The sequence below is a fragment of the Panthera leo genome, chromosome A3 (assembly GCF_018350215.1).
Source record: "Panthera leo isolate Ple1 chromosome A3, P.leo_Ple1_pat1.1, whole genome shotgun sequence".
Classification (NCBI taxonomy): domain Eukaryota; kingdom Metazoa; phylum Chordata; class Mammalia; order Carnivora; family Felidae; genus Panthera; species Panthera leo.
In genome coordinates, this window is record NC_056681.1 from 66671603 (window position 1) to 66805082 (window position 133480).

The following is a 133480-nucleotide window of genomic DNA, read 5'->3' on the forward strand; positions in this document are numbered from 1 at the left end:
GGTGTTAAAGAGCTATAAAAATAGATAATATCTTGGGGCATCTGGGTGGCTCAGTCAGTTAAGCCTCTGACTCTTGGTTTCAGCTCAGGTCGTGATCTCGCAGTTCATGGTTTTGAACCCCGCGTTGGGGCTCTACACTGACAGTGTGGAGCCTGCTTGGGATTCTCTTTCTCTCCCTCTCTCTCTGCCCCTCCCCTGCTTGTGCTCTCTATCTCTCAAGATAAATAAAATAAACTTTAAAAAATGTTTAAACAGGGGCACCTGGGTGGCCCAGTCAGTTGGGCAACCAACTTCACTCAGGTCATGATCTCACAGATCGCGGGTTCCGGGCTCTGTGCTGACAGCTCAGAGCCTGGAGCCTGCTTCACATTCTGTGTCTCCCTCTCTCTCTGCCCCTCCCCCCACTCATGTTCTCTCTCTCTCTCTCTCTCTCTCTCTCAAGAGTAAATAACATAAAAAAAATTTTTTTACATGTTTAAATAAAAAGTAAGTAATATCTTGGATGTGTATTTAGATACAGTGAGTTAGAGATTAATGTGGTATTTTGTCAATTAATAATCATTTACTCAATTCTCTTAATTTTGATGAACAATTTAATAAACAGCCTTCAAGTTATAAGAAGATGAGGTAACAGAGTTAGATCTGGCAATGAAACATTTTGCAAATAAAGCCACAAAAATTAATGAGATTATTCTTGGGAATAGTATGTATAGTTTGGGGGTTGGCAGTGTGCAACTTCCTGAAAATACCCAAAATGCAAAAGCAACAAAAATCAGGTTGATAAATTGTTCTTGATTTGATACTATTCATTTCACTTAAATTGCTGAACAGATCATAAAGTTCCAAAACCAAGTCTAGCAACTCAGATTTACAGGTTTAAAAGACTGATAAGATTTCCTTATGAACTCAATAATCAAATAGTTTTTTTAATGTCCTAGTAAAATTCAAATTATACAGGTAGCCATTGTAACACAGTGACTATTTACATTAATCAACTGACAATAATAGGAAGGTACAACTTAAATTATTGCTCAATAAAAGCATAAATTTTTACTTGATATATACTCGAAAAATCAAATTTAGTTGAATCTTAAAATTGCTTTTTCACCTTTCCTCTTTTGCACTTACTCTGATGATATCTAAAACAGAAAAAAAAAAAAAAAAAAGCCAGAAAAAAAAAAGCCTCCCTCCGCCAAAAAAAAGCCTTTTAAAAACAGGCTGTCATATTACAGCTAGCCCAGATAACATTAAAAACACTCGAGTCATTACAATTATTTTAAGACTGTAATAATAGCGTGTTGTAATTTGAATTCATTTGCAATGAAATTATTGTCCTTCGTTTCTCCTTCTCTGTATTTTGAAAGGACTATCGACATTGTTCTCCAATATTAATCAAAGCTGGAATCATCTCAGTTCTCAACATTTGGCTCTTTGGGAACATATTTTCTTACATCTTCAGGTGCTAAAAATGCTTATAAAAATGGGGAAAGAATGAGAATAATTATAAAGAACACACGGATTTGTCATCTCCTGACAGCCAGAGAGAGTTTTCTTTTCTAGCTTAAAAGAGTAAACGGCCAGGTAAAGTTCAAAGGTCGACTTTTTTATTGTTGTTCCGACGGTTCTCCAGCTTCCCTTTACATTCCATTTTAGCTTCCGCCTTCCCAGACCCCTCACTCTTTCCTTCAGACCTCATTTCTTCAAGGTTTCAGAGTCGTGCTCCTTCTGGTAAAGGGAAGCCTCAGTTTTTTCAAATTTTCTCCGTAGCTACCAAGGTTCCCTGCAGGCTGTCAAGGTCATAGCCCACCGCCCCTCCAGCCCCACCAGCAACCACTGCAGGAAGCACCTGCTGGCGGCGTGGGGCGGGGCGCCGCCCACTTACACCTGGGGACGGGGTGGTACCCCCACCCCCACCCCCGACGGCCTCGCCAGGTGTGGGGGAGGGGAGCTTACTCTTTCTCTCTCCCCCGCCCCCAGGCGGTGACTCACCGCCAGAGACCTGCGGCTGAGGTGTGCAGCCCGGGGCAGGGCCCGGGAGGCGGGGCCGCCAGGTTCGGCAGGTCTGCTCCGCCCCGCCGCGCGCGCAGAGTGAGCAGTTCCTCGGGGAGCTCGCACCGTTGGTGCGGTGCGGGTATAGCTCTCCGCCGTCCTCCCGACGCTGACCCGCGCAACCCACGCCCGTCCGCCGGCTCCCAGCGCCCCGCTTCCTCCGCACGCTCTCCCGCGAGACCCCAGCCCGCCTCGCGCCTCTGTCGCACAGTATGGCGCTCCCCCAGGTTCTCGCGTTCGGACTCCTGCTCGCGGCGGCCACCGCGGCGGTGGCCGCGGCTCAGAAAGGTAAGCAGCAGAGTTGTGGGCTGGGGCCGGGTGGGGACGTCCCACGGCATCCGAGACGGGAGATGGTGGTGAAGGGGCGGCCGGCCGCGCTTTCTCGTCTGGAGCGGATGGCGCGGGGCTGCAGCAACCCAGGCCCTCTGCGCTCTGCAGGCGGTGGGAAGGCTCCCGCTCGCACGGCGAGGAGGAAACCTCCTCACTATGCGGCTTTGCACCGCTCTCTAGGGAAATGGCCCGGAGCAGGGGCGGGGAGGCAGTGAACGAAGTGGCCTCGTTCGGTAACTCCTTGGCCTCGGAGTGGGCCAGGAGGGCTTGGGGAGACGCAGCGGCCGCGCCACGTCTGGGCGCGCCCACCTACTCCCGCCGAGGCGCGCGCTTGGGGTCCTAGTGTGGCGGAACCAGCCGCGGCCGGGAGGGGAGTCGGTGGCGAAGATGGCCCGGCCCCTCCTCCCCCGGGCACCTGAGGCTGGCCCCGGATGTGGGTCTCGGGCGGGGTCAGGTGGCTGCGGGGAGGCCGTGGGGCCCGCTGCGCATCTGCGCGGGTAGCAAGTCGTCCTGGGCCTCGACTACCTGGGGTGTGAGAGTGGGTGTTTCCACTTCTTTAAGGATCGTGTAGGTAATGCCAAGTTTATTGTAGGAACCCAGAAATATCGGTAATGGTAAAGAGTAAAAAGAAAAACTCACAATCTGACCGCTTCAAGAGAATCTCCTAATTAATAACTGACTATACTTTTTAGACATTGCTTTAAACATTGCTGTAAACCTAAACACAGTTTTATATCTTGGTGTGTGTGTGTGTGTGTGTGTGTGTGTGTGTGTGTGTTTACTCCCACATAACATCCAGATTTTCCTTTTCTTTTAATCTTGGAAACCACAATTTAAGTGGTGATGGAACAGTCTCTGGTGTGGAAGGTCACGCCATTATCCGAACGTTGGACATACGGTTTGATTACATTTTTCTTAGTTTGTTATAAACATCTTGGCTGCCATCTCTTGATGGTAAGATGGTGGCCAGAAGTAAAGTGGCAGTTGGCGGAAGTTTTCTGGAAAGGTCTTTAGACCTTTACCAACAGGGCTTGGGCTTAATTCATTACACTTTCAAACTATGCAGTTTAATTAACTCATGTTTTTCTAGCTCCAGTCTAAGGCTAAGTACTTAATCTTAAATTGTTTTAAAGTGATGATAGTTGCTATAGAGTATGTTCAGAAAGCCTGTACATGATTGGTCTGTTCTAAATTTCCACGTCCCTTGGGCATGAAAATGGGCTTTGGAGCAGGTATAGTAGAGTGCTGCATAAGACTTTAACTCTTGGAGGACAGCCACTATCTCCTTTTGTGATCCCAATATGGAGTTTAGTGCTGGACCGATTATATAGGTGGTTCATATTAATTATAATTTAAACAGGGAATAATTAAAGCCAACTTGAGATGAAGGATCAATATAAAAATGGTTTGTCACAGTAATTTTTGTTAATGATTGTATTCTCTTAGCTAGACAAATAAACGGAATTAGAGGGGCTTGCCAATTTGAAATTAAAATGAGGTTTTGAGATAGTGAAAGATAATGACTATTAAACTGGCACTAATACCCAGGATAAGCTGCTTAATATCACCTTCAAAATTGGGAACTTAGAATTCAGTTTAGTTAGGAAGCCCACAAACAAAAGTGACCCCTAAATTCACTGAAAGTATAATTTTTCTAAGATATAAAGTTGTCCAAGGGCTGAATATATTCCCACTAAGCTTAAATCTTTAAAGTTCAGATTTTAAGAAAATGGGCTGGGAGGAGGGAGGAAATGTGAGTTACTTACAGATCCTAGAATTGGAATTGTTAATTTTTGGGAAATGAGTCAGTAGCTGACAAGCAAGAGTTTATCTAACAGAACAGGAGGAGGGAAGGATCTGAGACTGAGAGTATCATCATGGAGATAAGGCTGAATATGATGTTTGGAGGGCTGTATTCTTGGTTTAAAAAAATCAAAATGGGAATGCATGCAAATTAGACTACGTGTCTGTATAATATATACAAACTATTCACCATGATATCAGCCACTCAAATTACAGCTGAAAAAACATTCAGGACCATTTTTTAAGGCTTTGTGGCCCTATAACTTAAGCATTATTATTAGAACATAATTTAGCTGGGACACTAGAGTTCATAGTTGGATCCACATTTTAAAGTGGGATTTTGTTTTTTAATTTATCTAGGATGTGTCTGTGAAAACTACAAACTGACCACAAACTGCTCTTTGAACACACATGATCAGTGCGAGTGTACTTCAATTGGTGCACAAAATTCTGTCATTTGCTCAAAACGTGAGTAGAATATCCTCATTGCCTTTAAACTGTATTTTGGTTTAGCCTTCCTTAATTGATGTGTCTTGAGTTGGGAAGTGTTGTGTTTTGTGGGTTTTTTTTTTTTTTTTTTTTTTTTTTTTTTGGTTCAAATTTGGATCATGTTATTTTGTCAAAATTATCTCCTGTAGCTGAACCATCTGAAAACTTAGAAAGTGAATATGGAACCATGTAAGTCTGCAATAATCTTTGGCTCTGGGAGTTTGGAGTTAAATTAAAATGTTTTTCCTTATGCATAAAACTGCAGTTACTTTTCAGTATGACATGAAGCTTTCTTTTCAGTGGCAACCAAATGTCTGGTGATGAAAGCAGAAATGACTGGCACAAAGTCTGGGAGAAGAGCGAGACCTGAGGGGGCTTTCCAAAATAATGATGGGCTCTATGATCCCGACTGTGATGAGAAGGGGCTCTTCAAAGCCAAGCAGTGCAATGGCACCACCACATGCTGGTGTGTAAACACTGCTGGGGTCAGAAGAACTGATAAGGACACGGAAATATCCTGCTCCGAACGCGTGAGGACCTAGTGAGTTGAGCTGTCAAATGTTCCTTGTCTTCATGCTTTTCAGATTCGTTTAATGACATTTATCTTTGAGTATGTAATGTGATTTGGTGGTTTAGAATTCAAAAGGTAGAAAAGGGTATACAGTGAAAAGCTTTCATTTTTTTCTCAACCCCCTCCCCCCCCCCCCCCCCCCCCCCCCCGCCTGCAGCTACCCAGTTTACTTCCACAGAACCGATGTCACCAGCTTGTTATATAACTTTCCAGAGATACTTTTATGAATTCACTAGCAATATATTTTTGTTATTTTAAGAATTGTTTCTTATAGTAGCCTACTAAACAAGGATTTTCCTCTTACATTTTTACTTAACACTGTTCAGATTTTAAAGTTGGATTAGTGTTAAATGTATATGAAAAATTTAAGCTGTTTATGTATTTGCCTATTTATTGCGTTTTAAAACGAGGTGTGGTTGTCTCGGGCTCATGCAATAAAAAGGAGCGGAAGCATACTCAAGCTAGCTTAAGGAAAAAAATTTTTATTTAAAAAGTGACTAGAGCTGGAAAGTTATCAAGACCAAGGCAGGCACTCTCTCCTTTGGTGTTCTGAAGCCTCATGGTCACTTTTCTCTGTTCCACTCGGTGCCTTTTTGTCTGTTCCCTTGAACGTGACCCAGCGTGAGCAGCTAAGCCTTGGCTTTACGTGACCTTGAGTATAGTGGCCCAGCGCCAGAGGTTGACCTGTTGGAAGGGTGTTCTCTCCTGGATGAGTGCTTTATGAGCAACGTGTGAAGGCCAAGGAAGAAATTAAGGGCATACCTATTGCATAAACCCTTTTCTGTTAATTATACTGTAATTTCACTTGGGAATTTTCCTATTAGTCAATCAATAAATACTGTCTTTTTACTTTACAGCTGGATCATCATTGAACTAAAACACAAAACAAGAGAAACACCTTATGATATTAAAAGTTTACAGACGTACGTACTATTAAGTGCATTCTATTTGCACAGTTAATACTCAGATCTTCGTTCTACACCATTAGAAAAAGGAAAACAAGTCTTAATGCTTTTTCATATTTATGAAAAATAAGATATTATAAGTAATATTTTAACCTTATTTTGAAAATAGAGTTGCAAGAATAATACAGATTCCTATAGGAGTCTTCACTCAGATTCACCAGTCACCAATGAACATTTTGCCCCACTTTCTTTTTAAATGTGTATGTGTGTGTGTGCTTTTTATATCTGTCTAAACATGTATAGATGTTTTTTTCTGGAACCATTTGAGAGCAAGTTGTAGATATCATGCCCCTTTACCCCTAAATACTTTAATGTATCTTTTCCTAGGAACAAAAGGCACCCTTTTAGTTTCTTTCTCTTTCTTGTAATCTCTACGTGCAATCAGGGAATCAAACTCACAACCCCAAGAGGAGAGTCGCATGCTCTACTGACTGAGCCAGCCAGGCGCCCCGAAAGGCACTTTTTTCTATAACCACTCTACAGTTACCAAATTCAGGAAATTTAACGTTACACCAAATTGTGCCACTTTTCCCAGTGTTGATCTTTATGGCAGTTGTTTCCCCCTTTGACCCAGAATGCAATCTGAGATCATGCATTGCATTTAGTTGTGATTCTTTAGTCCTTTTTGATATGGAACACTGTCTTGGCCTTCGTTGGTCCTTCATTACATTGATATTTGTGAAGAGTATAGGCAAATCAGTTCATAGAATGTCCCTCAGATTAGGATTTATCTGTGCAAGCTAAACATTTTTGACAGAAAAACTGCATAAGTGATCTTATGTCCTTTTCAGTACTTCACATTAGGAAGCACCCGATGTCTTGTCCCTTTATTAGTGATGTTAACTGTAGTTAAGGGGATATGTATATATATTAGGTTTGTAAGGTAGAGTTACTGTTTACTTCTTTGTAATTAATAAATATATGGGCAGATACTTGGGTACTGTGTAAATATCCCATTTCTAATCAAACTAGAACTCAATTATTTTAACATCAATGGATGATTCTAGCCTGAATCAATTATTAGTAGTTGCAAAATGGCATAAAATTTTTAAAACAAGTTTGGTTAATGACAATTCTAGAGCTTGAGCTACCTGCTTAGTTAAAAAGTAATGCTTCTTAATGTTGTGTAGTACACTTTTTTTAAAACACAGGTTTTTAATTATTTACAGTGCACTTAAGGAGGTAATCACAACTCGTTATCAACTAGATCCAAAATATATCACAAACATTCTGGTAAGATTTTTGTTTTTTTTTAAATGAGGTTTTGCAGAAAGTTGGTGGGATAGTATGGTTTGGGTATGAATTTTGATAGTGGTTAAACTGCACTTGAATACCAGTTTAAACCCTGGACGCTTAATTCAAATTTCCTGTTCTTTTCCTTCCATAGCCTTTGAAAACCTCAAGTTCACCCTTAAGGAAAATGTAGTATCTCTAATTTCCGTCATGCATGCCAGTCACTTTAGCCTGGGAAACCTCTCTCAATGATTGCTTTTGGTACATTTTCTTTAGGATGCCACCTAGCTCCCATCTTCTCTGGTTTAAGGAGCTAATTCTTAACCAGGTTACCCCTTCCTTGACTCTTTGAACTCTGGTTGAAAAATAGTTGAATAGTGTAATGGAACTTTTTCAAGGCAGAAAAGTGATGTCATTTTTAAGGACAGGAAGGAATATACTTTTTTGCTCCTTAAAAGCAGAATGTGGTAAATGCATACTGCATTTTGGATTGTATTTCTTTAGTATTTTATTTTAAAAGTAGTTCTAACCAAATAAGGTGCTTTATTTTTTTATTTTGTTTTTATTTAAAGTTTACTTATTTATCCTGGGGGGGAGAGAGAGAGAGAGGTCAAGTAGCGGAAGGACAGAGAGAGAGGGAGAGGCAGAGAATCCCAAGCAGACTCCATACTGTCGGCACAGAGCCCAGTGCAGGGCTTGAACCCATAACCTGTGAGACCATGACTGAGTGGAAATCAAGAGTCAGAAACCTTTTTTTTTTTTTTTAATTTTTTTTTTTTTAATGTTTATTTTTGAGAGAGACGAGACAGAATGCAAGTGGGTTGGGGCAGAGAGAGAGGGAGACACAGAATCCGAAGCAGGCTTCAGGCTCCGAGCTGTCAGCACCAGAGCCTGACGCGGGGCTCTAACTCACGAGCTGTGAGATCATGACCTGAGCTGAAGTCGGATGCTCAACCGACTGAGCCACCCAGGCACCCCCCAAGAATCAGAAACTTAGCTGACTGAGCCATCCGGGTGCCCCTTTGCTTCTTTTTTTAAAGTAAGCTCTGTGCCCAATGTGAAGCTTGAACTCATGACCCTGAGATCAAGAGTCACATGCTCTACTGACTGAGCCAGCCAGGTACTAAGATACCTTTAAGATACTAAGGTACTAAGATACTAAGATACTTTAAGATCTTGTTTGAAATCTTTTGGGCAGAAGAATATTCTCTTTTAGAAAGAAAATATGCATCATAATTATTTTTAGTTGTGTAGCTGTCTTACTTCCCTTGGATAGATTTTAAAACTTCCAAAGAGTTTTACATTATTAGTTATAAATTCAGTTACCCGCTAATGGAAAGGAACACTGACACATTTAGATTATAGAAAATAAAAAACTAAATATTCTGAATATTGAACAGTAATATTTTTACATGATTTTGGTTGTGTTGGTATTAATTTGTATTTTTCATATTTTCCCCCAGTATGAGAATGATCTTATCACTATTGATCTGGTGCAAAATTCATCTCAGAAAACTCAGAATGATGTGGACATAGCTGATGTGGCTTATTATTTTGAAAAAGATGTGAGTATAATCTTCCTCATTTAATTCCTGTGTTTAGAAATGCAATGCTAGGGGCGCCTGGGTGGCTTAGTCGGCTGAGCATCCGACTTTGGCTCAGGTCATGATCTCACGGTTCGCGAGTTCGAGCCCCACATCAGGCTCTGTGCTGACAACTCAGAGCCTGGAGCCTGCTTCAGATTCTGTGTCTCCCTCTCTCTATGTTCCTCCCCTGCTCACACCCTGTCTCTCTGTCAAGAATAAATAAAGAAAAAAAATTAAAAAAAAAAAAACTGCTTTATAAATGCAATGTTGTATGTCATGCTTCAATGGATTCAGGATCTTTCATCATCTTTTTTTTTTTTTTTTTTAAGTTTATTTATTTATTTTGGAGAGCACACAAGCTGGGGAAGGGCAGAGAGAGAGGGGGAGAGAGAGAATCTTAAAGCAGGCTCCACTCTCAGCACAGAGACTGACACAGGGCTCAATCTTACAAACTGGAGTAATGGCCTGAGCTAAAATCAAGTCAGACACTTAACTGACTGAGCCACCCACCCAGGCGCCCCTTCTTTCGTTATCTTTTTCTTCACTTACATATCAGCCACACCTCTGTTCTCCACATGATTCTTGTGCTGCAATTAATAACATCCTCATCCCTGCCTTGCACCTTCTGCAAACACCTTTCTGACCTGTTTGTTGTGTATGAGAGAATATCTTCTCTCATAATTCTTACCTGTTGTATCCTTGGTAGTTACTTAGTTTATGTGGATAGCCTCTTCTCCATTATAATGTCCATGAACAAGGGGTGATATAAGAAGTGCTATGTAACTAGTGTGATTAAAATAGTTTGTTTCGGGGCGCCTGGGTGGCTCAGTCGGTTAAGCGTCTGACTTTGGCTCAGGTCACGATCTCACGGTCCGTGAGTTCGAGCCCCGCGTCGGGCTCTGTGCTGACAGCTCAGAGCCTGGAGCCTGTTTCGGATTCTGTGTCTCCCTCTCTCTCTGACCTTCCCCTGTTCATGCTCTGTCTCTCTCTGTCTCAAAAATAAATAAACATTAGAAAAAAAAAAATAGTTTGTTTCGACTTTGTTATCAAAAAAATAAATTAACATAGTGAGCTATGTATTTTTATTTAAAAATATTTTTTAATGTTTATTTATTTTTGAGAGAGAGACAGAGCGTGAGCATGGGAGGAGCAGAGAGAGAGGGAGACACAGAATCCGAAGCAGGCTCCAGACTCTGAGCTCTTGGCACAGAGTCCGACTAGGGGCTCGAACTCACAAACTATGAGATCATGACCTGAGCCGAAGACAGACGCTTAACCTACTGAGCCACCCAGGCACCCCTACACTGAGCCATTTTCTGATGAAACCTGGGATTTGCTTCAAAGCAATCTGGCCCAGGGGGAGGGGGAAGGGAGGAAGGAGAGAAGGAAGAATGGATTAAGTAAGGTTGGCCATTTGTTTATATTGTTGACTCCAGGTGATAGGTACATGGGATTTCGTTATGTTGTTCTTTCTACTTTCATGTGTGTTTGAAAATTTGCCACAATAAAAAGTTTTTTTGAAGTTTCAGCGTACGTGATAGTTACCGCTCAAACCAAAAAGACCCTTGACAGCAGTTCTTTCCATGTATAATTGGCATCTAATTCTATGTGGCCATGGTAGGTTTTCTTAAATATTTTAAATTGCTTTTCTCCTTCTAAATATAGGTTAAAGACGAATCCTTGTTCCATTCCAGTAAAATGGATCTGAGAGTAAACGGGGAGCAATTGGATCTGGATCCCGGGCGAACTGCAATTTACTATGTTGATGAAAAACCACCTGAATTTTCAATGCAGGGTCTGCAAGCTGGTATTATTGCTGTCATTGTGGTTGTGACACTTGCAATTATTGCTGGAATCGTTGTGCTGGTGAGTGTAGAACAAGTCCACTTTCTTTTTTTCTTTTTTTATTTATTTTATTTTATTTCTATTTTTATTTTTTTTTAATTTTTTTTTTAACGTTTATTTATTTTTGAGACAGAGAGAGACAAAGCATGAACAGGGGAGGGTCAGAGAGAGGGAGATACAGAATCCGAAACAGGCTCCAGGCTCTGAGCTGTCAGCACAGAGCCTGACGCGGGGCTTGAACTCACAGACCGCGAGATCATGAGCTGAGCCGAAGTCGGCTGCTTAACCGACTGAGCCACCCAGGCGCCCCTATTTTATTTTATTTTATTTTAGAGAGAGAGAGAGAGAGAGAGTGTACAGGAGTGGGGAAGAGAGAGGGGGACAGAAAGAGAGAATCCTGAGCAGGCTTTGCACTGTCAGTGAAGAGCCCAGTGCAGGCCTTGATCCCATGACCCTGGATGATGACCTGAGCCAAAATGAAGAGTCAGAGGCTCAACCAACTGAGCCACCCAGCCATTTGAAGGCATATTTTTTCAAGAAAAGGTGACAATGTGAGAGAACTATCTCCATATTTTAGAACATATTAATGAAGCAAAATCTTCAGTTTTTATAATACTCTATAGTGAATGAATCTCTTGCATCTGGCCCTTTTTTATAAAACGGTCACTTTATGAAGTAAGAAAGGATACTAATCTGAGAAAAGCTCATAGCTGAGCACCGCACAGGTCAGTTACGTTGCCACCAAGCAGCAAATGTCCTTTAGTTCTCTTGCTGCAAACAGTCCAACAGCCCTGCCAGCATCAGTGCAAAATACCTGAACTCCCAAACCGTTCAATGAAATGAAACAACAGAACACCAATTATTAAAGTTAGCATGGAAAGGGTTAAAAGTGGTAAATATGAGGAACGATTCTAAACAAAAGATTAGCAAATTTAATTTAGCAGTGCCTCAGCAGAAGAAGGTACCACCTGGACAGGATTTATTCTAGAAATACAAGGATGCTCAGCATTAAGAAATCTTAACAACATAGCATAATTCAGAAATAGATTTGAGGGTATGTGAAAACTTAAATTTTCAGTTCAGTGGAATCATCATACCTGGCTATGCATCTGGACGAAAACAAAGTTGAGCTTCTATTTCGCCCCCTCAGGGCAGGCCATATTGCCCAACTCTGGGAATGGTACATTATGGAGCAGGGTGCCCATGTTCAAACAAATTCCCGATGGATTATAGTAACAAATGTTGAAAAATAGAACAAGCCTCAAAATTAATTTAGGAAATGTTTATGCAACCTTGTGGTAAAGGAAACCAAGCAAGGCAGGAAATCTAGAGTCCATGAATGAAAAGTTACATATTTGACTAAGTTGAAATTAAACATTTTTTATGGCAAAGATCTTATAAAGTGAAAAATAGCAATGATATGCTGGGGGGAAATATCCATGATGCATAAAACAAAAATATAGTTATGCATAATATATGAATTCTTAGAGGAGAAAATTAAATCAAGAATAGCAAACGGCATGGATAGATGATTCACAGAAGAAATCCAGATGGGAAATAAACACATGAGAGAATCCTAGAAATCAAATTGTCCTATAGAAATGAAAGCACAGGTACATAGGAAGGACAGTATAGGTTATGTATTGCACTGTTGCTCGTAAGGGTGAATCTGGAAACAATTTGAGTGCACCCCTGTAGGAAAATGGATGAGGAGATTGTGGAATATCTATGTTATGGAATAAAGCTGTTAAAAAGAATGAGTGCAATTTATAGCTTTTGCTCATCGGAAGGTTCCTATGATGTTGATATAGGCTGTGCAGAGAGGGAAATAATACTGTATGATCCCATTTTTTTAGACTGCCCCCTTTCCCAAAACTCATATGTATGGTTTTGTGTATGTTTGTATTAGGATGGAGCAAAATGTGGAAGAATGCGTAACAGGCTGTTAGATTTTATTATTAAAGATTGTTTGTTGTTTTCTCAATGCTTTTTTTTTTTTTTTTTTGGTTTTTTTAACTGGTTGTTGTAGGCTTTTTGTTGTTACTGTTCCAGAAGATTTTGGTGGGGGCTGGGCTCAAAGTTTTTTTTTTTTTTTTAATTGAAATATAATAAACAGTGTTATATTAGTTTCTGGTATATAAAATAATGATGCAACCATTCTGTATATTAGGGGCACCTGAGTGGCTCAGTCAGTTAAGTGTCTGACTTCAGCTTGGATCATGATCTCACAGTTTGTGAGTTCAAGCCATGCATAGGGCTCTGCACTGACAGCATAGAGCCTACTTGGGATTCTCTGTCTCCCTCTTTCTCTTTGCCCCTTCTCTGCTCGTGCGCACATAGTATACTGTCCTTCTCTCAAAAATAAATAAACATTTTTTAAAAACCTCTTTAATTCTGTATATTACTTAGGTCTCGTCATGGTAAGTATAGGCTTTTGTTTTTTTTAGTTTAGTAGGGAAATTTTAATTTAAGAAATAATATCTGTAGATTTTAAAATTAAATTTGTTCAGATAGGAATAATGTTCATTAAAAACATTTATGTGTCAATTTTTCTTCCATTCAGGTTATCTCCAGAAAGAACAGAATGGCAAAGTATGAGAAGGCTGAGGTAAATGGATTACTTAATAAAAAGGCCCCTTTTTAAATCTCTTACTCCTGATAATCACTATACCTACCTAGACACTGATAGGACTCCATTATACTGGAGCCCCTTCATAGTATAGTCCTTAAGGTCTTAGGGACAGTCTTTCAGTGTTTCCTTAAATTCTCCTTCATGAGTTCCATGGCAGACCAGCTAATATTGAATTCTGCCTCAACGCATAGTGGGATAGGAAACCTGCAATTTTTGTTTGACAAAGTGTCAACTTTTAATGGAATCTTTCAGAGGCGTACTCTGTGGATTCACATTACAGAAACTTAATGTGGCTGATGACCTGAGTTATTGTTTTTATTCCAGTGAAATAATTATTAAAAAAGAGCTTACTACATGTCCTAATGAGTCTCTTCCATGCTAACTAGTCACCTACATTAGTGTGAAGACAAAGTGTGAGATTGTTAGCGTGTCAGTTGCTTGGAGTTGGATGTGAACCACACTTGTTCCTGAACTCTGTCAATAACATTTTCAGTATACCCACTGATTTTTATATATTTATGCATTTATTTGTAATTGTGTATGTGCATTTTACTAATCTTAATTGTGTATGTGCATTTTACTAATCTTCTACCAAGAAACACAGAAATGTAAAAGAATATTGAAAAAAAATTGAATAGAACTAGAAAGTTGTAGCGTTTTTTTTTTTTTTTTTTTTTCCTAAACCATAGTTGACCATCTGGCTTACCTGGTTTGGTGACCACAGGTCTAGGGGACAGACTCTCCCTGAACTGAAGCATAACAAAGTTGGAATGACAATGTAGTGTTGTGGTCAAGAGCAATGTAGATGTGGGTTTGATTACTTGTTAGCTGGGCAAGTTATTTAACTTCTTTAAGCCTCCATGTTTCCTTATCTGTAAAATGGGGATATACATACAGACCCATTGTAGGATTAAACACAGTAGTCTGTATACAGTGTTGGTCCACTGCTTGGCACACAGCAGAATGTTTGCCAGTGGTCGTAGTTTCCATTCATCTTGTCTCAGTTCTGCTTGTAACTAATTGTGTGATCTGTGACAAGTCAATTCTGAGCTTCAATTTCCTCGTCTGTAAAATAGAAAATATATTGTTTCTTACTGGACATAAAAATGGCATCCATTTAATAAAGACCTTATCCATTCTTAAAGATCTAACTCACCTGCTACTTCCCCATCACTTTGGCCGTCTTACCTCCATCACTTTGGCCGTCTTACCTCCAAATAGTAGTTTGAGTCGTGCATTCAGTGCATGCTTCCTTGTAGTACATTTTTTCTTTTTCCAAATGGGGCTCATAAACGTGGAGAGAATCATCTTGCTTTCCTCTTTTTTTTTTTTTTTTTGTAACTATTTTAAGGATGAACAAAAGCCTGGAAAATTATTTAAATTTGTTTTCTCTTTTTTTCCTCTATTTCAGATAAAGGAGATGGGTGAGATGCATAGGGAACTCAATGCATAATGACTATAATTTGAAGAGTAACTGCAAGAAGGGAAGTTAGCAAACATTACAAATGTACAAACATGGGACAAAGAGATCTTTGAGGACTATTGTTTTGTTAGTTAACATCTGTTTGTAATAGTGAAACCTGTACTCAATATATAAGCAGCTTCAAATTGACTTTACCAATCTTAAAATTTGACCACAAGTGTCTTATATATGCAGATCTGATACAAAACTCAGAACTTGGACTGCAGAGTTAAAATTGTTTCTGCCTTACATTGAAGTGTGTACCTTAAATATGCTTCCACAGTAGAGATTTAATGACTAGTGTCTCATCCATTTGTGATTGAACGCTGCCTTTCTTTTTACTTTGAGTCTTGTACATACAAACTTTTTTTTTACAAACTGAAATAAAACATTTTAAAACTAAATTTCCTAACTTTGTTTGAATCATACAGAATCAAATTTCATAGTATACAAATAAGATAACAGGTTAAGAAATGCTCAGAATGCTAACTGCAAATTGGAGTTTTATAGGAGTATTTATAATTATGTGTATTCAGTATAAAGTGTATAATCTCTATGTAACTTCTACACAGAAAAATCAAACAGTTTTATTCTGAATGAATCTAAGTTTCTGTTTTAAACAAATTGGCATTTTGACAAACACACCTTAGGGCAGAATTGGTGGATAATGTTGTGAACCATGAATGCTATGGTTGGTTGAGTTAAAGCACCAGACATTCAACATCTTACATGACAAATAATTACAGTAAGACACATTTTGTGTGAGTTAAGAGTATCCTGAAATTTTGCTTTTGATAGGAAATTTTTAAAAACACTATGAAGAGAACAGCATTAAAGAAAATGTAAAAGTTAGATTGAACATTTACCAACGATTTTTATCCCTTCTGTAGTAGGCAGACTTCTAGGATGTCCCCCAAGATTACTTATCCCTGATGTACATGCCCAAATAATCCTCTCCCCTAGAGTGTGGGCAGGGCCTGTGAATATGATGAGCAGTCACTCCCGAGATTAAGTTACATTTTATGGCAAAGGTGAGGGGATTTTAGATGTAGATGTGATTGAGATCCCTAAAGCTTGACTGTATTGAAAGATTACAAAAGAGTGCCTAAAGGTAGGAGACAAGAAGTAGAAACTATAGATGAGCTCTCCCATTAGTCTTAAAGCAAACTGCCATGTGGTGGAGAGGGTCACCTATCAGGAAACAGCAGGCTGAGAGGAGGGCCTCAGTCCCACAACCACAAGAACTGAATTCCGCCAACAATCACTGAGCTTGGAAGAGGACCCCAGCTCCAGATGAGATCACAGCCCTGGCCAACATTACCGCAGTCTTGAGACCGAGAAAAGGACCCACTTATGTGATGCCTAAACTCCTGACCTGTGGAAACTGATAATGTGTTTATTGTCTTAAAATGCTAAATTTGTGGTAATGCATTATGCAGCAATAGAAATTGATACCACGAGTAGCAAGAAGGGAATAGATAATAAGGAGCAGCCATTACCCCCAGGCCTGAGACAGAGCACCCGAAGAAGAGAATCTCTACTTCGCCTAAGCCCCACTCCCCAGGCTGAGATCTGGACCCGTTGGGAGAGGGCAGTGCAGCTCACTGAAGAGGAGGGAAGTTGCTATGATGCTACCCTGGAGGGACTTACTGAAAATCTGCCCCATGGAACTTGCTGGAAATATGCCCTCTAGGACAGGAGTCCTCAAACTACAGCCTGCAGCCTGGCCTACCACCTGTTTTTATATAGCCTGGGAAATAAGAATGGCTTCTGCATTTTTAAAGGATTGAATATTTCCTAGTATGTGAAAGTTACATGGTAAAAATGTCAGTGTCTGTAAATAAAGTTCTATTGGAGCACAGCTACGTTCATTTATTGTGTGTGGCTGTTTTGTACTATGGCAGAAGAGTAGCGTTGGACCCACTGGCTGGCAAAGCCTAAAATATTCATTCTGGCCCTTAACAAAAAGTTTGCTGAACCCCTGCTTTAGGGTGCTGGGGAAAAACTGTTCATAGGAACATGTCCTATTAGACACCAAAGGCACTCCGTAAAGCTGCCTCCGCCCCCCCCCCCCCCCCCCGAAAGAGCACAAGCAGTAGAGAGGGAGAGAATTTTAAGCAGGCTCCATGCCCAGCTCGGAGACAGGGCTCAATCTCACAATCATGAGATCATGACCTGAGCCGAAATCAAGAGTCCAACGCTTAACCGACTGAGCCACCCATGTGCCCTTAAAGCTGCTTTTTGTCATTTGGGTGTGGGAGCAGGTGCTCAGGGAAGCTGAGGAGCTGGAGAAGCCCTGGGCTCTGCAAACTGGGGAAACAGCAGGTGTTGCAAGGGGAACGCACTCCCCCTTTTTCTTGCACTGTGTGTCCTGCACCCTGTACTGACAAAGCTTCAGGTGCATTTTTACACAGAAGGCAAAAGGGTGAATTTGCATGGAAGAGGCAGTAATTAAGGCACATTCTTCAATCCCATGCCTTCAAGTGTCTGTCCTCTTTTGAAGCTATACTTCTAAAGACAACACTGACTACTAATTGCCAATGGCCTTTTTTCCCCAGTGTTTAATCATGTGATTCCTCCACAGCTTATCACTATGACTGTCCCATTTCTTAGTATGTTGCTTACAGATTTTCTTCTTTGGCATAACTGGCATTAGTCTCCCCTGGTTGTTTTCATCTTCTACTGACTCTGAAGTACTGATCCAGGATTTAGCCTTAGTATTTTCTACTCCTGTGGATGTGATCTATTTAAAAACTGTGCCTTTTCTTCTGTTAATCTGCCTTCTGTCGATTTAATTCACACACTCCCAAGAACTGAACCTAACAGGGTAGAGGAAAGTTTCTCAACAAATATAACAGTTAATAATAGATACAACATAATTTCACAACTCTTTTCTGTCATCCTGAAACATGGCCCCCAAGCCCTCTAAACATTCCCACTGACCTCCCTAAAAAGCTACCATTCCTTCTCTCTTTCATATCAAACTTTTAATTTTTTAAAATGTTTTAAAATTTTAATTTCAGTATAGTCAATGTACAACTTTATATTAGTTTCAGGTGTAAAATAATCCTATTACTCAGTGCTCACCACAATAAGTGTACTCTTTATTTTTAGGTTATCTCCATACCCAACATGGGGCTTGAACTCAGGACCCCGACATCAAGAGTTACATGCTCCTCCAACTGAGGCAGCCAGGCACCCCACAATAAGTGTACTCTTAATCCCTGTCACCTATTTCATTCATCCCCCCACTCCCTCCCCTCTGGTAGCCATCTGTTTGTGATCTAAAGTTAAGAGTCTGTTTTTTGGTTTGTTTCTTTTTTTCTGCTTTGATCATTTGTTTTGTTTCTGAAATTTCACACTTAAGTGAAATCATAGGGTATTTGTCTTTCTCTGACTTATTTCACCTAGCATACTCTGGATCCATCCGTGTTGTTGCAAATGGCAAGATTTTATTCTTTTGTATTGCTAATATTCCATTTTGTGTGTGTGTGTGTGTGTGTGTGTGTACATATACATAACCACCACTTCTTTATCCATTCATCAGTTGATGGACACTTGGGCTGTTTCCATAATTTGGCTATTGTTGGTAATGTTGTGATAAACATAAGGATGTATACATCCTTTTGAATAGTGGTTTTGTATTTTGGGGGTAGTAGTGTGATTACTGGATTGTAGGGTAGTTCTATTTCTCCTATCCAAGTACTAACCAGGCCCAACCCTGCTTACCTTCTGAGATCAGACGAGATTGGGCACGTTCGGGGTGGTATGGCCATAGACCGGGTACTTCTATTTCTAATTTTTTGAAAAACCGTAACTGTCTTCCACAGTATTTGCACCAGTTTGCAGTCCCACCAACAGTGCTTATGGGTTCCTTTCTTCTTCACATCCTTGCTAACACTTGTTTCCTGTGTTTTTGATTTGAGCCATTCTGACAGGTGTGAGGTGATATCTCACTGTTTTGATTTGCATTTCCCTGATGATGAGTGATGTTGAACATCTTTTCCTACGTCTGTTGGCCATCTGAATGTCTTCTTTGGAGAAATGTCTGTTCATGTCTTCTGCCCACTTTTAAATTGGATTCTTAGGGTTTTTTGGTGTTGAGTTATTTAAGTTGTTTATATATTTTGGATACTAACCTTTTATTGGATATCATTTGCATCTTCTCCTATTCAGTAGATTGTCTTTTGGTTTTGTTGGTAGTTTCCTTTGCTGTGCAGAAGCTTTTTAGTTTGATGTAGTCCTGATAGTTTATTTTTGCTTTTGTTTTCCTTGGCTGAGGAGACATATCTAGAAAAATGCTGTTACAGCCCATGTCAGAGAAATTACTGTCTATGCTCTCTTCTAGGATTTTTGTGGTTTCAGGTGTCACATTTAGGTCCTTAATCCATCTTGAGTTTATTTTGTGTATGGTGTAAGGTATTGGTCCAGTTTCATTCTTTTGCATCTCCAGTTTTCCCAACACCGTTTGTTGAAGAGACTTTTTCCCATTGCATATTCTTGCCTCTTTATCGAAGAGTGACCATACAATCATGGGTTCATTTCTGGACTTTCTATTCTGTTCCAATGATCAATGTGTATTTTGTGCAAATACCATACCGTTTTGATTACTATAGCTTTGTAGTATAACTTGAAATCTGGAATTGTGATACCTCCAGCTTTGTTTTTCTTTTTCAAGATTGCTTTGGCTATTCAGGGTCTTTTGTGGTTCTATACAAATTTCATGATTGTTTGTTCTAGTTCTGAAAAAAATGCGATTGATATTTTGATAGGGATTGCATTAAATTTGTTAATTGCTTTGGGTAATAGTAGATTACTTGTATTTGTCTTCTTTCCAGATTTTTTCTTGTGGTTGATTTCTAGTTTCATTTTGTGGTTGATTTCTAGTGTTGTGGTTAGAAAAGATGCATGGTATGACTTCAATCTTGAATTTGTTCAGGTGTGTTTTGTGGCCTAAAATGTGATCCATTCTAGAGAATGTTCCATGTGCACTTGAAAAGAATGTGTACTCTGCTGTTTTAGGATGGGGTGTTCTGAATATATCTTGAAATCCATGTGTCCAATGTGTCATTCAAAGCCACTGTTTCCTTGTTGATTTTCTGTTTGGATGAGCTGTCTATTGATGTAAGTGGGGTGTTAAAGCCCCCACTATTATTGTATTACTATCAATTACTTTAAGTTCATTATTAACTGCTTTCTGTATTTGGGTGCTTTCAAGTTGGGTGCATAAATGGGTATAATTTTTGTATCTTTTTGTTGGATTGTTCTGTTTATGATTATATAGTGTTATTCTTTGTCTCTTGTTACAGTCTTTGTTTTACAGTCTATTTTGTCTGATATAAATATTGCTACCCTGGTTTTCTTTTCACTTCTGGTTGCATAACAAATGCTTCTCCATCCCTTCACTTTCAATGTACATGTGCCTTTAGGTCTGAAATGAGTTTTATAGGCAGCATATAGATAGGTCTTATTATTATTATTATTAAATCTATTCTGTTGCCTTATGTCTTTTGATTGGAGAATTTAGTCCATTTACATTCAAAGTAATCATTGATTAAGTATGGATTTATTGCCATTTTGTTACTTGTTTTATGGTTGTTTTTGTAGTTCTTCTCTGTTCCTTTCTTCAGTTGCTCTCTTCTCATGATTAATTGGCTTTCTTTAGTGATATACTCGGATTCCTTTCTCTTTATTTTTTGCAGATCTATAACTGGGTTTTTGGTTTTTTAAATTTTTTTTTAACACTTATTCATCTTTGAGAGACAGAGAGAGAGAGAGAGAGCATGAGTGGGGGAGAGGCAGAGAGAGAGGGAAACACATAATCTGAAGCAGGTTCCAGGCTCTGAGCTGTCAGCACAGAGCCGGACACAGGACTCAAACCTACAGACTGTGAGATTATGACTTGAGCTGAAGTCGGATGCCTAACCAACTGAGCCACCAAGGTACCCCTATAACTGGGTTTTTGATTGATTAGGTTTATATGTAACATCTTCTGCATAGAGCAGTCTATATTAAGTTGATTGTAGCTTAAGTTTGAACCCATTCTTTACTCCTCTTCTCCCCACCTTTTGGGTATATGGTGTCATATTTTATATCCTTTTATGTTGTGAGATGGATATACTTATTTTTACTGCTTTTGTGCTCCCTACTTTTCTTACTTTTACTTATGGTCTTTCCACTCAAAGAGTCCCCTTTAATATTTCTTGTAGAGCTAGTTGAGTGGTCCTGAATTTCTTTAATTTTTCTTCCTCTGGAAAACTCTTTATCTCTCCTTCTATGTGAATGATAGCGCTGCTGAATACAGTATTCTTGCCTGCAGACTTTTTTTTTTTTTTTTTTTTTTTTGAGAGAGAGAGATAGAGAGAGACAGCATGAGTCAGGGAGGGGCAGAGAGAGAGAGAGAGAGAGAGAGAGAGAGAGAAAATCCCAAGCAAGCCCAAGAATCCTCTGTCAGCACAGAGCCCGGTGTGGGGCTGGAACTCACAAACCATGACATAATGACCCAAGACAAAATCAAGAGTAGGACACTTAATCGGCTGAGCCAGACAGGCACCCCTTGACTGCAGAATTTTTTTTCTTTCAACACTTTGAATATATCATGCCACTCTCGTCCTGCAAAGTTTCTGCTGAAAACTCAGCTGACAGCGTTATGGGTCATGTATGTAACTGTTTTCTTTTCTCTTGCTGCTTTTTAACGTTTATTTATTTTTGAGAGAGAGAGAGAGAATGAGTGGGGGAGGGCAGAGAGCGACTGGGACAGAGGATTCGAAGTGGGCTCTTTGTTGACAGCAGAGAGCCTAATGTGGGGCTCAAACCCACAAACTGTGAGATCATGACCTGAGCCAAAGTCAGACCAACCGACTGAACCACCCAGGTGCCCCTGCTCTTGCTGCTTTTAAAATTCTCTGTTTATCATTAATTTTGCTACTTTAATTACTATGTGTCTTAGTTTTGACCTCCTTGTGTTGATTTTGTTAGGGGTTCTCTGTGCCTCCTGGTTCTGGATTTCTGTTTTCTTCCCCAGTTTTGAGAAGTTTTCAGCTATTATTTCTTCAAGTAAGTTTTCTGCCCCATTTTCTTTCTTTTCTTCTGGGATCTCTATAATGCAAATGTTATTACACTTGATGGTGTCACTGAGTTCCTTAAGTCTATTCTCATATTGCTTAATTTTTTTTTTTTCTCTCACCTACTTAACTTGATTACTTTTCGTTACTCTGTCCTCCAGGTCTCATTCTTCTGCTTCTTCTAGTTTATTATTTATTCTATTAGTGTATTTTTTACTTCATTTATTGTGTTCTTCATCTCTGATTTGTTCTTTTTATCTCTTTGTTAAGGATGTCATTGAAGTCCCTCTTAAATCCAGTGAGTATCTTTATGATCATTACTTTAAATTTTCTATCAGGCATTATTACTTGTTTTCATTTCACTTAGGTCTCTTACTGTTACTTGGTACTGTTTTTACATTTGGGATATATGCCTCTGTGTCCTCATTTTGTCTAACTCTCTGTGTCTGTTTTTTAAATTTTTTTTTTTTCAACATTTTTTATTTATTTTTGGGACAGAGAGAGACATAGCATGAACGGGGGAGGGGCAGAGAGAGAGGGAGACACAGAATCGGAAACAGGCTCCAGGCTCCGAGCCATCAGCCCAGAGCCTGACGCGGGGCTCGAACTCATGGACCGTGAGATCGTGACCTGGCTGAAGTCGGACGCTTAACCGACTGCGCCACCCAGGCGCCCCTCTGTGTCTGTTTTTTATCAAACTTTTTAAAAGATTTTATTTTTAAGTAATCTCTACACCAGATGTGGGGCTTGAACTCACAACTCCACAATCAAGAGTCACATGCCCTACTGACTGAGCCAGCCAGGCACCCCATCAAACTTCTAAAACAACAAGCACATCTTGCTTTCAGAATGAACTCTTCAATCCATAGAGCTTCTGTTCTCCACAGTAACTAACCAAAGAGCTTTCTCCAAAACCAGTGACTTCTTTGGGTCCTTTGTCCACTTTTAAATTGGTTTATTTATCTTTTTATTATTGAAATGTAAGATTTCTTTATATATCTGGATACAAGTCCCTTTGGATATATGATCTGCAAATGGTTTCTCAGAAGAACATTCAGAAAACATGAAAAGGTGCTTAATATCGGTAGTCATTAGGGGAATGAAAATCTAAATCACAACCACAGTAAGATACCATTTTTTTTTTGAAGCAACAAAACGTTCTAAAGTTAGATTGTGGTGATGGTTATACAACTCCTGATAATATAATCATATGCTTTATTTTTTTTTTTTAAATAGGTTCCACACACAATGTGAGGCTTGAACTCATGATCCTGATATCAAGAGTCACATGCTCCAGGGGCACCTGGGTGGCTCAGTTGGTTGAGTGGCCAACTTCGGCTCAGGTCATGATCTCCAATTCATGGGTTTGAGCCCTGCAATAGCGAATTACATGGCTATACCATATTTTATATATACATTCATCAGTTGCTCCGAAGCAGTCACTACTTTTATTACCAAATAATATCGAGTTGCATGGCTATACCATATTTATTCATTCATCAGACTGCTCTGAAGATGTCTCCCTCTCTCTGTGTCTCCCTCTCTCTCTCAATTGTTAAATTAACAATAATAATTTACTTTTAAGGTTAAAGCACCTTAACGTACACAATACTTTTCTATACTTGGTTGTTTTAAAATAGTAATTATTATTTCTTTAATGAGCCTCTTTGTTAGTACATATGCTTTTTTACCCAACACTTATTCTGACTGTAAAAAGAAAATAGTCATTATTGTGAATTTGGAAAATATATGAGAAAATTTAAAAAAACCTGTTGGGGTCATGATTTTTTGCACCCTATCAGTCATGTCATGTCTTCCAGTTATATTTGTATGAAAGTTCTCTTGCCAGTTATTTTTAGAAATGCATAGTTTCCTATGTAGGACTGGAAAACATATGAAATTTCTGTAAGATGCCACTATTTGACATAACTTTAGAAATTTATCATAAATATTGTTGGGGAGAAGGAAATTACTTCCTTTATTCTCAGAAGTTCTTCTGGTCGGATTAATAATTGACACAGATTAACAGAAGAAAAAACCAAAATTACATGGGCACAGAGATTCAATAAAAAAGGAGACCAAAGGAAATGACAAATGTATGCAGTGTTTATACATTTTAGACAAAGAAACATAAATCTGTGAGGAATTGACAGGACAAAGAAAACATGTTTGGGAGTTTCAATTAGTAAAGGAATTCTAACCAGAATTTGGGCTGGGGTAGTAAATTAGTAAAAACGACAAGATTTGTTTATATAGGCTTCTTCCGCCCTGAATTCCCACCTCTGGTGATACGGATGCTACTCTCAGTCTCCAGGTGATGTGGGGGGCACCTTTCACATGGGAGACTTATTTCCTGCATTCAGGGAGATAAAGGGTCAAGAGGCCCTTCTTGCATTGCTGCTTTTTCAGTAACTTCAATTTAAAGCAATCAACATTCCACTGTGGCATATCTTGGGGCAGACTGCACTGAGCTCCAACAACATTGAATCCATGCACATGACTTAAAAAAAAAAGATGCTCTTGGGGCGCCTGGGTGGTTCAGTTGGTTAAGCGTCCAACTTTAACTTTGGCTCAGGTCATGATTTCAGGGTTCGTGAGTTTGAGCCCCACGCCGGGCTCCGTGCTGACAGCTCAGAGCCTGGAGCCTGCTTGAGATTCTGTGTCTCCTCTCCCTGCCCCTCCCATTTGCAGCCTCTCAAAAGTAAACAATAAACATTAAAAACAAGATTAAAAAAATAAATAAAAAGATGCTTTTAAGACATACTCTTAGACAAATTCATTACAAGTGCATGTCAAAGTTTTATTTCAAGCTTGTGTTTAAACAGGTTAATTTAAAGAACCCACTTCTTGGGGCACCTGGCTGGCTCAGTGGGAAGAGCATGCAACTCTTGATCTCGGGGTTGTGAGTCTGAGCTCAATCCTCTTCTCAAAGACATTTTGTAGGGGAATGTCTGGATGGCTCAGTCGGTTAAACATTTAACTTTGGCTCAGGTCATGGTCTCTCAGTCAGTGGGTTCAAGCCCCACATCTGGCTCTCTTCTGTCAGCACAGGACCTGCTTCGGATCCTCTGTCCCCCTCTATCTCTGCCCCTCCCCTGGTGTATGCTCTCTCTCTCTCTCTCAAAAATAAATAAACGTTAAAAAAAAAAGACACTTTGTAGGAAAAAAGCATGTTAGGATCATTGTTATTAGCCTGGATACAAAGCAAAGGATCATTAGGTATCTTCTATGTTTTGTTAAAAGTCACTGTCCTCTGCCGAGGCTGATAGTCCTCTGGAGGAATTTTCTGGACTTTATGCCCATTATAGTCTCTCAGAAATGGTTTTAATGGGTGCCTGGGTGGCTCAGTCAGTTGAATGTCCAACTTCAGCTCAGGTCATGAGTTTACAGTTCATGAGTTAAAGCCCCACATAGGACTCTGTGCTGACAGTGCAGACCCTGCTTGGGATTCTTTCTGTCTCCCTCTCTCTCTCTACTCTACCTGAACTTTCTTTCTCTCAAAATAAATAAATACACTTAAAAAAGAAAGAAATGGTAATAATGTCTCAAAAAGAATGGCTAAAGACATCAGACTATAAAACTCAGGTTTCAAACACATTATCTTTTTCAGAACTGCTGGTAGAACTCCCCCTGCCCAGGAGCAACCACCACGGTTATGGTCTTTAGAAGGCTCACGCTTTGGAGATCCATCTTGATTAGCATGGTGCTTCACCCCTAAACTGTACAAATATTCTGAAATGGGGCTTTAGCTCACATTCTAGAGTGGATTTTTTCCAATTTTATTTTTTAAAATTTATATCCAAATTAGTTAGCATGTAGTGCAACAATGATTTCAGGAGTAGATTCCTTAGTGCCCCTTACCCATTTAGCCCATCCCCCCTCCCACACCCCCTTCCAGTAACCCTCTGTTCTCCATATTTATGAGTCTCTTCTGTTTTATCCCCCTCCCTGTTTTTATGTTATTTTTGTTTCCCTTCCCTTATGTTCATTTGTTTTGTCTCTTAAAGTCCTCATATGAGTGAAGTCATATGACATTTGTCTTTCTCTGACTAATTTCACTTAGCATAATACCCTCCAGTTCCATCCACGTAGTTGCAAATGGCAAGATTTCATTCTTTTTGATTGCCGAGTAATACCCCTTGTATCTATATACCACATCTTCTTTATCCATTCATCCATCGATGGACATTTGGGCTCTTTCCATACTTTGGCTATTGTTGACAGTGCATACCCAATAGGTGCCAGGCCTTATGGCACACAGACGGTTAAGCATACAGAATTTGGAACAAGACAGAACTGTATTACTTACTACCAGCTCTGTAATCTTGGGCCAGATACTTCACATCTCCAAGTTTCCATTGCTTCATTGTAAAATAAGAATAACAATAAAAAAAAAAAAATTAAAAAAAAAAAAAAAAAAGAGAAAAGAGGGGCGCCCGGGTGGCGCAGTCGGTTAAGCGTCCGACTTCAGCCAGGTCACGATCTCGCGGTCCGTGAGTTTGAGCCCCGCGTCAGGCTCTGGGCTGATGGCTCGGAGCCTCGAGCCTGTTTCCGATTCTGTGTCTCCCTCTCTCTCTGCCCCTCCCCCGTTCATGCTCTGTCTCTCTCTGTCCCAAAAAAAAAAAAAAAAAAAAAAAAAGTTGAAAAAAAAAATTAAAAAAAAAAAAAAAAAGAATAACAATAGTACCTAATACCTAGCGTTTCAAAGATTAAAAGAGTTAACACATGTAAAAATAAGGAAGACACCTGTCAGTGAATGGTGATGAACATTAGTCATTATCATTAACTATAAAAACTCATTGGTGTCCTTTCCAGGTGTTTAGTAAAAGAAGTGAACAGGTATTATAAAACAATGCAGAAAATATTATAATATGAATAAGGTGGTAGGTACTCCAGAAGATAACGCAACTGATGACACCTGCAGAAACTGGGCAGGTTGGACTGAGGAGACATTTGGGATCGAAGACAAAATGATGACTGGGAATTTGCTACACAGACAGGAAAGGGCCATTCTGGAGCAGAGAGACAAGTTTGTGTTGAAGCCACAACCCTTGAAAGGTAAAGGAAATTTAATTATTAAGTAAGCTCTGTGCCCAATGTGGGGCTTGAACTCAGGACCCTGAGGTCAAGAGTCTCGGGCTCTACGGACTAGGCGCCCTAGAAGAGGAATTTACTGGCCCAGATAACAGACCTGGGGTGAGAGGCGAGAGCACTGCAGGCTGAGGGAGATGTTAAGTCTGTGGGAAAATTAGTCAGCAGAGGATCCAAACTTTTTCTGTTTTCCAAGATATTTGAATTTTAACTGTAGGCCACTGGTTTCAAAACATTGTCGGGAATACCCAAGGATGTTTTTAAAAAGATCCCAAAACTCCACCTTCATAAATTCCAAGCTTTTGTATGTGGGTGTGGCCCAGGTATATCTTTGAAAAGCCCCTGGAGTAATTCTGCAGTTGAATCAGGGTTGGAGCTGCTTCCTTGGGTAAAGAGTGAGCCAAACAGGAGAGTAGATACCTTTCCTAAGGCAGGTAACTGTGCAGGATGCGTTCTGACCTCCTTCAGATCTTTGCTCAACATTAAAAAAAATTTCACCCCATCTTTATTTTCCACCTATACAGTTATCTTCTAACAATTTTCTTACTATAAATTTACTTATCATCTGAATTCATTCATGAGAATACAAACTGAACAAAGGCAGTGGTTTTTCTCTTTCCATTTCTAGTGATCCTCAGATTCTAGAAGAGGCTGGCACATAGAAGGCCACATACATGTTTTTAAATGAATGAATCAGTCAAGGAGAAACGAGAAAGAATATGGCTAGTATAGAACAATAAGGAGGTTGTGGAAGAAACCTGTAATCTTGATGTTGGCAGTTTGCTTAAAAAGGAAAAGGGAGACAGGGAAAGAGGGGTGGTTTTATTTTTTAATTTCAGTATAACTCCAGTGTTATGTTAGTTACAAGTGTACAATATAATGATTCAACGATTCTAAGCATTACTCCCTGCTCAGAGAGAGGTGCAGTTAAAAAAAAAAATGTATTAGGACGGGAAGAAAGGCTAGTTTTTCCTTGTTTTCAAGTTTCTTTCTGATCTCACTCATACTTCCGGGTTCATAATAAACTCAAGAGAGCCAAAACGTCCCACCCGGCCGCCTTCCCTAGTTATCTATCCACCTGGATTCCTTTCAGATGCAGCAGAAAAAGTCACCAGCACCTGAAATCTTTTAACGATGGCTGTCTGCCAGGGTCGGCGCGCGACCTAGGCTCAAGCATGCGCAGTAGACAGTTACCAGCGTGCGCGGGAAGCTGGGCCGCGTCCGTTTGTGATTGGCTGCCGCAGCGGACTCCCACCCACCGAAATGCAGCGCTCGGTGCTGATTGGGTGACTCCGCAGAGGCCGGACGTCGCACGGGAGGGAGGGAAGGGAGGCGGGAAACAGCTTAGCGGGTGCGGGGTCGCGCAGTTTTTTCTGGCAGGCGGTGGAGAGTTTCCGAAATGGCGGTGCTGCCGAAGGAGACGCTGCAGCTGGAGAGCGCGGCCGAGATCGGCTTCGTGCGCTTCTTCCAGACCATGCCGGAGAAGCCGACCACCACGGTGCGCCTCTTCGACCGGGGCGACTTCTACACGGCGCACCACGAGGACGCGCTGCTGGCCGCCCGAGAAGTGTTCAAGACCCAGGGGGTGGTCAAGTACATAGGGCCGCCAGGTGAGGGCGGGGACGGCGCGGGCTCGGGGGGACCCCGCGGAGGGGGCTCCTTTCAGGCAATGGGCGGCGTGCGATTCTTGGGCGAGGAGGCACGGGGGCGGAGACGTCGGTGCCTCCCGGGGATGGCGCTTTCTGCGGCCGCTGCCTGGCCAAGTGAGGCGCCACCCACCCCTGCCCTGCGTCCGTCCTGAGTCTGTCCCTCTGCAGCGGCCCTAGACCTGAACTAACAACGGACACGGGGAGAACGGACACGGAGAGAGCGTCCCGGCTGCCAGGCGTTGGGCGAGGCGTTTTAATACATTGTTCTTTCTTGATCCCCTGCAGTCGCGTGGGTGTCTGCCCGCCGCCCCGCCTTGGCCCTGTGGATCTTCTCGCAACTCCCGACCAGGAGTTAGATTTAAAATAGAAGGTGGTCTGGGAAACCGTTTTATGTCACCAGTGTGATTTTGCCCACACGCAGTGCAGGGATCTGGAATGGGTTACTGTTGATGGGCAGGAACTGTTGCCAAGTGGTCAGAACCTCGCTTCGAGCCAGATTGCCTGGATTCAAGTCGCGATCCTCCACTTAATAGCTGTGTGACCTTGGTCTAGTCACTTATGTCTGTGCCTCAATTCGTCACTCCATGTCCTCTGTAATCCCAGCCCCATCTCTCCAGCATCATCTCTCCCTCTAAGGCTACATACAAACTTCTCACCCTATGTGAGCTGTATGTTCTAGATGTTGTGTGTTGATCTTTACTGCCTGGCTCCATTTTGATGATGGAAAGAGCATTCTGGCAGGAGTGAGGAGTCGTAGCTTCTAGTGCTACTTTTGTCACATGCAGATGGGATGTTATTGACAAAAAGGATGTTTCATTCCTTAGACAAAAATTTGTTGAGTGCTGCTGTATCACGCAGGGTTATGGACACTGGGAAAGACAGTATCCCTGCCTTCACAGAGATCTTTCTGGTGGAGAGCAAGACAGAAATAACAGTTCACTGAGAAAAATTGTGGAGGTGTGCTCCGTAGCAAGTTGAAGAGACAAAGAGGCAGGAATGCCAAAAATTGGAGACCTCAGAAGCATTGCATGAGAAGCTGAATTTCACTTGAGTCTTGAAGGACCGGTGTTTGCAGCGGAGAGGATCTGAAAAGAGGCAGATTGCTGTTGCTAGAGCAGAAAACCCTGAGGAGGGTGGCTCAGGTGGATGGGATCAGATGATGAAAGGCTCTTTATGTTGTAGTGAGTTGTTGGAATTTTATGCTGTAGGTCCCTGAGAAGTTGGATGGCTTAAGTAAAAGGTGAAGTGATATGTTGGATCATTTGGCTGTAGGGTGGGGGTTGTTAGAAGGGGCAAGAGTAGAGGTGTTGGGATCAATGAAGACCAGCCAGAGATCATTATGGATGGCTTCATAGTTAACGATGGTCTAAGTTGCTTTCCAGTTTTAAAGTTTTTCCAGGCTAGTGCACTTAACTCTCTTATTTTTGTATTATGCAGTGTAGAATAGTTTAAGCATTTAAAATGATGTAAAAAGTTCTAAACATACTTGTATGTTTGTGTACATTGAATCACTGATTTTTCTATGCACCTGTTAATGATTCTAATAGTTTTTCTATTTTATTTATTTATTTTTTATTTAAAAAAAAATTTTTTTTTTAACGTTTATTTATTTTTGAGACAGAGAGAGACAGAGCATGAATGGGGGAGGGTCAGAGAGAGAGAGGGAGACACAGAATCTGAAACAGGCCCCAGGCTCTGAGCCCTCAGCACAGAGCCTGACGCAGGGCTTGAACTCACGAACCGCGAGATCATGACCTGAGCAGAAGTCGGACGCTTAACCAACTGAGCCACCCAGGCGCCCCTAGTTTTTCTATTTTAGATTATGAAAGGAATAATGGATATTAAGCATTATACCCATTTATTGGGAAGGAAGTTTAGTATAAATATCCAGGAATCTTTTATACTGGAGTGTAAGCTTTTAAAAAACAAAAATTTTCCTTTTATTGCTCTTGAAGGTTGAAATGTGTTTACTGGGCACATTTCTAAGAATAGAGTAACCTAGACTGTCACCTCCTCTTAGTCATGCTGAGTATGGCATTAAGGGTGAATTTAACTTGGGGCCCCTGGGTGGCTCAGTTTGGTTAAGTGTCTGACTCTTGGTTTCTGCTCAGGTCATGATCCCATGCCATGGGTTTTTGGGATTGAGCCCCGCATCTGGTTCTGCACTGACAGCATGGAGCCTGCTTGGGATTCTCTCCCTCCTTCTCTCTGACCTCTCCTGATTGTGTGCGCGTGCATAGTCTCTCTCTAAATAAATAAACAAACTTTAAAAACAGGTGAATTTAACTTCTCAGAGATTAGCAAGTAAATGGGTTATTCCTAAGGATCTAGTTCTTATGTTAGACATTTATGCCAAATACACATTTTAGGTAAAAGATTGTCCTAATATATGTTTGTGTAGGATAATAGTTACAAAAAGATCAATCATTTGTTACTAGAAATCGGCTGAAATAACTGGAAGAGGGAGGGACTCAAAAGCAAAAATGTACTGTAGATCTTCAAAGCTGATGTCTTGCAGTTTTCACTATGCAGGATGCAGTGTAACTGAAGATCTTTTTAAATAATGTTTTATTTATTATTAAAAAAAATTTTTTTGAAGTTTATTTTGACAGACCCAGAGAGCCAGTGGGGGAGAGGCAGAGAGAATCCCAAGCAGGCTCCATACTGTCAGCCCAGAGCCCAAAATGGGGCTCGGACTCATGAACTGTGAGATCATGACCTGAGCCTAAACCAAGAGTCAGATGCTTAACTGACTGAGCCACCCAGATGCCCCTTAATGTTTTTTTTTTTTTTTTTTAAGTTTATTTATTTATTTTGAGAGAGAGAGAGAGAGAGCATGCATGTATGCAAGGGAGGGGCAGAGAGATGAGAGAGAATCCCAAGCAGGCTCTGCACTGCCAGCACAGAGCCTGATGTGGGGCTTGAACTCATTAACTGTGAGATCATGACCTGAGCCAAAATCAAGAGTCAGATGCTTAACTGACTGAGCCACGTAGGCCTCCCAATAATGTGTCATCGTTGGTGTAAGGCTGCCAATACTTGTTTCTTGGGAGGAATTTTCCTTCAGTTTAATACTATGCATAATGTTAAAGGGTTAAAAAACCTTTTTCTTTGTTTCTCTGTTCCACCTGGAAACCTGATCAAGTTAAGGTTAGTTATGTTTCTAGGCATCATTGCTTATTGCAGAACTGTAAGGCATGATGAGGACCACGTGTACTTGCACTCTACAAATCTTGGACCCTGTGACCTTTTCCCATATTATTGAGCAGTTGAACTTGTTTCTGACTAGAGAAAATAGAAATCATTAGACGAGAAGTCCTTCAATTTCCTGCCCTCAAACCTATACTTTAGGTAAAACAGATTTGTTGAGATATTATTAATATACAATATGATTTACACACTTAAAGTAAATAGTTCAGTTTGTTTTTATTTTTACAAATCCGTGGTTTTTGTAATAAACCATTACACATGGCACATTTTATTTATTTATATTTACTTTCTAAAGTAATGTATGTACTCAACATGGACTCGAACTCAAGACCCTGAGATCAAGAGTCGTCTGCTCTACTGACTGAGCCAGCCAGGTGCTTCCATGGTAAATTTTAAAACATTTTTTGGGGGCGCCTGGGTGGCTCGGTCGGTTAAGCGTCCGACTTCGGCTCAGGTCATGATCTCACAGTCCATGAGTTCGAGCCCCGCGTCGGGCTCTGTGCTGACAGCTCAGAGCCTGGAGCCTGTTTCAGATTCTGTGTCTCCCTCTCTCTCTGCCCCTCCCCTGTTCATGCTCTGTCTCTCTCTGTCTCAAAAATAAAAACGTTAAAAAAATAAAATAAATAAAAAAAAATAAAACATTTTTTGTCAGCCCCCAAAATAAACCTGTACCTATTAGCAGTCACTCCCCACCCCTTTCACTCTCTCCTGTTCTCCCAAACCTAGGCAACCACTAACCTGCATTCTCTCTAGATTTGCTTATTCTGCACATTTCATAAAAATGGAACCATAAAATATGTAGTCTTTCATGACTGGCTTCTTTCCCTTAGAAATATTTTCAAGATTCATCACTGCTATTAGTACTTCACTTCTTTTTATTGCCAAATAATAATCCATTCTATAGATATACTGTATCTTGTTTTTATCCATTTGCTAGTTCACAGACATTTGGGTTATTTCCTGAACCTATACTTTTTTTTTTAATTTTATTCACTTTTGAGAGAGAGAGCACATGAGTGAGTGAGGTGCAGAGAGAGGGAGACAGAGAATCCTACTGACAGTGCAGAGCCCAATGTCGGGCTCAGACCCACAAACCACAAGATCATGACCTGAACCTAAATCAAGAGTTGGATGCTTAAGCTACTGAGCCACCCAGGCATCCCTTGAACCTATACTTTTTAATGTCATCTGTACCTTCTTTCCTTCCCTGTTGTGTCAGTGAGGAGGTGGCCTTTTGCTATGGTCTGGATCCCATCCCCACTTCTCAGATGTGGCTTTCTGTTGATCCTTTCTTTCTTCTGTCTGGTTCATTCTATTAGCATTTAGACTTAGTTGCATCTTCTTAGCTACTTTTGATTTTCAACATCTAGTGATAACATTATTGTAATAAAGCCCTGTGAGATGGGTTAGTACCTAGCTCCAATTTGTAGATTAGGAATCTGAATCACTGAAAAAGAAAGTTCCTTAGCCTTTTGCCTCTTTTGTTGTCAGATCTCAGAAAGTGTCTTCTTTTGGAAGTCTTTCTTGATTCCCACGTTAAGATGGTCTGGTTAGCTGTGCCTCTTAGGTGTTCCCTGACCTGAGACTTTCTCCGTACCCTAGACACAGCATGTATTCTACCCTATTGCCCATCTATCCCAGTAGACTGAAAGCTCCTAGAGGGCAGGAACTGTGTTTTAACCAGTGTCTGCCTCTGAACCCCAGCACCTGGCACAGTGCCCACGTGTGGGAGACACATGGTAATTGTCAGCTGAATGAGGTTGGGGGCTCCAAATTATTCCTGAAGAGAAGAATCTTGTATGAACATGAGGCGGTTCCTTCTGCTGTATCCCAGGTGGAGGCTGGGTAGTTTTCTGTCCCTTATTTCATACCAGGAGGTCAATTTTACCTCCCAACTGATTAGTTGTGTTTATTTTATTTTTTTACAATGTTTATTTGTTTATTTTGAGAGAGAGAGAGAAAGCAAAAGCGTGAGCAGGGGAGGGGCAGAGAGAGAGAGAGAGAGAGGGAGACACAGAATCCGAAGCAGGCATCAGGCTCTGAGCTGTCAGCACAGAGCCTGACGCGGGATTCGAACTCACAAACCAGGAGATCATGACCTGAGCTGAAGTCAGGTGTTTAACCGAGTGAGCCACCCAGGCACCCCAAGTAGCTGTATTTTAGATGCCTGTCAGTAAATAAGACTTAAAATGCACTGCCACCCAGTATGTCACAAAAACTCCTTTGAGAGAAATAGTAATTTTGGAGGATAACCTTGGCGGTTGGGCAGCCCTTCTGTACCTTAGCAGTGGAGGTAGGGGAGGCCATGGGGGGAGGGGAATTACCTCATTTGTCTCTTCACCCCACCCACTCTTAAGAAATTACCACTGTTGTGAACCTGTATTCTGTTGAATTTGTCTGTTGAAAGAGGTTGAAAGACTTGACCGGATTCCTTCTACCCAGAGCCGAGTAGATAACATTGATGTGCAAAGTAGTTGAATGTAATAGGGAGTGGTGGGGCTTGTGGATCTGAGAGTGCTTGTTCATCCGGTGATAGCATTCAATTTCAGATGCTTTAAAAACCCTGTACTGGCCAGACAGTTCTGCTGACACATCGTACTGGGTTGATGATTTAAGAGCTGTTTCAGAATTTTGCCAGACTGATGATTTTTTTTTCCCCTCTCTTAGAATTGTTTTTGCTGAGTTAGACTTTACATTTTGCCTTCTAAAATGTAAAGGAAGATTTGAAAAGCAGTATTTTTTAAATTCATTGTATTTATTGGAAGTTGCTGATAATCTTCACAGTGGTGTTTATAAGTGTCTTTGGGAGAAATTCCTCTGTGATTTTTGTGTCAGTGCTTTCCTTGAGCAAAATTTTTTTTCTTATTTTAATGATGTTTCATCATGAATAATGTTACTTATGTGGAATTCAACTGGATGGGTTGGTAGGGTGACCAATCATTCTAGTTTTCTTGGGATTGAGAGGGCTCATGGAACATGGGACTTTTAGTATTAAAAATGAGGGGGGGGGGCACCTGGGTGGCTCAGTCAGTTGAGGGTCTGGCTCTTGATTTTGGCTCAGGTCATTGTCTTTTGGTTGGTGGGATTGAGCCCCATGGTTGGGCTCTGTTGATGGCGTGGAGCCTGCTTGGGATTCTCTCTCTCTCTGTCTCTGTCTCTGTCTCTCTGTCTCTCTCTTTCTCTCTTTCTCTCTGCCCTCCCCCCGCTCTGCCCTCCCCCCACTCATTCTCTCTCTCTCAAAATAAACAAACTTAAAAAAGAGAGGGGCGCCTGGGTGGCTCAGTCGGTTAAGTGTCCTTCAACTTGTGTCATGATCTCACAGTCTGAGTTCAAGCCCTGTGGTCGGCTCTGTGCTGACAGCCTGGAGCCTGCTTCGGATTCTGTGTCTCCCTCTCTCTCTCTGCCCCTCCCCCACCTGCATTCTGTCTCTGTCTCTCAAAAATGAATAAATGTTAAAAAAAAAAATTAAACAAAACACCAGAGAGTTTTGGGCAAAGTGGAATGAGTGCTAGGCAAAACCAGGAAATAATTTAAATGGGACTTACCATTCCACTCAGGTTCTCATCGTGAGTGAGTGTTAGTTGGGAGATGTGAGTCTGTTGCAGGCTGGAGGCCTTCGTTTTGGAGGATGCCTCTGAGAAGTGTGAGTACAGGCTTTGTTGAATGGGAGTATAGAGTAAACATAATTTTCATGCAACTTGCTTTCTAAATGCAAGCTAGAGAAACAGCAATCTATTCAAGTCTAAGAAAAATGTGACTGAGTTGAAGACTGGTGGCCTAAATAGTGTTTTGCTCTAAGTTTGAACTGATTGCCTGTATTTTAAACATTGGGACATTTCATGAAAAAAAAATCATATTTTGAGCTGCTTTTGAAAAGTCTGCCCAGTTGAAAACTCTGGGTGTGAATATACCCGCAGCAAAGCAGTGGGTTTGGAGCTGAGTGGCTGCTCTCTGATGTGTTCCAGATTCCTCCTTTACTCTCCTGTGCTTTCCTTGTTTTGTCACGGTTCCCACCACTCTATATGATCTCTTTTGAAGCCACTTGTCATGTCAGCTCTGTTGTTCTCTTCCTTTGGCTTCCTTTGCTCATTTGATACCTGGCCTGGTCCCTGTAAATACTTGTTTGTCAGTCCTGGATGAGATCACGAGGAATGTTCTAGGGAAGAACCTTAGGCAAGATTTGAGCCCTTTTTCAGGGTGGCAGACAGTGGGGATTATACTAATAACTTATAACTAATACTAGTACTTATAACTAATGAAGAAATGTTGGGAATGTTACCTGTGTTTAGGTGTACAAAACAGTTGAATTATGTCATTTAATCTTCATGCTTATTTGTATTTGATAGTTATACTTGACATCTATTATTTAAAAGAAATTTTAAAAAAATGTTTATTTATTTTTGATAGAGACAGAGTGTGAGCTGGGGAGGGACAGAGAGAGAGGGAGACATAGAATCCGAAACAGGCTCCAGACTCTGAGCTGTCAGCACAGAGCCCAACATGGGGCTTGAACCCAGGAACTGTGAGATCATGACCTGAGCAGAAGTCGGATGCTTAACTGACTGAGCCACCCATGCATCCCTATTATTTTTTAAAAATATTTTTTTTAAGAGAGAGAGGGAGGGAGAGACAGCACAAGTTGGGGGGGGGGCAGAGAGGGGAGGTACAGAAGATCTGAAGTGGGCTCTGCTAAGAACTGAGTGCTAGATGCAGGGCTCGAACTCATGAACCGTGAGATCATGACCTGAACCTAAATTAAGAGTTGGATGCTCAACTGACTGAGCCACCCAGGCATCCCTATTCTGAATTAACTTACTTTTTAGTTTTTATTTGAGAGAGAGAGAGAGAGAGAGAGAGCAGGGGAGGGAGCAGAGGGAGAGGGAGAGAATTTTTTTTTAATTTTTTTTTTTTTTTTAACATTTTTGAGACAGAGACAGAGCATGAACGGGGGAGGGGCAGAGAGAGAGGGAGACACAGAATCGGAAGCACGCTCCAGGCTCTGAGCCATCAGCCCAGAGCCCGACGTGGGGCTCGAACTCACGGACCGTGAGATCGTGACCTGAGCTGAAGTCGGAGGCTTAACTGACTGAGTCACCCAGGCGCCCCAGAGGGAGAGAATTTTAAGCAGGCTCCATGCTCAGTGTGGAGCTTAATGCAGGGTTTGATCCCAGGCCTCTGGGATATTGACCTGAGCTGGAATCAAGAATCGGATGCTCAACTGACTAAGCCACCCAGGGGGCCCCTTAAATACTTTTAAGTGGTATTATCACTGGTATTACCTGTTATTATAAGAAAATCGAATTTTTATTCAATTTGATGGTGTGAGTGATTTTATTAATTTTGTAAGAAATTGACAGTTGCAAATCAAAACTAAGGTGGGACACTGTTTTCTAGTAAGAGTTCTTAACCTTGGCACTATTGATATTTTGGACTGAGTAATTATTGTTGTGAGGGGCTATCCTGTGCATGTTAAAATTTTTTTAAAGATATTTTTATTTTTGAGAGAGAGACTGAGTGTGAACAGGGGAGGGGCAGAGAGAGAGAGAGAGAGAGGGAGACACAGAACCCGAAGCAGGCTCCAGGCTCTTATCTGTCGGTGCAGATCATGGGAGATCATGACCTGAGCTGAGGTTGGATGCCTAACCAACTGAGCCACCCAGGTGCCCCAGTATCCTGTGCAAGTTTAACAGCACCCCTGCCTTACCCATGCGATTCCATTAGTACTCTGCTGTTCTCCCTCCCTCAGTTGACAACCCAAATGTCCCCAGGCTTTGGCAAATGTCTGCTAGAGAAGCAAGATTATTCCTAGCTCAGAACCAGTAATCTGAGATGAAGACCAGAAAGTTTGAAAACTCTGTGTTGCTTGGATAGGGGAAATAAAGGCACTCATACTTTATGGATGATAGTGTTAATTTACACAGCCAACCAAAGGGAATAGTCTGGCAATATTTATCAAAATCACTGTATTCTTTGATAAAATCCAGTTTTGGGGCTTTACCTTACAGATGTACTCATATTGGAGAGTGAAGCATGTACAAGATTATTCATGCAGCATTGTAATAGAGACTGGAAACAACCTATATGTTCATCAGTAAGTGACTAAATTATAGTACATCCTCAGAGTCATTAGAATGTTTGTAGCTATAAACAGAAAGAAGCTGATTATGTACTGATGGAACAATCTCCAAAATATATTAGGTTAAAAAAAAAAGCCAAGATACAGAGCACTGTTTGTAGTTTGCAACCATTGATGTAAGAGAGGAACAAAGTAATGTTTGTGTGTGCATAGCCTGTGTTTGGAAATATATTAAAAAAAATTTAATGTTTATTTTTGAGAGAGACAGCGTGAACAGGGAGGCACAGACAGAGGGAGACACAGAATCTGAAGCAGGCTCTAGGCTTTGAGCTGTCAGCACAGAGCCTGACGCGGGGCTCAAACCCATAAACCATGAGATCATGACCTGAGCTGAAACTGAACTCTTAACCCACTGAGTCACCCAGGCACCCTGGAAATATATTTTATAAACTGATGGTACTTGGCTGGTAAACTCTATGTGTAGGGGATCAGTGTGAAAGGGAAGTCTCCTTTTTGCTGTACTTTTTTTTCCTTTTTTAAAAATTTAAACCAAGTTAGTTAAAATAGTGTAATAATGATTTCAGGAACAGAATTTAGTAATTCATCACTTACGTCTAACACTCAGTGCTCATCCCAAGTGTCCTCCTTAATGCCCATTTAGCCCATCCCCTCACCCAATACCCCTCAAGCAACCCTCAGTTCTCTGTATTTAAGAGTCTGTTATGGTTTGTCTCCCTGTCTGTTTTTTGTATTATTTTTGCCTCCCTTTTCTTATGTTCATCCGTTTTGTATCTTAAATTCCACACATTAGTGAAATCATATGATTTTTGTCTTTCTCTGACTGGCTTATTTCACTTAGCAAAACTCTCTACTTCCATCCACATTGTTGCCAATGTCAAGATTTCCTACTTTTTGATTGCCGAGTAATACTCCATTGTGTACGTATACCACGTTATCTTTGTCCATTCATCAGTTGATGGACATTTGGGCTCTTTTCCATACTTAGGCTATTGTCGATAGTGCTGCTATAAACATTGGGGGTGTGTGTGCCCCTTTGAGTTAGCATTCCTGTATCCTTTGGATAAATACCTAGTAGTGCAGTTGTTGGGTCAAAGAGTAGTTCTATTCTTAATTTTTTGAGGAACCACCATACTGTTTTCCAGAATGACTGCACCAGTTTGCATTCCCACCTTGCTGTACTTTTTCGAACCTTTGAGTTTTGATCTGTGTTACCTAGAACATTTTGCAATGAATAATGACTAATTTGTTTTTATGGACCTTTTCGGAAAAGTTTAATTTCATACAAATACGATATAGTTATAAGACATTTTTTTTTTTTTTGATGTTTATTTATTTTGAGAGAAAGAGAGCTAGTGGGGGAGGGACACAGAAGGAGAATCCCAAGCACGCTCTGTACTGTCAGCACACAGAGCACAACGCGGGGCTCAAACCCACAAACCATGACACCACGATCTGAGCCCAAACCAAGAATTGGCTGCTCAACCAGCTGAGCCACCCAGGCGCCCCATGTAATTATAGAACTCTATTCAGACTTCTGAGAAACTAATTATAAGAAAGGACAAGTAAGTTTATCTATATATGTATTTACTTATTCTTTTATCTTTCTTAATTTTTTATTTTGATGTGTAGGTTCCATGAAAGCAGAAGAGCCATATCTGTTCATTTTATGCCCTTCAACTACCAAAGTCCTTCAGATATGTAATAAGGGCTTGATAAACAGTTTATTGAAGAAATGAATTACTGAGAGAAGAATGTGGCTTGGGGGAACCATTGTGTTACTACTTTAAATCCTTAAATCTGTAACATGTATTTTTAATATTTTTCTTTAGGAACAAAGACTCTGGAGAGTGTTGTGCTTAGTAAAATGAATTTTGAGTCTTTTGTAAAAGATCTTCTTCTAGTTCGTCAGTATAGAGTTGAAGTTTATAAGAATAGAGCTGGAAATAAGGCCTCGAAGGAGAATGATTGGTATTTGGCATTTAAGGTAATTATCTTCCTTTTTAATTTGGTTATTTTTAAGAGTAGAAAAAATAAAGATGTGAGGGAATTCTGTGTGCTTTAATATTTTAACCAGGTTGTGATAATAAAATACTTTGAGAAACTAATATTCTTTAGCATGTGGTTTTTAAAATCACAGTTTAATAGCAACTTTGAAATTCACTAAATCGTTATTATGAGTATGAATACTCTGAGCTTTGTCAGTATTCCTGAAACCTAAATAATAAAATAGATTTTACATAAAGTTGAGTGCCAGCATTAGACAGATTTGATTTTACTGTTTTTAAAGTAATAATGTCCAGATTTACTGTATCCCATATATCTCCTACACATCTGTAACATGTTTGTGTCTTTGTATGTGCCTTTCTCTTCCATTAAGTTTATAATTTTTGTAAGTCAGAGACTTTGTTTAATGATGATCATTTCTTGGTGTCCCTGGAAAGGCTTATTTATTTTTTTTCTTCTTTTTTTTTTTTTTTTTCCTGGAAAGGACTATTAACATGCATGCTTCTGTGCCTTCATGGAGATAGCACTATTTTATTTTATATAATGACTGTCTTCATTGCCATTCTGTAAGGTCCTGTTTTTGGTTGTTCAACTGTAGGTTCTGTAACCTGCAGAGTAGGTTCTCAATAAATACTGCAATAAATGAATGGTTAAAATGTTGTTGGGGAGTTACAGTTTATTCTTGAAAGGGAATAAATGTATGGTAAGGGAGACAGTGCTTTGGGCTTATAGTCAGCATATTTCATTTCTTTTCTCCTCTGCCCCTCTGGGTGTCCTTGGTGTATTTCCCAACTGTCTCCTGTATCTGTTTCTCCATAAACAGTAAAATTAGAAGGTTTTTAATGATGTTTTCCAACTTGAAAGTCCTGTGAGTTTTTTCTTGTGAGGTTTAATAGAATATCTAAACATCTGATCTTGGTACTACCTCAAATATAACATTCAGTCTATGTTCCATACTGTGTCCTCCTTCCCCCACCTGCCTTTGTAGGTATGTCTGTATTTACTGAAGATTATATCTGGGAGAATTTAGCATTCTGCATTATGGAGTTTTCTGGGAATTTTCATTGGTGTTTTACTGAGAAAAGTGGGGCTTTTACTAAGAGTTTTAGTCTGTGTCTTGAAAGATTTTAGTAGAAAATTGAGGTACCACAAAGTGATGTTTTTTCATTTTTCACACAACTCAATTAGTAATAACACCAAAATGTAGAATCCTAAATTTAAGAGATTACCATGATTATCATCCCATCATACCTCACTCCTCTGTGTCCTGTCAGAATCCTTCAAGATGAATTCACTTTAACTCCTACCTTTTAAGTCAGGGGGAAATTTTTTCAAATATATGTCTATCAGGTTAAAAAGGTGGTATCTTAATCCTGACATTTTAAGAAGTTCAGATCTAAAACTGCAAAAACTGATTTATCATGACATTTTTTAGCTTTAAAAAAATTTTTTTCTAAATGTTTTTATTTATTTTTGAGACAGAGAGCGACAGAACATGAGCAGGGGAGGGGCAGAGAGAGGGAGACACAGAATCTGAAGCAGGCTCCAGGCTCTGAGCTGTCAGCACAGAGCTCGACGCAGGGCTCGAACCTACGGACTGTGAGATCATGACCTGAGCTGAGGTCGGATGCCTAACCGACTGAACCACTCTGTTGCCCCAGACATTTTTTAGCTTTTTGATTCTATTGTAAATATTAGTGATATTTAAAGTAGTTGGTCTCTTATGATTGATTTCTTTCCCATGTTCTCAATGGTATGTACAGAGTGGGAAAGGATCTTGGATACAATCTAGTTCACAGATTAACAGTCTTATATTGAAGGACCCTTAAGAACCCAATTTTATTAGCTACTATTCCCTTTTGAAAGTTTAAAGGTGTGCTTTGTAACCTGTATGTGCAAATCTGAAAAATGTATGTAAAAATATGATGTTTACATTTGCAATTGAATCAGTGCTTTTAAAATTTGAATGCAAGATAACACTGTTTTTCCATTTCATTTTTAAAAAATTTAAACATTTTATTTTTAAGTAATCTCTACACCCAATATGGGGCTCAAACCACAACCCCAAAATCAAGAATCACATGCTCTACTCACTGAGCTAGCCAGGCACCCAGCCCTCCATTTCATTTTTTTTAATTGATTTTTTTTTAGAGAGTGAGGGAGAGAGAGTGCTAGCAGGGGAGGGGGCAGAGATAGAGAGAGAAAGAATCCCAAGCAGTCTCCACACTCAGCATGGCTCCCGATATGGGGCTTGATCTTGACCTTGTGATCATGACCTAAGCCAAAATCAAGAGTCAAATGTTCAACCAACTGAACCACCCAGGCATCCCCTTCCTTTTCATTTTTGATCCAGATTTTAATCAACAATCCATAGTTACAGGATATTTAGAGTCATTTTATGGAAAAATCAATGATTATCATGACTATGATGCTAAAGTCCTTCAAGAACTGTTGGGGCACCTGAGTGGCTCAGTTGGTTAAGTGTCCGGCTTCGGCTCAGGTCCTGATCTCATGGTTTGTGACTTTGAGCCCCACATCAGGCTCTGTGCTGACAGCTCAGAGCGTGGAGTCTGCTTCAGATCCTGTGTCTCCCTTTCTCTCTGCCCCTCTTCTGCTCGTGCTCTCTGTCTCTCAAAAATGAATAAATGTTTAAAAAAAAAAAAGAACTATTGAACTATTGATGGCTATTGGTTGCTTAAGTTTGGTTGTCACCGTGGTCATTGGACTCTTGGTGACTCTCCTGTTTCATACCATGGGTGGTCAGTTGTCTCAGAAAATGCCTCATGTTAACGGTTTCCTATCAGCTTCTGATCAGGTTGAAATATGTAGTGTCACCCACTGGCTTGACACAAAAGTGAAGAAACTTGACCCTTTAGTTGACTTGTGCAGTCCTACAGAGAGATTTCTAATCTTTTTGAAATATTGAAAATAGGCCAAGGATCCTTTATTTTGAAATGACTGATGTAGAACAGTCTCTACATTTTACAGATAAATATATTGATAGAGAATTAACTTTCCAAGGTCAGTATTTGTAGCTAATAATACTGCTCTCCTATGTGGTATAGCTAGTCAGAGAAAATACAATGTGCCACCAATAGGTAGGCATTTTGGCAGGATGTAGAAATTTAAGCTTACAATTGACAGGATTATCAATTTGGATATCTTAATTATTGGTGTGTGTATAAATCCAGCTGCCAAATTTCAAGTAGGCTTCATACCTGGTGCAGAGCCCAATGTGGGGCTTGAACTCAAAACCCTGAGCTTAAGACCTGAGCAGAGATTAAGAGTTGGATGCCTAACTGACTGAATGACTTAGGCGCCCCTCCAGCTGTCAGATTTCAAACTGAAAATCTTTTTTGCCCAAGTGTCCTGAAAATAATTGGAAAACTAGGGAGGATACTTTATAGAAAATAAGGTAATAGTAATTGGAATATATTGTTATAAGCAATTTTTTTTCCAATAGTAATTGGAATATATTGTTAGGAACAATTTTTGGGGGTAACTCTTGTTTGCTATGAAATTTTTTAAGTGCATTCAACAATTCTTCAAATTTTTTTTTATTTTTGTTAAGGCTTCTCCAGGTAATCTTTCTCAGTTTGAAGACATTCTCTTTGGTAACAACGATATGTCAGCTTCCATTGGTGTTGTGGGTGTTAAAATATCTACAGTTGATGGCCAAAGACAGGTCGGTGTTGGGTATGTTGACTCCATACAGAGGAAGCTAGGACTTTGTGAGTTCCCTGATAACGATCAGTTCTCCAATCTGGAGGCTCTTCTAATTCAGATTGGACCAAAGGAATGTGTTTTACCAGGAGGAGAGACTGCTGGAGACATGGGAAAGCTGAGACAGGTAAGGGAATCAAGTCTAGTGATGGAGAACCTAAGCCTAGGAAAGGTTCTAATTAACATGCTATTTTATTTAAGGAAAAAAATAATTTAAAAGTCATTTTTTTTGTATTTAATTACAGTAATGTTTTATATTGAGGATTATCTTGATGTTTATCTTTCACAGAAACTTTGTATATTTAAGAGGATTGTAGAACAAGTTGTTTCTTGTTTTACTTCAGATCCTTCCTCCTTCCCTCCTTCCCTCCCTTCCTCCCTCCCTCCCTCCCTCCCTCCCTCCCTCCCTGAAAGAGTAACAGAATGCCATCTTGAAGGGATCACAGCTGATGAAAGGAATGCTTTCACAGTTGTGAGGGGAGGTGATTGAGGTCCACTTAAAAAAAAACCAATTTATTACTGTATTTAGCATGGATTTATCAAATAAATAAGATGCAGATCTTCAGTTTAAGATAGTTTAAGTGGGACCTTTAGCCTCTTATTTCATTGAGTCTTTTTAAAAAATTCTGATTATACTGTTTGATTATACTGTTTGTGTAAGTATATGATTTATTTAGGTATTTAAGGGATATTGTATCCTTGAAGGATTCTTTTCTTTTTGTGGGCTTCAGATACCATAAGAACTGCTTGGGAAATAGGAAGTATATAATGGGCATTGTTAGCACAGGTAGTATCTAAACAACTTTCCACAAGTATTATTCTGTTAAGAGGTTTTTACTATTGGGACTATTTTTGGGGTGGGGGTGCTATTTTTAAAAACCTTTATATGAATATACTTTTAAATTACATGAAAACTTAGTTTATAGATTTTAAAAATATGTGTTAGTATGTATGTCTTCCCAGTGTCTTGCACATTGTGTAGAAACTTAATGTGGGTCAATAATTTAAGTTGTTCTTACTATACTTGTCAGTGATATGATTTTTTTCTCATTTCTTTTTTTATTTTCCTCAAAGTAATTTAAATTATTTTTTGTAAAATAGGTTATTCAGAGAGGAGGAATTCTGATCACAGAAAGAAAAAGAGGTGACTTTTTTACAAAAGATATTTATCAGGACCTCAACCGGTTGTTGAAAGGCAAAAAGGGAGAGCAGATGAATAGTGCTGTCTTGCCAGAAATGGAGAATCAGGTATGTGGATTATAATGTGAATTTACTCTTAAATTATAATCATGGCTTTTGGAAAGCTACTTCTTTCATATCTCTCCAAAGTGTAAACTGTGAATCACTGATATTAATTAAGCTTATTTTTACTGTGATTAAACTTTTGAAAAACTTGAGGAAATGACTAGAAAAACTGAAACATAACCTTAAATATAATTGCATTATATTTACACAACATATATCCTTGGAGCAAGAAAGAGTTTTATTGATTTCACAGGAAAGAGCCTGATTAATGTCACTTAAGTGGATGAGATAGCATAGTGGTTGTAGGGGGGAAAAAGACCTTTCAGAGCTTTATAATGTATAAGTTGTAGAGTCTTTAATAAATTCCTTCATCTTTCTTTTTTTTTAAATTTTTTAAATGTTTATTCATTTTTGAGAGACAGAGACAGAACATAAGCAGGAGTGGGGCAGAGAGAGAGGGAGACACAGAATCGGAAGCAGGCTCCAGGCTCTGAGCTGTCAGCACAGAGCCTGACATGTGGCTCAAACCCATGAACCATGAGATCATGACCTGAGCTGAAGCCTAATCAACTGAGCCACCCAGAGGCCTCAATTACTTTATCTTTCTGAGAGGCAGTTTCATTATTTGTTAAATACATAATAGGTCTTAAGGGATTGTTGGGGAGATCAGGAATAAGAGTGAAAGTATATATATATATATAGCACATAATGCATAATAAATACTACATTTAAAGAGTTTGGCTAAAAAATTGGCAGATTATGTATGTGTAGTGGTAGAAATGAATATGGGAACAATGTAACTTTTATGGGATTTTCAGTGGTTGATGTGTTTCTTTGTTCAAATTTTCGAGGTCGGTGTGGCTTGAGATGTATTTTTATGGTAAAATATTGGAAACTCTTGACAGGATATTTGTGGGTCACTGATAAGTAACATGGAAAATTCTGTTGTATACTTAAAAAGACAGGACAAGCTGTTAAACTTAGAATTCCCAAAGTAGATTTCAAACTAGAATGAACCGGGACTGTTAGGACTGTCATGATTTTGTGGTTATTGCTTATCATGTAATAGTTTAATTCCTATAAACTCCGTAATTCTTTTACTTCTTGTGTGTGTAACATAATCAAAAGCCAGTATGTATGAGCAGTAATACTGGTATTAGAAACTTACCTCTTGAAAATGTGAAGAAGCTTTTAGGGCTACAAAAAGTTTTTATCTGTACTTCCTGATGACACTGCAGGAAGTGCCGTGCTGGAGTTTGTCAAGGACAGGTAGATGACAGTTTTCAGTTAGGGAAAGCAGGTACATTTCACAAGTCTAGTATCAAGTATATTTTAATATGTAGGATTTGTCGTTGGGCTGTTGGTTTGATGTCCTGAACTACTTATGTTACAATAATAACAGATTATTTAAATTTTTTATTATTTAAATATACATGTAGGAAAGTGCATATATCCTAAGTATATAACTGAATTTTCATGAATTGCAGATCCCCAGATAACCAGCACCCGTGAAGCAGAATAGAGTATCAGGACCTCAGACCTTTTTTAGGCTTACTTTCAGTCATTACCCCAAGGGTAACCATCGTTCTTACCTCTGCTAGCATAGACTAGTTTGGCCTTTTTTTGTAGTTTACATTAGTGGAATCATATGGTTTATATTCTTTTGTGGCTGGTTTCTTTTGTTCAGTATTGTTTGTAAGTTTTACCCATATTGTCATGTGTCACGGTTGATTGTGCTTATATCTTTGGTTGTGTAGTATTCCATAGGGGTGAACATGCCAAACTTCATTCATTTTACTCTTGATAGGCATTTGAGTCATTTCTACTTTTGGCTATTATAAATAATACTATTCTAACAGTAAATTTTCACTTTCTAAAACTAATTTTTTAACCTTAAGAGATTTATTTAAACTTTGTCTGATTTTCTTGGTTTGGATTGAGAAGGAACACAAAGGAAAATGATAGTGTTCAGAATTTATTTTCATTTTGCCATTTGTTTTCTAAATACCTCTAGGATTTGTTTATATATGTTTTTATATATACTCTAGAGAGTGAGGGAGACAGAATCCAAAGCAGGCTCCAGGCTCTAAGCTGTCAGCACAGAGCCCGGTGCGGGGCTCAAATCCACAAACTGTGAGATCATAACCTGAGCCGAAGTTGGGACACTCAACCAGCTGCACCCCTAGAATCTTTAATTAAAATTTTTTTTTTTTTAATTCTTAATCTTAGGTTGCAGCTTCATCATTGTCTGCAGTAATCAAGTTTTTAGAACTCTTATCAGATGATTCAAACTTTGGACAGTTTGAACTGACTACTTTTGACTTCAGTCAGTACATGAGGTTGGATATTGCAGCAGTCAGAGCCCTTAACCTTTTCCAGGTAAAAAATAACATGTCTTAAAAAACTTAATGCTTAAAAAATGTTTCCTTTATTCTATGCTGAGGAATATTATTAAGGAACTTAAATATTTTGAAATATTATACTTAGACATGCAGCTTTAAATTACTATATTTTTCTAGGTGCAAGCTATATAAATAGTATTTGTCCTGGCTTTATGAATAATTTGATTATATTAATAGCAGTTCTTAAAAAATTAATTTTAGGAAGTTTTATGTCTAAAACTACAGTAATTACAAAGTAATTTTGGTTTGGGGGAAAATACACAGCAGAAAATCTAGATTAATAGGTTGGAAGTTTGATTTTAGGAAGAGGAGCTTTTATTTTTTTATTTTTTTATTTTTTTTTAATTTTTTACCTTTATTTATTTTTGAGACAGAGAGAGACAGAGCATGAACAGGGGAGGGGCAGAGAGAGAGGGAGACACAGAATCTGAAACAGGCTCCAGGCTCTGAGCTGTCAGCACAGAGCCCGACGTGGGGCTCGAACTCACGGACTGTGAGATCATGACCTGAGCCGAAGTCGGTTGCCCAACCGACTGAGCCACTCAGGCGCCCCGAGGAGCTTTATGTTTTAAGAAAAAATTATTTTATACACATTTTACTTAAATAAATTAAAAAAAAATTTTTTTTAAAGATTATTTTGAAAGAGAGAGGCAAGAGAGCTTGAATTGGATAGGGGCGGGGGTTGGGGGGGTGAGAATCCCAAGCAGGCTCCACACTGTGCAGAGCCTGATGTGGGGTTCTAACTGTGAGATCATGACTTGAACCTAAACCAAGAGTTGCACGCTTAACTGACTGAGCCCCCCAGGCGCTCCCCAGAAACCTTTTTATTAAGTTTATTTATTTTGAGAGAGAGGGAGAACATACACAAACGGGGAGGAGGAGAGAGGGAATCCCAAACAGGCTCTACACTGGCAGCGCAGAGCCTGATATGGGGCTCAAACTCACGAACCATGAGCTCATGACCTGAGCTGAAACCCAGAGTCAGATGTCCAACTGACTGAGCCACCCAGGCACTCCAGCACATCTTACTTTAATAGCCACCAAAACAACTGTTTCATTTCCTCTAATGGACTCTGTCTACCAATTATGTTGGCCTTCAACATATGGCCATAGCAATACATATGAGTATGTATCATGCATTTATACACACATGCACACATTCTAAAGCACCATGAGACACAGGCTACACTTTCACACAACTGGGGGCCTCTCATGTGCAATTGATCACTGGTTTGCTTTACTCAAGACTTTAATGGGCTTGGTCTGGCCATTAGTCCCAGTTCTCCAGAGAGGAGTTAGGATGACATAATGGGTCACCACACTTTGGACATCATAAAAGAATGGAAATAGGCTAAATGTGAGATGGCATCTTGAAGCCTCCACTTTGACCATGTGGATTCAAAATACTCAGGTGCTGTAGTATAGACTGACACCCAGCCTGACAGTAAGCCGGCTGAGGAAGAGGAACTTCTGTGCAAATTTCTCATTTAATATCTGAAGAATATAAGTGTTCTTGTTCCCAAAATTATTTAATTATTTTTCGTAGCACAGTAAAGTTTTCACTAATGAGCATGCTATTCTTTTTTGTTTTTTGTTTACTAGGGTTCTGTTGAAGATACCACTGGCTCTCAGTCTCTGGCTGCATTGCTAAATAAATGCAAAACCCCTCAAGGACAAAGACTGGTTAACCAGTGGATTAAGCAGCCTCTCATGGATAAGAACAGAATAGAAGAGAGGTATATTACTAATGTACACTTCTGTAAGCTTTGGGTAACTTCTTTTTTTTTTTTTTTTTTTCCAACGTTTTTTATTTAGTTTTGGGACAGAGAGAGACAGAGCATGAACGGGGGAGGGGCAGAGAGAGAGGGAGACACAGAATCGGAAACAGGCTCCAGGCTCCGAGCCATCAGCCCAGAGCCTGACGCGGGGCTCGAACTCACGGACCGCGAGATTGTGACCTGGCTGAAGTCGGACGCTTAACCGACTGCGCCACCCAGGCGCCCCGCTTTGGGTAACTTCTAATTACTCCATAGGATTATGCCATTTACTCTAATATGCAAATTTGCTCCTGTATTTTTGCATGTGACTGCACAGAGAGCTAGCTACATAGTGATAAGAGTAGTAATGATTTAGATTGATTTGATAACTTATTTTATTAATAATTTTTTTTTTCACTATAAAAAAGTAAAGTTTTATCAGAGAGATGGATGGATAATGTTTCAGAACATAAACTTAGGAGCGTGAGTACCTTGGTGCAAGTTACGTCTCTAGCACTTATTAGCTGTGTTATCTTGGGACAGTTACTCAACCTCTGTGTTGCAGTTTCTTCCCTTTTAAAATGACAGTAATGACACACCTATTTTGTAGGGTTGTTATGAAGATTGGATAATTTAGTATATATAAAGTGCTTTGATGGGGGTGTAGCACATAGGAAGCACTTCCTCTTAATTATTTTGGAAAGGGTTTTAAGGCAACCTAAACATATATTTCAGAAAGTCACTTTAATTGAAAAAATGAAAGGTTCTATAATTCTGCTACTTGAATATGATTAACATTTGGGTATATTTTATTTTTATCTTTTGTTTTATATATGGGTTATGAGACTTTAAAAGAAGTATACATAAGAGTATAAATGCTAAGTGTTGCAGCTTGGTGGATTTTCACAAAGTGAACACATCAGTGTAACAACAGTCAAATCAAGAAACAACATAAGTAGCATCCTAGTGACTCTCCTGGAATCTCCTGCTAGTTACTACCCCTCCTCACTTCAAAGTAATCACTGTCCTTCTAACATCATAGATTAATTCGTTTTGCCTGTTTTTTGAACTTTATATAAATGGAGACATTTTAAATGACTTTTTTTTTTAAATGTTTATTTTTTGAGAAAGACAGAGCACGAGGGGGGCGGGGCTAGAGAGAGAGGGAAACACTGAATCTGAAGCAGGCTCCAGGCTTGGAGCTATCAGCCTAGAGTCCGACGTGAGGCTCGAACTCACAAACCGCGAGATCATGATCTGAGCTGAAGTCAGATACTTAACCAACTGAGCCACCCAGGCACCCCTAAATGGAGTCGTTTTAGATGATGCACTCTTATATTAATCTTTTTTTTTTAAACATAGTTGTAAATCTTAATATAGTTATGTGCCCCAATTTTTCCCACTTATATGTCAATTTTCATAAGCATTTTTTACTGTTGCTGTTTTATCTTCTCATTCAACATTTTTTTTTTTTTTGAAGTTTATTTATTTACTCTGAGAGAGGAGAGAGTGTGAGTGGGGGAGGGGCAGAGAGAGAATCCGAAGCAGGCTCATACTGTCAGTGCATCGCACAGTACTGGGCTATATCTTGTGAACTGTGAGATCAACCTGAGCCAAAACCAAGACTTGGTTGCTTAACTGACTGAGCCACCCAGACACCCCTCATTCAATCAACATTTTTAGTTTTTACTAAGTACACAATATTTTATTGACAAGATGTACTTTATTTTACCTTTCTCCATAATTAAGTTCTTTTTTTTAATGCATTTATTTTTATTTTTTTAGAGAGAGTCAGCAGGGGAAATTGGCAGAGGGAGGGAGAGAATCTCAAGCAGGCTCCACACAGCACAGAGCCTGATGGCAGGGCTGATCCCATGACCCTGGGATCATGACTTGAGATGAAATCAAGAGCTGGATGCTCAACTGACTGGGCCACCCAGATGTCCCAATAATTAGGTTATTTCTAATGGCCTTACTTTGTACCTAATGTTTTCCATTTGGCAAATTAAGTGACACTGCCAGAATGGGTAAAAGATTCAATTTTTTTATGGCTACGATGTCAAGTCATTCAAGAATTTGTTGAATACCTACTGAATGCTGATGATATACAAAAGCATAATGATCTTTTGACTATTTGGGACATTGCCAGACATACATAAAATAGTTGATCGGTATAAGATACCCTGTAAATAATTACCAAACTGAGTGTTAATCCTGTGGATTCAAAGAGCGTTACAATAAAAATAACTCAGGAGGTTAGTGGTTTGTGGATGTGCTGGTATTTTATTGAAAATGCCAAAGTTGAAGGGTACCTGGCTGGTTCAGTTGGTAGAACATGTGACTCTTGATTTCAGGGTTGTGAGTTCAGGCCCCACACTGGGCATGGAGCCTGCTTAAAAAACAGACAAACAAAAAACAAGGAAATGCAGAAGTTGAGATGCTATGGTGACTTTCTGAAGTCAGGTTTACTGGGAAGAAGAGTGGGATTTAGTAACTTAAAATAAGAAATAGGAAGGATTAGATAATTGCAAGTAATTAAAGCGGTTTACAGTTTTTAATTTTAATTATTTGTGAATAAGTAATAACATGTATACGTTTCAGGATTCAAACAGAAGGTTACACAGTGGTAATTCTCCTCCTCTTGTCCCCCAATTCCCTGGGATCTCTTTCTCAGGGCCTCTATGTTCGACAGCTCAAGGGACACATTTCTTTTTTTTTTTTTTTTATTTTTATTTTTTTTTTTAAATTTTTTTTTAACGTTTTATTTATTTTTGAGACAGAGGGAGACACAGCATGAACGGGGGAGGGGTAGAGAGAGAGAGGGAGACACAGAATGGGAAGCAGGCTCCAGGCTCTGAGCCATCAGCCCAGAGCCCGACGTGGGGCTCGAACTCACAGACCGTGAGATCATGACCTGAGCCGAAGTCGGACGCCCAACCGACTGAGCCACCCAGGCGCCCCAAGGGACACATTTCTTACTGTACTGTATGTGAGTTGCCATCGTTGCTCTGAGAGCAATCAGTCTTAATCAGCTTTTGAGTATCATTTAATGGAGAGTCTTTCTATAAACAAGCAAAATTTTATGCTATTGTCTCTCATCTTTTAGTGTTTTGTTTTGTTTTTTTTTAGAAAAATTAGGTAATTTAACTCTGAAGTGCTAGGTCATTGGTTATATTTTTAACCTTGGTCTCCTGTGAACAGAGCAAGTGACACTTGTCCCCTTCTGGCTTAACAACTAGAGCACGTATGTTAAGACTCTTCTGAAACCTGAGATGTCATTTTTATATTATTTACCACAGTAACAAATTACTTTAGAAGATATGAAAATTAGATTTTTTTAGAGGATAAAGGTTTCTTCACAGCACATAGCAATAATTTCCAAAATCTGGTAGTCTATAAGGCTTATTAATTAGAAATAGGATTTGCAAGGATGCCTTTATGAGTCAGAATATTATCTATTTTTCTGCACCTGTAAGGTGAGAAGAATTATTTTCTCCTTTTCATCTTGGTGAGAAATTTTTTGTTTGCCAGCAAGCGTAAAAGCCCTTGGTTTTCAAGACCAAATGCTGAAATTCACAGATTAGGAGGAGAAAGTTATACTCGTTATACAGGTTCTTATTTGGACAGTCCCCTTGTTTTATCTCCCTTTCTCAGTTCTATCTGCTGCGATACCTCTGGCTTCCTAGTTTACACCTTCAGGGTTCTCAGGGCGAATTCATTGCCCCCTTCTCTGAGCATGTAGGATTGATCTCTTCAGGGTAACAGTCAAATCAAGTTTTCTGTTTCTTACTGTCAACATTGTTATGGGATGATTCACAAAAGAGTAAGTAGTGGAAGTCTGTAAATGAAGAGTTTATTTAATTTTCTTTTTTAAATACATTTTATTTTATTTTATTTTATTTTTTTTTATTTAAAAAAAACATTTTTTTTTAACGTTTTATTTATTTTTGAGACAGAGAGAGACAGAGCATGAACGGGGGAGGGGCAGAGAGAGAGGGAGACACAGAATTGGAAGCAGGCTCCAGGCTCTGAGCCATCAGCCCAGAGCCTGACGCGGGGCTCGAACTCACGGACCGCGAGATCGTGACCTGAGCCGAAGTCGGCCGCCTAACCGACTGAGCCACCCAGGCGCCCCTATTTTATTTTTTAATAAACTCTACCCCCAGCATGGGGCTTGAACTCATGACCCTGAGATCAAGAGATGCATGCTCTACTGATTGAGCCAGCCAGGCCCCCCGAGAGTTCATTTTAGGGACACCTGGGTGGCTCAGTTCATTGAGTGTCTGACTGTGGCTCGGATTATGATCTCGGGGTTATTGGGTTTGAGCTCTGCATTGGGCTCTGCTGATAGGTCAGAGCCTGGAGCCTGCTTTGGATTCTGTGTCTCCTTCTCTCCCTGCCCCTCCCCTGCTCATGTTCTGTCTCTCGAAAATAAATAAACGTTAAATTTTTTTTTAAATTTTGTTGCTGTTGGGTGAATTCTGTTAAGGAAGGAAAAGTTTTCATTTTTCTTTTTTCATTAGAGGACAGATGTGATAAGATCTGAGTTTGGTGCATACATCTTATCAAGGACAGTAGCCCAGTTGATAGGTTCAGGAATAATGATGAAAATGGGATTACTTTTAGGTTATTACCAAGCTCTTAGGAGAAGGAGGATGATAAGACTGGTATCTACTTTGTGTCTGGCACTTTGCTAAGCATCTGCTATTCATCAGCTCTGATGTGGTGGGATTGGTTTTAAAGCCAGGCTGGCCTGACTCCAGAGCCCTTGCACTTAATTGCTATACTGTATTTATTACTTCTATCAATGGTATTTAATTTGATCCAAATTGGATTTTAACACCAGAAAGGAAACATATTATTTTGGCTTTTATTTAAATTAAATCCATGGAATTGCTTTATATGTTGTCATGCTCATGTTTCCATTCATTAAAACCTACTTGCACAGAGACTACAAATGCTGCTTATTTTTAGCTAATGGCTTAAATACTTTTTATCTCCAGTGAGAATGATAAGTTATTACCTTTTAGGAGTGAGTATCTAGGTGTTTCTTCTTTTTTGTACTTTATCTAACAAATTAGGAATTATAATAACTGCCATCTTTTGCCTTGTTGCTTCTGAGAGAGCAAGAAGGGTCATTCTACTGGAGTCATCTAAAAAAAAATTGGCCAGGGATGCCTAGCTGGCTCAGTTGGTAGAGTGTTCAACTCTTGATCTCAGAGTAGTGAGTACTAGCCCCACATTGTGGACAGAATTTACTTTAAAAAAAACACAGAAGTGTATATATAGAAAAAATTCAGCCAGGATTCTCCTTGCCACATTTGCATAAACCTGCCTGGACCAGTCCAGAAATACGGCTTCAATATGTGCCAGTAGTGTTTCCATCAGTATGTAAAGGATACTGGCTTCATTAAGTTGGGTTAAGTGAGCTTCCTTGAGTGCATCATCCAAGGTACCCATCTTACTGCAGATGTTCAGGATACCTACCCTAGTGCTAGCTAGCTCTTTGTACATAAATTAAAAATACTTGAATTAAAAAAAGAACTATTCATATTACTATTTTTTCCACTTGTTTTCTTTTTTTTTTTTTTTAAGTTTATTTTGAGAGAGAGAGGGCATGCACGTGTACAAGGGAAAGGCAGAGAGAGAGGAGAGAGAATCCTAAGCAGGCTCTGCACTGATAGTGCAGATCAAGACCCAGGGCTTGATCTCAAGAACTGTGAGATCATGACCTGAGCCAAGATCAAAAGTTCAGATGCTTAACTGACTGAGGCACCCAGGTGTCCCATCACTTGTTTTCTGATATGTCCCAAAGTCCTCACTTTTGCTCATATACTAGGACTGTTGTTTTAATTTCTAGGTTTTTGGTTTTTGTCTTTCCATAGATTCATATGAAGTCTTGGTAGTTTTCAAGTTAGAATTCTCTAAAGAACATTGAATACATGATAGTGAGCATATGAAATAGTTCACTCCTAAGAAATTGCTGATGGGGGAGCCTGGGTGGCTCAGTCCGTTAAGCGTCTGACTCTTGGTTTTGGTTCACATCATGATCTCAAGGTTGGTGAATTCCAGGCCTGCATTGGGCTCCACACTGATGGTGCAGAGCCTGCTTGGGATTCTCTCTCTCCCCCTCTTTACTCCTCCCCTGCTTGTGCTTTCTCTCTCTCTCTCAAATAAACTTAAAAAAAATTAAATTGCTGGTGAAAAATTTTGTTTATATTAAATCTGGTATTCTTACTGCCTTCTAATTTAAAATTGAATTACTTCTTTTTATGTAAAATTTAGTATGATTAATGTAACAGTCTTATTAGAAACCTAAGTCTCTGAATAAAAGTATTGGTCCTGTAAATTTAGATAAGCCGTGGTGATGCTTAGGTGATAGTATATCATGCTTTTTGAGGCAGTGTACTCCTAAAGTCCCTAGACTTCTTTCCAGGTTATATTTTTGTGCCAGGGCAAACTAGTTAATAGTCCATATTTTGTGGAAACAGTGGTTTGGAGGTCATACAGTGAGTGTAGTTTCATTATAACGGTGAAGCATTGCTCTAACCTCTAAGGAAGAGCCGGAGGGCTTACATTCCATTGCTTTCCCACCATTATTTTCTTTGCTTCTAAATCAGGTTTAGTGGCAAGGCTTTATTCTGCTCTGAGCTGATCTGCCTAGCCCTTTGAAGTTCATTTGCCTCCAATTCAGTCTGCACCACAAAGGCACTGCCTTTCCAGTGCTTTCAAAGGCACCATAGAATTTCTTGTGTTCCATTGGCCCTTTGTCATGCTGGCCTCTCTCCTTAGCTGTCTTTCTCAATTAAGAGTTGCTGGCTTTCATTGCTACTCAATTCTTACTTTTTTTCCTCCTCTGACCAGATTTATTAAACATATCAAAATTCTGTGTACAAAGTGACTTGGACTTCCTGCTTCAAAACATGATCCTTTCTTACTAATATCTTGATAAGTCAGTCCATTGAGTGTCAAAAAGCAGCTTAAAATTCTAAAATTAATAGAAAAGTACCTAATGCACACCAAATAAATGGTCTAACTACTGGAACTTGAATAGTTCTACAAGATCATTAACGTAGGTAGAATCGAGCCTCTATGACAGTCTGCTGGAGAACTGACGTGAGATGTCAAGAGGCCATTTTGTGATTGTCACTGTGATTCTGTCCTGTTTTTGGATCATAATGTTCCCATTATCTGATTCTAGACGCTCCACAGGAGTATCAGTGGGGTCTGAGGTTAGCTCGCTACTTGTTGGGCTAAAATAGATAGCACCCCAGCATGCTCATCAGACAGGGTCCCATGGCAGCCCAGATTAAGTCCTTGTGAACCTGTGCACAGGACTCCCAACAGTGGATGGATTCTTCACTGTTTCCTTGAAGTGCTGCTCCAAGGTCACTTCTATCCCATCCATGGTCCACCTGGCCCAGGGTCCTGCAGCATTTTGCGTTGTCCTCTGGCCCAGGCCTGGAGCATGTCTCCTCTTATTTTACTACATGACAAGTTACAGTGACCAACCCCCAATTTTTTACTTTCCTTGAAAGCCTTCAGCTGCCTTCTGCCTCTGAACAGATGATCTCCTCCTTAATCCTTTTAATCTCAAAATATATCTGTATTTTCAGTCTTTACTCCATGGCTCTTAAAAGAAGAGATAGTGCTTTTTCCTTTCCAAAGCCAACCTTTTCATTTTACCTCTGGACATAGTTTTTTCCTATTTCTTCTCTGCTTCAGTTTTCCAGTGCATCCTGTACTTTTCTTCCAACTTTCTGCTGTGGCCTCCCATCCCAAGTCGTCTCCCCCAAGTCTTAGCTCTGTAAATCCCAACTGTTCAAAATACAGGCAAATGAAATACCCCAAAGTGAAGTTTCCTAGCTCCCCTAGGAATCCTTAGTTACTTATCTGCATCACATTGCATTGCATTTTGTATCTCAGTTGTTACTCAGCACTAACTGTAAGATGGAGCATGTCCTTCTCCACTAGATTGAATATTCCTTAAAAGCATTTCCTCTCTTTATATCTTGCCATACTCTTTCTTTTTTAATCTTCTCAGGCCTACCAGAATATGCATCAGATGAGTGGCTCTCGCTGCATTTAACCATACCAAATTTGTTCTCAGCCATATAAATATGCTGTCGTGAAATTCTAGTCAACTATTTTTACAACGAAAGATCAGAAATGCTAGTTTTAAAGAAAGGACAGAATGTGGATTTTAACATACGAAAACATTTCATGATTAATTTCATGATTTATTCTGTCCGAATTTTACCCTAAAAAATTGTCTTTATTCCAGTCAGTTTGCAAATTAATGTGTCAAATTGTGTATAGCTGAGTAATTTTATTGAGGATTGACAGGTATACTATGTTATGCCAACAGTAACTTTGGAGCTTCTAAAATTGTGATTCTCTAAGAGTGGCATTGTCATAGAAACAGTTAGCAGAGCAGTCCTTTTTAAAAACTTTATTAGCCAGAACATAAACTGACACTGTAATTATTTCTGAAATGGTGTACTGAACAGACTTGTGAAACTAGTAATTTATTGGGCTTTTAATGATACCTGGGCCAGAAACCGAGGGGGTGGTGTGTATTGCCTTGTACTATATGTTTCAGAAGTGGTTTCATTCCTGTACTGTTCAACTTCTCAATATTCTTACTGAAATTTAATGTTCTTAAACAGTGTTAATTACTTATTTTTTAAGGACACAAAGGTTGCTTTAAATATTTCTTTGGAGGAGGGGATACTGCACTTATACTCAATGAAGAGAAACATTTTTACAGTCTAGAGGGTGGTCTGTCTTTCTTTCCTTCCTTCCTTCCTTCCTTCCTTCCTTCCTTCCTTCCTTCCTTCCTTCCTTCCTTCCTTCCTTCTGTCATACCATGAATTCATAGGGAATGGGTTCCAGCAGTTCAGGCTCTTTTCCATTAGTTCTTACAAACTTTTCTGTGTGCAGCAGGCTGGTGCTTCATTTGGACCCATGTATCTTTCTCTTGGCTTCCTTTTTTCCTCTGATCATTTTATTTCACAGGCTTCAGGAAGCTGAATGCTTAATATGCTCAATATGTACACTAGTTGTCTTGGCAAGGATCTTGCCCCTGTTTGTTCACAACATTGTTAACAGCATGCTGGATGACACTGGAGACTCTTCCAGTTTTGCCATGGTAACATTTGTGGGGCGTTCCTTTTTGAACAGTGCCATTCCCTTGATGTCTGCAGTGTCATTATCATCTCTTGTACATGTGCATGTATGTGGCTAAAGGACCGTCTCTGTTTTCTAAAAGGCCTACAGAACATAGCAGGTGCCCCTCTTGCCCTTTGTGTTGGTCATTTTGGCAGGTTACTGGAAGATGGTGGTATGGGCCAAAAAGTGGTGTTGATGACGTAAGACCCATTCCCTGGTGAGTTTGAGAGGAAACAGTGGTAAAATAGTTGGAATAGGGAAGAAGCATGGGAAAACTCTTTTTTTTTTTTTTTTTTTAATGTTGATTTTCGAGAGAGAGAGAGTGAGCAGGAGAGGGGCAGAGAGAGAGGGGGAGACACAGAATCTGAAGCAGGCTCCAGGCTCTAAATTGCCAGCACAGAGTCCTGATGCAGGGCTCGAACTCATGAACCGTGAGATCATGACCTGAGCCGAAGTCTGTCGCTTAACCGACTGAACCACCTAGGCGCCCCAGCATGGGAAGATTCTTAATCAGAAATATCTTCTCTGTGGATTCTTAACATTTACCTGAGAGTAGCCTAAGGATACGAAAGTCTTGGGAAAACAAAAGAAAAAGAAAGATGAAGGGTTGGTCAGCCAAGCATCAGGTTTCTTTTATCCTTTCCTCACCCTCTTAACACCGCTTTCCCTGCTTTATCATGAGAACTCAGAGATTTCTTGTGATTGTTAAGACTGAGGCTTTATCAAACTGTTGGTGCATAAGAAGCTCGTAGAAATTTCACAGCTGAGTCCCACCCCCAGGAATATTGTACTATCCACCTCTAAGTAACTTCCATGCTGGTGATCTTAGACCAGCCTTGGAGATGCTCAGTTAGAGCCAGAGGCTTAGGTAGGAAGGCCCATGTTTGTTTCATTGGATTATGGGACTTGACTGTGTTCAAATTCTGGTTTGTCTTTTAAATTTAGAGTACAACCATAGAAATCTTTTCTGGAGTAGTAAGTACTTACAGCCCCAGTGACTAGTACACAGTTTAATACCGGCTTGGTAGCAGATTTTTCCCCCCACTAATTTGACATTTGCCATAGCACGTATGTCTGCTGCCAGCTGCCTAGATATTATCTTGGCATTCTATAGAGTTTTAGTTATTTTTCTGTTAATTTTCATCTTTTAAAAAGTGAACTTTTATTCAAGTTTCCTTAAACCAGTGGTTCTCAACCTGGGGCACTTTCCCCACAAGGGAACATGTGGCAGTGCCTGGAGACATTTTGGGTTATCACTGGAGGGTGTAGTGTGTAGAACTCAGAGATGCTATTAAAGAGCTCAGAAGAGGGGCGCCTGGGTGGCTCAGTCGGTTAAGCGGCCGACTTTGGCTCAGGTCACGATCTCGCGGTCCGTGAGTTCGAGCCCCGCGTCGGGCTCTGGGCTGATGGCTCAGAGCCTGGAGCCTGCTTCCGATTCTGTGTCTCCCTCTCTCTCTGCCCCTCCCCCGTTCGTGCTCTGTCTCTCTCTGTCTCAAAAATAAATAAACTTAAAAAAAAAAAAAAATAGCTCAGAAGAGCCCTCTCACAACAAGGAATTGTCTAGCTTAAATGTCAGTATTGTTGAGGTTCAGAAATCTTGCTTTAAATATATGTGGTCATCATGTGATTACTGTGGGGGCAGCATAATTTTCCCCTCATATAATATGCTGGATGAGCATTTTGGTGATAGAGGAATTATAAATGCTGATGGAGAGTTAAGTAAATACTTAAGAAATTTAGAAAGCTGATTTGTTTCCTTTCTCTGTCCTTATGTAATTTGAGGGTTAATTTACTGCTCATATAGTTTACAAATATAAGGAAAATTGTTGCTCATTGATAGCCTTCTGCACCTAGGACCATCTGTTATGCCCATGGCTATTTTCCTTACCTTTTTTTGTAGGCTCCACATCGAATGTGGGGCTTGAATTCACCACCCTGGTGTTAAGAGTTGCATGTTCTACCGACTGAGCCAGGCAGGTGCCCCTTCTCTACCTTTGATTACTCAAATTTACCTTTTGGCTATACTGAAATATGTGTTGTTGCAATAACCTCTACAACATAGTTTTTCAAACTGCACGTTGTGACCCAGTGGTGGGTTATGAAATTAGTGCATTGGGTGAAAACTAGTATTTTTGACAAATTAAATATAAGAGAAAAATAAGAGTCCATTACATATAGTAGGAGTAAGTATTGTTTGTGAAACCTGTTTTATGTATTTATTTTTAATAGTTTGTTTATTTGTGAGAGAGACAGAGACAGTGTGAGTGGGAGAAGGGCAGAGAGAGAGAGAATCCCAATCAAGCTCCCTGCCATCAGTACAGAGCCTGATGTGGAGCTCTAACTTACGAAACCATGAGATCATGACCTGAGCCAAGAGCCAACCAAGAGTTGGACACTTAACCAACTGAGCCACCCAGGCATGCCTGTTTATTTATTTGTTTATTTTAATGTTTATTTTTGAGAGAGAGAGAGAAGAGACAGCGCACGAGCAGAGGAGCAGAGACAGGGAGACAAAGAATCTGAACCAGGGTCCAGGCTCTGAGCTGTCAGCACGGAGCCCAGTGTGGGTCTCCAACTCTCAAACCACAAGATCATGACCTAAGCCAAAGCCAGACACTTAACTGACTGAGCCACCCAGGCATCCCAGACCTATTTTAATTATATATTGTAGGTAAGGAAAATTTCTTTTTTCCTACTACCTTCTAGGTTCTCTGGCAGAGACCCTATAAATTAGACTGACAAAAGACAGATTAACAAGAGAAAAACACACTGAAGTTTATGCTTATATGCGGGAGCACTCCGATGAGTGACTCGGGGTTGATTAGAACTTGGGCATATATAGCATCTTAGCAAAGGAACAATAAATTTTCAAAGAGACTAGACAGAGGAGAAGAATTTTGAGTTCCTAAGGTGAAGTGATGGGAAACTAATGATAGATAAAGGCTAGTAAGTAAAATTTGGTGTGTGGATTCCTCTGGTACCGTTTCCAGGCTGATAAGGGTCTAAAGTTGTGGTTAACTTTTGTCCTGTCTGGTGAAGAGAGAAGAGAGGACATCTGTAAATTATGTCCTGCTTTTAGGCAAATGGGGAGAAGGCAGAGAGCTTTTCTTTCTGCTTCTTAATTGTCGTCAGCTCAAAATAGTCCTTAAGGACACTAAAGTAGCATGTTTTGAGGTGGCATGTTATGCCTCCTACGATATCTATGCATGCATATGCTGGATCATGATGTAAAAACATTTCTTGCTGTGAGTTACAGGGAAGAAAGTGGAAAGCCACGGATTACAATAAATTGCAAAAGTAATATGAGCTGCATGTTTTATAGTTCTTAGACCAAGATTTTATTTATTGATTTGGGGAAGCAATAAACTTACTTGCTTTTTAATTAGAAATTTGGGGCTTTGTACTGTCAAAAGGTAATTTTAGAATGCATTCTGAAAATTTATAAGACCTTCTGATAGAATAAGTATTGGATTTGGCAACATTCTTGAATTGTAATTCTGTTTTATTGAAGATTATTGTTTACATGTTCACTGATGTGTCAGTAACAACGATATCCCAATAATGAAATTCTTCTGCTTAAAAAATGGCAATTTGATGAAAGGCAAATGAAATGGGTATGTGTTATATCTTCTGATACTACTACTTAACTAAACATTAATTTGGTTATTAACTAATCAGAAACTGCTTACATTTTCTATTATGGCGCTTTCCATCCTAGGAAGTTTACATTTCAGAATAGATTCAAGCTTCCTGTGTGGAATTTTTGAGTTAATTTAGTTGATTCTTATGTACGTAGTAGACAGATTTTAATTTTAAGCCAAAATGTTTAACATTAATTCTAATGTAATTTATTTCAGACTAAATTTAGTGGAAGCTTTTGTAGAAGATGCAGAATTGAGGCAGAGTTTACAAGAGGATTTACTTCGTCGATTTCCAGATCTTAACCGACTTGCCAAGAAATTTCAAAGACAGGCAGCAAACTTACAAGATTGTTACCGACTCTATCAGGGTATAAATCAACTCCCTAATGTTATTCGGGCTCTGGAAAAATATGAAGGTAACAATGATTTTGTTACTGTTTTCCTTCACTCTCAATATACTTAGCAAATATACTGTCCTTACAAAGTTGGGTCTGGTAACTCACTTCAAGTTTTTCTAATAACAGGTTTGTATTGACCTGTAGCTATGTTGTAGAAGTCCGGAATCATGAGACAACTTATAATTTTTGCTTTTTACAAGTGAATGTCAGAGTAAGTGGGTTTATTGGACTAGCAGGGCTCAGTTGCCATAGAAGACTCAAGGGCCCAAAATGACAATGCTTTCAGATCTACAGTTTCTTGAAGGAAAGGGGTGCAGTCTAGCAGCAGCACTAACATAAGGATAATGTATCACAGCCAAAGTTTCACAGCAGGGGTCCAGGGAGGTCAGTTGTAGGCTCCTATTGTCCTTCCTTTTCAAAGGTCCTTGGTGAGGTGCACTTTTCTCTCACATTAGGAACCACCAATGTGTGCAGAACACCTTGGAGCTAGGGAGCTTAAAATGGAGTCTTGCTAGACTTTTTTTTTTTTTAAGTTTATTTATTCTGAGAGAGAGAGAGAGAGAGAGAGAGAGAGAGAGTACAAATGGGGGAGGGGCAGAGAGAGAGGGAGAATCTCAAGCAGACTCCGCACTGTCAGTGCAGAGCCATATGTGGGGCTCAAACTCATGAAACTGAGATCATGACCTGAGCTGAAGCCAAGAGCCAGGTTGCCTCTTGCTGGACTTTTCGTATATTTTCCTGATCTTGTGGGCATTTTCCTGTTCTATAACTAGCCTGTATAGCAGAACCTTCCAGTGCCAGGAGGCCTCATTGAGACTCTTGCAAATCATCAATCAAAAACAGTGCTGACAAGCTGAACAAACAATCTTGAATTTCCTCAGATCTATGATTACAGAACAACAGGATATGTTTGATGCCTTGACCAGGGAACATTGCCCTAAAGGAACTTTAAGAAAACCATTCAGGCAATTCCAGGCTGGCTGGAGTGAACCTTTCCAGCACACCTATAAAATCAAGTTAAGACAAAAAGTTTTGATGATCTCTAACAGTTGATGTCACAGTGAAGTTACCAGAATGAAGTGAGCAGAGTTTTACATACTGATATAGTATGGATAAAATCAGTTTGCTCTTACAAGTGTAGTTTTTAACTTTTAAGTGAATCCTAAATTTCTACAACAGTTCAGTGATTATGATGTTATATGTCTCATACATAAAGCATTTTAAGTTTTAGAGTTAAAAATCACCATCCCTTAGAACTGTTAAACCATTCAGTATTATGAGAAAGCTTTTTCTGCAGACAGACTTAAAAAATTCAACTCTATGATGACAAGCTATAAAATAAGCATAGATTTAATTTAAATTTCATGATGACCTTTTCCCTTAAAGTGTAGAAGATACCTAAGTGCTGCTTATTTTAAAGTACCACTGTGGAAGAAGTATTCCCACTCAAGCCAAGGCTCCTCCGCAGACTGATGAGACTTAAATGCCCTTGCATTTTGTTCCACTAACGTGGAATTAAAGGAAATGGGTCTTTATCTTTCCTGTTTCTGCATTCCTTTAGTGTGGCTTAGGCAGCCATTTACCTTCCCTGTGCTTCAGTTTCCTCGTCTACTAAAAGAATATCTTTTATAGTGCTGTGCTTTTCTGATTCCATATTCTCTGGCCCCATTCCAATAGGATCCATTGGAAGCACAAGGGGATTGACCAGTATTAGGGCTATGATAATCAGATTATCATGGGGGTAGGCTCTGTAAACAGTTAATTCACTCTTAACCACTTATAGTTATTTTGAACCTTACATCTTTTCCTTCTCATAGTAAAAAAAAATAAAAATAAAAAAAATCCTTATTCCTGTACTCTTCTTGTACCTACACCTCTTTTTTGCTTTCCATTCCTAGTCAAGATTCTGAAAGCCTACATTTCCATCTTCCATTTGCTCAGCTGCCTTTCAGCCCTGACCACAGCACTGAAATGGCATTTGCTAAGTTACTTACTATTGCTAAATCCAGCCAGCACAGTCCAGTCCTTATCACACCAGCTTTAAATGCTGAGTTTGACAATTTTTTTCCTTCTAGTTTTATTGAGCTGTAACTGACACATAACACTGTATAGGCTTAGGTGTGCAACATAATGATTTGATATACGTACGTATTGGAAAGTAGTTACCACAGTAAGTTTAGTTAATATCTGTCACCTCACATAGTTACAATTCTTTTCTTGCAATGAGAACTTTTAAGATCTAATCTCTTAGCAGCTTTCAAATATACAGTACAGTATTTTTAACTGTAAGTCACCATGCTGTACTTACATCTCCAGAACTTAAATCTTATAACTGGAAGTTTGTACCTTTAGACCCCCTTCCCCCTTTTCCCCACCCCAGCTGCTGGCAACCACCATTCTTTTTTCTTTTCTTTTCTTTTCTTTTCTTTTCTTTTCTTTTCTTTTCTTTTCTTTTCTTTTCTTTTCTTTTCTTTCTTTCATTTTTATTATTTATTTATTTATTTTTGAAGGAGAGAAAGAGTGTGAACAGTGAAGGGGCAGAGAGAGAGGGAGACACAGAATCTGAAGTAGGCTCCAGGCTCTGAGCTGTCAGCACAGAGCCTGACACAGGGCTCAAACCCACGAGCTGTGAGATCATGACCTGAGCCGAAGTTGGACGCTTAACTGATTGAGACACCCAGGCACCCCTCTTTCTTTCTTTCCTTTTTAAATGTTTATTTTTGAGAGAGAGCGCACACGAGTGGGGGAGGGGCATAAAGTGGGGGCAGACAGAGGATCTGTCTGATGCAGAGCTTGAACTCATGAACTGTGAGATCATAACCTGAGCTGAAGTCGGATGCTTAACTGACGAAGCCACTTAGATGCCCCTCTTTTTTTCTTTTTTTTTTCAAAGTTTATTTTGAGTAAGAGTGGGGGGCGGGGAGGGGCAGAGAGAGAGGGAGAAAGAGAATCCCAAGCAGGTTCTGTGCTGTCAGTGCAGAGCCCGACGCAGGGCTTGATCTCACAAACAAGAGATCATGACCTAAGCTGCAACCAAGAGTCAGATGCCCACTATTTTCTGTTTCTGAGTTCAGTTTTAATTAGATTCCACATGTAAGTGAGATCATACAGTATTTGACTTTCTCTGCCTGACTTACTTCACTTAGCAAAGTGCCCACCATGTTATCACAAGTGGCAGGATTTCTTTTATTTTCTTTTATTTAAAAAAAAATTTAAAACATTTTAAAAGTATTTTTATTTATTTTGAGAGAGAGCAGGGTAGGGCAGAGAGAGAAGGGGAAAGAGAGAATCCCAAGCAGGCTCTGTCAGCATGGAGCCCAGTGTGGGGCTCAAACTCATGAACTGAGATCATGACCTGAGCTGAAATCAAGAGTTGGTCGCTTAACCAACTGAGCCACCCAGGCACCCCAGTATTTCCTTTTTTTTTTTAATGGCTGAGTAATAGTCCATTGTATATATACACCACATTTTCTTTATCCATTAAAAAAATTATTTTTAACGTTTATCCATTTTTGAGAGACAGAGACAGAACTTGAGTGGGGGAGGGGCAGAGAGAGAGGGAAACACAGAATTTGAAGCAGACTCTAAGGCTCTGAGCTGTCAGCACAGAGCCTGACCCGGAGCTAGAACTCACACATGGTGAGATCATGACCTGAGCTGGTCAGATGCTTAACCGACTGAGCCACACAGGTGCCCCATTCTTTATCCATTTATCCATCAGTAGACCCTTAGATTATTTCTGTATCTTGTTAGTTGTAAGTCTACTGCAGTGAACAAGGAAGTGCAGATATCTCTTTCAGATAATGATTTTGTTACTTTTGGATATATACCCAGCAGTAGAATTGCTGGATCCTTCTATGTTTTGCCTTTCCCTTAAGACTCCCCCCACCCCAGTTCGGTTTTTGGCACTTTTTCTGTTCAATACCAGGAACTTTAAAGCTGGGAGTTTTGAATGAATTCTTAGAAGTGTTTTGACATTTCATACAAGATTTTGTGTATGTGTCTTTTCTGGGAAAAGATCTGTAATTTTCATCAGCTATTCAAAAGCATATATAAACTACTCCTCCCCCTCCAAGAGAAAGGGTAAGAAATACTCTTGTGCCCATTCTTTGGTGAATCTTTTTCATTGCCTGGGATAAGCACAGAAGTTAGGAATTGGTCTTGAGAGTAGCTTGGCTCTCTTCCTCCTGCATATATGGGGCTTAATGTACTCAAGGAGAGTTTTGCAACAGGTCAGTAATTTCCTACTTTTTGGGGGTTACACTTAAGTTATATAGACCTTTGAGAGATCGTAACATTATCTAAATCAAATGCTTCACATTATCCACTTTGGCAACTGATGTCTGCTTTAAGGTATTTAAGTCACCTAGCCTAGAGAATATTAGGGGAGGAAGACTGTTCCAGATATTGTGGTACCAAGGGCCACGTTCTTTTCTTTCTGTAACATGGAATATTGGATACTCCAGGTGTGCCCTAGTCATTAGGAACCTAACTAATCTGAGTTTTCTCTAAAAAAAAACCCCAACAGAATGGAGGTGCCTGGTTGGGTCAGTCGGTGGAGCATGCAACTATTGATCTTGGGGTTATGGTTTGAGCCCATTGTTGGGTATAGAGATTGCTTAAAAATAAAATCTTACAAAACAAAATAACAGAATGACATTTTGATGAGTTTAACATAGCTCCTAGTTTACTGATTTCGTGGAGAGAGCCAAAACTGAGGCCAACTTAGGAGGAAAATGAACCAAATTCACTATTTTTAAAAGCAGAATCATGACTTAAAAAAATTTTTTTTAAGTATGTGAGTATATTGCTAGAAATTGAGTATGTTCTCCTATCACCTTGTGATGTTTTTGTTTTTGATTAAGTCTAGGTTTAAAGTTATATTAATGTTATTCCTAAAAAAAAAAATAACAGTAAATTCTGAGACAGCAGAGGGCAGCAACAGTCTACAAAGCTGACTTGGGTTGAGTGATAGAAGCTCTACTCTAAATCATCTTTCTCCTGTAAGAAATAGTTATTTGAAAAATATACTTGTCTTCCCTTCTTCCTTGTATCTTTTTTTTTTTTTTTTTTTTAATGTTTAAGTTTTGAGAGAAAGGGAGAGGGAGAGACAGAGCATGGTCAGGGGAGGGGCAGAGAGAGAGAAGAGAGGGAGACAAAGAATCTGAAACAGGCTCCAGGCTCTGAGCTGTGCGCATAGAGCCTAACATGGGGCTTGAACTCACAAACCATGAGATCATGACCTGAGCCAGCGTCAGACAGTTAACCAACTGAGCCACCCATGTGCCCCCTTGTATCTTTTAAAATTAAAAAGTTGAGGCAAAATCTAAATAATATTGTGCATTTAGGGCAAATTTCTGATAGTGCTTAAAGCAGCTCCTATAAGTATCCAGATGATTTTATTGATAAATTTTATTGTAACAGCACTCATGCTGAGGTGCATAACTTTTCCCTCTTCCTGTATCCAATTAATCATCTGTTTCTGTTTAATATACTTCTTAAAATTTTCACATTTGCTATTTTTCCTCCCCTGCTCTGTGCTTCCTCCTCAATGAAACCATAGTTATCTTTTCTAGCTCATCTCATTTGATCATGTCATTTCTTCCCCTTCAGAACACGTTAATTGCTTCCTGTAACCTACAGGAAGAAGTCCTCTGGTCTGCCTTTTTAACAGCAAGCAATTCTATATTGACAAATTACTTTTCCAAGAAGGTAGTACTCATTTATAGTTCCAGTCACAGGATTTAGAAGAAAACTTCTTTGCATCCTCACCAACACTGTTTGCTTTCTATTATGGTGATTAGTTAGTGTATGTTAGTGGTTAGTATATTCTGTTGCAAATGTTTAGTGGGATCTGGGTGGAAGTAATTTGATGGAGGGACAGAAATACAAGGGTAATATGACTCTTAGCCCAAGAATATATACCAAAAGATTAAATGAGAAAATTGCTATAATAAGTGATGGGTGAGAGAAAGGAAAAATAATCTTATGAAGTTGGGACTGTAAAGGAAAACTCAGTTTTTCTCCTGTGAGTCTTTTTCCTGTATCTCTCCTTTGCTCTCATACAGAACACTGCACTTCTAGTCACCAGATGTTTGGAACTTTTCCCTCCACGCCAAACAATTTTCTTTGACACCAGCTGGGTGTCCTACAGTGTAACTCAGCTCTGATATCGTCTCCCTGGAAATAACACCAGATTCCAAGGTTAAGGGCATAGTCCCACAAGACACCAGACCAACTGACTATAGATTGAAGATTCCTGTGATAACCTCCTTGGATTTTTTTTTTTCAATGTTCATTTATTTTTGAGAGAGTGAGTACGAGTGTGCAAGGGGCAGAGAGAGGGAGACAGAGGACCCAAAGTAGGCTCCCTCTGACAGAAGGGAGCCTGGTGTAGGGCTTGAACTCATGAACTGAGATCATGACCTGGGCCAAAGTCAGACACTTAACTGACCGAGCCACCCAGGGGCTCCCGATTTGCTAGAGCAGCTCACAGAAATCAGGGAACCATATTTACCAGTTTCATTAGAGGATACAGATGAACATCTAGAGCTTCTAGTCATGGTTTGGTCTGTCTGGTAACCAGCCCTCATCCAGGAGCCCACCTTTATTTATGTATGTATGTATGTATGTATGTATGTATGTAAACTTTACCCCAATGTGAGGCTCAAACTCATGACCCTGATAGGTGCCCCTAGAGTCACCCTTTTAGAACAAGAGATGCTCCTAGTGCTCTTAACACTTAGGAAATTATGGGGGCTCCTGGGTGATTCCATTGGTTAAGTGTCTGACTCTTGATTTTGCCCCATGTCATGATCTCATGGTTTGTGAGTTCGAGCCCCAAATGAGATTCTCTGTCTCCCTTCTCTCTGTCCCGTGATCACCTGCTCTCTTTCTCTCTCAAAAATAAACAAATATTAAAAAAAAAAAACCACTTAGGAAATTACAAGGTTTATAGGAGCTCTGTGCCAGGAACTGGGGGCAGAGACCAATAGGTTTCTTTTGATCTCACAGGGACTAGCACAAGTATAAAATGATACTCATATATAATCCATGAAATCAGAAGAAAAAGTCAATATAGAAAAGTACTATTTTGTCAAAATGACACTAGTCATAAAGGAGAATGAGGATGGTGTCAGAGAAGGTATTACTTGCATGTGGGGGGACTGAGACAGGTGGCTGTGCTTAAACAAAAGGGATGACGTGGCTGGAGAAGCTGACAAGAGAAGATGAGTGAAGGAAGGGGGTGGGACATGAGGAAGGATGAGAGGCCCGTACTGTAGAGTGCTGACCAGTGCTGATGGCAGTGAAAGAAGAGTGGGAATGGCCATGTGCCAGAGGTCGTCATTCAGAGCTATCTGATTACTTAGACATTTTACCATGATTCACCTGCGCTTGGCTTTTTTGTTTAGCTCCAGCCTCATATTTGTGTGAATACTTAAACTTTCATTAGCAGTGTCTTACTAGTATTTATTCCACTTACCTGGACTTTTAAATCTATTTCATAAATCTATTAAAGGGATCAGATAAAGTTTAATTATGTTAATAAAACTTTTAGTTTAGAATTGATAATACAAAGAATTTGTGTACAATTAGTCAAGGAAATGTAGGCATAGAATAAATTGTTTAAATCTTTGTTAATTAAAACTCAGGTCTTTTTATTACCATTTACCAAAATATTTAATAGAATAGGCCAACTTCATAATTAATATAGATTTTAGGTTGAGTTTCTCAGTCATGGACTATTTGAACAGTCTGATTTAGCTGACCTGTGACTAGGGCCAGGCATGGATCTGAGGATAGTGTCACAAGGGCATGTGTAAGGAGGTACCTCCTATGTGCTGTCCAGAACTGTCCTGTAGTTTGTTTTGATTTTTAGTGTTATTTGCTCATTTAACTTGAGATTAGATAGTCTTTCTTTATTTCACTTAAAATTTTTTTGAGTATAGTTGACACAATGTTACATGAGTTTCAGGTATACAGCATAGTAATTCAACAACTCTGTATGTTATGCTATACTCAAAAGTGTAGCTGCCGCCTGTCACTGTAAATACTATTATAATACCGTCTACTATATTCCGTATGCTGTACATTTCATCCCTGTGACTTATACATTCCATAACTGGAAGCCTGTATCTCCTAATCTCCTTCACCCATTTTACCCATTTCTCTACCCCTTATCCTTCTGGCAGCTATCAGTTTTCTGTATTTATGCGTCTGTTTCTCCTTTTTGCTTATTTGTTTGTTTTTTAGATCCCAAATATAAGTGAAATCATAAAATACTTGTTTTTCTCAGTCTGACTTATTTCACTTAACATGATACCCTCTAGATCCATCCGTGTTGTCACAAATGGCAAGCTCTCATCCCCTTTTTTTTTTACGACTGATACTCCAGTGTGTGTGTGTGTGTGTGTGTGTGTGTGTGTGTGTGTGTGTACATACATACCACATCTTCATTCATTCATCTATCAGTGGACACTTAACATTGCTTCCATATCTTGGCTATTGTAAATAATGCTGTATGGGTGCCTGGGTTGCTCAAGTCGGTTGAGTGGCCTTCGGCTCACGTCATGATCTCAAATTTGTGCATTCAGGCCCTGCATTGGGCTCGGTGCTGACAGCTGGGAGCCAGGACCCTGCTTCAGATTCTGTATCTCCTTTTCTCTCTCTTTTTCTCTGCCCCTCCCCTGCTGTGTGCTTGCGCGCTCTCTCTCTCTGTCTCTCTCTCTCTCAAAAATAAATAAATAAAACTTAAAATAATGTTGCAGTAAACATAGGGATGGGTATATCTTTTCAAATTAGTGTTTTTGTTTTCTTTGGGTAAAAAATGACCAGTACTGGAATTACTGAACCATACAATATTTGTTTTTAATTTTTTAAGGAACCTCCATACTGTTTTCCACAGTGGCTGCACCAGTTTGCATTCCCACCGATAATGCATGAAGATTCCTTTTTCTCCATATCCTTGCTAACATTTATTTTTTATTTTTTATTCTAGCTATTCAGCAGGTATAAGGTGATTTCTCATTGTGGTTTTGATTTGTATTTCCCTGATGATTAATAATGTTGAGTATCATTTCATGTGTCTCTTGACCATCTGTCTCCTTTGGAAAAATGTCTATTCAGATCCTCTGTCCAGTTTAATCTGATTGTTTATTTGGTCTTGAGTTGTGTAAGTTCTTTATATATTTTGGATATTATTCCCTTAACGAATATATCATTTGCAAATATTTTGTCTCATTCAGTAGGTTGCCATTTTGTTTTGTTGATGGTTTTCTTCACTGCAAAAGCTTTTTATTTTGGTATAGTCCTTATAATTGATTTTTGCTTTTGTTTCCTTGTCTTAGGAGACATACCTAGGAAAAAGTTGCTACGGCCAATGTCACAAATTACTGCCTCCGTTTTCTTCTAGGAATTTTCTTGTTTCATGTCTCACAGTTAGGTCTTTAATCCATTTTGAGTTTATTTTTGTGTATGGTGTCAGCAACTCCAAGAAATTAAAATCTTTTGGTGGCTGGCAGCAAATCTAGTGTTCCTACAGAAATTATTTAATGATGTAATTACTTAGATATTTCACATTTTGATGTACTTACGAAGCTAACAGTTACTTCTTTGTGTCATCTCTGGTATCCTTGCTAGATGAGTGTTGTGTGTATCAAAACTAAAGACCAGGGGCACCTAGGTGTCTCAGTTGGTTAAGCGTCTGACTCTTGTTTTCGGCTCAGGTCGTAATCTTGTGGTTTGTGAGTTTGAGCCCCTTGTGGGGTTCTGTGCTGTCAGTGCAGAGCCTGCTTGGGATTCTCTCTCTCCCTCTTTCTGCCCCTCCCGTGCTCACTCAGTCTAAATAAATAAATCAATAACCAACCAGTGATTGATTGCCTTATCAGGCCCTTGCTTCCTTCCTTCAGTAAGTCGTTCAACAGATGGTTAATTTGTGCCAGGCCTTATCCTAGGAGGTACAATAGTAGATATGGCAGATAAGATCCCTGTTCTTATGGAGGGTCAGTAATAGTGGAAGATTAGAGGGAGATAGACAATAAATCAATGAGCAAGAATTTAAATAGTAATAATACAATAAAGAAAGCATAATATATTGATAGGATAGAGTGACTTGGCTGGGGCCAGGGGAAACACTAGGTCTTTTGGTCAAGGATAACCTCTCGAATTGCTTCTAAGGTGGAACTTGTATGATGAGAAGTTGCCAGCTGGTAAGATATAGGGGGAGGCTAGTGGGACCAGCCAGTACAAGTGTCTAAGGCTTGAATTGTTGATGGAGTGAAGGAGAGCTAGAGTGGTCAAGCATAGAGATAGAGAATGAGGGCCATGTTAGGAGTAGATGCCAGAGAGGTAAGATCTAGCTGAGGTTTTTAATTTTTTTGTGCTATGGACCCTAAATAAAGCCTATGAACCCTTCTTCAGAATAATGTTTTTAAATGCATTAAATGAAACACATAGAGTTGCAAAAGAAACCCAGTTATATTGAAATATTGTCATCCAAATATAAAACAAAAATTTTTAACTTTAATTTGAGAGCTAGAGTAAGAGAGAGAGCATGTACTAGTGAGGAGGGGGCAGAGAGGGAGGGAGAGAATCCCAAGCAGGCTGTGTGCTATCGGTGCAGAGCCAAATGCAGGGCTTAATCCATGAGATAATGACCCAAGCCAAAATCAAGAGTCAGTTGCTTAACCAGCTGAGCCACCTAGGCACCCCTAAAACAAATTCTTGATAAAGAAATAAGTCCTTTTTATTAATGCATTAAATAACATGATTGGAGTGAAGTTCTAACATCTTAATGGTGGTTTATTGCCTACATTAGTAATGAAAGTTAATGCCAGATTCCAGTTAGAGGTTAGAGAAAATAAAGGTGGAATTTATTTCTTTTCTATGTTTATGTAGTATTTTATTTCAAGGGTCTGTAGTCCTTGTGTTAAGACCCTAGAATATTGTATAGGGCTTTCTAGACTGGTAACTAGTGAAAAATGGAGTTTATAAAAAACCAATTGATGCCCATCACTAGATGAATGGATAAATAAAATGTGCTATTTTTATGTAATGGAATATATTTGTCAATAAAAAGGAATGAAGTACTGATGCATGGTGCAGCATGGATGAACCTTGAAAACTAACTGAAAAAAAGGCAGTCACAATATCATATCCATTTATGTGAAATAGCCAGAATAGGCAAATCTATATACCAAAAGTGGATTGCCTGGACTTGGAGGAGTGGCAGGAGGTTGGAGGGGAACTGAAAGTTACTGCTAATGGGTATGGGTTCCCAGTGTTTTGGAGGGCAGTGACAGAGTTCAAAAATCAATTGGCAGTGGTCCCACAAATCTGTGAATAAATAAAAACCACTGATTGCACCCTTTAAAATGGAGAATTGCTTGCTGTGTGAATTATAGCTTAGTAAATTTAATTAATTTAGTTAAAACATAACCAATTGGGGGGAAAAAAAAAACTCAGTTGGAAATCAGTGCCTGGGGCTTAGTACAAAATAATAGGTAGGGGAAAGAATTCAAGATGTTAGTGAAAGTTTGCAGGATAGGGAGCCAGTGAGCTCAGAAGGGGCCTATTGACTCTGAGAAGAGCTGCAGTAAGGTGGGCCTATATGCTTGAGGGACTAGAGGACATGTTGAGGATGACAGGTTCTGAAGTTTATACAGATATTTCTGTAATAATACCACATGTTTATTCTTGGCATATTTTATTTCAAAGTCGTATTAGAAAACATAGCAGAACTTATAGAAAAAATAGAGTTAAGGTGGACCTCAAGATACATGAAAAAAATTTTAATATTACTAATTGGGCATCTGGGTGGCTCAGTTGGTTAAGCGTCCAACTCTTGAATTGGGCTCAGCTCATGACCTTGCGGTTCATGGGATTGAGCCCCGCATCAGGCTCTGCAGTGACAGCATGGAGCCTGTTTGTCATTCTCCCTCTCCCCGTCTCTGCCCCTCCCCTATTTGTGCACATGAATGCTTTCAAATAAATAAACATAAAAAAATTGTTAACAGAAGCAGTAGTAAACTTTAATAAAACAGTTGCCTACAGAAGTCTCCATTGCATTTGTACCCAGCAGCAGCATCATGTGACTCTTTGCAGCCTTAAAGTCTAGGGTTCTTGTTACCTCCTTTGAGATGCCCCGTGAGGGCATTTGCTTCTAATAAAGGTCATTTTCACAAAAGTTAAAAATCTGAACCAGGGTAAAGAATTAATAAAAATTCTAGTAAACACCAGCAGATGTTTTTGTGCTTCTCGTGTATTCTCTGCTTTTCTGTGTATCTTAGCATAATGACAAGTACACTGGCCATTAAGCCAGCTACTCTGAGGTCTTCATAGGTTGCTAAGTTTACTCTTCCATTGTGTGACGCTTGCCTTGATCACTTCAAAACATTAATGGGATGGGAAAAAGAATCATTTGTGAACCAGTGCCACCTCCACACTTTGCTTCCATCATTCCCCTATTTACCAATAGCATATGAGCTAATTCAGAATAAAGAACCAGGCGTTGAAGCACAACAGACATTATGTGGGCAAAGTGTTGGTTATAGACTGTCTAAATAATGTTTCACACATAGGTACTATTTTCTAAATGTGTGTAGATGCTGTTGTGATTAATAAAACATGAATTCTTAAAACAATTTTGCTGACTTCATAGTAGCTTTTCATCATTTTCTCAATCAAGAGCTACTGATATTTCCAGAATAGGTTGAAGCAAAATGCGGTATGCTAGAGATCACTTGCAGAATTCTTGTAAAAGAATTTATTGGAGATCAGACAAAAAAAATCCTTGCAAGGTAACCAATTATAATACATGGTAACTATAGCTGGGCTTCTGTTAAGTGTCAAGCATTATGTTAAGTGTTGTGTAGCCTTATCTCATTCATTCCTCTTCTGGGTAGCTATTGTCATTAATCCTATCGTAATAGATAAGGGAAAGGGGTTCAGAGAACATGCCATAGATCACAGAGCCAGGAGATAACAGAGTTGGGATTGGCACCCAGGTCTGTACTCAGGCCTTTCACACTATACACTTTGTTGCTTCACTTACTCCTTCTGTAATTCCCCAGCATGTGCTCTTAAATAGCATCAAGTAAAGTGCCAGTGTAAATACTTGACCTGATTTAACCTCTGTTAATTGGAACACTGTATTATTAATGGAAATTAGGGATATAAGGTAAGTTAGAGACATTTTATTTTAACGACTTTGACTTTGGGTTATTAAATCTACGAAGAAATGCAATTCATTTAGTTGTAATTAATGTCATGTTTATGCATCTCTAGTGCTCTTGATGAAGGAGATTACAGACAGGCAGGGAAGGTAGTGTTTTATTAGTAGGAAGCTTAGAGAGCCAGATCATTTCCCTTTCTATAAAATAAATACTTAACACATTTGACTTAAATTTGACTTAAATTTACAGGAGTAAATAGTAACTTTGGAGACCCGCTGCACTATTTGCGCTTTTTGGATCAAATGCTGTTTGTTATCTTACACGAATTTTTAAAAATGGGACCATTTTCAGGCGCCTGGGTGGCTCATTCGGTTAGCCATCTGACTTCAGCTCGGGTCATGATTTCGTGGTTCGTGGGTTCTAGCCCTGTGTTGGGCTCTGCTGACAGCTTAGCCTAGAGCCTGCTTTGCCTTCTGTGTCTCCCTCTCTCTTTTTCTCAAAAATAAATAAACATTAAAAAAATTTTTAGATAAGAACGTTTTATTATTTTTTGCTTTCTTTTAGGAAAACACCAGAGATTACTCTTGGCAGTTTTTGTGACTCCTCTTATTGATCTTCGTTCTGATTTCTCCAAGTTTCAGGAAATGATAGAAACAACATTAGATATGGATCAGGTATGTAATGTACTCTTTTTTTATTTTAATGTTTGTTTCTTTTTGAGGGAGAGAGAGACAGATTGTGAGCGGGTGAGGGGCAGAGAGAGAGAGAGAGGGAGACACAGAATCCAAAGCAAGCTCCAGGCTCTGAGCTGTCAGCACAGAGCCTGATGCAGGGCTCGAAACTCACAAGCTGTGAGATCATGACCTGAGCCGAAAGTCAGATGCCTACTGACTGAGCCACCCAGGTGCCCTTGTAAGGCACCTTTGAGACAGTGGATGTAAGATTAAGTGATGAGGAAAGTTTGTTTTTGTTTTTATTTTTTTTAAGAATTGTTTTAGTGGATGAAGAAAGATTAACAGAGGCAATGAATATTGGGCACAACTGGCTTTGTTAAAGGAAATCTCACAAATAAAAGATTTCACATATGCAATCTAAATTTTGCTTTAATTTCAAGAGAGAAGGGAGATAGTCTCTGGAAAAGAGAAGAGGATAAATGTAGATGTGGAACATAAGAGAAGGCAACTTCTCTTTTGTTTATTTTCCATGTAGGAAAGTCTTTGGGAGAAGAGGTTAGATTATACGTGTGTCTCCTAAGTAGCTGTTGATATAACTAAAAAGTTAACTGTAGTTTAAATACTGTTTAGTTCCAAATTTCTAATTGGTTGAGGTATAAGTGACCTGTACCTCGGGTCTTTAACAATGTTAAATAGTAATTTATATATATAAATATAAAATAGGAATAGTTTTTGAAGTAGTTGAAGATACCTTTTATGAAAATGAATTTGAAAGCAAAATTTATGAAATGGTAATTTTTTACTGTTAAAAGTTTGTTTATAGAACAAATTTATTATGGGGCCACTGAATGTAGTGTTTTCCAATTTTGTGACATTAAAAATAATATTTAAAATATTTTCTACACTAAATTTCCTGTCGAAAATGATCATGCAGGGAATATGTGCTCTGATATTATTCATATTAAGGTAACAGTTCGGTTTGCAAATTGTTAGATTCTTTGCATTCTTAATAACTAGATTTGAGTTGTTTGTCCCATGTGATGTCGATTTATTTTGTTTTTACTGAATTCTTAACTGAGGTTTAAAGAAGTTAAACCTCATTTACTCTGTGTTCTTTGGATTTTAGAAGTACATGAATATGTATATATAGGTGTAAATGCTTCACTTTTCTGGGACTGTTTTGTCAGTGATGGGCCTAAACAGCCAAAAGACTTGTATTGTTCACCCCTCATTTGGGAAAACTTGCATTTTAGCTATTGTTACCTCTGTAATGTTGCTATGAGTGGAATGATTTAAGGTGTGCAACTTTCAGATCAATGGGAGGCAGAAATACTGCTAAGAAACATCTAATCCCGAAATACCACTGCCTCCCAAGCGGAAGATGTGGCCTTCCCGGTGATTGGGTGGGGTTGGATATTTGTAAACGATGTTTAAATGAAAGCTTGTAGAGGCATAGTTCTTGGAGGTTAACAAAAACTCTTACTAGCTTAGGGATGTGGGGAGGCAGGAATCTAGAGCCCCTCATTGTCACCACAGCTTAGCTCTGATGAATTGCTGCCATTGATTTTGCCCTTTGTGGCCAGCTTTATTCTTCTAAAAGTTGCCATGCTTTAATATTGTGGGTCTCAAGCTTAAGCATGTATCAGAACCACTTGGTGGGTTTGTTGAAACAGGTTGCTGAGCTTCATCCCCAGAATCAGATTCTTTTGGTCTGGGGTGGGGTGAAAAATTCACATTTCTCTTTTTTCTTTTTCTTTCTCTTTTTCTTTTTTTCCTTTCTTTTTCGTTTTCTTTTTAAATACAAGTTAGTTAACATAAAGTGTAGTAATGGTTTCAGGAGTAGAATTTAGTGATTTGTCACTTACATATATCACCCAGTGCTCATCCCAACAGGTGCCCTCCTTAATGCCTATCATTCATTTAGCTCATCCCTCTCCCCCCCCCCCCCCCCCCCCCCAACATCCCTCCAGCCACCCTCAGTTTGTTCTCTGTATTTAACAGTCTCTTATGGTTGGCCTCCTTCTCTGCTTTTATTTTGTTTTTCTTGTTTCCTACTCTTGTGTTCATCTGTTTTGTTTCTTAAATTCCACATATGAGTGAAATCCTATGATATTTGTCTTTCTCTATTTGCTCTTTATGCTATTTGCTTAGCATAATACACTCCAGTTCCATCCACATTGTTGCAAATGGAAGATTTTCATTCTTTAAAAAAAATATTTTTAATGTTTATTTTTGAGAGAAAGAGAGAGTGAGAAGGGGAGGGACAGAGAGAGAGAGGGAGACACAGAATCTGAAGTAGGCTCTAGGCTTTGAGCTGTCAGCAACAGGGCCTGATGCAGGGCTCGAACTCACGAACCGTGAGATCATGACCTGAGCTGAAGTTGGATGCTTAACCAACTGAGATACCAGGTGCCCCAAGATTTCATTTTTTTTTTATGGCTGAGTAATACTCTAGTGTATATACATATCACATCTTTTTTTTTAATTTTTTTTTTCAACGTTTTTTATTTATTTTTGGGACAGAGAGAGACAGAGCATGAACGGGGGAGGGGCAGAGAGAGAGGGAGACACAGAATCAGAAACAGGCTCCAGGCTCCGAGCCATCAGCCCAGAGCCTGACGCGGGGCTCGAACTCACGGACCGCGAGATCGTGACCTGGCTGAAGTCGGACGCTTAACCGACTGCGCCACCCAGGCGCCCCACATATCACATCTTCTTTAACCATCATCAGTCAATGGACATTTGGGCTCTTTCCATAATTTGGTTATTGTTGATAGTGCTATTATAAAATTGGGATGCATGTGCCCCTTTGAATCAGCATTTTTGTGTCCTTTGAGTAAATGTCTAGTAGTGCAATTGCTGGGTCGTAGGTAGGGCAGCTCTATTTTTAATTTTTTGGAGGAACCTATACAGTTCTTCAGAGTAGCTACATCAGTTTGCATTTCTGAAAATTTGCATTTCTAACATGTACCCAAATGATGCTGCCTGTCTGGGGATCACACTTTGAGAACTACTTGCTAATAAAATAAATTACTCCTAACAAATTAGGAGTGTGATCTCATCTCAAAGTGAGATAAGTGTGCGATTTCCTTTCACCAATTTGCATCCTACTTCAAAGGCTGCGCTCTTGGGCAATCACTGGGCATTATCTGGCCAAAAGTTGGTGTATATAAATTGAGAATGTTCGAGTTTCTTAAAATTTGTAGCCCCTCTGTCAAAGTACAGATCTTCTATTGAAAACCCTGTGCAGCTATCTTTTTATCTGAGTCATCACACTGACAACCTGTCCAGTAGATGTGGAGGCCTGCCTTTTAGGACCTGTCTTCCTCTCCTGCTCTTGGACAGTTTTAAAAGCTGTCTCCGGCAATGAGCTGTTTGTTTTCCTTATACTCAAGATGTGAGCCACTACTATGATAATTACAAGAAGCAGCAGGATGATAAAATGTTGGATACTTTTGGGGCACCTGGGTGGCTCATTCAGTTGAGCATCTGACTTTAGCTCAGGCCATGATCTTGCTGTCTGTGAGTTTGAGCCCCCACGTCAGGCTCTGTGCTGACAGCTCAGAGCCTGGAGCCTGCTTTGGATTCTGTGTCTCCCTCTCTCTCTGTCCCTCTGCTGATTGTGCTCTGTCTCTCTGTCTCTCAAAAATGAATAAATGTTATTTAAAAAAATTTTTTTAAATGTTGGATACTTTTGGTTCATATTTTGCCTTTTGATTTATTCCCTCTCTCCCTCCCTCTCCTCTTTCTTGCTCTCCTTCCCTCCCTTCATACAATATTCTGACTGCATAGGTCCAGCCCTTGAGATATATAGCTGCTTGACAGCAAATAAGCCAAAACATTCCCTCACAAATGATGATGTACCAAAATACCAAGATGTAAATTTTTAAAGTATTTTCTTTATTTGAAGCTTTTCTACTTAATAAAGATAACACATCTGTTAGACAAGTGGAACGGGGTGCGCCTGGGTGGCTCAGTCGGTTAAGTGTCCAAGTCTTGATTTCGGCCCAGGTCATGATCTCAGAGTTGTGAGATCAAGCCCTGATTAGGGCTCTGCACTAGGCATGAAGACTGCATAGGATTCTGTCCCATTCACTCCATCTCCTTCTCTTTCTCTCTCTCAAAAAAACCCCAAAAAATCAAAAGCAAGTGAAACAAAACTATACGAAGAAGTATAGAGGCAAAAGTGACCATTCTTCCCTCTTCAGATGAACAGTGTTAACAGCCTAATGTGCTTCTTCCAGCTCCATCTTCCTTATTGAGGGTTAAGATTTACTTTTATCTGAAACACTTGATACATAGCTGTTAATTTAGACCTTACTGTGATTGTATAAAATAGTTTTTTAGGAGATTTTTTTTTTTTTTTTTTTTTAGAGAGAGAGAGGGAAAGAGAGAATCTTAAGCAGACTCCACTCCCAACGTGGAGCCTGATCTCAACTCGGGGCTCAGTCCCACGACCCTGGGATCATGACTTAAGCCAAATTAAGAGTTGGACCCTTAACCGGTTGGGCCACCCAGGAGCCACTTTTTAGTGTCAATTTTTGAATGGTGCTATGGGATTAGAGTGTTGTAAGATTTTGTGTCTGGGAAGAGGAGATTTTAGGAAGGCAAGCAGTGTAATTATATTGATAAAGGCTGGGAAAGGAGAGGTCCTTTGTCCTAATTTTATTGCTGTCACTTAAGATTATGACAAAACTTGATTTCTTAATCTGAAAGTAGTTAACTTTATGGGGGAGAAAAAACTTTTTTTTTCTGCTTTCTTCGGTTCATTGTTTGGAAGTCTGCTAGTTAAACTGATAAACAGATTATTAGCAAGAGAACAGATTTTTGGGTTCACAGAAAAATGTGACTCAAGGAGGCTATTAGAATTTGGGGCTTATGTATTATCTTAGTAGGGGAATGGGAGAGGGAGAAAGGGTACTTCCAGGAAAACAAATGACTTTTACAAGTGATTAATGAGCCCTTGAGAGAATAGATTGAGGATATGATAATTTTTACTTCCTTGGTTATGAAACTCCCTGGGAGGGGATTTAACAACAAATTAGTTCTTTTGGGAGCCTCTGTTTTTAGGGAGATAAGAGAGTGCAGAAACAAAGTCTATTCTCAGATGCTTTCATCTTGGAATAATTTTTATGCCACTATAACATATTCTGAACCCCCCTTCACTGTTAAGTACTGTGTCAATAAGTGAGCTGTGGATTTTCTCCCTGCCCCCAGTAGATTATCTGAGGTTAAACTTAGTATTAGTTAGGACTCTTTATTTTTCACATAACCTAAAACTCACTACACCCTGGCTCATGAAATTAAAAGTCTAGAGATAGGGTAGGCTTTAATTTAGAGTTGCTTATCCACCAGCTCAATAATACCATGCAAATGACCTAATTTCTTGATCTCATCTATCTTTTGTGATTTTAATACCAACCTAACACAAGTTCCTCTTTTGGCCCTGCATTGAGTATCTACCAGTAGTAATTCACGTAACATTCCTAAGAAGAGTCCTGCAGTTTGTTTTGATGGGACCATTTAAGCAGTGCTTTTGGCCAGAGATCCTAAAATGTGATGATGGGCCTAAGATAGCTAGGGGTGGGTTATCCCTCTGTTGCAGGTAAACAAAATGAAAGCTCTACTGGGAAGGGGAAGGAGGGAATGAACGACTGTTGTGTAGACAACCAGCCTTGTCTGCTAAGATAGGGTCCTGTAACTGAAGGCTTTCATGTTTTATGGTGTGATGCTGTCTTTTAAATAAATACAATTCCTACTTAAAACCTTCTCTGGATTCTCTAGGGAATTGACCTGATACAATATCTTCTTTATTCTCAGTTACAAACCTTTAAACTTACCTCGGGGTTATAAAGTGAATTCAACCCTTCACTGTCATTGTAGATATTTGTAGTGAATTTAGGCATTTAAATTACGTGACTCAGAACTACTTTGAGCAAACCTCAGAGGATAGCAATCATTTCATGTATGATTCCTGAAAGCTTTCTCATGTTTTCCAGCTGTGCACTTAGGAGCTCATGTGATGAAGGGAACAGTCATTTATATGAGTAGTTGCATTATTTCTTTTTTTCTAGGCTTAGCTTCGTATGTAATACTTAAGGTATTTTTGTGTCTACTTTCCATACATCTTATGGAAAGATTTTCTATTTCTGAAGTACATATAAATGTATCTCTACCACCCCCAGGACAAGGTTCAAAATGGCAATGATTTTTCACAAAAAAGTAAACAATTTCAGTTAGATTGGATGATTCAATGAGATGTATTAAATTTTAAAATTCATTTTATACTATATTTGGGTATTTCATCTTTGAATATTAGTTTTCTTTTTTTTTCTTTTTTTAAAATATAATTTATTGTCAAGTTAGCTAACTTATAGAGTATACAGTGTGCTCTTGGCTTTCAGAATAGATTCCCGTGATTCATCACTTACATACAACACCCAGCGCTCATCCCAACACATGCCCTCCTCAGTGCCCATCACCCATTTTCCCCTTTCTGCCACCTTCCCCCACCTCCAGTCAACCCTCAGTTTCTTCTCTGGGGAAGAAACTCTATGTAAGAGTGTCTTATGGTTTGCCTCCCTCTCTGTTTGTAACTATTGTTTTTCCTTCCCTTCCCCCATGGTCTTCTGTTAAGTTTCTCAAATTCCACATATCAATGAATGAAAACATGATATTTGTCTTCTCTGACTGACTTATTTCACTTAGCATAATACCCTCCAGTTCCATCCATGTTGTTGCAAATGGCAAGATTTCATTCTTTTTCATTGTTGAGTCGTATTCCATTGTTTACATATACCACATCTTCTTTATCCATCAGTTGATGGACATTTGGGCTCTTTCCATAATTGACAGCACTGCTATCAACATTGGGGTACATGTGCCCCTGTGAATTAGCACTCCTGTATCCTTTGGATAAATTCTCAGTACTGTTATTGCTGGGTCATAGGGTAATTCTATTTTTAATTTTTTGAGGAACCTCCACACTGTTTTCCAGAGTGGCTATACCAGTTTGCATTGCTACTGACAGTGCAAGAGGGTTCCCCTTTTTCCACATCCTTACGAACCTCTGTAGTTTCCTGAGTTGTTAATTTTAGCCACTGTGACCAGTGTGAGGTAGTATCTCATTGTGGTTTTGATTTATATTTCCCTGATGATGAGTGATGTTGAGAGTCTTTTCATGTGGCTGTTGGCCATCTGGATGTCTTCTTTTGAAAAGTGTCTATTCATGTCCTCTGCCCATTTCTTCCCTATTTTTTTTTTTTTTTTTGCATGTTGAGTTTGGTGTTCTTTCTAGATTTTAGATACTGACCCTTTATCTGATATGTCATTTGCAAATATCTTCTCCCATTCCATTGGTTGCCTTATAATTTTGCTGATTGTTTTCCTTTGCAGTGCAGAAGCTTCTTATCTTGATGAGGTCCCAATAGTTCATTTTTGCTTTTATTTTCCTTGCTTTCCGGCATTTGCTGTGGCCAAGGTCAAAGAGTTGCTGCCTGTTTTCTCCCCTAGGATTTTATTGTTCCCTGTCTCACATTTAGGTCTGTCATCCATTTCGAGTTTATTTTTGTATATGGTGTAAGAAAGTGGTCAGTTTCATTCTTTTGCATGTTGCTGTCCAGTTCTCCCAGCACCATTTGCTAAAGAGGGTGTCTTTTTTCCACTGAATACTCTTTCCTGTTTTGTCAGAGATTAGTTGGCCATATATTTGTATGTGGGCCCAATTCTGCATTCTGGTCCATTGGTCTATGTGTCTTTTTTTGTGCCAGTACCACGGTGTCTTGATGATTATAGCTTTGTAGTATGGGCTAAAGCCCAGGATTGTGATGCTTCCAGCTTTGGTTTTCTTTTTCAACATTACTTTGGCTATTCGGGTCTTTTGTGGTTCCATACAAATTTAGGTTTGTTTGTTCTAGCTCTAAGAATGCTGGTACTACTTTGATTAGGATTGCATTGAATGTGTAGATTGCTTTGGGTAGTATCGACATTTTAACAATATTTGTTCTTCCAATCCATGAGCATGGAATGTTTTTCCATTTCTTTGTGTCCTTTTCAATTTCTTTCATAAGTTTTCTATAGTTTTCAGCATACAGATCTTTAACTTCCTTGGTTAGGTTTATTCCTAGGTATTTTATGGTTTTTGGTGCAATTGTAAATGGTATTGATTCCTTGATATCTTTTTCTTTTTTAAATGATTATTTATTTTGAGAGAGACAGAGACACAGCATGAGTCAGGGAGGGGCAAAGAGAGGGAGATACAGAATCCCAAGCGGCCTCCATGCTCTGAGCTGTCAGCACAGAGCCAGACATAGGGCTTGAACTCACAAACTGCAAGATCATGACCTGAGCAGAAGTCAAACACTTAACCGACTGAGCCACCCAGGCGCCCCTCTTGATACCTTTTTATGTTGCTTCATTATTGGTGTATACAAATGCAACCAGTTCTTGTACATTGATTTTATATCCTGCGGCTTTGCTGAATTCATGGATCAGTTCTGGCAGTTTTTTGGTGGAGTCTTTTGGGTTTTCTATGTAGAGTATCATGTCATCTGCAAAAAGTGAAAGTTTTGATTTCTTCTTTGCCACTTTGGATACCTTTTGTTTCATTTTGTTTGATTGCTGAGGTTAAGACTTCCAAAACTATGTTAAACAACAGTGGTGTGAGTTGAATATTAGTTTTCACATACACTTACTATTGGTATATCTTCTATTATTGGAAAAGTAGTAATATTAGATAACTTTTTTAAAGTGTATTTATTTATTTTAAGAGGATAGAGAGAATCTCAAGCAGGCTCTGTGCTGCCAGCACAGAGCCCGACATGTGGCTTGAACTCATGAACTGTGAGATCATGACCTGAGCTGAAATCAAGAGTCAGATGCTTAACTGACTGAGCCACCCTGGCACCCCTAGATAAATTTTTATTGACAATACTGGGACAGAAAAAATTGAAATAGTTTTTAAAAAGCCACAGTTCCATGATCATACTACAACTAAATGATTATTGTATATGTAAGCTGTAAAGATACTAATAGTATATAAGTGATGCAATATTTTTGTTTTTGGAAATAAATATACATGTAATATATATATAAAGGAAGTATTCATGGGGCACCTGGGTGGCTCAGTTGGTTGAGCATCCAACTTCGGCTCAGGTCATCTCACGGTCCATGAGTTTGAGCCCCGCGTTGGGCTCTGTGCTGGCAGCTCAGAGCCTGGAGCCTGCTTCTGATTCTCTCGCTGCACCTCCCCTGCTTGCTCTTGCTCTCTCTCAAAAATAAATAAAACAGTAAACAAAATTTTTTTAAAGGGAAATATTTATATTCTCCTACCTAGAATTAATTCTAAATACGTGTTGACATTTTTGCTTATAGTTATCCTTGTTTTCTGTTTTCTGTTTTTATATTTTGATTAAACTATAGTTGACACACTATGTTAATATTAATTTCAAGCATACAACTCAGTGGGTAATGCTATGCTTACCATACAGTGCTATTACAACACCATTAACTGTATTTCCTAAGCTGCACTTTTTGTCATCCCTGTGAGTTATTCGTGCCATAACTGGAAGCCTGTACCTCCTACTCCCCTCTACTCATTTTGCCCATCCAGGACACCCCTCCTTTCTGGCAGTTATCAGTTCTTTGTAGTTATGGGTCTGTTTCTGCTTTTTGTTTGTTGGTGGACTTTTAAGTTGTTTTTAACTCTTGGCTATTATGATTAGGACTTTCATGAGCAGTCATGTACGAGTATTTGAGTACCTGTTTTCAGTTCTTTTAGGTATATGTTTAGGAATAGAAATGCTGGGTCATATGATAATTTTATGTTTAACTTTTTGGGAATCACTAAATTGTTTTCCAAAGTGTCTGCACCATTTAACATTCCCATCAGCAATATAGGAGGAATCCAGTTTCTTCACGTTGTTGCTAATAATTATTATTTTCTGTTTTTTGGGGTGTTGTCTTAATAGTGGGTGTGAAGGGATATTGTTTTTGTTTTTTAAGGTTTATTTATTTTTGAGAGAGAGAGACAGAGACAGAGACAGAGTGGGAGTAGGAGAGGGGCAGAGAGAGAAGAAGACACAGAATCCAAAGCAGGGCCTAGGCTCCGAACTGTGTCAGCATAGAGCCTGACGTGGGCCACAAACCCACGAACCAAGATATCATGACCCAAGGTGAAGCCGGACACTCAACCAACTGAGCCACCCAGGTGCTGCCATTATGGTTTTGATTTTCATTTCCCTGGTGGCTAATGATGTCGGGCATCTTTTCATATGTTTGGTGCCCATTTATTTGTAATCTTTAGGAAAATGTCTGATCAGATCCTTTGCTCAATTTGAAATTGGGTTGTCTTTTTGTGTTTGAGTTGTAAGAGTTCTATATATATTCTGGACACTAGACCATTTTTCTAGGAAATAAATACTTCTTTCTGGGTTTTCTACTTGCCACAAGTTGTTTGTAGTGATTTGCTTATTTTTTAAAAATACTGCTGCATTTGCAGATACATTCCGTTTATTAAAAAATACATACTTTTTAATATTTATTTATTTTTGAGAGAGAGAGAGAGAGAGAGAGAGAGAGAGAGACAGACAGAGCTCGAGAGGGGAAGGGCCAGAGAGAGAGGGAGACACAGAATCCCAAGTAGGCTCCAGGCTCTGAGCTGTCAGCACAGAGCCAGACGCAGGGCTTGAACTCACAAACTGCGAGATCATGACCTGAGCTGAAGACAGATGCTTAACCGACTGAGCCACCCAGGCACCCCATTCCCTGTTTATTTTTAATATAATTTGTGCCTCCCCCAACATTTCCTCCCTTCCATAGTTTGTTTTTTAAGAGAATCATCTTATGACTTTTAATTTTTATTTTGTATTAATTTTTTTAAAGTAGGCTTCACTCCCTGTGTGTAGCCCAATGACCCTAAGATCAAGACCTGCTCAGATATAAAGAATCTATCTCTTAACTGACTCAGCCACTCAAGCACCCAACTTGTGATTTTTTTTAAATCCTCTTTTGTGTCATTGCTTTTTTGTTTCATTAATTTCAGTTCTTAGGTATTTTTTCTATCTACTTTTTTTACTTTATTTATTTTTTTTTTTAAATTTTTTTTCAACGTTTTTTTTTATTTATTTTTGGGACAGAGAGAGACAGAGCATGAACGGGGGAGGGGCAGAGAGAGAGGGAGACACAGAATCGGAAACAGGCTCCAGGCTCCGAGCCGTCAGCACAGAGCCTGACGCGGGGCTCGAACTCACGGACCGCGAGATCGTGACCTGGCTGAAGTCGGACGCTTAACCGACTGCGCCACCCAGGCGCCCCTACTTTTTTTACTTTAATTTAGTGTTCACTGTTTTTCCAGCCTTTTTCAGTAAGCATTTAAGATTACACTTTTTTTTCTATATATTTAGCTGAATGTATCCCATAAATTTTAAAGGTAAAATATCTTACTCAGTTTTAAGAATTTTATTCCCGTTATCATTTATTTAGAAATATATGTTTTTTAATTTGTAAGCTTTTAGTACATATCAGTTTCATAAAAGTTCTCAGTGTACTTGAGGATCACTTGTGCTAATTTTGGTTGCAGAGTTTTCTATATGTCTGTTAGGTTAGATAGGGCTTTAGTTGTTTTGTTCACATTGTCTGTATGCTTGCTAATTTTTGATCTGCTGAGTTACTAAGAGAAGTGTGGATTTCTTATAGTTCAGTCGATTTTTGCTTCATATGTTTTTAAGACACAAAGCTATAGTTTCTTTGTGGTGAACTGAACCTTCATCATTCTTTAGAGACAGTATCCTTAGTAATGCTTTTTGCCTTAGGTATAGTTTGTCTGATAGTAAGAGGGCTATGCCAGAGTCCTCCTTTTTAGTTTTTTTAAATGGTATATATTTTTCTGTCCTTTGTGAGTCTTTATGGTTAGAAAGCTTATAGCTGGATTTTATTTATTTTAAATTTATTTTCATCTTAAGAAAAAATTTTTTAATGTTTATTTTTGAGAGAGGGAGAGACAGAGCACAAGTGGGGGAGGGGCAGAGAGAGGAGGGGAGACAGAATCCGAAGTGGGCTCCAGGCTCCGAGCTGTCAGCACAGAGCCTGATGTGAGGCTTGAACTCACAAACTGCAAGATTATGACCTGAGCTGAAGTCAGATACTCAGCTGACTGAGCCACCCAGGCACACATTTCATGATCTTTTTTAAGTGGCAATCTGGATTTATTTCTACATTATTTGTGATTCCTATTCTTCCTGGTTCTCCTTATCGCTTTTTCTTTCTTGTATATTGATTGGGCTTTTTAAATTCCATTTTGCCTTTCCTTGTAGCCCCTCCCCCATCCTATCACACATGCACTGGTTTGGAATTTATTCACAAATTTTTACAAAATGTGTATACATAACTCAAAGTCTGTCAGTATCTTCTCACTTGACCCCCCAAATACTAGGACCTTAGGATATCTGAGATCGGAATATATTTTTCTTCATTATTGGCTGGTATTTTAGTTCTGTCTTTTCCCCCCTTAAATTTCCATTCTATACAGTCAGTGTTAAATTTAGATTTGCCCATATGCTTACCAGTTTCTTAGCTATTGATTCCTTCTTCCTGAATATTCTTTAGGAGTTCTTTTATTGGCAGTCTGTTAGTCAGGTTTTGTTTGTTTGAAAATGTGTATTTCACCCATGTTCTTGAGGGATATTTTTTGTGGGTATACATTCCAGGTTGAAGATTAACAGTTATTTTTCCTTAATATCTATGAGATTGTATTGTGCTGTCCTTTGGCTTGCATTATTATTGTTTAGAAGTCTTGGTTCCAGATACTGATTCCTTTAACTGCTCTGTGTCCAAAAGTGGATTTCTTTTTCTTTTTCCTGTTTGGATTTACTGTGTTTTCTTAATCAGAGAATTCATGTCTTTTATCAATTTTGGAAAATTATCAATCATTACCTCTTTGAATGTTGTGCTCCTTCATTCTCTTCTCCTAAAACTGTGTTTGGACATATGTTACACTTTCACATTTTTTTTTCTGCCATGTGTCTGTGCTGCTCTCTTTGTGATTACTTCAGATGTTCCAATTCACTGAGTGTCTCTTCAGCTCTGATATGATGTTTAACCAGTCCATAGGGTTTTTTTTTTCAGTGATTACATTTTTTATTTATAAAAGTTATTTGGTTCATTTCTAACTCTGCTTAGACCTTTTTTTTTTAAATAATATTTTGTTCTTTGCTCATGTGTTCCATTCTCTATTATATTACTTTAAACACTTTAATATACTTAAAAACATTTTTTTAATGTTTATTTATTTTTTAGAGTAAGAGAGAGAGCGCACAAGTTGGGGAAGGGGAGAGAGGGAGACACAGAATCTGAAGCAAGCTCCAAGCTTTGAGCTGTTCACACAGAGCCCGATGTGGGGCTCGAATCCATGAACCTGCGAGATCATGACCTGAGCCGAAGTCAGTCGCTTAACTGACTGAGCCACCCAAGTGCCCCAACATTTTAATATACTTAACATTCCATGTCTAAAATTTCTTGGTTTAAATCTGCTCCTTGTTTCTGCAGAGGTTTTTTTTGTTTGTTTTGTTTTGTTTTTTCTGTTTTTACTCTCACTGTTGGTGGCTTCTTTCCTTGTCCATTGTTTATTTTAAATGTTTATTTATTTATTTAGAGAGAGTGGGGGAGGGGCAGAGAAAGAGAGGAAAGAGAAAGAATATTAAGCAGGCTCAGTGCTGTCAGCATAGAGCCCAGCGTGGGGCTCGATCCCCTGAACCTCGAGATCATGACCTGAGCTGAAATCAAGAGTCAGACTCTTATGCCCCTGTTATGTATATTTAGATTACGAATTCTCATCTATTTGGGTTCTGTCTGTGCAGATTATACACCACCCCCCATATAAAATTTGCCCTTTTGCTTTTGCCATATGTCCCACATTGTAATTAAGCCAGGAACACTTTTCTTTTTTAAGTGTATTTATTAATTTTGAGAGAGAGTGCAAGCAGGGGAGGGACGGAGAGAGAGGGAGAGAATCCCAAGCAGGCTCCATGTTGTCAGTGCAGACCCTGACACTGGGCTCAAACTTCTGAACCATGAGATCATGACCTGAACCAAAATCAAGAGTCGGATGCTTAACAGATGCTTAACTGACTGAGCCACCCAGGTGCCCCTGGTACAGGTAATTTGATTCAAAGGTATCTCTTCTCTTCTCTGGTATATTGTTTATTCATATTTAAATGATAGTATGAGGATCTTTCTTTCTTTGTTCTTTGATCTTTTTTCTGAATTTCATCTTCCCATTTTGGAGTTCCAAGCCTGGGTTTCTTTTCCTCCATCTTTTTTGTGTAGTCTGATATAATGAGTGTGTGGGTTTTCCTGGTGATAGGTGGGTGATGTTGTTGGAAAGACAACTAGAGACTAAAGGTCATATGTCTTGGTTCTGGGTTAGAATACTGAGTTTGGTGGTATATTTTAATATCCCAGATTGTTTGGGAGGGGTGATGTCTTGCTGAAGGGTACCCTGTTTGGAGTGTGGGCCTAGAGTGTTTTAGTGCATTAGGACCCAGTCATTCACTTTCCCTGTTTCACTCCAGTCTCCTCAGCAGTGCTTTCACAACAGTATTTCCCCTTCCCGAGGAAGGAAAATGGAAGGATACCCATTCAACTTTCTTCTCTCCAGATTTGGGATTACTAGTGATGATTCTCAGGGTTAATTTACCAATGAATGGGCTTCTGGAAGGTGGGTGAGGAAAGGAATATGATTTGGCTCTGCGTCACTTCTTTTTAAGTTCATTGGAAGAGGCAAATTCTTTAGCTATGTCAATCCACCCTTGTTGCATTATTTTCCCTGAAATTATCCTAACTCTTAGTTCTTGTTTCTGCATCATCTTCACTGTCTGTTTGAATAAACTGTATAATATTACTGAGGTACCATTGTGCAAATATTGTGATGTTTTATCATTTCTGGGTTCTGCTGTAACAGATAAATCTGCAGAGATCTTATTCATCCCTGTGTGGCTTTGCATCTGTTGCATTATTCCTTAAGTTGAATTCCTGGGAGTAGAATTGCTGTGTCAAAGGGTGTAACAAATATCTCTGAAACTTGTCGAATATTGCTTTTTTTCTAAAGGTTATAACAACTTAGATTCTCACCAGAAATGAATGAGTACACTAATTTCACTGTAGCCTCATTAGTATTTGATGGTAATATTTTTCTTAAAAAAAAAAATAACTGTAGAATAAGATCTTAAGGTTGCTTAAATATTCATATCTTTTACTGTTGAGCTTTAGCATTTTCCTGTGGGTTAGTTTACTACTTATTTTACTACTTACTTTCTCATTTGTGAATTGTATGTTTTCATATTTGCCCATTGAATGACCTTGATATTTTTCTCATACATGCAAAACCAAGTTCCTTTATAAAAGAAAGTATTTAACCTTTCTATTTTTACATTTTTTTACAAATATAATTAAATCTCTTAGCAGTTTCAACTGAGAAATTTATGTGAATTTATGTGATAAACTGAGAAATTAAGGTAACTTTTTTGGTTAGCTTTTTGTAATTTTAATTCCTTTTTCTTGTGTTTGCCTTTGGTATGTGAGGAAGGTGTGTTCTCATTAAGTAGAAAGTAATTGGAAAGAAATTATATTAACCCCATGTACTAAGGTGTTTTGTTTTTTTAGAGAGAGAAAGAATGTGGGGAAGAGGGTCAGTGGGAGAGAGAGGAACAGAGAGAGAATCTTAAGTAGGCTCCACACTTTGTGCTGAGCCTGACAACCCACGGTTCTGATGCCAGGACCCTGGGATCATGACCTGAGTCAAAATCAAGAGTTGGATGCTCAACTAACTGAGCCACCCAGGCACCCCGCCAACCCCCCACCCAATTTGTTTGCTAAATTAAAATAAATCTCCTTGGGACACCTGGGTGACTCAGTTGGTTAAGCAGCCGACCCTTGATTTCGTCTCAGGTCATGATCTCATGGTTCATGAGTTCCAGCTCTGCACTCACAGCACCTGCTTTGGATCCTCTGTCTCCCTCTCTCTGCCACTCCCCCATGTGTGTGCCTACTCTGTCTGTCAAATATAAATAAATGTTAAAAAAAAAAAAAATTTCCTTGTCTTCAAGTAGGCTCTATACCCATTGTGGGGCTTGAATAGGAGTCGCATGCTGTACTGACCAAGCCAGTCAAGCGCCCCTAATTTTTTTTTTTAAGATTTTATTTTTAAGTAATGTCTATAGCCAACATGGGGCTTGAATTTACAACCCAGAGATCAGGAGTTGCATGCTTCCCTGACTGAGCCAGCCACACACTCCTCCCCTAATCCTTTTTAATAGTTCTTAATGGCTGTAAGGATATGCTTCATTCATTTTTAAAAATATTCTGATTGTCTCTGGTTTTTAGTCATTTTGTTTCAAAAAGGGATTCCTATTGGACTGTCACTAGGAATGAGGAAATGCTAATGTTTGATTTAGTTTCCTCTTTTCATAGTTTACCTTTTTGCTTACCAATCGTTTTAAATATTCCAATAAGCAGTTATTTATATATATATATATATATATATATATATATATATATATATATATATATATATATATATATATATATAAAGTCCTCTATAGTGGGGTGTGTGGGTGGCTCAGTGGGTTAAGTGTACAACTTTTGATTTCGGCTTAGGTCATGATCTTGAGGTTGGTTGGTTTGGGCCCCATGTCGGGCTTTGCGCTGATTGTGTGAGGTCTGCTTGGGATTCTCTCCCTCCCTCCCTCTCTGCCCCTCCCCGCTTGCTCTCCCTCTCTCTCAAAACTAAATAAACAAAAATAAAAAAATAAAAGTCCTATATAGGGCACCTGGGTGGCTCAGTCCATTGAATGTTGGACTCTTTATTTCGACTCAGGTCATGATCTTATGGTCGTGAGATCACAGCCCGAAGTCAGGCTCTGTGCTGGGCATGGAGCCTGCTTAAGATTCTCTCTCCCCCTGCCCTTCCCCAACTTGTGAATCTGCATGGGTGTCCTTGCTCGCTCGCGCTCTCTCTCTCTCTCTCTCCCTCCCTCCCTCCCTCCCTCCCTCAAAAATATATAAATAAGTAAATTGTGAGTTTAACATAAAAGTCTTATATAATTAAGACTTTGTTTCTAAATACCTTGTGTATACATTTGCCATTGTAAGTGAGATCTGTCTTTCATTATGATTTCTTGCTGGCTGTTATTGATAAGAATTTAGGGGAAACAAAGTACTTGAGAGATTTTGATGAACTTACCATTTTAAGAAATAAAATTCGATAGTTTTTTTGTAAACTTTGAGATCTTAAGATGCATCCTTGGTTTGGGTAAAAACTACACATTCTGTTATAGGCAATGAACATTGAACATTGTTTAGTAATGTTTAGGAAGAATGTAGTGAACATTGTTTAGGGGGAACTGTAATTAAAAATACTGAATGCTGCTAGTGAAAGAGGCACTGCATTTTTTCATCCAAGTAACTTTTGGACATCTAGAGCTCTATAAGCTCCTTATAAACAGGATTTTACATCTCCTAATAAATAGAAACTCTTTAAAGTATTGGCTGAGTAACTTAAAACATAAGTTTAACTCAAAACACAGTGACATTTAAATGAAAGAAAAGAATACATTGGGATTCTTTACCCATCATTTATAAAATGTAGCTATTCTTGGGGCTGTTCTCAGGGCGCCTAGATAGCGCCTAGATAGCTTAGTTGGTTAAGCTTCCAACTTCAGCTAAGGTCATGATCCCGCATTTGGTTTGTGAGTTCCAGTCCCGCGTCGGGCTCTGTGCTGACATGACAGCTCAGTCTGGAGCCTGCTTCAGATTCGGTGTCTCTCTCTCTCTGCCTCTCTGTCTCAAAGAATAAACAAACATTAAAAAAAAAATGCTGCTCTTCTTTGTTCTGTCGGTAGGTGGAAAACCATGAATTCCTTGTAAAACCTTCATTTGATCCTAATCTGAGTGAATTAAGAGAAATAATGGATGACTTGGAAAAGAAGATGCAGTCAACATTAGTAAGTGCAGCAAGAGATCTAGGTAAGAAGGGTTCGTTGCAGGTTTTTGTCTATACAGTATCCACACTGGTGCCAGAATTACTTCCCAGGAGGACAGTGGATCTTGCCAGTTCCTTGTTTAAATTGCCAGGCCTTTCTTCTGCACAGTAAAATTACAAACACTTCAGGTTAACATACAGGAATACTTTGCATTCAGAGCCACACCCTCTTCCAGACTTCTCTCTTACTAACTCACTAACCCAAGGATGATCCCACATTCCTTCCAGACAGTTCAACCAAGAGTCCCTTGCATTATTTCCTTTAAACAGGATCTGCATTAAACGTCACCTCCACTACAAGGCTAATTCTACTAGGAATAGTTCGTTGATTTGGCTTTGAGGTTCCCTACTACTTCAATAACTTCAGCTTTTTTTTTTTTTTTTTAATGGCTGCCTTCCCTACCAGATTATTAATTCCCCCAATTAGTCTCAGACTATTCACACAGATTTGTTCTGAATTTGTAAACCTCTTTGCTTTGAGCATCTCTCACATGTATGTTAAATGAATAAATAAATCTTAGCATATTAGAAGACCCCTTGAGCAGTAATACTTAAACTTTTGAAGAATCTGATGAAAGTTATGAATCCTCTTTCCTGAAATATGTCCATACCTACATATACAAAAAGTTTTGCAAATAGTTTCCATGGAGAATTCATGTATGGACTAGACCCTAGGTAAAGAATCTTTGCCTTACTTTACTTCTCGTTTCATAGCGCGGTCTACATTTTTTCTACAGTCTCTTTCCTCTCCAGGACAGTGATTTCCTCCCCAGTCCAGTGAGGTCTGTCTTTAGTTGTTTGCTGCTACTGATATTTCATAGCCATGCTTTAGCAGTTAAATTTGTAGGTATGATCTCTCTTCTGGTTTGTACTCTAAAGATCACATTGATGTGCAAGATGATGAGGACAGACTTAGAGAAACTTAAAAATCTTAGGTGTACAAACTCTAGCTGATTGATAATTGCTTATTTTGTGAAGTTTCCTACCCTTAACAGAAAATACATGTCATAGTTTTTCTAGAGTTTCATTGTCAAGAGTCTTAAGTTTTTGTTTGGAAAGTGTATTTGTTCACTTTAATCATCCTTTATAATAGTTCCAGAGAAATGCTTTAGTGAAGTAAAGAACCCTGGTGCAGAACTCTCTAAGGGAAGGGGCCATATCTTAGCCCACTGCTGTACTCTGCACCTTCGGATGGGTATACCCAGAAAGCGCTTCGACATCAGAAGCTAATAACATTAATGCAAGAGTTTAAGGATTTTATAGACAGCCTTCATTCATGTAGTTTTTGAATGAAGTAAAGTTTGACTCTTTCCCAGTTAATCTTAATAATTTCCGCTACACTGTCTTGCCATAAAAGTATGTTTTTCACCATTTAGAGTTAATTATTTTAAACATTTTATTAAAAAATGGCTCTAGACATCTGTAACATACTCGTTCTTTATTTCCTTATCCTGAAGGCTTGGATCCTGGCAAACAGATTAAGCTGGATTCCAGTGCACAGTTTGGTTATTACTTCCGTGTAACGTGTAAGGAAGAAAAAGTCCTTCGTAACAATAAAAACTTCAGTACAGTAGATATCCAGAAGAATGGTGTTAAATTTACCAACAGGTTTGTATTTATATTACTTTATTAAGTCTTCAGTAGTTCCATGGAACTAAATTGTTCTGTGAAACGTGAATGCTCTATGATAAGGAAGTTTTTACCTTATTAATTGACACAAGGCATAAGGTAAGAGTGAAACGTTATTTTCTTATAAGAGCCTAGTCAGGTGTTCCAACACCCCCGTGTTAAATAACTCTTCTCTTCCTCATTGACTGAAGTGACACTTTGGATCTGTTTTTAAGATTCTTTCACATGTCTGTCCCATAATTCTTTTGTCAATATGAAATAGATTAATTATATTACAGTTATTTATACTATATTTCCATATCTGTTAGAGTTAGTTTCCCATCATATCTCTGCTTTATAGTTATTTTCATGTTTGGTTTTTCTAAGAAAACTTTGCTATAATTTATCAATTAAAAAAAATTCTGCTATATCAATTGGATCTATAAATTAGTTTAGGGAGATGCCTACCAGCCTTAGCAAGGTCACTCATTAGATTATTGCTTTTTAAAAAATTTCTCTTTCTGGGGGCGCCTGGGTGGCTCAGGCAGTTAAGCGTTTGACTTAGGCTCAGGTCATGATCTTGTGGTTCGTGGCTTCGGGCCCCACGTCAGGTTCTGTGCTAATAGCTCAGATCCTGGAGCCTGCTTCAGATTCTGTGTCTCCCTCTCTCTCTGCTCCTCCTCTGCTCGTTCTCTCTGTCTCTCTCTCTCTCAAAAATAAACATTGACAAAAGATTTTGCGAGTTTTTCTTTTCCTTCACTGATGTTAAGTTTCTGAGGCAAATTATGTATGGGTGAAAAAAGAATTATTTTAAAATAAATCTTCTGTGGAGCTCCTGGATAGATCAGTTGGTTAAGTGTCCAACTCTTGGTTTCAGCTCAGGTCATGATCTCACAGTTTGTGAGTTTGAGCCCCGTGTTGGGCTCTGTGCTAGTAGGGCATAGCCTGCTCTGGATTCTTTCTCTCTCCATCTCTCTCTGCCCCTCCCCAACGCTTGCTCTCTGTGTCTCTCTCTCAAAAATAAACTTAAAAAAATTTGTTTTCATAAATAAAATAAATCTTCCATTACTTGGGTGGGGACATTTATCTTTTTCCTTCTGTACTATATTAGAATTTATGGCAGCCTAACACCCACCCCTCTTCAATAGTCCCTGTACTTTACAGGTAGTTTTTGTATATGTGATCCCCTTTTATCCATTTATTTAGCAAGTCTTTGAGTGCCTCTTATGTGCAGACATTATTCTAGGTGTTCAGACACCCCAGGAATGAAAACAATCCATCTGTTAGATTTCTCATTACAATTCTGAAATAAATAGGTTTATTTCTCTCATTTTTTACATGAAGCTGAAACTCCCAATTTCCCAGGGTTAGACAGCTAGCAACATTAGATACTCACTCCTAGATCTCCTGTCGCTAAATTTAGTAGTAGTTGTTTTTCCAGTAAACTATCCCTGACTCGAGAAATATATATGTATATTTTGGCTTAGATAAGGCAGAACTTGTGGGGTGTTATAACCGTCTTTGAAGCACACCATTGATTAATTTATAATATATGTAGAAGAGATAGAACTGATTGCATTTATTCCAAAAGTTGTGGAAAATTTATTAATTCATTTTGGTCAGCAAATGAAACGTTTGCTGTGTATCTGAGTCTTTGATCATATAATTTTCCTTCTTCCTTTTTTTTGTAATGTTTATTTATTTTTGAGAGAGAGAGAGTAAATGTGGGGGAAGTACAGAGAGAGAGGGAGACCGAGGATCTGAAGCTGGCTCTGCGCTGACAACTCACAAACCACAAGATCATGACCTGAGCTGAAGTCCAACTGAGCCACCCAGGCACCTCTATGATTTTCCTTCTTAAAAACTTCCAGTGTCTGTCTGCCATCCAGAAAAATCTGGAACCTGTATTGTAACCTGCACAGTCTTGTCCCTGGCCCCCTCCACTTTCCTCTGTTGCTACTCTTCCTTCACATAGTGGTCTCACTTTTATAATATCTTTGCCTCTTGTTTTTCTTCCTTTAATTCTTTCTCTTTGCCTGTTTCATAGTCTGCTGCTGCTCCTTGCCTGTGCACTGTTCTTGAGCTGTGTATGTGTATTATGCCATTGGCTAATCCATCGACTTCACAATTATTGCCTTGGTTGATGCCCTCCTTCATCTAGTGAATGCTTCCCCCTTTTTGTCTTCTCCTCTGTGCCCCCCATCTTGTTTTTTTGTTTTTAAGTTTATTTATTTATTTGTTTTGAGAGAGAGGCAGCATGAGTAGGGATGGGGCGCAGAGAGAGAGAGAGAGAGAGAGAGAGAGAGAGAGAAAGGATCTCAAACAGTCTCTGTGCTTTCAGCGCAGAGGCCAATGTGGGGCTTGAACTCACGAAACTGTGAGATCATGACCTGAACCGAAACTGAGTCGGATGCTTAACCAACTGAGCCCCTCAGGCACCTCATTGTCTTTTTGTTTTCAATGTCCTTCCCTTCCTTTGATATTAGTGAATGTTTTTCCTTCACTTTATTATCTTTCTTCACTTTTTATTTCAACCTATAGTTTCATTTTTTCTTAACTCAATGAGATTTGGTTTTCAAAACATTTTCCTTACTTTGACAGCCTTCAGTATCAAAAGAAGGGCTCTTCTAAACAGCGTAAATGTTAACATAGTGAATTCCAGCCACATCTTCTCCTAATGAGTTGCCCATTTTCTACTCACATTTTCATTTTAATTATTGTTTTGGTTCTTTAGAGGATAGATACTCTGTATATATTTTATGTAGTACGTATTACCTCCAGTAGATGTTTTGATATTTTTAATAATATCATTATCTTGATTTGCAGTAAACTGACTTCTCTCAATGAAGAGTATACCAAAAATAAAACTGAGTATGAGGAAGCCCAGGATGCAATTGTTAAAGAAATTGTCAATATTTCTTCAGGTAAATTGAATAGACCAGTACATTAACTGTTCTGAATATAATCTGGTTTTTAGTAATAGAAACATCAGGATGTTTGAAAAGTGTTTTTTTTAACAGCTGTTAAATGTTGTGACTGTTTATTATGTTAGACTGCGTATAAGTATTTTATAGGTATTGTGGTGGGACAAGTAGCTGGAAGTTACTCTTGTAAGTAGAAAGATAAGTTAGTGCAGGCTAAGGAATGCAATGGGAACAGCCTGAAAAACAGATATACATAAAAGCGCAATTTATTGTTTTGTTTGTTTTTTTGTTTTTAAAGCACAAATTTATTGTAACAAGGAAAAGAAACACCAAGGGCTACAAGGCACTAATAATGTTAGATTATTTATGAGTTCATGCTCTAAGTTTTGGAAATAAGTACCACTGAAAAACAAATAGAAATTACACATGAGGCAAGAAGTCTTTTGGGTTTTGTGTGCCGTTTTGCAGATTTCCAGAGTTTATTCTAGAGGGCACTGTTGAGCAGACTGCATGACGTGACACTGTGGTATTGCCTGTAGCACGGAATGAATGTGTGGTTAGCACAGGGTAGGGCTGATATGTTAAACTGGAAGGCTTTGCCTGTCATCACGGACACCTTTATTGTGCCTTTCAAAAAGATAACCAAAGAACTGCTTCAAACAAGTGATCAAAGTTGGCATCATCAATAATGGGACAAATGACATCATAAATAATGCTTCCTGATGTGATGTAGAGGGAAGAGCATGGTACTGCCCATGGGGTATTCTTGACAAAAATATTTAACGTGATAATGAATGAGAAGGGAAAAACTTAGAATAATTTAGATTTGTGAGACACTACTTTTAAGGCCTGTACTCTTTAAAAATGTGTGTGTCGTGGAAGCAAAAAAGGAATGGGCAGGATCTGTTCTATCTAGATTAAAGAGACACAGCAAGCAAATGCAGTAGACAGTCCTTGATTGGACCTAGGAGTTGGAGGTAGGGAATAGCTATCAAGGACCTTGAGACAAATTGGCAAAGTTTAAAAGGAAATAATACGGTATTGGTGTCCTATTTCTTGGGTGTGTATTGTGAGTAAGTAGGAGGATGTCCTTGTTTTCATGCTGAATTATTTAGGAGTAAACAGTCATTTGAAAACTGTGTGTTTATATAATTCTGTAAATTATTTTACTATTAGGAATTTTCATAGTAAATCAGAAATACAAAACTTAAAGGGTTCTAATACACTTTATATATTGGTGTTGAGGTGAGTGAGATTTGTAAAGATTACATTTTTGCTTGGCAGTATCAGATAATTGTGGCATGACAGTCTCAGTTGAATTACATTCCTGAGTCTAGATTGCGTTTTTAAGGATGCTGTAAATACTATATATTCACACTTCCTTAAAAAAAAAAAAAAATTACTAGCTCCTATTCATCAAGCACCTACTAGGTTAAAGCTGCTAGCTTTAAACATTTAAATGGAAGGGTTTTTTTATTTAGAGTTACCTTGAATTTAAATGAAGCCTTTTCTTGTCTAATATATGCATTATTTTTTTTTTTTTAAGTTTTTTTTTTTCAACGTTTTTTATTTATTTTTGGGACAGAGAGAGACAGAGCATGAACGGGGGAGGGGCAGAGAGAGAGGGAGACACAGAATCGGAAACAGGCTCCAGGCTCCGAGCCATCAGCCCAGAGCCATCAGCCCAGAGCCATCAGCCCAGAGCCATCAGCCCAGAGCCTGACGCGGGGCTCGAACTCACGGACCGCGAGATCGTGACCTGGCTGAAGTCGGATGCTTAACCGACTGCGCCACCCAGGCGCCCCTATATGCATTATTTTTATTTTAAAATGTAATGGATCATTTTTGTAGTTTTCTACCTTGGCTATTATACCAGAAAAGGTAATGCTGTTAAGAGCCAGATGATGTAAGATACCAAGTATAGACTTAAATAAGAGGCTTCGGTTTTCCTTTTTTAAAGTAATTACAGTAAGTACTCCATTAATATTTAAGTAATTTCACAGGTTCTTGTTCCTACATTATAGAGTAGTGTGAGCTGTTACTTTTTTTAAAAGAAGTACATGTTAGGTAAAACGGAATAAATTTGAAAATGGTGAAACAGTAAGAGAGTTATTTGTATTCAACCATTCATAAGTTAATTTTTATTTTCAAAACATTTTATCACTTTTATGGGAAACAAGGGAACCAAAGATGAATTATATATCCTGCCATTTGATTAAACTCATAAATGTTTTTCTAAAACACTATTCTCTTGAATGTCCTTTGAAGCTTTTGACACACTGATGCCCGTGTGATAGTTCTACATAATGTGTGTGTGTGTGTGTTATGTTACACCAACTCCTCCAAGCTATTAAAATTTAGAACCTATTCTATAAGTTTCGACCATTTTTATTGCTTAAACATGCATTGCCTGGCATGTGTCAGTGACTTTTTAGTGTACATAATAGCTTTTAGTATTAATGTTCTTGGAGAAGAGAATCTCATTGAAAGTGTTTTAAGTGACAATTAGGGATCTAAATTATGCTAAATTTCAACTGCATGTGATACTGATGGGAAGAAAAAACTCAAGTAACAGTTGTATGGTCAAGTTTATACATGTACAGGCCTTGATGGTCACAGTATTATATTTTAAACCTAGTATTTGTATGTTTCCTAAGATAAGCAGCTGTGTGCTTTTTAATTTTAATGGATTTCGGTAAGGGAAGGCATCACACTCTATTTTTGAAATCTGTTCATACTAGGGGAAGATGTAGTAATACATTTTAAACTCGTGAGGTTTTAGGTATTCCTTTCAAATTTAGCATGGCAAACTTCTGTTAATATTTTAAGTATATAAATTAGAAAATGGATTTTAAATTCCCAAATAGGGAAGTTAAACATATTTCTCTGGCTGTTTATATGTATTTTTTTTCCAGTATTCCTATGCACATTTTCTGTTTTTATACAGGTTATGTAGAACCAATGCAGACACTCAATGATGTATTAGCTCAGCTAGATGCTGTTGTCAGCTTTGCACATGTGTCAAATGGAGCACCTGTTCCATATGTACGACCGGTCATTCTGGAGAAAGGACAAGGAAGAATTACGTTGAAAGCATCCAGACATGCTTGTGTTGAAGTTCAAGATGAAGTTGCATTTATTCCTAATGATGTTCACTTTGAAAAAGATAAACAGATGTTCCACATCATTACTGGTAAAACAAAAAAAACCCACAAAACATCTAATTTATGGGCTTTTGGCGGGGGGGGGGGGTGGGTAATGTTTCCTTTTTTTTTATTTTGGAGTGGAAATATTTAAGACTGATGAAGCAAATTCTAATCCTTGATGTTAGAAAAACAACATTAATCATACTGGTTAGTAATATATTCACATTTGGGTTAGAGGGAAGATTTGGAAGGAGGGGGAGGCCCGTATGAGAGAATGTCATCTTTATATAAAACTTCTGTTCCAAGGGGTTTATTAGTGTATTTAAAAATGAATTTTCGGGGCGCCTGGGTGGCTCAGTCGGTTAAGCTGCCGACTTCGGCTCAGGTCATGATCTCACAGTCCGTGAGTTCGAGCCCCGCGTTGGGCTCTGTGCTAACAGCTCAGAGCCTGGAGCCTGTTTCAGATTCTGTGTCTCCCCCTCTCTCTGACCCTCCCCCGTTCATGCTCTGTCTCTCTCTGTCTCAAAAATAAATAAAAACGTTAAAAAAAAAAAAAAATGAATTTTCCGGAGTGCCTAGGTGTCTCAGTCAGTTAAGCGTCTGACTCTAGATCTCAGCTCAGGTCTTGATCTCACAGTTATAAATTCAAGCCCCATGTTAGACTCCACTCTGGGCGTGAAGCCTACTTAAAAAAAAGAACATCCCTTCAACCTAAAGATTACCGTTAGCCAGAGGTCATTGAAGGTCAAGTAGAATGGACTGCTGGAATGACCTCAGCTTAAGGTAGCAGTTCTTTTAAAGACATGGGACTATATTCATGTGAAACTTGAGAAAAGTTTGCTTATAGACTAATGTTGCATGTTTCAAACTAAAGTGTTTTTAGATCTTAACCAGATTCTAGAAAACAGAAGTGGAGGGTGGGTGGGAGTCTTGGACAGATATATTGGGGGAATAGTCAGTGATAATATTCTAGTTCCCCAAACGGATTTTCAAGTTGTTAATATAATCTAACCCAAACAAAGAAATTGTACTTTTGCAGAAAATGGGGTTGTTTCTTAGGGCTTTAGTGTGGAGTTTAAGTAATTTGAAAGATTTGACCATACTGATCCATTCACTAATAGCCTTGTTTATTAATGAGTTATAGTGTTTAGTTAATTAATCATTTAGGTGTGTACTACTTTTCTGGATGACATCAAATTATCACGTAGGCGGTTCTGTGAGCTGTGAGAAAATCTATGGTTTTTCTAGGCAAATTACAGGTAAGGTACCTTTTTCATGGGTCCTCTTGATGAAGGGTGCAGTGTAGGTTTGACTGAAGAGAAAATACCATTACTTAGGCAGTTGGTGGTTCTGCTGCTTATATGCCATGTCATATGACCTAGGTGATTAGTCATAAATGTGCAGTTGAAGACTAAAAATTTATTAGCAGAAATAAATTTAATGATCTTGCTTTTCGATGTAATTTATTTTATAGGCCCTAATATGGGAGGTAAATCAACATATATTCGCCAAACTGGGGTGATAGTTCTCATGGCCCAGATTGGGTGTTTTGTGCCATGTGAGTCAGCAGAAGTGTCCATTGTGGACTGCATCTTAGCCCGAGTAGGGGCTGGCGACAGTCAGTTGAAAGGAGTCTCCACATTCATGGCTGAAATGCTAGAAACTGCTTCTATTCTCAGGTGAGTAAATTTCCCAGTCCCCTCAAAATGAAAATGAATGTCCCTGTCCTATGAGAAGTGCATCTGCAGATTCATCTATAAAACATCTGAGAACCTTCATCTAGTTTAATAGTTTTCTTATGAACTTTTGTCTTAAAGGGTGATTGGTAATAGTTGGGGAAAGCTTCTTTGATTTTTAAATTTGTCTTCTTAAGATTTCTGGCAGTTCACCTTATAACCTCCGCCACTACTATGCTTTTGCTTGTGCTGTTCACAATTATGTGGAATGTTTACCCATGTCCTTTCCAATCTTTAAAGGCCTTAGTGACAGACATTCTACTTCTCTGATGTCTTTCCTTGTCACATAAGCCTCAGGTCATGGATATTTCTTCAACATGCCTTTAATTTTATTAGATTTTTTATTTTAGAGGTTACTAAAATCTCTTTGTTTCACTTTTAGGTGCTTCTTTAAAGGTAGGGAAGCTGTGCCTTCTGTTTCTTAGTATCTTCTAAAGTACATCACATATAGTAGATCCCTAGTAAATTACTATTGATGATTAGAGAGGTGGTACAAATATTTGGTATAGTAATTAGTCAATAAGCTAATATTTGTAATTTAAGAATTAAAGAAATAAGCAAAAGATGCCAGTGGCAATTCACAGAAAAATAAATGACCAGTAATCACATGAAGAACTGTTACATTCTCTGATTGAGGGAAAAAAATTCCCCTCCTTACATTTAGTTAAAAATGAGAAAAGAAAGAATGCTAATGTCTGATTGGTAGGGCTGCAGCAGGCACAGGAATTTACATGACCACCAGCTGTGCGTGCATGCAGGTGTCCATATGCTGACAGCCTTTTCCCATCCTCTTGTGGTATTAATCTCTAAAATCTTGGTTGATTTGATTGGCAAGAAATGAATGATAGCTGATTTATTTGGAAATTGATTACTGCTAGTGAGATTGGTAATTTAAAAAATACTCACTGTTTCCTTTTCCATAGTTGTTTATTTATGGCCATGCCCATTTTTTTAAGTTTCAGTGCTTTTTATTCACTGTTAAATTTTTTATATATTAAGATAATCTGTTATGTGTGTGGCGCATCTTTCCTATTACATTGCCTTAATTTTTTTTTTTTTTTTGAATTACCACGTATTATATAACGGGGAGTTTTCATTAATTATGTGTTTCAGGTCTGCAACCAAAGATTCTTTAATAATCATAGATGAACTGGGAAGAGGAACCTCTACTTACGATGGATTTGGATTAGCCTGGGCTATATCAGAGTACATTGCAACAAAGATTGGTGCTTTTTGCATGTTTGCAACACATTTTCATGAACTTACTGCCTTGGCCAATCAGATACCAACTGTTAATAACCTACATGTCACAGCACTAACTACCGAAGAGACCTTAACTATGCTGTATCAGGTGAAGAAAGGTGAGTGTGTACTGCTAGTGTACCGTAGATTCAGGTGTGACAGTGAGAAACTTACTACCCTTGACATCATCAGTGATTGCCTTATTCTAAGTATGAATTGTTGATATTTGTACAGAACACATTTACCTTTAAATTCATAATCTGGGTACAAGGATGTGGTACATTATTTATATTTCTGTGTCTCATAGTAGACATTCATCATAACACAGTTGCAGAAAGAATAACTCTTCAACATTATCACAGAGGGTTTTGTGCTATCTCTACCATGGCAGCATGATTTCTTATCAGATTACCTACGGTCAATGACAATAATAAGCTTTGAAGTTCCAAGGCTTTTTAACAAACTATTTATTATATTATAATTATCTAATTTTTTTTTTTTTTTTTAAGTTTATTTCTTCACTTTGAGAGATGGGGGCGGGAGCGGGGGGAGAGGAACAGAGAGGTAGAGAGAATCCTAAGCAGGCTCTGTGCTGTCAGCACAGAACCCTACTCGGGGCTTAATCTCACCAGCTGTGAGATCATGACCTGAACCAAGATCAAGCATTGGACGCTTAACCAACTGAGCCACCCAGGTGCCCCTAAAGAGTGTGTTACATGAACAGGTTCATTTAAAGGTAGGGTTTCCACAAATCCTGAAATTGTTAGTAGTTCTCACATACAGAATGACTTATTTGTTAGCATTTCATCCTTTCAGAAGAGTTTGTCATTTGTGGGTCTGGCAGCTAATAAGCTTACAGGGTTGATGAGATTAACATGCTTCCTAAACATTTCACCAATCATTGGAATAGTTTTTTCAGATGGCTTTCTGATTTTCCAGGAACATGTTTTCCTGCATCAGTGGGTTGCACATAAGTGAGATATATTTTTGGTTCTTTTATTCTTTGTTGCTTATGCTTCATTGGGAATCCTTTTGAGTTATTATTGATAAAAAATAAAGATACTTTTAGTTGGACCTGGAATTTAGCATGAAATTGAGGTTTCGTTTTGTTTTGTGTGATAAAGAAATGGGTTCAGAATTTTAAAAGACCAGATGATGTGAGGAGATGATAGGAATAAATCCATCCAATCCATCTCCAGCCCCAGAACATCAGAGATATGTAACTAGGCAAAAAAATTTTATAGTTGATACATAGTTGAGGCAAAAATGGAATCTCCATCTTAACTGTCTGCGAGCATCACTTGTATTAAACGTCTGGAAGGAATGTCTTAAGTCAGTTTATTTTCTGCAAATGGGGATGAAGATAAGCTACCTAATCAATAAGTTTACTAGTGACTTGGGTCAAAAATTCCATTTTTTGGAATTTTTGCAGTAGTTTAAAATCAGTAGTCATGTGTTTGCAGTAGTTTAGAATCAGAATAAGACTATGTAAGAATGGTAAGTAACTTTTCTAAGACCAGTATTATAAATATTTATATTTATCTAGCCAATTTTCTGAAGTCATTATCTCTAGAAAATGATGTAGGCAGATCTAGAGGATAGACCATTGAGTAATAAGTCTGTATATTTTGAATTAAATGCTCTTAATTAGTGACACACATTTATCTTTTTTTTTTCTTAATACTTTATTTAGTTCCTCACTTATGAAATGAGAAGACCTCAGGAAGATTGAATTGATTAATTTTTCTTCACAATCTGATATTTGTGTAGACCTTTGAGGGTTCTTATCAACCTTTTTTTCCCTGATATTTTTCCTACTACATTTGTTAAGGATAGAATATAACATTTTGTGCCAAGTCCTAGTTACTTTCCATTAAGGCCTAATTAAAATTCCTTCATCTAAGTTACTCTGAAACATTTGGCTAATGTATTTGAAATACAAAATTAAGCTTCCTAATTACAAGGTGAGATGGATAAGATCTCTTTACATTAATTGCTGTCTTTTTCTACCCTGTTCCTCATGATCCCCAAATTTCATAGGTGTCTGTGACCAAAGTTTCGGGATTCATGTTGCAGAGCTTGCAAATTTCCCTAGGCATGTAATAGAGTGTGCTAAACAAAAAGCCCTGGAACTAGAGGAGTTTCAGAATATTGGAAAATCACAAGACTATGGTGAAATGGAACCAGCAGCAAAGAGGTGCTATCTGGAAAGAGAGGTTTGTCAGATTGTTTTTGTAATTATTTAATCCTGTATTATATCTATCAGGTCACCAAGATGAGTTATTTCTTCCCTATGTGATTCTAATATTCATTTGTTGATCATTCATTGTTGACTTTCACTTAGATTTCTTTGCATGGCAAAGACTTCATTCATCTCTATTATTTTTCTTTCTACACTATGTACATGCCCAAAGGAGAGCATTTCAAAGTACCAGATTTAAAACCTATGACGACAGGAATATTAGTCTAGGTGTGTGTTTGTTTTAGAGGGAGAGAGTGCACATGCATGCACAAGCTGGGGAGGGGCAGAGGGAGAGGGAGAGAGATCTCAAGCAGGCTCCAGCCCAGTGCGGAGCCCAACACAGGCTCCATCTCAGGACCCTGAGATCATAACCTGAGCTGAAATCAAGAGTTGGATGCTTAACAAGACTCAGCCACCCAGGCGCCCCCTTTAAAAGTTGGTTGTGGTGTGTGTGTGTGTGTGTTTGCTTGCTTGACCTTACAATCCTGACTGAGATCAAGAGTTGGAGGCTTAACTGACTGAGCCACCCCTAGTCTAGGTTTGAAGTAAGTAATTCAAAGGAGTAAAAGATGTCTGAGCACTTTTTTGATTACTTCATAAACAAATAGATCAAATCCAGTTATTTGCATGTTTACTCAGTGCTTAGTTAAGATGATAAAGAAAGGAACATAGTTCCTGCCTTCCAATTGTTTAGAATCTGGCTGGGGAGATAAGAATAATGAATATGTCATAGGGTTCCTGGCTGGCTCAGTTGGTAGAGAATGTGAGTCTTGATCTCAGGTTTGTAAGTTCAGGCCCTATGTTGGGTGTAGAGATTACTTAAAAATAAAATCTTAGGGGTGCTCAGGTGGCTCAGTCAGTTGAGCATCCGACTTTGGTTCAGATCATGATCTCGCGGTTTGCAAGTTTGAGCCCTGTGTCCAGCTCTGTGCTGACAGCTGAGTCTGGAGCCTGCTTCAGGTTCTGTCTCCCTCTCTCTCTGCCCCTCCCCCACTCATGCTCGCGTGCTCTCTCTCTCTCTCTCTCTCATAAACATGAAAAAAATTTTTTTTAATCTTAAAAAAGAAAAATATGTCATAGAGATTAAGTGGTATATGACAAATGTTTATTCTGGAAAGCTCTTTGTGGGCAGAATGTTTCAGTTCTCATGGGAGAAGTTCATCTTAAGTTAGGCCTTATCTCTAAGTGATGGGTGAAATTTAGATACTAGCACAGGAAGGTACAAGCATGTGCCCAGTGTATTTTTTAGAAGTTAAAGGATTCTCTGCAGTAATGAAAATAAAAGAATCTTAATTCACCACTAGGTCCTGGCAGCATTTACTGTAGCTATACATTGTGAACTTCTTGTCATGTCTTTAGCTTTAACCAGTGAGTTTTTGGTGGTGTTCTTTATTGAAGGATAGATAATTGTTACAGTAGATTATTGTGTATGACTTTTAAGGTTTGAAAAGGCCTAGTTTCATCTGTTGTACCTATACTGGCAAGAGAAACGTATTCTATCTCGTTGCCAGTTTTAAGTTTGGAAGGTTGCTGTGAAATGGTCTTGGTGTCACCAGCACACCTGGTGGTGATCTGGGGTTACATAGGTTCCTTCATGTAATTCCTGGTTTCCAATTAGAACAGAAACCATGTACTTTTGATAATATTAATTACACTTTTTTGAAAAAATTTTAAGCTAAAGAAGATGCTCAGTCTAGATTTTATCTTTATTTGAAAAAGTGCACTTGTTATTTAATAGAGAAGTATTTCTTCGTTTCTTACCATTTGAATATCTACCTTTCAACCCTTAAGGTACTTATCATCAACTAGCTCCCTGTATGAAAAACAGGCTTTTTAGTTCTGCCTCATATGTGATGATAAACATTTACATAGTACTTACCTTTGCCAGGCATTGTTCTAGGCACTTCTAAGCACGCATATTCACTCTCCATTTCTCCTAACAGCCCTGTGGAGGTTGGTAATATTATCATCCCATTTTATGGATGAAGAATGTGGGTTAAGGGATTTGCCCACAAATGACATGGCAAGTAACAGCCATGTTTTTTAGAATGGCAATAAATGGCCAGTAAAATAATACTGATTTTAAAATTCTGTATGTGTATGAGTACTGAATTTTCAGTGACTATTTATGCCTTACAGTATTTATAAACCTTGAGTTCTTTTTCTCCCAGAAGACTGTTTATGCATCGATTATAAAAGGTGAGGGATTTGGAAACTATTAAAATATTCAGCCCCTTTCATTAGCAGCTGAAAAGATATTTATAAATGTCTTTTAATAACTTGCTATTAAGAAATATGGTCAACTAAGGCTTTTGTGTATATTCTAGATAGTGCACACTTGTAGTTTAAAGAATATTCTTTGAATATTGGGTGGTGTGTTTAGATTGAAATTTAAAGAAACAATTCATTACAGTTCAATGTGACTTTTTAAAAAGACATTTTAAAGACTAATGGATCATTCATATGTCTTTCAGCAAGGTGAAAAAATTATTCAAGAATTTTTATCCAAGGTGAAGCAAGTGCCTTTTACTGAAATGTCGGAAGAAAACATCACAAAAAAGTTAAAACAGCTGAAAGCTGAGGTAATAGCAAAGAATAATAGTTTTGTAAATGAAATCATTTCACGAATCAAAGTTACTACATGAGGAAATCCCATCAAAGGAACGAAGATAATATTGATAAGCTATGGTCTGTAATACTTTTGTATTGTTTTTATATTAACCCTTTTTTTCATAGTGTTGGCAATTTGATGCCCATGGGATATCACCTTAATAAAATATTTAGTAATACTTTGAGTACATTTTCAAAGATCTTTATTTTGAAGAATGAGAGCTGTAACTGAGGAATACATAAATGGACATGGGCAATAGTAGTCAGTGTGTGGAATTTTATAAATAAAATCATGTAGTTTGTGAAATTTGATATGTGTTACATTTCTTTGTAATAAGACTTTCTATTTAAACATTCATTTATGTTTTTGAGAGAGAGAGTGAGAGTTTGGGGGGGGTCAGAGAGAGAGAGACCCAAGTAGGCTCCACACTGTCAGCGCAGAGCCCCACATAGGGCTTGAACTCACAAACTGTGAGATCATGACCTGAGCCAAGATCAAGAGTCTGATGTTTAACCAACTGAGTCACACAGGCGCCCCTGTAATAGGACTTCTATATGTGTTTATTCCCAAATGGTATGGAAGAAACAAGTAGCACCCAAAGACTTTGTACAAGTAAAGGATCTTCAAACTAGAATGAACCATGGAAATTATTTCCCTTGATTCCCCAGAGTGTCTGTTTGTTGGCAGGAGCTAGGGTAGCTGGATACACATTAGCCAAGGAATTTGTTACAAATTCCTTATTTCCTTATTTTACATGAAAGAGATGGAGTGTTAAGAGTTAGTGGCTAGCTTGCTGAATATGGGTGGGAGGATGGGAGGACCATCTTTTCAATAAATAGTGATTGGATGATGGGGTATCCATATAAAGCACAAAGTGAAACTGGATCCCTACTCCATATATGAAAATAAACTCCAGTGAATTTTTTTATCTAAATGTACAAGCAAAACTGCAAAGCTTTTAGTGTTTAGTTTTGTAGTTCTACAGAAAATAATATAGGGAAGTATATTTTCATGATCTTGGCTTTGGGAAAGATTTCTTAAGTCACAACACCACCCACTCAGCTGTATTGAAACTAAGCACTTTTTTTCATTAAAAGTCATCACAAAGTGAAAAGACTTAGATCCGTGATGGGAGAATATGTTGGTACTACATAAGATATCAAAAGATTTGTTACCGGAATATATAAAGCACTATATGGTTACTAAGAACATGAGCACTTAAGAGTCTTATTACAGAGTCGGTCGTGCAGGAGCCATCGCTCAGGGGCAGGTCCGGCCTTGGGGCTGGCAGGCTGAGTGGAAGAAAGATGGCAGCAGCAGTGGTGGCTGGTGGGGCCCCTGGGCTGCCGGGTCCAGTGGCACAAGGATTGAAGGAGGCATTGGTGGCTACGCTCCCCTGGATCCTATCCCCAGTGCAGGAGGTGCAGTTTAAGTTGCTCGAGGTGGTGACAGGGATAGCATAAGCACGGTCACCTGTAAAGGTTGCTCCTCAAGGATTCAGACACATCATGTGTCAGGCACTGAGCTGAGTGGAAGGCGGCCACACTTGGAAAAAAGCTGGTGGTGGAGTTTTCTTTTTTTCCTTTTAGCTGTGGTTTTTGTGGTTCTTACCAACCCCCATGAGGTAAGGGGGGCTTCTTCAGAGCTCTACTCAGAACTACCTCCTTTCCCAACCAAATTCTATTCGCAGTTCTCCCTAGTAGTAGTTTCCATGACTATCAAAGCACTGCCAAGTCTCCTGTCTCTCTAGACACTACCACTAAGATGGTAGTGTATGTTTCTTAACTTATCCTTTGTCCTCCGTGCTCTCCTGTGGATCTTTCCTGCTAAGCCAGGTTTTAGATGGATAATGTTTTTGCACAGTGGGATGAAAGAGAAAGGGGAACAAGGATGATGAGAGAGAGGAGCAAAAGACTAAAACACCAGAGAATGAGTTAGGGAAGGAGGGCAAAAGCTTTTTTAGAAAGGAAGTCCGAGGATACCATTTTGGACTGGATAAAGGTATACTCAAGAACCTACAGTCAGGGTGAAAACCCAGATTGACAGAATGGGTCTGTCTTACTTCACCTAAAAACGTCTCAATACATCTCAATAACAAAAAGATAATCCAGTTAAAAGCCAAAGGATCTGAAGAGATATTTTTTCCAACTAAGTTATGCACATGGCCAATAAGCACATGAAAAGATGCAGGGTATCATCAGAAAAATGCAAATCAAAGCCACAGTGAGCTACCACTTCCCACCCATTAGGATAGCTAAAATCAAAAGTCGTATAGCACACTTTGATGAGGGAGTGGAATTCTCACACACTGAGAAAATGTAAATGGTGCGGTCCCTTTGGAAAACAGTCTGGCATTTTCTCAGAGTTACTGTATGACTCAGCATTTTAACATCCCTAGGTATATATCCAATAGAAATAAACATGTCCACACAAAAACTTGTACACAAAGTTTATTAGCAGGGATTGTTCATAATAGCCAAAAAATAGAAGCACCCCAATTAGCCAAGGCCAATGGATGAATTAATAAACATCAAAAATGTGGGATATCTATACAGTGGAATATTATTTGGCCATAAAAGGAATGAAAGTGATACATGTTACAACTTGGATGAGCCTTGGATGGACAGGAGTTGAATGAAGCCAGGCACAAGAGTTTATGTATTACATCATTCCATTCATACGAGTGTCGAATACCACGGAAAGAGGGGTTTAGCAGTTACACAGGGCTGGTGCACAGAAAATGGGTAGCTAGGGAGGTGATATGATAGCTAAAGGGTATAGTTTCCTTTTGAGGTGAAAATGGTCTACAATTGGTGGTGGTTGCACATATCTGACTATACCAAAAGCCATTGAATCGTATACATCAAATGGGTGCATTGTATGCTTTGTGAATTTTACCTCCATAAAACTTGGTTTAAAAAAAATCCAGACACTTTACCCAAGAGAAATATAAATGGTCCATACATGAAAGGTTCTTCATTCATCATGTAGAAAAATGAAAACTGCTGTATTCCCCCTTCCTCTCTACCAGATTGACAGTCATTCAAAGTGTGACAGTGCCAACTGTTGGTGAGGATGTGGGACAACGCTGCTGGTGGGAATAATTCTCTAGTACAGCTGAAAATAGGCATGTGACCCAGCAGTTCTCCTCCTAGGTGAATACTCTAGAAATGCTTGTGCATGTACTACGATGAGTATACAAGAATGTTTGTGATGGACCCTAACTGGAAACAACCCAGCTATGGAAATGAGCTCTACAGCTATACAAAATAACATGGACTGAATCTTAACAGTAAGCAAAATAATGAGAGATAAGGAATAATAGTTTTTCCCCATTCATATGAAGGTGAAAAATAGGTAAAATACCGTCTATTCATAGAGGCTGAGAACATTGAATATGTAAGTCGGGAGAGTAGTTGTCTCTGGAGACCCAGGTGCCGATGGGAAGACGGCTCCTATAGGGCTTCCAGAGTGCTATGCCGTTCTGTCACCTGGGTGGTGGTGGTTATACAGGTGCTTGCTTTATAATTCTTGTTAAACTGCCATTATGTTTGGTGTGAGAACAAATGAAAATTTAAGGCCAGTGGGCCCTTTAAAATGCTCATTTTAATTTACCATGCTCTTTTTCATCATCGATAGTTCAGAATGAGTTCTATCAGTTTCTTCTTCTTTTTTTTTTTTTCTGGATCCCAGAAGCTTAGAAAGAAGGTGAACTTACAGAGGAAAAATTTAAACGTGGAAATTTTTATTGGTGACAAAAGCATTTAGTCATTTCCAAGTGGAAGACTTTTATATAATTCAAAAGCAATTTTAAAATTCCAGTGAAATATTTCACCCCCTAGTTAGCCCTGAAAGTGTTGTTAGGTTGCTACACAGAAACATGCATAAAATGGAAATCAGCCCATGGTTTTAGTTGTTAGCCCTACAAGAAATGGAGGGAGGGGGGTGTTGATGCTACGAAAATGGAGTCAATTGAACTCCGATAAATCAGGCTGCTTTCATTTCTGTAAAAGAGATTTAGTGTTTAGTTGTAAGATGTTTTTGAAAATGAAAAACACATAATAGAGCCCTTTAAGATATTTCAGACTTAAGCAGAGCTTATTACATGAATATGCTAATGAAGCAACCAGGCCTTCAATTAGAGTCCCCTTCCTTTTGGAATGGTGGATGTAAAGCAAAAGAGAGTTGCACTTAAAATTTTTAATTGTAATGTGGTTTGGTTTTTCCTCCCTCAGACATGAACTTGGATAATACCAGAGTAAAGCCGAATATATATTTTCCAAGATTTAGAACTCAGCCATACTGTTACCAAATGAAATCTGTTGGCCACATAACCACGTTTCTGAGAAAATCCATGATTTTTGCATTTTTTAAAAGTTAGCACTAAGAATCCATCCAAGATGCAATTGTTTTTGTAATTAATTTGATTTCTTTCCCTAAAATACTGTTTTGAGGATAAAAATTGTAACAGAACAGAAGAAAGATGTTTTAGGATAGATATATTTAAAGAATAACTTTTTCCCCTTAAAATCTCAATGTTCCACATACTAAGCACATCCTGTTAGACTCCTTAAGTATTAAATGCATCTTCTATCCTTGGTCTTTCTGCATTTAGCTTTTTTGGGAAGTATGTTTTTACCCACAGCATATGGTATGAGCTGCTGATTCAGTATTGAGTGGCTCTTTTAAGCTCGTTAGCTACATTCTGTTGATCAAAATGGTGCGCCGAACAGTCAGAAGAAAAACCAGTTCCTGATCTGAAATAAATTAAACACTGCTAATCAGCTTATGAAGAAGAAGAAATGAGTAAAGAAGATTTTGTAAGGAAATGTATCATTGCCTTCCTAGGCGGGTGTGTTTGGGTTAAGGGGATAGGGTGTGGCTGGGGACGGGGATGAAAATGCCCAGAATGGTACATATAGTTTTAGGCTAAAACTGGAAGTGGAGCCCAAATTAAAATAATAGTTTTCTGCCTGATGTTCTCCCCACTCCACTTTTCCTTGATAGATAGAGCTGCTGCTTTCTCTTAATTCTGCTTCAGAATTTACCCATTTTGCCTTCAGATGTCTGTGATAATTCTCTTGCTTGGGTGTCACGGAGAAAATAGTCCCTTGTAGAAAACGTCACATTGCTGGTAGCAATGCCTCCCTTTCTCTGAAGAGGGAAATGGGGAGCCCTCGCCTTGCCTTTGACACAACAGCTTCCCCGCGTCCCTGGAAGCAGTGTTTCATGGTGTCAGACAACATTCAGAACATGGTCCAAATTCAATGTATGTTAGCATATTTTTGCTTTGGCTTGTGGTTTGTCCAACAGAAGTGCCCACACACATCTTTCATCCAGCTATGTGGGAAATTCAGCAGTGGCATGAACAATATGAGATGTTGGACAGCCTTCACTGGACCATCCTGATCTTATTTCTAGACCTGGTGAGTAGAAGACCTGCTGTTTCCTTTGGTTCACCTCAAAGAGGTAAAGAGAAACTATAAACTCCTTTAAATGGTTAAATTTAGAAGGAAGGAATATTCTGTCAGTGGACACTTAATTAGTTCTAAAGAAAGAACAATGGCAGTGAATTCCTTGGTGTTCAGAACCAACCAGTAAATGTAACCATAGCAATTAACCTGTATTATCATACTATTACTAGTGTGTTTATTTCCTAGAATTTTGGTGACACGTAACTAGCAGTTAGTTTGATTTTACAAATAGTCTTGAATGGAAGTAGTTTAAAACCAAATTAAGCATAGTTAAATCTAAGACAGTGCAACTATTTTCAGTTCAGCCGCTGATCTGAAAACTTAATATGCACTGTCCAACCAGTGAGATGTATTTTATCCATCCTCTCTACACATAATGATCAGGACTTCCTATTTAGTATCAATTTTCATGGGATATTTTATTGTTAAACATTGTGTGGCTCAGCCAAATCAATCATGAAAGTGACCTTACACATTGAATCCTTAGTATTACAACATGGATGAACAATTTGGCCACATTGAATACTTGGTGAGTATCTGAAAAGGACAAGGTACTGTGCTGGGTTCCTCTCAAAGCTCTTAAAGGTCAACACTTCAGTCTGCGCTCCACAGAGGACACCTAGGCTTGGAGGTATGGTGACTTGTCTCGGTCACACAACCAGTAAGTGGCAGAGCCGGGATTTGCACCCCAGGAGTACACGTGTCTCCAAAATCTGTACTTTTCCCCCTTTCCATTTAGAGCCTTAAAATATAGTTAGGAATCTGAAAGGCACACATGTGATAAATTTAATCTTTCTAAATATTATTTAGTGTCAAAATGAGTGGTGTAGGCAATGGAACAGGAGTTAAGGAAAATAGAGGGAGGTGTGGTGCAGATGTTAGGTATTTCTAATTCTGTTGTGGAAGCTGACATTGCTGTGGAAGGCTTCTCTCTGGGCTGCTGCAGACACAGCAAGAGGTGTCGAAGCACCGAGGCCCTGCTGCCCACCTGGTTTCTGGCTACTACAAGGTGACTCTCAGGGGCTTATTAACCCAAAGGATGCCGAGAAGCTAAGAACCTACATTCTTTCAGAAGTTTACCTGTCACCAAATACTGACATCTAATCAAGTGATTGCATTGTACTCTGGACAAAAGATTGTTTAAATGAAAAGAGATGATCGGCCAGAAGCTTGCAAAATGGGAGGATGAAATGAAAAGTCAGCAGTGTTTATAGCAGGACACTGAAGCTGGTGCCCTCAAATGTTCTGATCACTTGACTTGGAGGTTATGTATGTTCCTTCTTGAGCCAGGAATGTTTTATCCCGCCTATGGGGAATAACCCTGGAGGTTCTCTCAATCGCTGTGCTCTAAATATGTTCCTAGTGAGTGAGTAAACTGATGACTAAGCCTGCACAGGCCAGGACGTGGCTGAGTTACAGTGAGCGGCAGTGTGGTATATCAGGAAGGCTGTTTGGGTTGCTTAGTCCCTGCTTCACCACTTAGCTGCGTGACTTGAAACCGCCCCACCTTGGATTCCCACCCCCCCCCCCTTCTGTGTTTTAAGGGGTTGCATTGTTAGAGTCAAATGGCCACACCAGGGCCAGGCAGGTGCAGGGTATGGAGGGTAGCCCGGTGATGGTGAACGTCCAATGTGAAAGCATTCAAAAGTTTAGAAACACTACTGGCCAAGAGAATATGTGTTTAGGTCTGACTTTGTCCAAGGGTCACCAGTTTGTGTCCTCTAGGGCGGTCTAGTATTTCCTGATGATATGAAATTATTTTTGCATACCTACTAAAAAAGGACTCAAGCCTCTGTTGCAGCTTGTCTATGCTGGCATCCAAATAGCTACCCTGAGGTGGTCCTTGTCCTCGTCCTTCTCTCTCTAAGCACCACGCTTCTAATCTAGCTGGCCATTCTCTCATCAGCAATGGCACACGTGGCTGCTTTATTTTCTATGACTAGCTGTGATCTTAACATCCAAGTATGTCGAGTAGAAATATTCATTGATGATGTTTTTCCCTGAAACTCTTCTGGAGGTCCCTTCACTAGAATCAGACACGAAGAAAAAAGACCCAGTGAATTCTAAGCAGGTAGAATGGGGGAGGATGTCTGGTTACCTGTGAAAGGAAAGGAGAGGTGTCTGGATCAAAACAGCACCTCCAAGTCTCCATGACCTTAAGTCCAGGCTTTGGGGAGAGTGAGGGTGAGGAGATAAAGCAGGCTGTAACCTTTGGAATTGGCTCTGACTTAAGTAACCTTCATGATTGAAAAATAGTAGCTTGAGGGGTGCATGGTCGCTCAGTTGGTTAAGTGTCTGACTTCCCCTCAGGTCATGATCTGACAGTTCATGTGTTTGAGCCCCACGTCAGGCTCTGCTGACAGCAAGAAGCCTGCTTTGGATTCTATGTCTGCCTCTCTCTCTTTCTCCCACTTTTTCTCAAAAATAAATTTAAAAAACATTAAAAAAAAAAAAAAAAACAAAGGAAAAATAGTAGCCTGAAGCAAATCCAGACACCAATCAGCTGGGCGACAGGAATCCCTGGAAGGGTGGACCTACTGAGTCTGAGTACAGTGGAGGAGTATGGGGTTCAAGTAATAATAGCAACAAAGAAGAAGCAAGGCGGCTTGGATTATCAACTCTGGAAATATCAAGACTCAATTTTTAAAAAGTAAATATGATAGAGTACTGCCCACTTCAACTATGAATTTTGCTCAGTTATAATAAGCAATTTAAGAAAAATAGTAAAAAAAAAAAAAAAAATCCGCCACTCTTTCTGTAAGATAATGTCTAAAGTTGCAAAATAAAGAAGTAGCAGTGTAAGCATGTTATTATAAAACGTGGAGACAAATGCCACCAGATTCCAGGAGCTGAGAGTGGCTACCTCTGGACAATGAACAGGGCAGCACTGAGAAAGGGACTGCAGTTTTCTATTATGAACCTCATGATAATACAATTTCTTTTTTAAAAACTATGTAGTTTTTAAAACTTTTAAAACTATAAAGTTTTAAAAACTTTCTTTCATGTAAAAGAAATCCAGAGGTAGGAAGTCTAGGTAAATGTAGGTGGCTCTGCGGACATCAGGGAGCCTGGATCCCTTGAGCTTGTTTCTCTGCTGTGTGCAGCTTCTCTTCTCAAGGTCCTCTCATGGCCCAAGATACGACCAGGGCTCCAGCCATTGCACCCACATTTCAAGCAGCAGGAAGGAAGAGCTTGCAAGGATGTTCTTCCTAGCTTTAAGGAAACATGGAATTTGTACGCATTGCTTTCACTAGCATCTTCTCGGCTGGAACGGAGTCGCATGCCCACGCTGAGGGGGCTGGGAAATGCCGTCTTTTAGCTGTTCGCCCCCCCTCAAAGGGCAATTGAGCAAAATTCATTCTGTAAAGTGCATTTTGGGCATGGCAAGGGATTTTTAATTTGGTGTTTATGTTTCCGCTTCTGCCCACCATCTTCGTAGCCCCACCTTTAATATTTATTTCCTCTCAAAGCATCATTTGGCTTCAGTTCTTTCCTTCTCTTTCCCATGTAATAACTTCTTTGGACTCCACTCTTCTGTAATCCTGTTTCCACTGAATCCAACTAACCTACAAACTCAGGACTTTGTCTGTCTTGACCCCAGTTCTGAACACAGTAGGCATAGAGTACGTTTTTAGGAAACACCTATGCACAGAGTATGAACTCTGGGGGGAACTGGATTATTATTGACACCTTTGAGCCTGGACTCTGGCGTGCCCCAGTGTATATACCTCACCCTCTGGGCTGTCATGAAGGGTTGTGGAGGACTTGGACATTGGCTTGGCTGGAACAAAATGACCCTGCACAGAACAGACTGGTAGAGTGTTGAAGCCAGCATGCAGAGTTGGGGTGATGGGCCCCGGGTCTCATGGCTGGTTGGTGGCGGAGCTTCCTGGATGGTGGGCCTCTTGACCCTTAGGCGGCGCCTCCCACCACAGAACTCCATCAAACACTGAATTCAAGGCAAAGCCTCATCCCACGGGGTCACTAAGAAGACAGAAATAGATAATAAATTTTTACGTATTCAGAAATTGTTTCTCTCCTCCCCTCCTCTTGGGATTGATTAAGTTAGCTGGAAATAATGCACCTGGACTGATTTTTGAGCACCAGGTTTAAGTGGTAATTACTGTTCTTATACCTTGTTTGTAGACTTTTGGAAGACGATAATACTTATTAAGATGATCCTTTTCTCTCCCACACACCCCCACCAGTTTTTCGCTTGGTGTAGAGAACTGAGGAGCCAGAACATAAATGAGCTGGAAGAAAGAACAGTTTCTTTTTTCTAGGAGTTGTGTCATATTTCTAAAGGGCAGTGCTGTAAATACCGTCCTCCCCTTGGGAAAGAAATCGTGCTTCAAGGACACCTAACCGGAGAGCAAACTCCAGGGGAAGAATGGCCGGTTTGGGATTTACACAGTCATTGGCCAAATTCCTGCCTTCCCAGAATCTTGCTGACAGAAGCCCAGAAGCCCAGCCCAGGGTCACCTCATAGGTTTTGTTTTGTTTTTTGTTTTTGTTTTTTTTTGTTTTTTTTTGTTTTTTTTTTTAGGCCGTTTCTTTTTTCTTCTGACTTTTCTCAGTAGATATTTGTGGCTTTCTTGAGGACACTGTCTTTTAGACTGCTTGAAATCAATCCATGCCTGTCTCTTGGTTCCTTCTTACATGAAGTAGACTCCTATTTGTCCTCAGCTGGCCTCATGGTTTCCCAGGCAGCCCTCCCTTCAAGTCTCTCAGGGATTAGAGGGCAATTCCATCTACATGGGTGGGAACATTTGGTGAGCTTATAGGGGCATCACAGCGCCCCCCGGAGCTAGTCCCATGATGACTCCTGCCCAGGTTCTGTAGTCACACTTGGTGAGGTCCCAGGTGACAGCTCAGAGAGGGAACCACCTCCTAGGAGCCCTGGGGACTCAGCTTCTTATTAGCTTCAAGATGTCCTCTTGTATATCCCACCTGGGCCCTGGCAGTCCAATGGCCAAGTAAGAAAAGTCCCAACCTCCTTGGCCTGAAGCTGAGTTGCTTCCACTCCACATGTAGCTTTTACCCTCTCTGGTTCCTCTTGTGGAGCTTCCAGATCTCTGCTGTTCTGGCCCCAAATGCTCCCTACTCATCCAGGCAGCCGAAGGACCGAGTTCCTGGAGCACTTTCACCACTTTGAATGTCTCAGGCCAGTTCTCCTTACCACACACAATTCAGTCTTCCCTTTGTGCCCAGGCCTAGCTGCTTCCTGCTCTCAGCTTTGCCTGGGCTGGTTCCTGCTGTCTAGCTTCACCCCTTTCCCTGCCTTGGGGAGGACATGTTCCCTAGAGGAAATGGGGAGCATGTTGACCCAAAGGAGTGAAGAAGGGGTGCTGGGCTGAGAACAGCATGTCCATACACTTCCTTACAGGAGGCAAGGATTTGAAGAGATACGGCAGGAGACTGAGCAGTGTCTGCTGGTCTCAAGCCCTCAGTAACAATCAGCTGCTGCTGACTGGTGGTGGTGGCGGTGGTGGCAGTCACGGGGAAGAAGAGGAGCAGGAGGAGAAGGAGGAAATGGAAGGAACAGGAGCGGGGCTCTGCTGTGCTCTGTGCCTTGCTTCAGGGCGGCCAGCTGGTGGCTGAGTGGGATGTATGCCAGCCTTGGCTGCACTGTGCCCTGGCCCAGGCTTTGTCTGCTCAGAGGGCCGCCTCCTTCTCATTCCCACAAAGGACCTGTATGAGCAATGATGGCCTCTAGGGGGGAAAAAAAGAAGTGTCTTTGTGTCGAGACACAAAGAGCTAAAATCCCTGAACTCACAAAGGCCAGAGCTGGAAAAATGATTCTGAAATCTTGTAAAGGAATGCTGAATGGGAGTGTGAATTTCTGGCTGGTGGTGTAGTGAAATGAGGAAGGGTTTGGGAAAATCACTTTCTAGAAGCCAAAAGCTACTGAGCCTGTGTTGGTTTCCAAGTGGAAATCAGCCTAAGGCAACAGAGGTGTTACTCAAGGCCTTAGCTGGGGGACCCAGGGAGACCCTGACCTAGGCTGAGGGGAACTGAGCGTGGACAACAAAGGTCTAGAGGAAAGGAACTAAAGCCAATGAGCACCCAGTCTGCGCCATGCACTCTGCACACAAGCCTATAATTGATGCGGATGCAGAAATGGAGGCTCTGAAAAGGGAAGTTACTTGCTAGAGGTCACTGAGCTGAGTGATGGAAGGATGGCTTCCCCCCATACCTCCTGCCCCCGAGTGCTCACCGAAGAGCACTGTCAGAATGAAACCAGCCGCTGCACTCCCCCTGCACCAAGCAGGACACAGAGATTTGAGAGTTGGAGGACTTTGCCCAAACGTCCTTGGCTGGCAGGGTTGGCGGCCATGTTGGCTCCTCAGCGTCTTTGTAGAGATCTTGCACTCAGATTCCACCTGCAGGGTGAGTAGTGGTCTGCTGAGATTTCTGAGTGTTTGATTTATCATGCTGATGGGTCCTTCTTTCTCACTGTGGCAACAACATTTGTCACATTTTCCTCTTTCATGTTTGAGACATGCATCTCCAGGCTGTTTATTGGGCACTTTTATAGCAAGATACCTTCTCTCTAATTCTTCCTGGGGTTGAGGACTTAGGTATGGGCTAGACTCCCTTTGTGGGGAGAGGTGTCTAAGGGGGTGGAGGTTGGCTGCTGATGCTGAGCCACCCTTCACCCACCCACTCACTTGCACCCTGCTGTGGAGGGACCATCAGGCCTGAGGCAGCTGTCTTTAACATATCCATCACCTTCTCATTTAGCTCATTTTGCTGGTTTCAGAATCCCTCATGGAGGGTTCAGTTAAGATCTTGGAAGGAATCTGGGCTGTGTACATTGTCCTCAGTGGAGCAACTAAGAGATGAAAAGAGTAAAATGAAAAGCAAGACAAAGCCATTGCTCAGGTTAGGATAATTAGAATTCGAGGCTTGTTCCTTGGGAAGAGAAAAAAAGGGGGGAAAAAAACCTGTCCTGGTGGTCTCCATTAGAGAAAGAAGTGTTTTATTAAACAATATGTAATCCTGCCAATTGCTTTCTATTGGAGCTTGAAGAGAGGCCTGGGAATGTTTCATCTCCCAGCACTTTTTCTGTACCTCCCTCATGACACTCTTCCCTTTCTGCCAAGTTATTTACGTCTGGCCTTAATGTTTAATTTTTGCCTTTAGATGGTACATCCCTATATTTACTTCTGTGGCAACTTGCAGTGGTTTGTATGTGGAAGGTGCTCAATACATGATGTAATATAAATACATGGTGGGTGGATGGATGGAAGGATGGGTGGCTCCTTTCTTTTTTTTTTTTTTTAAATTTTTTTTTCAACGTTTTTTATTTATTTTTGGGACAGAGAGAGACAGAGCATGAACGGGGGAGGGGCAGAGAGAGAGGGAGACACAGAATCGGAAGCAGGCTCCAGGCTCCGAGCCATCAGCCCAGAGCCTGATGCGGGGCTCGAACTCACAGACCGCGAGATCGTGACCTGGCTGAAGTCGGACGCTTAACCGACTGCGCCACCCAGGCGCCCCAGGGTGGCTCCTTTCCAATAGGAAAAGTAGAACTTGTGGATTGAGGAGGGGATGGAGAAGGGGAACTGATATCCATTGTATGTCTCTGTCCTTGCTAGATACTGCATTTGGCACTTTATAACCATTCCAATTCCTTCCATCAATGCAGTTAGATGGGTTTGTTTTCTCGTTTCAAGGTGTTTGATGCTCAGAGGGTTCCAGAATTTGCTTAATGGGACCCTCATCTAGACCAGTCTGAATGGAAAACCCACCACACTGTAAAACTCAATCCAACACCAAGTGGGCACCAAAAGTTGACTTTTACGGTGTTGTTTAGTCAGTACGCTGACCCTGAAATTATGTGAATGCAGATTAATGTGGAGTGGATTTGGGCCTGACTGAGGGTCTGCTGTGGGGGCTGAGGGAGCAGCTGGCCTCCCCAGGGCCTGGGTGACTCAAGTGTCAGCCCCAGAAGACTGCTCCCCTCTTTGGTTCCAGAGGAGTCAGGACAGGTGTGGCCATGTCCTCAGCATACCTGTCCTACAATACTGTATGCTGGGACAGATGGCCTTCTCCCCTTCTGTGTCCCTCAGTCCTGCCTTCCCCGCTAGGCAGCAGACTGTACCCTTCTCAGTGCCTACTGCGGAGTGTAAAAGCTAAGAGCAAATGTCACCTGAATGGCAGCCTCAGAGGAGGAGAGAGTGGAGGCCTCATTCCAGGAGCCGGGGGCTGCCCCGGAACAGTGTTGGCCAGCCCTGGCTCCGCTGATGTTATTATCAAAGAAGACAGGGCTGGGAGCCAACAGGCAGCAGGGTTTGGGAGCCTACACTGTGGGTTTTGTTCTGGAGATTGAATCCTCTGTGTAACTTCCTCGCCTGATGGTGGTCTGCCCTGAGGAAGCATCCTGGTTCCAAAACCTATCCTCCCCAAACTGAGTGGGCCTGTCCCTCACAGATGCCCTGTCTTGTGTGGTGAGGGTCAGGACTTCCCTCAGCAGGCCCACCCCTTGTTCAGTTGCCCTCGTTGCTCTGTCCTCTTTGAGGTGGGGCTTCTGAGCTTCTGACAAACCATGAAGCTACTCAGCTTTTGTGAACTCCCCATAAGCCCCTCTTCCCACCCCCTCCCTTGAGGTACCAGGGAGGCCTACTATTTCTTCCTTAAGCTTTGCCATAAACCACCCTCTGCACGGCTTCTGTTATCAGTCATTTCCTGGCAAGCGAGTCTAAGTGGAAACCACAGTATCTCCTTTCTCCCTGGTTATTTACACTTCAAGATCATATTGTGGAGAAAAAAGTTTGTCAGTCAAAGAAGACTAATCATTTTTATTCATAAGGCCTTTAATAGTACACATTATTTTTTCACGTATGTCGTCTTTTGGGGTTGTTATAATGCCACTTTATGGCATCCCTGGGGGGACTCGTTTGCTTACCTGACAGCTCTGGTAGGCCCAGGCTGTATTGGCGCATATTGTACAGGGTGGCCTTGTGGCCTTTGGAGTGGGTGATTGGCTCCTGGAGCACATCCCCCAGGTGGATGAAGAGATCGCCCCCTCCCCTCCATCAGGGAGTTGATGAGGTAGAGAAGAAAGTCCCCATGAGGTTGAAAAGACTGGAGGCCCTTGTCCTGGACCTTGTGATGCTAGGGGGAGAGGCACTTTTGGTTAGGGTTCTAGGTAGGGCCCTACGGGTGCCCTTTGACCCTGCTTGTCCCTGGCTTCTTGAGCAACAGGGCAATAGGAAAAAGAGTCAGCCAGGCCCCTTTTGAAAATAGTCTTAGGAACTATAACATTGGGAGAGGACCCCCAACCCCCAAAAGAGTAGAAAATGAGATGTGTGTGAAAGTGATACAGTAGAGGGGTGTCAACAGTAGCCATGGGTGAGCCATGGGTGTGTTGGCCTCCCACTCACTGCAGGGCATCAGCAGGTAGAAGGGACAAGACATAGTGAGGCTTCCACAGGGTAGCGAAGGTCACCACTGACGGACACAGGGTGACAATTGAATGGCCATCAAGGAGAACGCATCAGCCCCTGAGGTCCCTGTTCAGGAGAATGAGTCTTTGGGGCTGATTCTGCTGGGGAGGCAAGGAGCCAAGGGCAGCTATGTTCCACTGTTCTCCTTGCCCACTTTGGCCACTGGCCTCTGCTGGCATGACCCAGAGAGGCAGAGGCTGCCTATCATTGAAGAACTGGGCCTGAGCACAGGCGTGTGCAGGAGAGGGTCAACCAGAAGGCCTGGGGTGCTTGCACCATACACATACCGAAGAACTGTCCCTTGACCTGCTCCTGGGAAATAACATCTGAGCCCCTGGAAGGTCTTGCCTTAGAGAAGTGTCCTTGTACACCTGAGCCCTTGTGTTATGACAGATAGTATACACTCGCAACATGATTCATGGTCAACACCTGTCTGTTCACCTGGGGCCCTGGCCAATGCCGTATCAGTTTGATTCTGGAGGGGCTGAATTGTGAGTAGCTACGGTCAGTTATGCAGGTGCTCCATGGCTGTGGGGCTGACCCCCGACCCCGAATAAAAACCCTAGACATTAAAGCTCAGGGAAGCTTCCCTTGCTGGCAAGACTTTACATGTCTCACATCATTACTGGGAGAATACATGCCCTCCATGTAATCCCACTGGAGAGGACCACTGGGTGCTTACAGTTGGTTTCTCCAGGATTCTGCTCTCTCTTCTTTCCTTTGCTGACTTGAATCTATACCCTTTCTCTGTAATAAGCCACAACTGTGAGCCCTTCATTGAACCTGAGGGTGGTCTCAAGGACCCCCAGTGAAAGGGGACCTGAGCCCCATGTTTCTTTCAAAGGCCCTAGAGCATGTGGTCTTACTGATGCTCAGCTCTAAGAAGCTGGTGGGCAGTGTTATTTTTCTTTAAGTGGTGAATGAGGGAGAGATGTCCTGAAATCTCATCTCAGAGGCAGCTCTGCTTCTATTCTAGGCTTCTCTCACATACAACCAGGAGGCCTGGGAAGTCACTTCCCTTCTCCAGCCAGCCTCCTGATCTGCAACACAGGAGGGCAAGCCAAACCGTGGCTAAGGGTGGCCAGTGCAGCCTCTGCAGTTCGGGGGCGGTTCTTGTGGCTCCCCCTTCCTTGTGTCACTGGCTTCCCGGGTGTGCAGTGGGTGAGCTGGAGTGGGGAATGAGATGCCAGTGATGCTCTGCTTGCTCCTTCTGTGACCAGGTGGCTTATGTCGCCACTGCCTTTAAGGGGACACTGGCCACTCCTGGTTTGCACATCAGGAGTGAAGCTCTTGTATCACTGGCGGTGGAACAGTCTGATGTGAGCCCAGCCTGGAGCCCACACACAGGCCCCGCAGGTGTGGTGCAGAGAGGATGGGGTGCTCACTGCGCTGAGGCTGTGGGAGCAGTGGGGCTTTGATGCCATCAGGGGCAGGGGTTGCAGGGCTGTGACACCCAGGAAAAAGCTGCTCCCTAAGATGTCTCCGGGCCAGAATGCTTGATTCCGCCTCCAGTGCTTTTGCATTATTCCTGTTAGCTTGTTTAGGATGAATAAGATTGCCATAATAATAAAATCCTCCCTGTTTTATTATTTTGACTTTTAACCAATGGCAAGAGAAATCTCTTACTGGGGAGGGTGAGATGAGGTGAGAAGTGGGCTGTGGAGGGGCAAATGTTCCCAATTTCTGGAACAGAGATGCTCTCTAGCCAGTAGAAATCTCCCTACAGCCCTGTTGCCCGAGGCTCTGGAGAGAATCTAGAGAAGGTGGAACATGGAAGAGGGAGACTGACTGAGAGACTCTTGCACTTGGAGCATTTGGTTAATAGTATTAGAAGCTGGGCTGGCAGAGACCCTGTCACAGAAACATTAAGTCAACACTGGAGATAGCATTGTTAGAGATATAACGAGGAATGGCTGGAAATTTGCCTCTCTCTCTCTCTCTCTTTTGACAGAGCATGCAGAGGAGGGGCAGAAGGAGAGGAAGAGAGAGAAACCCAGGCAGGCTTCGTGCTATCAGCACAACAATGCGGAGCTCAAACTCACAACCATGAGATCATGACCTGAGCCAAAATCAAGAGTCGGATGCTCAGGGACACCTGGGTGGCTCAGTCGGTTAAGCATCTGACATCGGCTCAGGTCGTGATCTCACCACGGTTTGTGAGTTTGAGTCTTGCGTCAGGCTCTGAGCTATCAGCCTGCCCTAGATTCTGTGTCTCCCTCTCTCTCTGCCCCCCCCCCCCCCCCGCCCACGCTCACACTCTGTCTCTCTCAAAAATAAATAAACATTAAAAAAAAGAGATGCTTAACCGACTTAGCCACCCAGGTACTTCCAGAACTTTGTTTTCTAAGGGAAGGAGTGTTAGTTGGGGCATACATTCAGCTTCAGTCCTCTGAAGCCCAAAGTCAGCAAGGTGGCTCCATGATGTTCTCAAATGGCCTTTACTGTGACCTTTATCTGATTCGTAGGATTCCCTTCTCCATCTGCCAGGAGCCAAGGCTTTCCTCTCCTGCTCCATCAGAACCTGGTCTTGGAAGAGGCTCTGCTACTGGTCATTTACACTTTAGTGTGAATATGTCATTGTACTCCCTGTCCCGGAGATGTCTGCATTCCAAGACTGAACTTTCCCATGAAAGTTGCTATCGCTACAAATGACATTCCAGTTCTCCAAGAGCAAGGAAGGAGTTAGCTTAGGTGTAGGGACAATGTTAGCTCACATTTTTTCAGTTGCAGGATAACCTAATTCAGCCCGTAGACAAAGGGGAAAATTATTGGCCCACCCTCATGGGAAGAAAGCTGAGAAGGCTCCCAGATTTGGAGGAAGAACTGTAGGCACCAGCGTTGGGGAGCGCAGCTGGGCTGCCTCTACTTCCCTTTGCATAGTGATTTTCCATTCTCTTCCTGCAGAGAGGGAGGACAATTACCTCCTGACCGCACCTGCAGGCAGGATGCAGTAGACTGGCACTCAGCACCTATCCCACCCTCCTTCTAGAGGGCTGTCCTATACTGCAGAGCCTAGAAAGCTGAAAACTATATTCCCCAGACTCTCTTGCAGCTACCAATTGGATGAGATGTGGATTCTGCATGTTAGATGCATTTGGACAAGATTTGAAAGGCAGATTGGAGGTAGAGCCTGGGCCTCTGCTGTTTGCTGCTGGCAAGGGGGTCTGTCTGATTTTTCTGGAGTGGCTTCTTCATCATGGTGGCCTTTATGAAAACAGCTGCTTCCCCGATCGTAGGAGAGGTAGCAACCTCTCCTTGGTATGTCTCTCCTGAGAGCCTTTTTGGCTTTCCCAGTGATGTACAGGCTGTTTGCTAGCCCAGGGTAAATACAAAGTAAAGCCCATTGGAGACTAAAAATAGAATGAATAAGTTTTACAGCCAAGCAGAAAACCTGATCGAGGAAAGGGTCTGGGAGGGCTGTTCAGATGAAGTTTGGGGAGGGGAAATGGAGTAGGTCTTTTTTTAAAAGATTGTAAATTCTCTGTGTCCCACAGCAGGAAAGCAAAGTCTCCTAGTGATGCTGACTGGGTCTGTCAGTTGTGTAAGCATGGAGGGTTGGACGAGGCCTGCTGGCTGCTTGTGGTGCCCGTCTTAGGATTATGGTGCCCAAGTGTCTCTCCCAAGCACATAAGACCCTGCCTGGGGGCTATGGCAGCAGTGCCCTGCAGCATCACTGAGTCAGTGTCAGTGACCTAGGTGGCCAGGTCAGAGTTTACCACCTATAATAAATGCGTTATGCTTAAACCAGGTGGACTGCATTCTACTGCATTAACTTTGCCTTGACTGGTGCACCAGGCCTAGCTTGTAATTTAAAAGAAGAAAGGGCCACTCCATCACACCCGATCCTTGTAAAGCCAATGGGGTGCTCCCCTGGCCTGTGGCGTGTGCCCTCCCTTATACCAGTGAGGATGTGGAACCATGGGTGATCCAGCCTAGAGGGAGGATGCCAGGTCCAGTATGTAGCTGGTCTCACTCCTTACCATCCAAAGGCTCTCACCCTTGCCATGCTCCTATAAAGAGGATTGTTCTGGCTCCTGGCCTCCCTCATAGGTGATGGTGAACATGTGACACTCTTCTGGTCAATGAGATGCCAGCAGAAACTCCCCAGGAAGGCCTGGGCAAGCCACTTACCAGGAAGTCGCCCTTCCTACTGCCTGCTGGTGGTAACATAGACATGAAACTTGGAGGTGTGGCTGCCTCCGGCACCTGAGGTGATCAGCATGAGAACTAAAGCCAACATGCTGAAGATGGTGAGTGGGAGAGAAGGCGAGCTGGCCTTACTGCCTTACTATGGCACCTGCTACCAGACCTCTGGCAAACATCAAATAAAACCCTATTTCTGTCTCTTTGTTCCTCTCTGTTGGATTTTCTGTTAATTGCAGCCAAACACATTCCTAATTAACACAGGAGGCACCCTATGATTGATAAGTCCGCTAGACCACAGGGAGGTGGGGCAGGTTTTTCAAAAGGACAGGACAGGGATATCGGTCCCAGAAGAAAGGGACAGGAGAGCATCCTGGGCAGACAAAAGGAAAGGCTCCAAAATCTACTTTGATGGGCCTTCTCAACACCCCTAAACCCTCACCTTCAGGCAGCACTCAAACTGTGGGTATGTGCTTACTGAGTGAAACTCAGCAGGATTGTGACCTGATTATGAGCAGAAGGACTTTAAGAACATTCTGGATCTGGAGAAACAGAGACGATGGAGTATAGGTAGAAAAGGTCTATAAACTTGGGTGTTAATTGGCCGCCGAGATTAAAAAAAAATTTTTTTTAATGTTTATTCATTTTTGAGACAATGCGAGAGACCGAGTGCAAGCACTGGAGGGGCAGACAGAGGGAGACACAGAATCTGAAGCGGGCTCCAGGCTCTGAGCTGTCAGCCCAGAGCCTGGCGCGGGGCTCGAACTCATGAACCATGAGATCATGACCTGAGCCAAAGTCAGACGCTCAACCTACTGAGCTACTCAGGTGCTCCTAATTGACCACTGAGATTTTGATAAATACCACCCCCCATCCCAGGGTGGCCCTGGAGTTCAAGCTCTCTGACCCAGAGCTACCTAGAGCCATCCTTTGTAATAGCCCTTGCTGCAGTGACAGAAATAGTTTTTAGCTGTGCCGTCCAATGTGGTAGCTGTTAGCCACATGTGAGTATTGAACACTTGAAATGTGGTTCCTGCAACTGAAGAGCTGAATTTGTAATTTAATTAAAATTTAATTTTAAATTCATTTAAATTTAAATAGCTGTGTGTGGCTAGTGGGCACTGCCTTGAACAGCAAAACTCTAGACAATGGTCCTATATTTGTCCTGGAGGAAACAGAGACACATGGAAACGGTGACCTGAAGCTCACAGAGGTTCTCACAGGGTTGGGAATGTGTGTGGAAGCTGCAGCTTTTGGCAGGAAGCTGGCCAGCCTTCAGTGGGCACATTTCCTTCCATCCTGCATCCAGATGGCCAGTCCTGCTTAGCACAGCCCATGGAGAAAGAGCTGGCATAAATTGTCCATGTTGGGTTAGCCACTTGGCAGATGTTTGCTAAGTATGGTTCTTGAAGGAATCCTCATGGACACTTGCATTTCTCCTCCCTCCCCTCCTCTCCTGAGCTGCAGTGACAGAGCCCAGGGGCCAGCCCTCACTTTGCTGATGTGGAAGAGGAGCCTCAGTGAGAGCAAGAGGTCTGCTGGCAGGCAGCCAGAGAGGCAGCAACAGGGCAGAAGGGAGCGCTCATTGCCTCCGGTTAAGTGATTCCACTGACCGTTTCCTTCAAAATGGAGTAGGAAGGGGCCAGGGAGTAATTTGCTTTGCCTACACTCCAGTTCTTCCAGCCAAGAGATCACTCCACCCACTTCCCCTCCCTGGTCCCTCACTTGCCACTCCCCCTGCCCGGCTCACTTCTGCCCCTCATCAGCATGCTCACCTTGGACACCCTGCCTCTGAGGGCCTTCTCCACCTGGATGAAGAGCTGGCTGCTTCCCCCTGGGCACTCCCACAGCCCGGACTGCCCCGTGGATGTGTGGCTCCCATCCTGCCATACTGCAGGGCCTGGTCTCCTGGATGGTGAGGGCTGTGCTGTCCTTTTCATCCTTGTCTCTCCAGCCCCTAATGACAAGGTGGGGGGCTGGCCCTAAACTAGACAAGTTACTTAACTCTCTGACCCAGGACAACATGGGGGAAAATACCAAATTCCTAGGGGAGGTAGGGGATAGTGAGATAAATATGCAAGGGCCTGGCTTGATAAATGTAGGCTCCTTTTCTTCTTAGGCGAACTGAAGGGTAACCTACCATAGAAGGGAGAGGGTTGGCTGTCCATTGGGCATGGCTTCCTGGGGGTCTAAAACGTCAGAGGAATCATAGGCCTCCAACTTGGAAGGAAGGCAAGGACTCCTTTGTGCAGCTAAATCACCTGCCTGAGCAGATTATGCAGCTGGGGCATGGGGTCCAGAGAGAAAGGAGGCTTGCTTGGGCTCCTCCACTACCACAGTTAGCTAATGGGTCTTAGCTGGAAGCAGGGTGATAGGAAGCTTTCATTACAGAAACACTGTAGGCCAGTGTTTTTTCAAACTGCTGAGTGTGATTCATCAGGAAATCAATGTAATAGCTTTGACCAGCATTAAAACAAAACAGAATAGAAAATAGTACACTGTGTCACACTACAGTCTGTGAAACTTTTGGGGTAGGGGGAGAGAGTGATTTTGTAGATTGAGGGGGACGGGACCCATCCTTGAGGGATCTGTCAACTACTTCTCATCTCTAGGGAAGGCACCCTGAGGGAAAAAGATGACCTCCACGAGGCTGTGGACTTTGCACTAATATGCTGATTAAGGTGGTGCCAAAAAGGCAAGGTTTGTGGAGCCCAGAAGCAATCATCTAGATGGAACCTCCTTCCCCAGCTGGCACTGCAGAAGCAGTGGGGACTGCCTGGTCCCTCTCAGGGTGACACCTTGTGTTTTTGGTGAGCTTATACTTTTCAGAGTTCTCAACCTCTCATTGAGTTTTTAGAAGACTCCTGAGAGGTGGGGGGGGAGGGCACAATATCATTATCCCATTTTAGAGATGGGGAGCCTGAGGATCTGAGCCAGCACAGTGACTGCCTGAGGCAGAACGAGAATTCAGACTCCTAGCTTCCAAGTGAGTGCACTTTCCACACCGTGATGAGAGTGCTCTGTGTTTAGAGTGTGGGTTCAAGGCCCTAGATGTCCATTAGGAGCACCTGGGGAGCTTCCAAAACTGGAAGCTGCCGTTCAGCCTTCCTGAACAATCTTGGGAGTGAGGGGATGATGGTGGGGGGCAGAGGTGGGGTGGGTCCTGGGCATCAGTATCTTCTCAAGTGTCCTTTGGAGAATCTGGCACACCACGAGGGTTGAAAGCCCCTGCCACAATGAGGCCAATGTCTTCTGTGCCTGTCTTCCTTCCAGGCCTGGCCCTTGGAAACTGGCCCACTTCAGCCCAGTTGCCTGCGAGATCCTTTGGTGCCCCCCACCCTCCAGATGGATGTCACTCTTGTTTTGCTGAGTAACTTCCCCAGGGAGCTGCTGCTAGGGCCTGGATCCAAGAAACTGAGGTCTCCTGGGGCCCCCTGAGAAGAGGTGTGATCAGGGAGGTGGGGAGGCAGGAGACTCTGACAGACAGACCGCAAACAGCTCAAAGAGGTGGCAGGCTGCATTTTATTCATCGTTAATTTAAACACCCTTCAACTCCTGTCTTGGAGTTACTGCTCAGAAAAATAAATGTATTGTTTAAGAAACCCTGCAGGCTCACCCCGCATGCTCTAACCCCCTCCTGAGAGAACACAGTAGCATAGAAAATGATTTGTAAAGCAAGGTGGAGCTTCCCTAGGGAGGGGAGAGAGGAGGAAGAGGCTGAAAGAGAGGGGAAGAGGATCTTGGGCCAGGTTAGTACAGAAATCTCATCGCTTCTCAGCGCTTAACGAGGTGCCTGAAAGTGCTAGGCCTGCCCCAGGGGCAAGAGTCCAGGCCCCAAGTCCATGCTGAGGAGCCTGCCCTGGGTCGGGAATGGTTCCAGCAGCCCTTCCCCTGCGTCCCCTCTCCCCGCCTAACACCCACAGAGTGTGCAGCCTTCAGTGGCACCGGCACCGCGATGAGCTCGCTGTACAACAGCCCCTGTGACAGAGAAGCCCCAGCGCCTCTTCTGGACTCAGAAAGGCCCTAAGCAGTCTGTCTGGATGTGCTTTCCAGACAGTGTGTGTGTGGAATTGTGCTTTTTGTTAAGAATGTAAGAAATTACAGTAAGACGGAACCACCTGGCCCACAGCTCCTGCGGTCTCCACCTCTGTGGACTTCCATATGCCTCAGCTCCCCAGAAGCTTCTCCTTCGGCTGTGAGGGCTCAGCCACCCTCACCCCCAAAGCACACAGGAAGAGGGCATTTGCTAGGAGGCCACAGGGATGGAGGAGCCCTGCTGTAAATTTAGCAGCTATTTTCCAGGGTTTGGCTTGGGTTTGGACGCTGGCTTCTATGTAAAACACAGATTCAAATTCATGCAAAGTGTACGTGAAACTCCCCCAAGGAGGAGAGGAATTTTCCAGGCCCTAGTAGATCTCCAGGGAGTTAAAAATGGGGAATCTTTCTTCTCAACGTGATCTAGACTGGGATTTTTCCTTGGGGGAAGGGGCTAGTAGCTCTTTGTAAGGCTGGTGTGTGAGTGCATGTAGGTGCACATGATGCTGCGATGTGTGAAGCTCCTGGACAAATGCCCAGGACTGACTGGCATTTTCCACAAACTGAAGG

General features: G+C 40.3%; 2 protein-coding genes across 4 annotated transcripts; both read left to right on the top strand.

Moving 5' to 3' along the window:
* Window positions 1–2022: 2022 nt before the first annotated feature.
* EPCAM (epithelial cell adhesion molecule) lies at window positions 2023–16826 on the top strand. Of its 2 annotated transcripts, none has more exons than XM_042932209.1 (9): window positions 2023–2337; window positions 4543–4650; window positions 4972–5212; window positions 6100–6165; window positions 7377–7440; window positions 8904–9005; window positions 10692–10892; window positions 13435–13479; window positions 14915–16826. In XM_042932209.1, exons 1-9 carry the CDS (start codon window positions 2262–2264, stop codon window positions 14954–14956), a joined length of 945 nt encoding a protein of 314 aa, XP_042788143.1. In that variant the 5' UTR covers window positions 2023–2261; the 3' UTR covers window positions 14957–16826. The 2 variants fall into 2 exon arrangements, with proteins under 2 accessions (XP_042788143.1, XP_042788144.1); XM_042932210.1 differs by lacking the exon at window positions 2023–2337 and adding an exon at window positions 3324–3385.
* Window positions 16827–28455: 11629 nt separating this feature from the next.
* Window positions 28456–109984, top strand: MSH2 (mutS homolog 2). Of its 2 annotated transcripts, XM_042932212.1 has the most exons (17): window positions 28653–28730; window positions 37985–38070; window positions 39906–40060; window positions 43652–43930; window positions 44905–45051; window positions 47278–47427; window positions 49053–49186; window positions 62236–62435; window positions 76154–76263; window positions 94158–94281; window positions 95755–95905; window positions 98732–98829; window positions 101777–102022; window positions 103450–103654; window positions 104825–105072; window positions 106994–107169; window positions 109670–109984. In XM_042932212.1, the coding sequence occupies exons 2-17, from the start codon at window positions 38061–38063 to the stop codon at window positions 109838–109840; spliced, it is 2604 nt and encodes an 867-aa protein (XP_042788146.1). In that variant the 5' UTR covers window positions 28653–28730; window positions 37985–38060; the 3' UTR covers window positions 109841–109984. The 2 variants fall into 2 exon arrangements, with proteins under 2 accessions (XP_042788145.1, XP_042788146.1); XM_042932211.1 differs by lacking the exon at window positions 37985–38070 and having other exon boundaries at window positions 28456–28730.
* Window positions 109985–133480: the final 23496 nt, after the last annotated feature.

Excerpts from the sequence above, each read along its gene's own strand:
- EPCAM (XM_042932209.1), top strand. The coding sequence starts at position 2,262 with ATGGCGCTCCCCCAGGTTCTCGCGTTCGGACTCCTGCTCGCGGCGGCC. Across the intron at positions 2,338-4,542 it reads GGTGGCCGCGGCTCAGAAAG|GATGTGTCTGTGAAAACTAC; the intron begins GTAAGCAGCAGA and ends TAATTTATCTAG. Across the intron at positions 9,006-10,691 it reads CTTATTATTTTGAAAAAGAT|GTTAAAGACGAATCCTTGTT; the intron begins GTGAGTATAATC and ends TTCTAAATATAG.
- MSH2 (XM_042932211.1), top strand. The coding sequence starts at position 28,520 with ATGGCGGTGCTGCCGAAGGAGACGCTGCAGCTGGAGAGCGCGGCCGAG. Across the intron at positions 47,428-49,052 it reads GAGCCCTTAACCTTTTCCAG|GGTTCTGTTGAAGATACCAC; the intron begins GTAAAAAATAAC and ends TTTGTTTACTAG. Across the intron at positions 76,264-94,157 it reads CAACATTAGATATGGATCAG|GTGGAAAACCATGAATTCCT; the intron begins GTATGTAATGTA and ends TTCTGTCGGTAG.